Below are 144179 nucleotides of genomic sequence, written 5' to 3' on the forward strand. Positions count from 1 at the left end.
GAACCAGTCTGCTCTCTAAAACTGGTTTCAGCTTGCTGACATGGAACGTGGGGTGGACCTTGAGGGACTTTGGGAGACATAGGCGAACAGCAACAGGATTAATAATTTTTGAAATGGGATATGGACCAACGAACCGAGGAGCCAGTTTCCTGGAGGGGACGTGCAGAGGAAGATCTTTGGTGGACAACCACACTCGTTGACCGACCTTGTATCTAGGAGATGGACGTCGCTTTCGGTCAGCCAACCTCTTCATGCCGGTCGCACTTCTCTGCAGCATCTGGCGAACTCCCTTCCATACCCGGCGACAGCGGCGAACCAGAGCATGTGCTGATGGTACGATAACTTCCTGCTCGAGCTCCGGGAACAATGGAGGCTGGTATCCATGGACACATTGGAAAGGAGAGATTCCGGTGGCTGATGTGGGTAAGGTGTTGTGCATACTCAACCCAAATCAGATGTTTGCTCCAGGTGGTAGGTTTCTGGGACACCAGGCATCTCAAACAGGTCTCCATTTCTTGGTTCATCCTCTCCGCTTGGCCGTTTGACTGGGGATGGTATCCGGACGTCAGGCTCACAGTGGCTTGGATCAGGCGACAAAACTCCCTCCAGAAACGTGAAACGAATTGTGGGCCTCGGTCTGAAACGACATCGTTTGGGAAACCATGGATACGGAAAACATGGGACAACATGGCCTGTGCTGTTTCTCTGGCCGTAGGCAATTTGGACATGGGGATGAGGTGTACCATCTTGGAAAAACGATCAATGACTGTGAGTACTGTGGTGTAACCTGCCGAAGGTGGAAATCCTGTCACAAAGTCCAACGCAATGTGCGACCATGGTCTGTTGGGAATGGGCAGAGGTCGGAGAAGACCTGCCACAGCTTGACGAGACGTCTTGTTCCTAGCACACACAGGACATGCTGCCACATATTCTGCCACATCTTTCCCCATAGCAGGCCACCAGAATCTGTGTTTCACCATAAAGAGGGTCCTCTTGGTTCCAGGATGGCATGAAAGAACAGATGTATGGGCCCAATGAATCACCTTAGAACGAAGTGTCCCTGGAACAAACAGGCGATTCTGAGGACACCCTTTAGGAACAGGATTCCCGCTGTTAGCCTGTTTGACCTTGGCTTCAATGGGCCAGGTCACACTCCCTATCACTCGGTCTGGCCGCAGAATGGGGTCTGGACTCTTGGGGGATGGCTCAGGATCATACATTCTGGAGAGTGCATCAGGCTTTCCATTCTGTGAACCAGGTCTATATGACAGAGTGAACCTAAATCTATTAAAGAACAAAGCCCATCTGGCCTGCCTAGAGTTCAAGCGTTTGACCTTCCTGATGTATTGCAGGTTTTTGTGATCCGTCCAGACCAGGAAATCCTGCTCCGCTCCCTCCAACCAGTGCCGCCACTCCTCCAAAGCAATCTTCACCGCCAACAGTTCCCGATTTCCCACGTCGTAATTCCTCTCGGCAGAAGATAGCTTACGGGAGAGATATGCACATGGATGAAGTTTGTTGTCCTCTGCTGATATCTGGGACAGTATAGCTCCAACGCCGTCGTTGGAGGCGTCCACTTCCACCACAAACTGTCGGTGGCGATCAGGTACCGTCAGGATGGGAGCTGTGGTGAACCTCCTCTTCAGTTCCAGGAAAGATTTCTCTGCCTGTGGATTCCACACAAACTGAACATGGGGAGAGGTAAGGGCATGGAGAGGAGAGGCAATAGCACTGAAATTGCGTATGAAACGTCTGTAAAAGTTAGCAAACCCCAAAAATTGCTGAACTTTCTTTCTATTGTCTGGTGTTGGCCAATTAGCCACATCACTGACCTTAGCTGGGTCCATTTCCACTTTGTTAGGGGAAATCACAAAGCCCAAAAATGACACTGAGTTGACATGAAACTCACATTTTTCGGCCTTCACAAACAAATGGTTAGCCAGGAGTCTCTGAAGAACAAGGTGAACATGGTTAACATGAGTTTTCTCATCTGGAGAAAAGATGAGAATATCATCGAGATACACAAAACAGAAAACATTCAGAAAATCTCTTAACACATCATTAATGAGGGCTTGGAAAACAGCAGGTGCATTACAAAGTCCAAAAGGCATCACCAAATATTCGTAATGTCCCGTAGGTGTATTGAAACCTGTTTTCCACTCATCGCCCTCCCGGATGCGCACAAGGTGATAAGCATTCCTTAAGTCAAGCTTGGTGAATATCTTAGCTCCCTGTAACAGTTCGAATGCCGTAGAGATGAGTGGAAGGGGATATCTGTTCTTAACTATGATCTGATTTAGCGGACTGTAGTCAATACAGGGCCTCAATACAGGGCCTCAATGTCCCGTCCTTTTTCCCCACGAAAAAGAAACCTGCCGCTGCTGGGGATGAAGATGTCCGAATCAAACCAGCTTTGAGTGAAGAATCGATATATTCCTTCATGGCCTCCCTTTCTGGCCCAGAAAGTGAGTACAACCGTCCCTTGGGAATAGTAGAGCCTGACAGAAGGTCTATGGGGCAATCGTACGGTCTATGGGGTGGCAAAGAAGTAGCTCGTGTTTTATTAAACACCTCCTTGATATCTAAATAACACGCCGGAATTTTAGCCAAATCAGGAAAGTCAGAAGGCTTAGAAAAAGTGTCAGTGTTATTGCCTGACCCCTGCTTAGAGTTACTAGATCCATGCAATTTACTCAACCCTGTTTTACTTAAACATGAACGAGAGCACTCAACTCCCCACCCTTTAACCTTTCCTGTCTGCCAGTCAATGTGAGGGTTGTGTTTAACAAGCCAGGGGTACCCCAAAATGATAGGATGTTGAGCAGAGTTAAATAAATGAAAACTTATTTGCTCACTATGTTCCTGATCTATGACTAATACCATGGGCTCCGTGCGATGAGTAATAGTACATAAAAGGCGTCCGTCCAAGGCACTAGCCTCTAAGGGTTGATCTAAAAGAACGACCTTTAAGTTTAAACTTTTAGCCAACTCCCAGTCTAACAAACTCTCATCAGCCCCAGAATCGACTAATGCATCCTGAGTCATAGTATTATCACCAAGTTTGATTTGTACCTGCATTAATTTTCTGACTGGAGAGTCGACGGAAGTCACTCGGCTCACCAGCGTCCTCCTTCCCGCTGATGAGCCCGATCTTTTACTGAACAGGCTGCCGAAACATGACCCTGCTGGCCGCAGTAGAAGCATCGCCGTTCCCGTAGACGGCGCTGACGCTCCTCCGGAGTGAGTCTGGCTCTACCGAGCTGCATCGGTTCCTCCGCGGCGATAGGGGGCGCTGGTCGCTCTGGAGGTGAAGACTGGGAATTCCTCTGCCAAGCGTTGTATTCCCTCGGTAATTCCTGTCTGAAAGGTGGAGTGGATCCTGTATTCCTTCTTTTCTCCCGCTCTCTTTCAGCTAGACGTTGATCAACCCGGATAGCCATGGCGATGAGCGAGTCCACATCTTCAGGCAGCTGTAATGGAGCCAACTGATCCTTTATGGGATCCGATAATCCATGCAGGAAGGCATCAAAGAGAGCCGCTGAGTTCCACCCACTCTCCGCTGCCAAAGTACGGAACTCGATTGCGTAATCCATCACTCTCCTCTGCCGCTGCTTAATGTTCACCAGGGCTCTCGCTGCCTCTCTCCCGGGTGATGTCAGATCAAAAATCTTGCTCATGGTCTCCAAAAACAGTCTTACTGACTGACAAACAGGCGAGTTCCGGGACCACTCCGCTGTTGCCCAGGCTTCCGCTCTCCCCGTCAGATGAGAAACAATAAAAGCTATCTTAGCTTGATCGGTGGGAAATGCTGCGGGCTGGTGTTTGAAGTGGAGATCGCACTGCACCAGGAAAGGACGACAGTTTCCAGATTCTCCGGAGAATTTCTCTGGCGAAGCGAGGCGGATCGTAGGCGAATGTACGGGGACTTGAACGGGAATATCAGCAGACCCGACCCCCGCTGGACCGGAAAACTGTGCCGCAGGAACACCAGGATTTGCCACGAGATGAGTGAGTACTTCCCGCATCTTCTCAGCCAGTAGGTGTATTTCCGTTGACACAGTAGCTTGAAGGTTGTCTTGACGAACATTCAAACTCTGGACCCCTTGGTTAATAGCTGACAGCTGTTCCTCATGCTGATGAAGGACTCTACCCTGCACCTGCAGGGCCGTCTTTAGCGTTGTAGAATCGGCTGAGTCCATCTTGTTAGGTTGGTTCGTTCTGATACGATGGGCTCGTAAGAACTCAGATGCTCGATTCTGTTGCTTGGTAATAGTCTTTATTGGACAGAAACCAAAGCTATCAATGACTTCTAGGTTCTACTAGGACTCTCCATGGAATCACTAGGTTCTACTAGGTACTGTAATATCGTTCTCTGGTAAACAGGCATGGATCTAACGATAACACAAAACGAACCAACACCAGACAAAGGGAGAGAAGGACTAAATATACATATTAGGTAATGGGACACAGGTGGACACAATCAGGGGCGGGAACAACAATCAGTCTAGCAGGTGCCACACGGACAGGAAGTGCCGACACCTGGAGAGAGAGAGAGTATAGTAATTATCAACAGACCGATAGACAAGACACTAAAACACAACAGCATACAGCATACTAGCACTAAACCCTGACAAACATTTTGTCATTTCGGACCTTTCTGTTTCCATGACTGAGTCAAGTCATTCATTCCATTTCCTACATTAAGTCACACACTACTTAAATTAAATAAATATATTCCTAGCACTATGCTTAGTATTTAATAATTACACGAAATATACCTCACTGCTATATTTTTACTGTAATATGAGGCCCATGTTGCCCATTAGAACAGACCAAATTGGAAAAGAAACAAGCCACCGAGACAGAAATGCTGGTGCAGTTCTTGTGTTCCTTTCTGCAGATCAGTCATGCGAAATGTATCATACCTCCTCAGCCGGGAGGTTTTTGTTGAATACGTGAGTTAACAACCTCTTGGAGAAAAACAAAGCCAGTGAAAAAAGATAGCTGCTTGTCTCCATCTGAGTCTTTTGAGCTGATGACATGCCACCCACACATTCTTTTCAAGCTAACATGCAAATGGCCCTCATTTAGCCAATGGTACTATAGACACTCCCCGCATCATTAAACCCTCCCATTGGACCTGAAGTCATGCCTGGCAGGAGTCTGTGTTATGTTTATATCAAACTGTGCCTTTAGCATGTGGCTACAAGAATAACATTCATTTTAATGATTTATTATTTGACTCTTCAATCGTTCATGGTAATCATGCAGTGAATACTTTATTTCTTGTTTTTAGATTACTAAACAAAGTAAAAACTCCCATTTTACCTACACTGAAAATGTATCTAGAACGCATTGATTTCTTTGTCAAGATGTTATTACCATGATTGCAAACCTCCATTTTCTCATCATGTTTTACCAACACATACAGTATGTGCTTTTAGTGGATAGGACCATTCTAAAATGCACTTACATCTATCACATATACTGTAAGGAGAACTGGTAACTTTATGTAACTTTTGTTTCCCTTTTAAAGGTAACATTTTGATTACCGAACACACTTTGTATTTCACTGGAAAGCACCAGAATTGAAGCCCATTTAAAGTAGGGTTTTCCCATCAAGAAAAAAAACAGGCAGATTCAAATCTCTTGATTGCCTGCAGGCCCATAATGAGGGCTTTTATTGCCATGGCAGTGACATTTGAGGTTTGTTTGGTTGTGAGAGTCAGCGTGCCGCTAGATGTGCTTTGGAGTCGGTGTGTGGCCTGTGTGAGGCCGCTGGTACAGTGTATAGTATCAGATTGTTGCCTGCTCGTTGTGCTACGTTTCCATGGAAGTGTGAAGGAGCTGTGAGGTCAGAGATCTTAGTGTCTTCAGCAGACATCTCCATGGCAGCCGCTTGTTTTTCCTGGGACACCTTTCATGTACTGACAGGAATGTTCTACTGAAAACAGAGTACAGGGGTGGGTCTTCCAAAAAGGATTAGAAATCCAACAAAGGCACCTTTTCTCTCGTCTGATTGGATATGAAACCAGGAGAATTTATCTGCAGAGTCCTGAGTTTAGACTTATTGTGAGGACCACTTGTAATGTGTTTAAAAGCTTTAAGATTTTCTTTGGGATACATTATCATAACTCATTTTCATAAGCATTCCCAGATTCTACAGAAAGCCCAACAGGTTTCAATGTGTGCCTTTTCCAAGCAACTGCTAATTTGCATCAGATTTCCAAAAAGTACAAGGGAGGACATTTCATCACAATGTAGAGGAAATGCAATGGAAAGTGATGAACACAGTTTGACACCAACACTTCCACTGGAAAAATAGTAGAGACTACAAGCCTTGGAGGACATGCATTGCAGGATTCCATTTGCTGAGCACTTTCAAATTCAAATTAAATCAGGATGCACTATGGTTGAAAAACAATAAGGTATTTTTTTTAACAGACTGCAGCACAACACCCTACAACAACAAAACACAGGCAGAGCTGGATGAAGAAAACCGACCTATTTCAAATGAATCCATTGTTTGCTTTGAATGGAATATGACTTCCTCTATGTTTCCCTGTTTTGTTTTGCAGATATGCTGATCACTTCACAAAAGTCTTTTTACAATTTGCACATTTTTCTTGTGCTATTACTGTTTTGTGTTATATAATATATTATATTCTGCCTTTCTGTTATTATACTGAACTAATGAACATTCGTAAACCCTCTGACGTAGTTGTTTGTTTGCAGTTGTAATGACTGTGACAGGCTAAACTGCAAATAGGGCACAAGTTTAAACATTTTTGGTACTTTAAGTATATTTTGAGGATAACAAATGTTTTCACTTTAATGAGTGTTTATTTTAGATTGCTAAGCTACTTTTGACGAGTAGACAATCTAGGCTGGCCACTTCTTCCACCACTGCACACTTCTGTCTTAATATTAATATGTGGCACTCTGCTGCTGGCAATTTATATTATAGTCCAAAAATCAAATGTATTGACATTATATGTTCAAGTACAAATTGATAAAATGAACATTTTTACACCATTGATGACACTAGACTGCTTTGACTCTTTCTGGTTTTGTGTATTTTTCTTTTAGCAGACATCCAGTAATTGCTGCTCTGTGTTGCTGACGCACCATCCCGGCACTCCTCGGGGGCATTCAGGGTCACTTCTGGTCACCGGATGACCTCTGTTACAGGAAAGACCTGTTCACTCCACCTGACTCTGGTTTCAGTGTTTTGTTCTCTTATTGTAAAGTTATTGCCTAATGCGCACACACGAGGAGGTCACATAGACACACACACACACACACACACGCACACACACACACGCACACACACACACACACACACACACACACACACACACACACACACACACACACACACACACACACACGCATCAGAGCTCAGTCCACCACATAGTTATGTTGATGAAACTACCAAGTTAAATATATTGTTTTGATAAAGAAATGTTTTTACACTTGATATTTGATTAAGCACTATAATCAAATGAAGGATTTTCTTGCAGTCTGTTTTCATTTAATGACGACACCACACACACACACACACACACACACACACACACACACACACACACACACACACACACACACACACACACACACACACACACACACACACACACACACACACACACGTCATTGTATACTGAGTAAGTGGCTTGATATATTGAATGGCTCAACTGTGTGTCAAATGATTAGAGGGTTTCCAGTAAAGCTCCTGCTGCTGGCTTGTAATCCACACATGATCCGAGAATGTGGCTTTGGATCATTTGTATATCAAATGTTGAGTCACTTTGTGCATCTTATCATCAATTTCCACATTGGACAATCAGAAGTGTTGTCAGCACAGAAATGTGGAACAAAAGGAAATAAAGAAAAAATGAATTTTCTGAAAAACAACATTTTTAAGGAGGAAAAATGAGTGCTGCTATAGGCCATTTTACTTCACTTGCGCCTGCTTTTGATCTGACTGGTTTACAGTTGAGACCATTAATCTAATGATCATTTCCTTTTATCATAAAGCATGAGATTAGATAGTTTAAGAGGAACTCTCCACCGACAATGGATACACGTATTCAGTATTGACGCTTACTTGGAAGAGTTATATAGTGTATCATTCACCTGATAAGAAGATGCAACGGGTGAACGATTCAGTGTAATGTCTGATTAGTGTCAATATGTTTACGACTTACAGTTGTTACTTTTTTGGTGTTTACTGGAATTAAATGTTTCTGTCTGATGGCAGTACAAATGTAACATATCTCAACACACTTATCAGCCCACATCATGCGAAATGCTACAGAAAAACAGTGCAGATAACATGGTTAATCTATAACTTGCCACAACGATTTGATATAGATCAGAATTATTACTCAAAGGACATTTCTGAGGAGCTTGGTAAACCCTCATGTCATGATCTGCCAGATTTTACTTTCTGTTTAATCAGGGCACCACAGACAGCTACAGGAGTGTGTGATGTATGATTCTCTGTTGTGTGGGCATGCTTTACGTAGAGGCGGTCCTTATCTTTAAACAGAACAAGATCTAAGAGGGTTTGTCTAGCCTTAATAATACCCAAGAAAAGTAAAAAGAAATCCCTGAGGGAAGTAATTGCGAACTTCTGAGGTAAAAATACTTGGCTACTCTTGGAAAACGATGAGGTTTCACAAGAGAAAGAAAGTTCCTTTCTGTGTTATTTTCCCTCTATTTATATGCAGATAAAACTGCAAAAGTTCCCACTTCTCTCTTTACAAATAAGAGAAGTACTTTTAATAAAAACAGATTCCATTTGTGGTAAATGTGGGCAGTATGTACCCCTGAACCTTTACTGCATGGACACATCTCTCAACATAGAGCATGCACTTCTTATACTGCATTGCCTGGTTTCCATGGTGATAACAACCTGTGCTGCACAAATAACTGGGATAGCATTAGCTTCAAATACAACCTGAGTCAAGCATCATTACGGGACAGAGACTGACCCTGTTCCAATGAAAGACACACGCACACACACACACACACACACACACACACACACACACACACACACACACACACACACACACACACACACACACACACACACACACACACAAACAGTGGTTTCCTATTACATTCAAGGACAAAAGCAACCATAACGTTGTTTATATTCATTATAAAAATTGTATTCATTTTAGAACAAATGAATAAACACTGTTGTCAGCCAAAAAGTGTATTACAATAAAAGTGTTTATAACTCAGAAGAAATTTATGTTTTTTTTTATTTCCATCAGACACAACAGGTAGAAGAGAGATACAAGTATCCCGGCCTGCATAGTAGTCGTTTGCTTATTAGTCTGGATGTATACTGATAACCAGAGATGTACAACAAATGGTGATTGTTCAAAGTGTTTTCCACTCAGATAAGATGAGCAGGAAGTGAGTCAGGTTATCACCACAGCAACACACTTGTTGAAGAACAAACCAATCTTTTTTACCGTGTATCACATATGCTATTCAGTGTAATCGGATTGCATTTTGTAGCTTATCATGACGTGTATGGGTGTCCTGCTGTCTCCTATGTTTAAAATAATGACGGCTTTGTTTGCACACTGCATTTAAGTATATCGTGCCGTATCCAACCCCCAGGAATACGTCACTCTGCTCTGTGTCTATGTACTGCTACGTTAAACCACGCAGCTTTTTGTAGAAGTGACTCAAAGGGTGTTTCCCGGCAGAGTAGGAGGACTGTTAGGGATTTCTCTTCAGCTGACATTGTTTACTTTTCAGTGCACCACTTCACAATAACAAGCTTTGCAACTGTTATTTCAGTTTCAGGAAATGCAGTAAAGAAAGAAAACCTGAACTGATTTACCTGAACTGACTTTGTACTAATGAAACAAAATAAATGCCTTATCTGGTCACACTGTACCCAGAGAGGATATCTGTGCTGAATGTGCCAAGTGTTAGATCAGTGTGAAGGTGTGTGGTATCACGCTGTGACGCAGAGTGATTGTGGTTATTGTGTGACTCAAAGTAGGACCTTTACGTCAAACCCATCCTCTAAAAGAACAAATTGTGTAACAAGAGTCAAATTACCAAGGAAGTCAAAATATGTATAGGTAGCCTGTTAATACTTGTGAAGCTGGTTTCCAATCAAATATTTATCATTCAGTACAGCAAAACCATGCTAACTATGACCTTGGTAATTAATATATATTAGTCTAAATATAACAAAAGAAACAAATTACGAAGCTAAAGTCAAAAGTCACTAATGTATGCTTAAGTGATTAGTAGAAATACTGAAAGGACCTTAACCGTCCACACGGCAGCGTGCTTCAACGGAGACGCTTCCGATTCACTTTGAATGGGGTGACGTCACGCTTTGCCGAACTGCATTGTGGTTCCGTCGCGTCGCTTTGCCTCCGTTGTTCGCTTCGAAAGTTGAGAAAAGTTCAACTTTTCAAGCTTCGACGGAAGCGTCAGCCAATCAAATCATATGCCAGTACAAGCCGCGTTGTGAGTCCGGGCGGGAGATTAAAGGTGGGGTAGGTAAGTTTGAGAAACCGGCTCGAGATACACTTTTTGTTATATTCCATGGAATGCTCTTAACATCCCGATAGCAATGAATATCTTAAGTGCTTTGACAAAAAATCCGTGGAAGCCGTAGTACTGTAAAAAGCACGACCAATCATTTTAGCCGGAACTGGATGGCCTACCTGCCTGTCAGCCTTCCATCTGTGCACAAACTTATCTCGTGCCCTCATTGGTCATGTGCGCATTTGTGTGTGTTGGAGGAGGGGCTCTATAAGGAAGTGGCAAATTTCTTCCGGCTGTGGCCGTTTCTCAATCGCGAGTAAAACTGCTGCAGAGCAACTATTTCAAGTAGGCTACACTACGTCATCGAGTGGCGCCGAAGGACTGTTTGAATGCATGTTAAATGCCCAGCATTCTGCGCCACTCTATGACGTAGTATACTTGAAATAGTTGCTCTGCAGCATGTGTACTCGAGATTGAGAAACGGCCCGTGTATTTTCAAATTCTAGCGCACTCGAGCTGGTTTCTCCAAAATTACCTACCCCAACTTTAATGTGATTGGTTGTTGGTCGCGCGCCAGACACGCCCACCGACAAGCTTCAACGCACGCTGCCGTGTGGACGTACCGTAAGGCAGCGTCCACACGGCAGCGTGCGTTGAAGCTTGCCGGCGGGCGTGTCTGAAACTCGACCAACAACCAATCACATGAATCTCCCGCCCCGGACACACAAGCACGCGGTTTGATTGGCTAGAGCTTGTACTGGCATATGATTTGATTGGATGACGCTTCTGTCAAAGCTTCAAAAGTTGAACTTTTCTCAACTTTTGAAGCGAGCAACGCGAGAAAAGCGAAGCAACGGAACCACAATGCAGTTCGGCAAAGCGGGCGTCACCCCATTCAAACTTTTTGACTACTGATGGGGTCCAAAACTAGCAAGCCACATGAATGTCTGGGAGCAAATTAATTTGATATGCTACACAAATATGACCAGGATCCGTTGAATTTTCTGAATATTGGGTTGCAGATTAGAATTTTCCAAAGGCATTTAGCATGAAACATTTGAAATAACTAAAGGATAAGTTATAAAAAAGAAAGTAGAAAGAAAGGGAGGTCAAATAAAACTATTCTGCTAAAAAGTTAACAATGATTGATAGTCAGACCTAAACATTTCAGATGTGTGTAGCTCACGCTCCACTGTAGGCTAATCTGTATTCATGTACCTTTGTTATTCATGTTTTATTATCTTTGCTTTAAAATTAGTGTTTTTAAATGCCCTTTTATTATATGTTTCTTAATGCTCTTAATGTCTTTCATTTTTGTAAAGCACTTTGAATTGCCTTGTGTTGAAAGTTGCTAGCCTATATAAATGAACTTGCCTTGCCTTGCCTTTGGAGTTAAAGATATTTATGTTCTTTGTGTAATGCTGACTTGAAATCCGGGATCCTTGTGACATAAATAGCCATGGTTATTTTGGAAACTGCCACAAGAGCTCGTGCACAATTGCGTCAGAGCTTTCAGATTTTGTAGCATTACCTCATATTTATTCCTGCTCCATCAGTTTGTTCTCTTCTCTGCTTGGAAGGCATACTTCTGAGGCAACATAGAACAGTGATAAACCAGTCTGCAAAAAGAGTTGCTGAAGTGGCAAAGGATTCAGGATCAAACAATAAAAGATGGAGGCGCAGATTTATAGTTTTACAGGCAGGCCGAGGAGTGGAGCAGAGCACAGGGAAGTGGAGTGCTAACAGTAAATCTGGAGGCCTGGAGGAGGAACAGGAGGAGCGTGCCCGGAGAACAGGCGGAGGGCAGGACTTGCGGGCCTCGGTGACGGTGACTCACTGCTTCTCGGTGGTTGGCTCTCGTATCTGGCATCTGGAGCTCATTGACATGTCTCCAAGGCAACCAGCAGTTGTGGAATTGTAAACACACTGAGAGACTGGAAAGACGAGCGGGAAGCAGGCTTTCACTTTTTCTCTCCCACTCGCTCAGACTCACGTGTTTCTGAGGTGAAAGAGAGCAATTGAGGCAAAATGACCAGACGCACATATACAGATAAAAGGACAATATGAATGTAATACAGGGTTGCCAACATTGGGTACCTGGCTGGAGTGAGATTTTGATATCATGGGTTTAATTACACATGCGCACTAAATTACTGCTATCGTGTCAGTAGCGGGACCTTAGCATATAGGATATATATACTATACAAATACACAATATTGGATACAGACTATAAAGGGCACACAGTTTCATTCACTAATGAAAGTCAAACACATGTTTGTTTTATTGTGTGCATAGGCCCATAAGCAATTAATTGACTTATCGTACGATAAATAAAAATGAACTCGATAAATTGCCATTTACATGAGGATGTGACTAGCAGTTTGAAAGGATGTACTTGAATTATTATTATATATTATATATTATCATTATTATATATTATCATTATGTCAGTGGTTTAAAATGGTCATACAACGGTGCCGACAATATTATGGTTTATCGCAATAATTTCCGGGGAAATGTATCCAACAAAATTAATTATCGCAAGAGGCCTATACACACACACAAACAAATCTACAGACTTACTTCAAATTGCCAAATATATTAATTAACACACTCTCACTCTCATACTCTTTGACTCTATTTTGGCCTAGTAGAACAATAAGCAGCAGACTTTTACTTTTTTATCATTTCTACTGGATATTAGATCTGCGCATGCGCAATACCGGTCGGGGATTGACCAACCGTCTCCCACTGCTCTGCTGTCTGTTAACGTTGTTAAGAGTGGTGGGGGGCGGGGAGGGAGCGGATCGACAGCTTGAGCAACTGTCAACTCAATATTGTAAATAACTAGAGAATGCAATTCCTGAAGAAATTGCTAGTGGGAATGTGTTATGCTGAAAAGCTGATGCTAAATTGCCATGCTGAAATGTAATGTGTAAGAAGAAAGTGAATCATTTAGATTGAAATGAGACATGAACACTGGGGGCTTGAATGTGTGATGAGAGAAGAAAATAAAGTAAAAAGGCTTGGAATAGCAGCAGAATATTTGAACCGCAAACTTCTGAACTAACTTGATGGCGAATGATCTGTCGCCATGGCAACGGCATTTGATGACACCTCATAATACGCTTAGATGCGTTGATGGCTGCATCGTTACCAAACCTGTGAAGTTTTGGGCTGTTTGGAGTATTTTTACTGAAGTTATGAGAAAACCGTGTTTCAAGGTGAGCATTGTGTTGCCATGGTAACGGCATTTGAAGAAATCTCAAAACTGTCCCGTAGATGTCTTCACGGCTGGACTGTTAGCACACATGTGAAGTTTGAGCACTTTTTGAACATTTTCATAGGAGTTATAGCATTAGCATTATAGCATTATCTCTCTCTTCTCTTGATCGCCCTCTCTCTCTTCTCTCTCTCTTTTCGGCATATGATGATGACACCCCATAATTGACGTAGAGCTGTTGAGGGCAGGACCATTAACCATTATCTGAAGTCTGCTGCTCTGAGCATGTCAGTTGGAGCGATGACATCATCGTGTTCCATGACACAGGTGTTTATATTTGAACTAATGAGGTGTCCAGAGATCCAAGGTTTCCATTGTTCTGAATGAGAGATACACCTCTTACATGTGAACGTTTTGTGGAAGAACCGTAACAGATATCTGTGAAATTTCAAAACGTGAAGCATGTCAAGGACCTTGAGTATCTGAAGTGTAATTGTTGTGTACTTTCGGGTTAATATCGTTAATATCGCCTTTTTGGCAGATTAGCTAAAGGTGTGCGGCTGCTACCGTGAGCACATATCAGCCTGAAATTACAATGGGCTTTAATGGAGGAATGTCGAATGTTTTAGTCACTTCATGCCCTCAAGAGGCATTTTGTTTAATTATTTTTTGGGCAATTATTTGTCATTATTCAAGCTACGAGATGTTTTCCTACGTTTGTCATGAAAAATGATGTCTCAGGAATGTAGGGTTTGGGAATTATGGCAGTTTTAAAATAAATATGAAGGCAAATCTCAAGATGTTCTACCCTCTGTGATATCACGCACTCTAGTTAATGTTAAAATCTGAAGAAAACCTCTTTAACAAGGTCTGAACAATGTTTAATATCTCTAAAAGTGAGAGTCAGATTTAAAAGTTGTTTTACACGAATAATGTGTAACATTTTAAAGTTGGAATAAGGTTTCTGAGTGAAAGTATGAAGGAACAGTTAGCAGTTGAAGTCGCATCAAGATTTTGAAGATTTTTCAAGTCTGAAGAGTTTCTCCATTGACTTCAATGTTAAACATTTGATGAATTATGGGATGTATCTCTGGAATTATGAAGGTTATGAATGAGAAAAGTAATGGCCATCGATTCCCGACCGAGCTGATGTTTGAACGGAGTTTCTGCGATGTTCAATGCGGGAGAAGAAGAGAGCCAAAATTCCGGCGGAATAATAAACTTTTCGTCCGTAGAATAACATATATGTATCAGCATTCCCACTAAACTAACCAAAAACGATCGCCGGTTCATCTTGTTTTTGCCGTGAGAATAGTTTGGGCAGTGTGAGAGTGTGAGATTGAGAGTGAAAGCGTGTGTCACACGCTAGATGCGTGAGAGTTGGCAAGCTGCGTAATATGCATTTCTGCAGCGTTCAGGATTCAGTGAGGCTTCCGATAAGGAGGATTTTAAAGCTGTTTTCACAACTTTACAAAAATGAATGTAGTGTACTGATACATGCTTGGGTACCACTTTACAACAAGACTACCCTTATAAAGGGTTTACGAATAGTTTGTAATTCATTTATTAATCAAGTTGTGAACACTTTATAAATCATTAATAAGCTTTTATAAGACATGAGATAAACAGGGCAACTGTGACCGGTTGCTTGCCAAATAGTGAGCCCACATTTATCTGTAGGCCTACTGCTAAGTCTTATATTGGCTACTTAGCTTATTTTGTCTTCTTCATCAGCCAGCATCCTTGGTATCTGTTGCTCACTGAGTTGATTCTCGCTAAGTAGCCAATGTAAGGCTTAGTCATCTTGCAAAATAGTGAGCCTGTGTTGATGTACAGTATGAAAACTATATTAGAACTGGTTTATAAATGGTTCTTGATGATAAATAAAGTGTTTACAACCTAATTCATAACCTAATTATAAACACTTTATGAATCCTTTATAAGGGTAGTCTTATTGAAAATTGGTACCCATGCTTGTTAGAAAAATACCACTCGTCACCGGCTTGAGCTTCAATATCAGGATATGTATTTATTAATCCTTACAAGAATGGAAGTAGTCATCACATACAGAGCATATGGTTCAAGTTCCTGAACAGTGTCCTTCACATGTCCATATACAAGAGAGGGTGTTACACTTCACAAGATGGAGGAATACCGGTTCAAAGCAGTATACAATGTTTAGTTTAGGTTAGCTAAGGCCCACATCAAGAAATTATCATGCTTGTCATATGTCTATCTCTATAGAGGCTGAATCATCATATTAATCGTTGTCACATAGCTACTGTATATAGCCTACCTAAAACAGTGTGTCCTGACTCCTGATGCTCTTCTAGGTAATCATATATCCTGTTACGTACACAGCTACGTAGGGCCTTTGTTATCATGTGCTACTCTGATATTGGAAGAGTATACATTCAGTATTTTCCAAAGGTATTTTAGTGTATTGTATAGTAATATAATAGTCCTACTTCCCCTATGTTGCAGAATATATTAATGTAAATATTACATTGCAGCTATATGGTGTAGAATTAAACTGGATTCATTTTCAGTAAGAGGCAAACTTTCTCATGATTTGCAACACAAATATTTGGAAGTTGGAAAAATGACTATATCTACACACAACGGTAGCTCAGTTCACTGAGGAACTAACAATTCAAACACTCTCTGTAGTTCCCTCAGAACAACCAGTTCCTGGTGAAATCTCTTTTTAAAGATTATTCATGGGGCGCAGGTGGCTTGCCTGCTGGCGCCACATGTTCCAGGGTCAAGTCCTTATACCGCATCGGGTTCAGATCCGACCCATAGCCGTTTACTGAATGTCTTCTTCTCTTCCTCCTCCTCTTCCCTTTTCCTGTCTATCTGTCCTCTATATCTAATAAAGAGAAAACAAGCCATTCAAAAGGAACATATCCTCCATATTCTAATGCTAGAAACAATGCTAAAAATGACCCACAGTGATATCAGGAGCCCTTGCTTGTCTGTTTAGTCTCTTTTTTATATATAATTATGTCTGTCTTTCGCTAATAAAATCATGCAAGACTTAACTTCCGAGTCTTGATAGACAGGCATCTGTTGTGACTCAACAGATATGTTAGGTTTGGTTATGTTTTTTACTATAGTTTTGTGTTTTGATCTTGTCACTTCCTGTTTTTATTTTGAAAGTAATCTTTCCTGTCATTCCAGATCCCACATTTCCTGCCTTTGTGTGTTTCCCGCCCGTGAGATTGCTTGGCCCTGCCCTGATTGTTTTCACCTGTGCCCATCCCCCTCACCTATATATAGCCCTGGTGTTTCTTTGTTCCTTTGTCATTTCGTTATGTTTCATGTCGTGAGCACCTAGGCCTTTTGACTTCTGATACCTACCTTGAGATTTAGACCTTTTGCCAAGTGAGTTTTTGTGTTGCTGTACAAGTTAGTTTTGGCTGTTTAGCTACTTTCTATTTTTTGAAAGTACTGTAGCGACCCTGTAGGATGCTGAGGGTGTCACTGAGGCATCCCCCGTCTCTCTGCCAATCATAGAGCTGCACAGTGATGCTGGTTGAGCCTGTGGTTGGGGGGATCAGACGGGGGAAGGCGGGAAGTTGTGACGTAGACACTGTTATATATATGGGTATGTGTAGGAGTTAGAGTTAGTGTGAGGTTGAACCCACAAGCTGTACATGAACCTGTGATCATCTGTGAATAAGAAGAGTTATTAAAGCCTAATAACTATAAGCCTGTTTCCGACTCCCTTTGTGATCTTTACAGTATGATTTAGTTTTTGTTATTAAAGAACATTCTATTTTTGGACAACTGTCTCCGAGTCCTGCTTTTGGGTCCTGCGTCCTGTGTCTCGGTTCATAACAGCATCCTGTCAAAACGTCATGGGAGAGAGGCTAGCTCAGCGATGCAAAAAGTTATGTCTATGGAAATGTTCCAGTCACATGCTTGGAATCAAAACTTAACTGGAAGTGTTTTGAATATAATTGTATTATCAGACTATGCAAAATTACCTGACCATTTACAGCAGGGGTGGGGAACCTCCGGCCCCCGGGCCGTATACGGCCCGCGAGACCATTTAGTACGGCCCTCGAGGTAATTTATAAACACACGCAAAAAAGAAAAAAATGAAAGAAATCTAGACCGCAAAAAAATTAAACAAGCGAGTGCCTGTTTTTCCTGGCCAAGATCAGGGTCCTTGAACACAACACGAGCCTAACGTGTAGTGCTGACGGAGAGCAGCACCAGGACACTGCTCCGGCACTTCCAAAAATTGCAGTAGCCTACCCATAAGGAGCCGTACACATGCCGCAGTTTTTGCGTGGCTGTGTCTTTGGTTGAAAGCCCAGTGGCGATCTGTTCATCTGTCATACTGATCATACAGTCAATAACTTTGTTGTTATTAGCATCTGGTTAGCTAGCTATGCTAACGAATATAAGAAGCTTTTTCTCCAACCAGTGAGGTAAAGGCACATCTTTATATGATCATTATTATAAAAAAAATAAGATAATAAAGTAAACGGGTATAAAATACTATATAACAGTAAAAAAAAGTTGTTATTAATAAACAAGAATACAGTTTGAAAGGGGAGTGATTTGTAAAATGTCCATAAATAAAAAGTAAATCTGTTGAGTTCTGTTTCATATGGGTGTTGAGTTGAGAGATGTATCCATAGAGCTCCTAATTTTGCTCTCAAATTGCACCAGATTGATGCTTTTAACTTCAACATTTAAAAAAGAATCTTCCCGGGGGAGCATACCCCCGAACCCCCCTAGAGGAGGTTAGGTCCCCCCCCCACTTAAATCATGTTCACATGGATAGGAAACTAAATACATTTGCACACATCTTGTGTCTATATCTTTCTGTTTTGGTGGTCATGCCACACCGTGCACGTGCATGCATGCACGAGGTCAATCATTTGTACGGCCCTCGGAGGATGTTGAAAAAATTGAAATGGCCCTTGAGAGGAAAAAGGTTCCCCACCCCTGATTTACAGTAACTTATGTCCTTGTTGGGGGTATCTTGATGCTTTCTCATGAATAAAAGACTAAAGTTCAGTCCAATCATCCTACGAACATTTTATCTTTATTGTGCTTTGGTGCCAGAGTGCATACTGTACATAGGATGATATATAAGTGGAACAAGCTTTTGATATATGATGATATATAAGTGGAACAAGCTTTTTACATATCATTAATATAGTTTTAAAGACACATCACATGGCCAAATTCAAATCCATGTGTATAACCCAACCCTGTCTCCTAAAAATTACGTTCCCACAGAACTAAACTGCATTCTCAATTACGTTTAGCAAGAAACGTATTTTCTCCCACGTTACGTTCGTTATGAACGTATCTCAAATACGTTTATTTTCTACATATCTTTGCTATTTATTGTCTTGCTTATAATAATGATAATAGTCATTTATAAATATCATTTTAGAGCACATTTGAAATCAGTAGGCGAGGCTGTAATTTTGGCCGCTGTTACTCTCATGAGCGAGGCAGAAAATAATAGTTTTAACATGCCAAAAAGCTGCTCTGTCGTTTATTGCACCTCAAACATTAAAACAAATCCAGTTACGTGTTTCTGTACTTCCTCTAAGAAGAAAGGACAGTAACAGAAGCAGTGGCGGTTCTAGACCAATTTGACTGGGGGGGCCACTGGGGGGCCAGTTATTTTCTGAGGGGGGCACAATACATGCAGGACGAAAAAGAGAACTAGACGGTATGAAGTAATTGCGCATAAGAAAACAATGCAATACAGTTATTGGTATTTGTTTCAGTACACTTATTTATTTCAGATAGATCTTATAGTTATTACTGTTAGCTTCAGCTTAAGTTATAGTGCAATGTTTGCACTAACACCATATTTATATAAAAATAAAGGCAATGAACAGTTACATCTCTAGTTTACATAAGGATGTCTGCACAATCTCACATTACAGCAACAAAATCCTGCGGTTTTTGGCAAACCGAGTACCAGAAAATATACATTTAAAAAAATAAAAAATAAATCATTGTTAGGGGGGCCACAGGGGGGTCGAGGTCAGTGTTAGGGGGGCACTGGCCCCCCCTAGAACCGCCCCTGAACAGAAGATCTCTGTGACGCCAGATGTGGTGTTGTTAATGCGATATGATATCCGAAAAAAAATTCAGTTTAGGATGGCCGAAGACACTATACTGCCCATAATCCCCAGCTATCGTTTGGGACTACAGTCCCGTTGACAAACCCGTGATTAATCTTCAAGCTCTGTGATTGGTTGTTGGAGTGGCAGTGCGCCAAGGTTACGCCGAGCATCAAGCTCTTTGAAATAGAACGAAACCACGTCAGACTATTCAAAACTGGACTCGAACGCCCCCCGAGAACTACACATGCTGGCTATTGGGTTTCGCAACATGTTGTCTATGGCACGTCTCTACTGGGAATTGTAGTTTTAAAAGACGTTTTCGTTTTTCCAAAAATTAGAAGTTGACAGTATTAAACTGTGTACAGCCCTGGAGGTTTAGGCGATAGGAAACACATTGGTGTGTACACATTTAAAACATGTAATTACTACATGGGTGAAAATCGCTTGTATCCATAATGGGCAGCATTAATATATATTCTACTCCACTACAATTCAGAGGTTAACCTGGTATTTTTACTCCACTACATTTACTTTAGTAACTCTGCAGATTCTGATTAATGATGTGAAATATAAACAACCTTTAAAGCAGACTTTAGTTACACCTGAGTAAAATTCAGGGAAAGGTGATTGTCAAGTGCCAACAATCAGGCGAGATATTTGATAGTTGGTGCTTGAGAAGACTAAACATTTATCTGCAGATCTCTATAAAGTATATTAATTACTCGTTATTCTCTACTAATAGTTAATTACAAGACATCTATCAATATGTGTGTACCTCCACCATTAAACTGTCAAATTCTGCACATTTCTTATACTATCTACATACATAAGAGTATAATTAATGTGTATAATATCAGTTAAAATAAGTGCTTCAACATAGTTAACATTGCAGGAAAGCAATACATTAGACGTTAAGTACTTTCTCAGGCTTAATATTTATCTGTAGATAGATACCCCCAAAGCTTTTTTCTTATTTGAAAGAAGACCTTAACCTAAAGTATTATTTAATGTTTAAATAGAGGTTAATTAGTTTGTCTGTTTTGCACATCCTCCTATTAATATCTTTGTACATCGTGCACTAAACTGTTTTATTGTAGAGATCACTTACAGTATCTTCTTGATTTTTTATATTCTATATTTCTATCACAGACCTTCTACTTTCCCCCTATGAAAGTATGTACTCTTAATATTTTTTCATCAAATAACATTATTCAACAAAAATAACATTATTCAACAAAAATAATTCAATAACGTGCTTTAACCACTAGGCGGTGCACACAAGGTACACACAGCATACTAATAATAACTTTGTATTAGGACACTTATGTATGTATAACATCTGAAGATGTGTAGTTTTATTCATGTTTTTACATAATTTTACAGGATATTGCTATACTATTTCTCATGCTTTACTTCTACACATTAATATCTGATTTGTAAAACATCACAGACAGAAAGGCATATCCGTCATTTAATGGTAAGCTATTGAAATTGTGATTCCATAGATGTGTCTCCCATCACCCAAATTCCCTGACTATTCTCTCAACTCAGTATTTACATTCTTATTCAAAGAAAATCAGTCCTTTTCTATCAGTTGTGCACCGTTATGGTGTAAATGTAACCTATCTACCAATTGGATCAAATAAAAAAGACAGCCGAATTAGTGTTGATACTGCAAGGAGACGTATTTTGTGAAAAGAAATGCAAGGTGTTGTTTAATTGTTGATATATTTATGATCCACGTCACATATTCAGTTTTGGCGGCAGTTCTCCTGTTTGTCCAGAAGTCTTCTCATCAGGGCTCTATAAATAAAGAACTACAGCAGATGTGTAATATTTAATGCAGCCGAACTGTGTATTACAATGCCGTTATGTGATGACTTCCAAAGAGAAAAGCAAGAACACTCTGAATAAAGTATTATTTTTTATTTTTTATTTTATTTTATTTTTTCGGATATCATATCGCATTAACATCATATCCCAACATGCATTGCGGCTTAAACATCCAATCAACGAGCTTCAAGCTGAGGATCTTGGGTAATCTGTTCAGTGGGTTTGTGTGTATCCTCAAAATGTCCCTTATAGGCCTACGTCTGTTTCCGGTGACTTTATTTACGGCTAAAAAGCCCAAGATTATAGAATTAAACGAATAAATAAAAACAAGGATAATTGTGTGTTATTGTTGAGTAAATAAGGAAAAAAAGATTTTCAAAAATACAGATTTCAGTATTTTGAGGCTCTAAGCCCCATTTCTTTTCCTCACAGACGGGAAAAAAAGTCCGACATTATACGATTTAAAATAAAAACATAAAACACTGGCATGTAATTTACGTTAGAATAAATAGAATGGTTTTGAATAATAGATGAGAGTAAAATCTACGTCACTTTACAGCCCCGCCCACTTTTGGGGAAACCAACGCTGTCATTTGAACGGCGATCAAGCCTGAAGCCACAGAGATCTTCTGTTACTGTCCTTTCTTCTTAGAGGAAGTACAGAAACACGTAACTCTGGATTTGTTTTAATGTTTGAGGTGCAATAAAAAACTCAGCAGCTTTTCGGCATTTTAAAATATTATTTTCTGCCTCGCTCATGAGAGTAACAGCTGGCGAAATGTGTGCTCTAAAATTATATTTATAAATGACTATTATCATTATTATAAGCAAGACAATAAATGGCAAAGATATGTAGAAAATAAACGTATTTAAGATACGTTCATAACAAACGTAACGTGGGAGAAAATATGCTTCTAGAAGATATGTAGAAAATAAACGTATTTGAGATACGTTCATAACGAACGTAACGTAGGAGAAAATACGTTTCTTGCTAAACGTAATTGAGAATGCAGTTTAGTTCTGTGGGAACGTATTTTTTAGGAGACAGGGTTGGTATAACCATGTTTGTGAGTATTAATCATGTTTGTTTATTTGCTGTTTGTGTAAGTGTACACTTTAATAATGTGGGATGTCGACCTAGCAATACTTACGCCCATAAAATCCCACGTCCTGATAATACAAACAAGATGCTGGTGGTCATGTATTTTCAAACTTGGCTGTTTGTATTTTTTATAAATCTAAAATGACATCTAACCACCTTTTTGTATTATAATAAATCCGTCTAAGTTCTGGGAAATATTCTGCTGGGAAATTGGTACATTTGTAAACAGCTGGTGTCTGATTTGTACAAACATTACACTTTTAAAAAAAAACGCAATATTTAAAATGATTAAAATGTATTTATCCTACAATTAATAAAAACGGTCTCCTGTTTGGCAAAATAAGGCTTAACGTGAATTGTTAAGAATGATAATAACCAGAAACAAGAACAATAAGTGTATTTTGCGCATTGTAGCCAAAAACTAGCCCAATATAAATGCTTTAAAGCTATCTACATGAAATAATCAACACAATGAACATACAAAAGGTTCCAGTGTGCCTCAAAATGTATTTTAACAAATGGAAAACGTAATGCAGTGTAATGAGTTACTAGGAATGCTATCATTTTCACCTGTTCTGTATTTTGTGCAAACTGTTTGGCTGGATTTGAGAACAGCTGTGAACAACACGTTAATATTTCTTGAGAAAAGCCTGAAGTAGAAGCTTGCACACAATGTCAAAACAGTATCAGGCTTGCATGCTCAGTGCTCTGACTCTGTGTGAGCTATTCTCTGGAACCACATGACCACGGACTACCAGAGAATTTCTCCTGAACCAGCCTGCATGCTTTTAATGGCCCTCCCCTAAAGGTTAGACGGGTTTCCACTGGTTTTGAAGGCACTTAATGCATGACTGAAAAGGTATGTATACTTCTCATTCAATATTACAACAATACTAAAATTGAGATAACTAAACCACTAAAACACTAAACCCATAATAAACTTTACAGAAGCATGCATATGTTTTCTTGTGCTATAGTCCATGTATCTCCCGTGCGTGTTAGTTGGAGTTCAGACTAACAGGGAATCGGGAGGGAAGTGATGTTTTGTTATTCTTGTTCTGCATTTTTGCAACAGCCTGCTAATATTTGGTACTAATATACACAAATAAATCCACTCAGAACTTCCAGTCTTATTCTGCTATCATCCCCTGTAAAGAAGTTCAACAGGAGAACATGCAGTTCATCATGTTTCCATTATTCTCTGATTGTTTAGTTGTTGAATAATCCGGGTGGGGGTATTTCCTGTTTTACATGGAAGGCAAATAATTTCTCAGAAAGTACGAGGCATTCATTACGATAGTAAGGGGCCCATGACTATACTTGTTTCAAATTAGGACATCACTGAGAAGAGTAATACAGTTTTCTGTACGACTTACAGAGCACAAATCACCTCAGAGACCCCTCATGTCTGTGAACCCTGTGTACTGAGCCCCTTAGGCGGGGAGGAAACAATAAAGTGCCGTGGAAGCAGGTGGAGCAGGGGCTGATTCCTGTAATTATATTGGACGTGGAGGTTATTGCAAATTCCCATTCATCCATTACTTTAGCGGTTTGCCGTAAATGTGTACATGTTCCTGGCTGTAGTGGCTATTAATGTTATATACAGTTTAGACATAAGGGGTCCATGCATTTATCATAAAGATGTCTTATCTGGGATGGTAGTTTATAATAAATCAGAATCAGAATAATTTAATTAGCAGTCCCTTCGTCACAATTCAGTCTAACAGACACACATTTAGAGCATTGTTATTACAGCAAATTCTGAATGATATTTTTCTTAAGTTTTTGTTATGGTATACTTCATGCAGTAATAATGCCAGGGAGGTTAGACCCTCTGTTAGACATATTTTGTATTTGGGATAGCATACTGAAGTTGTGCATTGGGTTTTTATAGACTTTTGAAACATGTATAAAATCATGTTTAAAAGCAACTGTCATAGTACTAAAGGACACATATCAAGGAAAAGCTCCCATTTGCAGTGTGCCCATGCATTTAGGGCCATCATTCCACAAACAGAGACATTCCTGTTTTCAGTTTGGTTACAGAAATTACCAAATAAAATATGTTCTTGTTTTATAAAACACGACAAAGAAAGGATGTTTTGTTTTTTTCCGATGTTAAAGAGACTATATATTGAAACCACTCACGCACATACAGACACAACAAGGCACTTGAAGAGGGCCATTGAGCACAGGTGTGTAGTGTGTATGTGTAGTTCTAAAAATAATTCTTACCATAATTCTCAAATTGGGGGGAGGGAGAGGTTTGACATTTTTCTTGATAAGCGCTGCGGTTAGGGTGTCTGAGGTCATGCGATGTGCAGGTGAACAGACAGAACACCAGACACGTTAGGAACACGTTGTTCCCATAAGCTGGCAGCACAGGGCTTGAATTGAATTCCTATGTACTGAAGCACAGGTGTTGACATATTTTACTTGAGTGTGTACTGTTTGCATGAATACAGGGCGGGGACATTTCTGAGAAGTTGTACACTTCTCAGAGGCATTTATGATTTAAGCAGACATCATTATGTATTTACATGTGAGGGCATGTGAGGGCATGTTAGGTCACGCTTACACCTACAGAGAATCCTTTGAGTCACAGCTGATTCAAAGGAGTCAGCCCGTACTTCCCGAGAAGAGTTATTTTACAGTTCTGCTGTATTTCGTGTGAAGCAGCTGTTCAACTGCTTTGTTACAGGAAGAAGTTATCAGCTTACCAACAAATTATTTTTGTTCTGTTTGAAGGCAAAACTAATAAGATATCATTGTTTCCCACAAAACATATCTTTACATTAGAAAAATATCGCTCTTAAAATGATAACATAATGACATCTGTTTGCGTTTAGGGTCTAAATGTGCTGTGTCATTTAGAGATGTGGTTTGTAATCTGGGGTTTACGTGAAGATAGTGACATTCAAAAATGTATCCTAAAAAGCCAAGAATATAACATGTAGAATGTTACACCCAGTGAGTTTAGTCTGCCTGTGGAAAAAATGTCAGCGATCATAAAACAAATCAAACAATGAGATCTCATTTCATAGAAAAATAGTGCTCTTTTATTATAAATTAATGAAATGTTCTTTTACAAATATAAATAAGTGCAAAGTTGTATCAGTCTGCTTGCTTCGTCAAACAAATATATTCAAGCATCCGTAGCCAGTGGTTTGGCTGGCAAAAGTACATCTTTATAAAAGACAGCACATGAATAATAATCTTCACTCATGTTAAATCATGAAAATAAGATACATTATGAATCTTTTCCTTCACGGGAAAAGACAGATACCATTTTTAATACATTCATTTGCAAGCAATGGCAATGCTGTCTGTGCCAAAAATACTTCCACATATTTTGGTATACATATATTTTTCAGCACTAAAGCCATATTAGGCAGTAGTGCTGTTCTCTCAAGTAAGATCCTCTAGGGTTCAGTCATGTTTGTAATACAACAAACTGTTGTCTAGTTCAGGCAAGTTTGGCAAAAACGCTTCATCTAAACAAAATATCAGAAACATGTCTTCTTTCCACATCTTGTTAGATTACTTTAAGTCATTTTTCCATGGTGGCTATTACAAATATGCACCAAGGAAGCCATCAGTGTCCACTCAGCTAAGATTCCATTGTCTGGGAATTTCCAAGCTGGTCAGAGGTGCCAGGATGTTTGACGGACGCATCTAATACATCAAAGATTATCATCCGAGGTCAGCAAAAAAACAGCCTGACCGTAAGAGCCTGTCCAGCTTTAATGGATGGCCGATTTTCTGAGTCTGATGTGTGTGAGCTCGGCAGCCTCACAGCACATTAGGTAAGCAGCAGCAGAGGGAACCTGTGTGTCATCAGACTGTAGACATCTGTCTGTAAGCTTCACCTCAGTTTTCAGTCAAATGTATGTCATCAGTGAGGGTTCACTCTCTTGTATACCACAATATTACAGCAGCTCTCTCTTCTCTTCTCTTGGGCTTTTGTTGCCCACTTTTCTGTGGGACCAACACACATCTTGTCAGTACAATAAACTGCTCCTTTTTTTTTTTTACAAGCGCGAACTTGGGCTTGACTGTCTCTGCTTAATTCCACAGCGTGTGTCTTTACTAGCTGCACTGAAACCATACGGTTCCTTTTGAGTCTTTGCCCCTTCAAGAGCATCAGTCCACTTTAGATAGGAGCCTCATATTCCTGGAGGAACTCCCTGATGGGATGAGGAAGTTGGTCTCTTTTAGAAGAAATGTCCAAATGTCCATTGACTGTTTTCCTGCACAAGTGCTGCAAGGTGGATAGGTTACAGGAGAGAGGTTTGATGAGCTCCAGAGGAATCTTCTCTCCTCCAGAGTAAATGTAGTACATATTCCCACTGCGAGCATTCACTTTGCTCTGAGGCATGTAGAAGTGGATCAGCTTGAGGACACAGTCAAAGTGTGGAACAGACTGAATGTTCTTAGGGTCTGTTTGCAGGTAGAAAGAGGAAGAGTCACATTGGATCCGAAGATTCTTGGTGCCTGACGCCGTTTTGACACTGAGGGCGTACAGGTGCCGGTTGTCGGAGCTGTCTCTGATGAGGAAGGTGCCGGTGGTCTCAGCCGCCAGCATGGCATTGGCCTCCTTCCCGGTGATGGCCCCCCAATAGAAGCCACTCTCCTGCAGCTTGTGAAGTGTGGCGAGGACCATCTGATACTGGGTTTTGGAGGTGAACGTTTTAAAACGCTGAGGCAGCCGCATGCTGGAGTCCAAGAGGCTGCTGCTCATTGCGGAGTCAAACTTGCTGTAAGTTACCATGGCGCTGTGCCCGCTCTTTAGGCAGCCTGGGGAGCACTGGGTGCCACACAGACAAGAGAAGAAGAGGTAGGGTCCAAAAGAGGATCCGAGGGCTGTTGTTGTGGAAGAGCAGTTTGTCAAAACACCTAAGGAAACAAGAGAGGAAATGTGAGCTCAGTGTGGAAAACGTGACACTAAACATTCAAATGCAATTCAAAAGTTTAACATTGACATACAATATGAACCCTGAGCTCTGGAAACCTTTATTTTCCAGATGTGCAAACTCTCTTCATCATGCGTTTAAACATCCATATTAAGGATGGGGACAATGCTCCAGATGACTTTTTGTGTCTGCTTTAAATAAAAGACCCAAACTGGATGATCCTGTGTTTAAGAGGAGTCATGGTTTTAACAGCGTGTTGACTTAATTGAGTCCATAAATTACAGGCATTTCGGGGAAACTTTTTTTTTGTGTAATCTGCCCTCGAGACTCAAATCAATTCCAGTAAAGACATGGTAATCCTAATTGGGCAATCTATAAGGCATACTGGCTTCACCACAACAAACTCACTTTGATAAACATTCAAAACATAATTAATATTATCATACACATTGTTAATAAATATTGACAAAAAAAACATTTGCTTACCTTTAATGTTTCTCCAAACTCGCTCTTTAAGAATAATTCCAAATCGATGGATAGATGTCTGTTTAGCGTCTGTCCGGATGATACAAACGTTTTTTTTGGGCAACAATTTTCAGACTTTTTTATAACTTTTCTCGGTGTCTATGTGCCCGAGTGCTTGCCTGCTGTGCTGTGAGTTACTAGTGAAGTTTAGGTGCCGAGGAGCCATTATAAACGAGAGTAGACTCCGCCTCCGCTTCCAGGAAAGCCTCCCTCTTGGCAGATTGTCAGGAAGCATGTTTTTTTTGTTAAAGATTCCTGCTATGAGAAGCGCCCTCCCCCCGCTGTTCCTCCAAAAATGAAGTTAAGGAGGAGTTTTCCAAGCAATACTTATGAATCTTTGTTAACAGCGTCGGTCTATTTACGGTCTTATAAACACTTTAAATAATACAATATTTCTCCTATGTTTATGAGCGTTTGAGAAACAGCTATAGAGGTTGATTATGTTCTCTTTTTTTGGCAGAAGTTCTGCTTTAGCGTCAATGAGGTAATGATTCATGAGTCCGGCATTGTGCAGTCGGTTTCTGAGAAATTCTCAGTAATAGTGGCTCACATGCTGAGCACCAGTTCTCCAGAGAGGGCGCCAGATTCATAAGCCTTACATTTCCATTATAAACAGCTGGTATCCAGTGGCAACGTATGATTAAATACTCCATGTTGTGAATTGTTGTGTCTATTTATCTCTGCAGTAATTATGGGCATATTGGATTATTGTTTCCTGGTCCACATTCAAATCTGGTAAGGGCTCACTCAAAATGAAACATCATTTTGTACACATAAACAAACAAAAACACAATGTTACAAACTATTTATTATATTATAGTATCCGTCATGTTTAATGACTGTTTCTTATAGTAATCCACCCAGAACTGAAACATTTAACTAAAAAGCAAAACTTAGGTTAAAAAAAGTAGTATTCCTCTTCGACTTTTAGTTTTTAGCTTAATCCTATTTATTAAAGGTCTAATTTGGATACTTCCCGTCGTGAATCTAACTCATCCTGGACCTTCACTTCCCAAAAGTATCTTTATCAGCTTTACAATAATCTGGTAATCAGCATTAGGCTGTCTAAAGGAAGATGACTCCAATCCTGATGTGAAGACAGACTTATCTTTGGCAACATGTGACTGATAGACTGCTCATTCCATCCATATCGGCGCCTGGCTTGCTGACTCAGCTATGACCATATTAGCCTCAGGTGGTTATTGTGCTGTAGACTAACTCCAGGCTATAGTGTCATGTCAGGCATTGCTGGGCTATAACCAGCTCACGAATACTCATCAAATAGCAGACGGCCTGTAACTTCAAGTCAGGCAGAAATACCTCTGAAGCTTCTCAGCAGAAAGCATCGTTTTTGTGGTGTTCATTTTAGCAAACCTTGGCCAAGAGATGGACAGAGGGAGGGGGTTACGGGTAACGGATTGACGCAACAGAGCCTGATGGGTTTAGGTAAAAGCCAGCTGTGTCTACAGAGGTGAGTCGGGTGTTGTCTGATTCAGAGCAGGATAGGGGGGGAAGGGCATCACTGGGATGGCCTCGTAAAACTCTACTTGTTTCCAGAAAATCTATTGTGTCATCATTGTGAAGCATGTATTTAGCATTCAAAATGCTCTTCTGGGACCATGATGCGTGTTAATGAAAGGAGGAAGGGCGTGAGAGCCCCCCCTCATTAATTTTTTAGATCACCATGTTCCCATAGAAACCATAATGCACATTATTATAGCATGCTGACTTTTTCTGTCATTTCTGAAGTATAAGCATAGTGTGGAGGAAGATGCTGGGGAAAAGTCCTGTAAGTGCCTACAGACGTCAATACTTGTTAGATAAGAATAAATAAAACAAAATTAAACTAAATAAATAATAGGAGACAGTGTGTATACCAGAGGTCAACACTCAAATGGTGGGTCAGGCAAGGACCAAGAGAGCTGGATACGAGAAAGCTTTCCACTCTGTTGCTCTGAGGCTCAGGGTGTGAGGCTTGGCAATGACAAATGTGTTTCTGTGTGTTTTCCTGCATGTCAATTCTAGTAGGTTGTTAGAATCTAAATTCAAAACGTAAAACAGCCCTTTTCAAATGTTTATCCTCCTAATTCTCCAGGCATGACACAAGCAGCAAATGAGTTCTAACTCACATGCAAACTCAATGAATGTAACCTTTTTTGAGTGGAAGAGACGCCTGGCATGATAGCATGTTGGTCTAATCCACTGTTTAGTGGAGAAGGCAGATGTTTATGTTTGCCCACACTGACTCAGAAATATACTCTAGCTCATGGTTCCCGTAAACCCACTGGGGACGAGGGAAAAAAAAGCTGGGCTCTCTCCTGGAAACAGGGGTAAAGAGTAGAAAACTGTTATTTAACTAAATATTTTGAAACTGTTTGGTCAAGCAGATTTTTACTGAGTAGAGAGGTCTTTTAAAAGCTCAATCATGTTACATTGTGGTGTTGGCATTCACAAAGGCGCCGCTTATTGCTTGCTGAATGAGTGAGCCGTGAACTCAGGTTGAGCCGACAGCATTAGCATGTTTATTGAATATCATCTGCCATTATAGGTTAAACAAAGAATACAAAGCAGGTTTTTACTGGAACCGTGAATTCTGAATTAAAGAAAGGTATGAAAGAGGAACCTATGTTGTTGCAACAGTATTAAAGAGAGATATCTCAATGAGGTGGAACTATAACTGATTATCTGAGTTACCTAGGTTCCTGGTATATCGGTCAATCTAATTCCTGTTAGCCTTCTATCATATATTCGATTAACTTCCTACCTCTACCTTCCTACCTTTATGTCATCATAGTACTGTAACACTTATGTGTTGGTTGAGCCACACCACTTCTGTGTAATTACCAAACATCAGTTACAATTTCCTGGTAATCTCTCTCTCTCTCTTTCTCTTTCTCTTTCTCTCTCTCTCTCTCTCTCTCTCTCTCTCTCTCTCTCTCTCTCTCTCTCTCTCTCTCTCTCTCTCTTTCTCTCTCTCTCTCTCTCTCTCTCTCTCTCTCTCTCTCTCTCTCTCTCTCTCTCTCTCTGTGTTACTCAATGTAATTCTTTGTCTCATTTATTGGAGTTATGGGAAGTATCAGACCACCACTGATGAGAAACCACAACACCCCATAGTGGAAACATTGTTATCAACTGATTCTTAACCAATTATTCACAAACTGGAAATTGTGTGTGTTGACTAGAAACATTTTAGAGTAGTCTTACCTGGTTTGTGAAGTGAGGCCATGAATTCTTTTAACATGTTTACACCATCATCAGAGATATTTGTCATCATACTGATTGAGAAACTTTACCAAAGAGCATTACTGTAAGTTTACAGGGAAGAACATGATATTTGTGTAATTACTATTGAGTCATCTACTGCTGAGCAGGAAGTGCTGAATAAAGAAACTCTTCTTCTTCTTCTTTCTTTATTTTCCATGGCATTCACAGTAGTAACTGTCCACTCTATTGTATTGTATTTGCAGGGCTGATTTAACAGAAGCAGTTTGTAAACAGGTGATATAAATAGAGGATTGGCATCTATAATCTGAAGTGTGAAATCGTTCAATGATAGTTGGCAGTGATAGTTGGCAGTGAAATCCAGCGTAACATGCCGGGCACAAGCAGTACTCGGAGTTCCTCCCCTAATATAATATTGCATGGAGTCTATTTATGGCTGAGAGCATGATCAGTGTCACAGCTGTCTTCTGGGAAGAACTAACAGCAGATCACACTAACATACCTTTAAAACACTTTCCATTTGATTATTTACGATTCATGAATAAGTATACTTGAATAGTGTAGCTTGTCAAGGAGGAGCTGATTTTAACTTCTTTCTATAGTGTTGTTGAATATTTTATTTATGAGCAAATCATTTGTTCACTGCGGAATGCGTTGGAGTAAAAGTTGTCTAGTTTGTTTTTCTCTGAAACAGAAAACTTAAGTAAAAAATAAGTACCTCAAATACAAGTACAGTACTGGAGTTATGTACCTCCTGCTACTGGAATAGATAATTATCTATAAATTGTTCATTTATCATACAACAGTAGACCTTCTTAATAGTAGCCCATAGAACATTGCCAATAAAACTCTTTGAATAAATTATTTGATTCCTGACTTTATGACGTACTTTCTGGCATTGTTTGTCGTTGGCCCTGCCAGCAAATGACTAGCAAACTTTTCAACCCTGGGCACCGCTCCAACAGGCTGTTTACATTTCTCCACACTGTGGCCTATTGACGGGGCAAGGGCAAATGCTGCCCCTCTCACGGTTAGAAGAGGAGGTGGAGCAGAGGAGGAAAGCTTTCGACACAACAAAAGGAGAGCTGTGATGAATTTACGAGCGATTTCCCAGAGCCTGTTGCCTTTTATTTGCTTTTGTTTTTCCGGCATAAGTCAATGAGATGATAACAGGAACTTCTTGTGTGTGAAGCTACAACTGGAACACCATGGGGGACGGTTGCCCACAGTTCAGCCATGTGACAGTGAACTGGGGTGTTCAGCTGGAGCTATTATCGACTCCCACATCACAGGACTAACTCCTGAGAGACCTGACCTGGAATTTGAAAACCCTTTATTTCCTAATCACACATGGCTGACACAATTGGGGCAATAACTATTTTAACATTTAGTGTTCACTTGTGAAAGAAAATTCAGGAAATGCACACTATGAGGACTTGTGATGCATTTCAGTTTGACTACACAGTCATGGTGTTGAGAAAGAAGTTAAAGAAAGAAGTGAATTTCACAAACGTCATCAGGGCCTGGCAACCAGTGTGTCATTATTTCCACCACAAGCCGCATTGTGCTAGATGTGGTTGCTAAGCACATGGCACCTCAACATTTACAGGAAACGTGAAGTTCAAATGTTCAAGAATACTTTGTAAATCAGCTGATTAACAGTGTGCTACAATCTCTCTTCTAAAAGAAAGAAAATTATTATAGCAAGTATGACATTTTTATCTGAATAAATTGTTGCAATTAACTGGGAGCAAAGCCCTTTTCGTTTAGAGGAATAGTTAGACGTATATTTAAATGAGCGTTTTCTCCTTTTTGCCGAAAGTTAGATGAACACATACTGTGTAACACACTCTCATGTCTGTATGTTAGCTTATCCTAGCTTAGCTTAGCATAGAATAAAGACTAGAAACAGAATGAAACAGCTTGCCAGACTCTGTCCAGACGTTACAAAATCTAAGGTGAACAATTTATCAACTGGTTATATCTTGTTATTTGAATCTTTTCAAAAATCAATGGGTAAACACAGAGGTGGGAAGTAACTAATTACATTTACTCAAGTACTGTACTTAAGTAAAATGTTGAGATACTTGACTTGAGTATTTCCATTGTATGCTACTTCTTACTTCTACTCCACAACAATTCAGAGGTAAGTCGTGTACTTTTACTTTATAATGTGAAATATAATCAACACTTAAATAAGACGTTAGTTACACCTGGAGAAAAATCACAAGCTACCCTGCAGGATAGGATACAAAGTCATTTAAACCAGCTGCACATTTACCAGCGTTGATAACTCCTCCATACCTTTCCGACCTCCTGCTCATCAACAAACCCCCCCCACTCTCTCAGATCTTCTGCTTCCATCCACATCACTGCACCACCTTTCCACCTAACCACAATGGGGTCCAGAGCCAACAGCCGCTCTGTGCTCTGCACCCCCCCCCCCCCCCCCCTCAAAACTATCTCTTCACACTGGCATATCCACCCTGATCACATCACACAACCTCTGTTTTTCTGTTTTTTATTGATTCATTATATTGTCTTTATTGTACTTTTGTGTTTTGTGTACCTTGTATGGCGACCTTGAGAGCCTTCAAAAGCGCTTTTATAAATCAAATGTATTATTATTATTACATTAATCCATCAATATTATAATCAAAACATATATTATATATTATATTTTATATATTTAAGCCAACGCTTTTGTACTTTTACTTGCGTTACATATCGTTTGCAAGACTTTTACTTGAAACAGAGTATTCCTACACTCTGGTACTTCTACTTTTACTTAATGTAATATCTGAGTACTTCTTCCACCTCTGGGTAAACGTTAATATTTGCGGTTTTATCGGGGTTATGCATCCTGAATTACTTTTAATAGTCCCCTGGCTGCAAAGACAAGTCCTGTTGTTAGTAAGTACGTGAGAAAATGTTCTTATTAGTATTGCAGGGCGTCACCATGTAATGTATGCCAACAAGAGGGAAAAGTAATAAACACCCTGAAGGAAACCCTCATGTGCAACATTACAATCTGCACCTCTTTGATCTCTGCATTTTCAGACTGAAATAAGCATGTGAGGTCATACCACCATGCTGGCACAAGCCTCATCTGGAAAATGCAAATATCTGCCACCTTCCCTGAATCGGCCAGTGTCCTGATCATGATCAACTGCTGCTTCAAACATTCAGATTGCATCATGGCAGATAATATGATTGATCTGACGCTTCCCGCCTATCTCGGCTCGCCTGCCTCCATCCGTTTATCAGTATCAAATGTTTGGAGACAAAGGGAGCCAGTGACATAATCGGGATCTTCAAAATGCACTTTGATTCCCACAAACCCCAGGAATAGCTGGCTGATGTCATTGGGCAGATGGTAATACATCTGTCTACACTGTAATAGCAGGTTGGCTCAGAGATGTTCTCTCACACACACACACACACACACACACACACACACACACACACACACACACACACACACACACACACACACACACACACACACACACACACACACACACACACACACACACACACACACACACACACACACACACACACACACACACACACAATGTTTAAATGCGCTTAAGCAATGCATGCTGTCAACACATGCGATTTTTGCACATGCATTCAGTATTCACATGCAAAAACAATAATGCACTGACCACATCCAGATGGGTCGACAGTGACACTGATGAACACATGCAAACACGGACACACACACTTCCTCTATCACACAGTAGTAGTAACTTGATCCTGAGCTGTGCCAGTAAGTCGGACATTTCCGGATGGATTTAGTGTGTATGTGCAAGGTTCACACATCGCCTCTGTGGTCACCATCAAGATAAGAGAGCTGATAGCAGCGGTGATATGTGCCAGGCAGAGGACAGGGACATTGCAAAGAATCCAGGGATTAACCTGGAACGTGTTCTGTAATCCTGGAGCAGCCAGGATAAGGATGTCACCTTTTTCCTTCAAATTCCCAAAATCTAAAGGGGCCTGACTCACAGATGTTTGAAGATACTACCCAGGATGCATCAGACAGCCACAGGAAAGCTTTGATCCTATAGTCGGTAAACGACGCCACATGTGTGTATGACTTGGCTTTTGATGACCTTGCAGGGAATAGCTTTACAGCAGAAACAATGAAGTCATAGAAGGGGATTAAAAAAGGACATGAGGTCATTGTGAGCGTTGAATAGAGCCTATTGTTATGGTGCAGGTGTGAGCTACAGCAGCGCTCTCTCAGTCATCATCTGTGAGTTTTTGTTCACTGGTTTTAGATTGAGCTTTTAAAGGCGTTGCAGCTGCGTTTTCGGTCAGTATGTATGTATGTATGTATGTATGTATGTATGTATGTATGTTTGTATGTTTGTATGTATGTATGTTTGTATGTATGTATGTATGTATCCCTTCGTCTTTTACACTTCAGTTCTCTGTGCATCCGCTGCAATAATCCCATTTTGCATTGTAGATGTACAACTTCTGCACTTTGAAGTTGTTGACCTCTGCACAACCCAGTTTCCCAGAGAGGCCGCACAGAGAGAGCCCCTGTCTCCACAGCCTTTCCTACATCTTTCAGATATGTATTCTGATTGCAAGCATCACACATGCGGCTTTCACACCAGCGCTTTTCAGTTTCTAGCTCCGAGCGGGAGCTTTTCTGGTTCAGCTCCGGTTTCCCTTTTCAGCTCCCGCTCTGTGCACACCGCCCACTGGCGCCCCAGAGCTGCCCTTGCTGCGTCATGACGTCACCGTTTACATCGCTGATTTGCCCCCCAACGGCAGCCATTACGGCAGCTCACAACAACAACAACAACAACAACAACAACTGCGTCGGGTCGATGATCGTGTTTCTTTTAATCACACGAAGCCAGAATAAATTGAATAACGACTTCTCCAACCTTATACTTTTCTCCAGAGTGCCGTGGTTCATTGTTTATTAATGTGTTTCTGCAGCATTTACCGACCGCTGCAGTGCTGGCTGCTCTTCCACGGGAGTTTATTCTCCCGTTAGCTCCCGGTTAGCTCACACTGCAGCGGCCGCTCTAAAGTATTCACTGTCCGACTCACACAAGCAGCTGATGCATATCCCCAGTTCCCCTTAGCCTAAGTGAATGTGTGTCAGTCTGAATTGACACTGTTTGGTATCACAACGCTGTTATGAAAGTTTCTCTGGTATAAAACGGGTGATGTTAGCATAGCAACCGAAGCTAAACTGACTACTTGCATCCGATAGCTGCAATAATACAAAACAACACGTCTGCCTCTCTCCACAATGATCGATAACAGCGAACGGATGGTCAAAGTAAGGCACAAATAAACAGAATCACACGAAGCCTGGTTAGTGTTGCCTGACTTTATAAAGTGTGTTTATAGGCACTACTGCTTGTAGGCAGGCATAACAGTCGACCCATGGGGGGTTGGTTTAGTTTCCTGCACGCCTCGACGTAAGAGAGAGACGTAAGCGACGTCACCTCTTAGCTCCAAAGCTCTTGCCTCTGGACCGACAATTTTTTGGAGCTGGAAATGAAGCGGATTCCGGAGCTAAGAGCCGGCGCAGCTCCGGTGTGAACTGGAAAACCCGGCGCTTTTCAGGCTCTAGCTCCGAGCCGGAGCTGAAAAGGCGCTGGTGTGAAAGGGGCAAGAGAGGAGCTCAATGGGGCTTTTTACTCTGACCCTCAAATGCTGTTATAGAGTTGTGGATCAGAAAGCAAAACTGGAGGCCTCTCTTGCTCCATCTCTTTTCAAGTCATTTCCTTTTCATCCCCTTCTAGCTAGGCACACCCTTGACAGGACATTTTTATGGAGGTGCTCCAAACAATGGCCTCCCTTTTCCTTCTTTAACTAGGAATCTTGGAAAGCGGGTACAGTGTGTTCCAATCTTCGACATGCATGTAAACAAACAAACTCCTTCTCCAGAAATCGCTCCGTTTTACACATCAACCAGCAGTTCTAATCTGAGATTTCTGCAATGCCTGTACTCATTAACATTGCACAATATTCCGCAATCAACATTATGAAGTGATATACAGGACGCTTTGTTAAGATATGAGATCAATCGTAAAAAGTCCCACAGGAAAAAATGTGCTTCTTTTCACACCACACTGAACAAGTTTCCCAGAATAAAAGCCACCCATAGTTCAATGAATGTGCAAGAAAATATCCCACAATACCATTTTCCCACTGGGACAAACAACTCTCTGTGTTGTTCACACAGTTATTCTGCAGACCCTGCATCAGCAAATTCACTACCAAAAATATTACAAGAAAAACGTTTCCAGTAAATGTAATTGGTGTGCACTGTTCTATTTGTTCAAAATCAATTCAGGAACACATGCTTAATTTAAACTTGTTTCTCAGTTTTACCCCTAATTTCCAGTAATTGTCGTTTAAACTAAACTGCCTGTCTGTAAAACAGTTCCAGTACTTTTTATTACACGCAACTATGTCTATTGTTTATAACTAGGGTCATGCAGTCAAGCATGCTTCTGTTCAACCAGAAGTGTGTTGACAGGAAGTGAAACAAAACCCGTTTGTTTTTACACCCTTTTAATTTCAATACCAATATTATAGGTAATCGTTTCGCCTAAGGAAGTCCTTGTGATTCCTGGAAGTGTTTGCTTTTCGAAAATTGCATTCTATTTGAAGAAAGGGACTATCTCATCTCAAACATAAGCCTACAGTTATTGATTCACAAAAAGTAAACATGCAGACAGCACCTGGTGTTTTTACTATAGTTTAATGGTTTTAAGTTTCAGTTTTTTTATAATTCAGAGTTCCAAGTAACGCACGGTCGTAAATCTTTATTTTTATTTGTTCTCCAACTAGTTTTAATGAGATGTGTTGCAAGCTCTTGCATGCAGGCAACTTTCATGCAACTCCATGTTTGTGGGAAAATGCCTTAAACCAAAACAAATAAATGATATACTCTAGTGTTTTACTCGCTGTACTGAACCAAATACCTCGTTTTATTTATGTTCACTATCAGCATTATTACCTCATCTTCAGCTGTGGCTTACACTCCGGTGTTTGCATCAAGAGTGTGTGAAGAAGCGAGCGACAGAGAGATAAGGAGAGAGATAGTGGGAAGGGGAGGGCGAGACTTTGTTGTGGTTGTTTTAACTCCCTTTCTCAGAAATCCTGCCCCTGGGATGAATTCAGTGTCCTTTAGCAGAGTAAGAGATTCCTGAAGTGATTTGAGAAGGATTTATTCTTCCAGTAAAGCAAAAATGCCTCTGCCAACACAGCACCTGAAGTGTACACGCACCTCAAACGCTGGTTTATAAGGTATCTGCAAAAATAATGTGAGTATGAGCTTCCAGTCAGTCTGTGTGTTCAGGTGGTTTTTAAAAACATTCCAATGGTGTAAAGGAAGATCTGATGTCTGAATTGGCCTCAACAGCTTATTATTGTCTAAGAACAACTGTGACTTTCAGGATTGACAGCTTTAATTTGGCTTAAATTGTCCCTTATATTAACTAAGCGTAACGAACGTAGAAACCTATTGAAGCTAATTGTATGCAGCTATGAACAGGTTTGAAAACATCCACCGTGGCTGTGATGCATTTAGGTTTGTGTGACAGGTATGGTGTGTGCCCAGGCCTGTCTCTGTGTGTGTAACATTCTTTGCCTCATACGAGAAAGGGCTCCTCTCATGCCAGCTGAGGTCAGCCCCGGACACCGTGGGGTGCTCCCTGCTCCCGCCGCGGTGGGCTAGGAGGCAGGGGGAGGCCTCAAGCGCTTCTGGGAAACAGTCTGGGCCTAATTGGAGCCTGACTGGTTTCACATGTCTCCACTTACTGGAGGACACAGAGGATGGCTCTGCCTGGCCTATGAGAGCGGCTGCAGAAACCAGGCCTCTCCCCCTTCATCAGCATAACCACACAGAAGAGAATTCACCAGCAGGCCTGACATGACAGCATGGCTGAGTGATGTGGTCTGCTGTGTTTCAGCACGGTGAGGTCAGGTACTGAGTGTTTTTTTATTATTGGACCTTTCTGTACAGTTTGTTCCAAGGATCTCCTTTCTGTACAGCGCAAGCACCCTCCTATTGTTCCCTGTGAACTCATTCTGGCTCATGAATGATGAAACCTCCCCTTCCAACAGTATATCACATTCCCGTTGTCACGCACTCAGAAACCTCACTAACAAAAACACGTACAAGAACAGCTTGCATATCTGTGCTGCACTGAGAAATATGAGAAGTGAAGATGGTGAAAAACAACAATTTCCTGCTGCCTCACCACCACAACACATTCTCTAACTCTTTTCACTTTTTTTTTCATGCCCCAGCAACATGCCTCTCATTTCCCATCATTCGCGTTCATGTCCTTGGACCTGAATTGTGTTTCTCAAAAGCGTCTTTACTCCAGGTGTGTACAAATACGTATGGTCTGTTTCCAATCCAACCAAAATCTTTTTATTTAAAGGTCTCCTATTATACTGTTTTTCATCAATGTATTATAGGTCTCAGATATATACAAAACATGTCTGAAGTGTTTGGCTCAAAATACCAAACAGATCATGCATTGTAGCATCCCATAATCCCCTCTGTTTCAGCCCTGTTTCAAAAGTGCTGATTCTCTATCTTTTATCTTTAGATGAAAACAAGGAGCCACTCCCCACGCCCCTCTGAGAGAGAAAGAACACAATGTTGCTCTAGGAGGAGATTAAGGTGATAAGGTGCGGGGTGTTTCCTTGGTTGGTGATTGGCTAATGGTTAAAGAGGCCAACAAAATCGTTATGACATCATAAAGTGGCCAAAATCTGATCAGCTCATTTTCAGACAAAAAGAGAGTGAATCTCTTTACACAGAGGGGACACATGTTTATGTATAAAATACATGAAAAATGGATGTTGCATGATAGGTCCCCTTTAATATCATTATGCAAGGATGCACAACAGGAATCTAATTTTGCAATTGTTATGTTTGTTCACTGCACATCTGGAAGAAATTGTTTCATAATTTGCACCCAAGTTCCCTCCAAACACTGCAGGTAAATATACAAAAAATCTATTTTAATTTAGCCTTGGATGTAGGTTCTGCTGGGAAAAACAATATTTTAATCTTTCACAGATTAAAGGATTTTTGAAAGCAATTATCTCAGTTCAGATAAACATGTCTCAACTTGAATAAACTCATACGAGAGAACCGTTTCACATTATCACTATACCTACTACTCAACATTACCCATGGGCCTCTGCAGCTCTGTAACTACACTGCATGTCAGTAGCATTTAGCATTCACTGTGAATGTTCAACAGAGACTGAAGCTAATCTGTGTTAGTACTACAAAGTGCTTCTGTAGCTGAAATTCGACGCAAACTGCTTTCAACGGTGGTTTACTCTGTCTGCAAGTTACACATTTACAATGCTATCAATCATACATAATGTTGAATGCAAGATGAGAACATAATTGTCATCACTTTTTCAACTTCTCACAACAGAGACTTTTTGGCAACAGCCCTCGTTTATTCATATAGATTATAGACAGTAGAGGCAAACAATCTCAAGTTTAAAATAAAGTCATTTATTTAAACCTATAAAATCCAAGTTTAGATTACTCCACACCAACAGAAATCCAAAGATATGCATATGTATTTTCAACTACATTTCCTGAATGCCCATTCCATTGAGAAAGTCATTTATATTGATTGCTTTTCCAGGCATCATTTAATATGATACATATTCACTTGTAAATATCGACCTTTCCCTGCTGCGCCGACATTTGTGCCATAAATACGTGCATGCAAGCTTCATAAATATAGGAAATGTTGCGTTGCTGCATGAGACTGGATTCAAACAGTGGCAGGAGAATGTGCTTTTTGTTTAACACATGGTAAATGTGGTTAGAGTAACGAAATGTTTGGCAGTTGTGCACCAGAGAAGGAATGATTCAATTCCTAGGCTGCCCTCAAGTAGCATACAGCAGGATGGCCACACGTTAATGTGTGTTGCTGAGGCATAACTAATTTGGTTGCAACTAATAAGCAATATAAAAATACAAGTTATCCTTCTAGTTCGCTTCAGTATTTGAATTGTCCCTGCAGCAGAAAGCGCATCGCTGCTGATCACACACTGCCCCCTGCTGGAGAGACTTTACTAGAGAGTGTAAAAGACTTCCATAGCCAGTGTTGACACATTTGTCTTTATTTTTAGCTCGATTAAATGGCAATGATACAAACCTCAAATCAAACATTATTAAACAGAATACCAAAAGAAAATGGCACAGCTAATAGGAAACAAAATGAAGACAACATACCCACTATACATTTTAAATATGTACAACTTTGATAAATAAACCAATACTGTCTAGAATTATGATTGTTTTGCATTTTTCATCATTTCCCTAGGATTAGTGCGTAGAAGAGCAGAGATAAGAAAAGAACCAGAAGAGGCAGTGAGTGAGGATGATGAGCAGCAGGCACAGATGACTGTAGACAAGAGTAGAAAAGACAACCGACTGTGATGCAAATGTGTACCTCCACGCAGTTGAGTTTGCCATTCGACAAAATGACTGCTTCAGCATGACCATACGCCATCCTGACCTCCATCTTTTGGTTCAGCGCAGTACATTCCTCACACCTAGCAGTTTTGTATTGTTTCACATCACAATTTGGATCCTGAGTCGGGACCGCCCATTCGTTTCCAGGCATAGCTTTTATTGAACCACATGTTTATTTGTGCCGCGTTAAAGCCTCTATAACAATATGTCATATATTATGTCTTATACATAAACAACCTGATGCACAGTTTTGTATAAAGATCAATGAGGTCTGGCTGAGAGATGAAAATGCATGTGATTTGTTTTACCCTTGAATAGGTAACTCTACGAAGAAAATCAATATTAAACGCAGGGAATAAAGATTTCATTCTGTCGAATGGGGGAAGAAACTGTCGCTAACCAGCAGCTTTTCTCGTGACGTTTCATCTAGATCAACAGGCCCCATGCAGCAGTAACTTTACTAACAATGAAATTAAGTTGTGTGTATTAAGACAAAATAATATAAAAATGTATGGGAAGTGAAATTGAAAAATAGGGCCACCATTTCTAATTTCCATACAACCTCAAAAAGAAGCCCAGGGTGATAAACAGTCGTCCCTTTAAAAGACACTGATCCTCAGGATGCGTCTCCAGGATTTTCAGGAAATGAAGAACATGAGTCAGACACAACTCTGAGAGCCCGTCCAGACACCCTCACCTGCAGCGTCCCACAATGCAGCTTCACATTTACAAAAACAGTTTAGTCCGGGACACAGATGAGGCTTTCATTCCTCAAAGGGCTGTCGTGAACAGGCTCCATGTCGCGTGGACCGTTTCAGAACGTCATAACAATCTCCTGAGTGGCAACTTTTTTACGTTTTCTTTTCTGTAAGTATAAAATCACTAACAGTTGGCAAATCATACCCTCCCGCCCTTCCTCCCACACCCGCCCCCCTGCAGTTTCTGTTGCCTTTTTCTTAACAAAAGTAAAACAAAAGGAATTGACATTTAAAGCTGTAAAAATACACGTATTACTGTAACATTAAAGGGGACCTATCATGCAAAATGCACCTTTGTACGGCTTTTATACATGAATATGTGTCCCCGGTGTGTCAGGGAACTCACCAAGTGTCAGAAAACACAACCCTCTCTTTTCCTCCATACCCAAAATCTCTAAAAACGGGGCTTTAACGGATCTGATACAGACTGATCCAGATTTGAAAATAGTCTGATGTCAGTGATGAGGAGCTCCGCCTATATGGCCAACTCTCCACCAATCAGGGGAATGAGAGGTTGCCGTGGCATGGAAACAGCATGGTAACATGACGCTCGTGCCTCGCCCCCCTCCTTTGCAGGGGGGCGTGGTCAGCTGCAGCTCATTTGCCACAGAATCAGCCCTTGCAAAAACAGGACTGGAAAAGAGCAAATGGAGCGAAATGAGGCATGGCTAAAATGCATGATCTGTTTGGTATTTTGAAAAAAAAACTTTATATAGGTATGGCCCTACAATATATTATTCAAATATAGCATGATAGGTCCACTTTAAAGCACGTCAGAAAAGGTATTCACTTCTCTTTCAGAAAGCGAGGAATATTTTGGTTGAAGTGCCACACGGTCAGACCTGCTGAGTTTAAAGGATGTGTGCTACGGGGGGCTGCATGAGTGTATGCATGTTGTGTACAGTATGTGTGCAACAATGTACATGGAGATTTATGTTGTTTGTTATTTAAGCATCTTCGAAGGGGGTTTGCGGTCTTAAACAGCAAGATTTCCTTTCAGCTTCATACACAGAGCAAAAACAAAGCTGAGAGAGGAGGTTAGAGGAGGTTAACAGACACTTTGGCCCCGACTCTTATCTAGAAACCCCAGCATGCTTCCTGTTTTTCTGGCCTGTAGAGTCCCAAGTCCTAGAGAAATCCCCTGCAGAGGTCTAAGGCAGACCTAAACCGTGGCCTCTGCAACCCCCCAGACAGGGCGGGCAGATACCCGGACCCCTTGCTCTGTCAAGTGCAACATCTGGAGCGCAGGGCAGCTCTAGTGCCTCTTCATGGACGACACCTTCTTCTTCCTGGCTGCCAGCATCTCGTAAAAGGGATCCCTGCTGATGGCAGCTCTGTAGAAACACACAGAGGGGGGGGGGGGGGTCAGTGTTCCTGCGCTTTCAAAGTACTGGAATGTCAGACATTTACAAGCAGGTAGGGCTCAATTTACAATGATACTAAGAATGTATGTGTGGTAAAATGAGATTATACATCTAACATCTGCAATACACAAGTTTATCATATTTCAACATCAGGAATTGTATTTCCCTTCAGACATTATGGTTCCTGTAGCAAAGACCTTAGAGCCTGATTACTCCAAGTTCAAAGAAACACAGAAATAGGATCGACTGAACCGCACGTGTAGGTGGTGACACACATGCACTTCATAATGCCAGGCCTTTCAGAAGAGAAGGAAACATGTTTTACTTGATGCTGTTCATCCATTCGTCTTTTTCCTCAGTCGTGGGGGCGGAGATACGGTAGAAGGTATGGTTGCCCTCGACTACGCGTCCGTCAGCCTCAGTCTTGCAGGCTTTTATCACCTGGTCCTTGTTGTCAGGGATGAAAAGCTCAAAGCAGTTCTACAGAAGAGGAGAAGATGGAGGTTAGATAATATAGAAAACATAATGCATAGATATAAATAACTGTATTCATCAACAAATTCTATAAACTAAAACCTTTACTGTACTGTATTTACCTACAGTTCTATTTAGGTACATTATCCATATTAAGAAATCCCTCTATGGTATTTTGTATATATAATGTTGTGAGGGCCTTACTCCCAGTACAATTGTTTGTCAATAAGGAAATAAACTACCCGTCAAGATGTAATTGTCAATTAAATGTATTATGTTTGATTTTTTTTTTGTGCAAATATCACAGTAGTGTAGGTGCAAATCAAAGCAGTGAAAATGCAGCTAAAATAATCCCAGTTTTTAACTTCCTAAAAGGGCAGCACCGAAGAAAATCCTTCTTTATTGTCCATTTAGGAAATGGGTGGAAGTAAGATTTCCAAGTACCAGTTCTTACCGTGTGAAATTAAATACATGACCAGTAGAGGGAGCTGTACTTACAGGCTTCTTGTCGTCCACCTCCTTGATGCTCAGGTTCTCCAAGGGGATTATTCCTCTGGGCTCTTTGTCCTGGACAAACAGAAACTCTGAGTGAGAGAGCTGCACATGGGAACAACAAGAACAGAGGGAGCACAGTCTTCACGGTGACTGAGAAACTGATTGTACTCACTGTGGTGTACTCAAAGTAGTACAGGCAGTTATCTGTGAGGATGAACCACCTTCTCTTCCAGGTTTTAACACGTCCCCCTGTGGAGCAAACAGCCAGCGTCAGAGAGGCTCAACAAGAGAGAGAGAGAGAAACGAGCACCGAAGCACCGGGTCGAGCAGCAGACGGGCAGACAGATGTATGGCAGACAGACAGATGACGGCTACAGAGGACTCCTTTTACCCACTATAGCGATTCACCCTCTTCCACCACTGCACCATTCCACCATCACCAGTTACTATTTTTTCTTGACTTTATCCTTTCCCCTAATGCTCTACGATGAAGCTACGTCTCCACAAATGTATTGGTGTGTCTGGGAACTGTGCTAACTCGGCCCCGTTTCTCTTTCATTAATAGCTGGCTGAGGAATGAGTCTGGAAAGCCAGGATCAATAGACAGGATACAGATCCATTTGCACTGCACTCACTGACCTTAATGAACTACTGTCCAAATGAAGTAACTAGGAGCCAGGTACACATGTGGAAAGCAAGAACTGAAATGACTGCCAGAGGGCTGAATGAGGAAAGTACGGAGTGACTTAAGATTAACTTCTCTTTCACACCCAGTGGGGGCTCTCTGGTTAACTCTGCACCCCCTGATCTGTAGCTGACCTCTGACCCCTTTTCTCACCCATACTTCCTGCGAGGGGAAACCTGATCAGAGGAGCAGATGGCACTCTCTCTGGGAGGATGGGATGCCAACAGACAGGCTCATTGAGCTCTGCGCCTGCAGCTATGCTCAGCTTCTCTACAGGCATCTCAGACTAGAATTTCCTGTTTTGGCTTTGTTAAATAACTTCTAAGTCTTATAGTAGAGTAGGGGGGGGGGGGGGGGGGCTTTGTTAAATAACTTCTAAGTCTTATAGTAGCAGTGTCTGGTGAGTAGGGGGGGGGGGGGGGCTTTGTTAAATAACTTCCAAGTCTTATAGTAGCAGTGTCCGGTGAGTAGGGGGGGGGGCACTCGATATCTTTCTGAACTCGATATAAAGACCTAAGCCTCGTCTAGAGTCCACCACCAATGTTAGTAAAAAGCTGCATTGTGAAACCCATCTACCCGGATAAAGGAGGCTTAGAGGATGTTTGTATACATGTAGAACACACACATTTGATCATATAGCAGCAGTGGCACTGTATATGATACACCATCAAATCACAGACGTCATGACAGGGCAAACACTTCAGTCTATGCTTGTTATCATTTACAGACACCATCGACACACGCTTCACTCGACAGGCAGAGATGGAGAGCCCCGTCGCCACATCTCCACTTGTCAGCGCGATGCCAAGGAAAAAGCAGACAAACAGAAAAAACAGACGCAATGGCAGAATCACACAGCCGACGGCCCGAGCTGATTGGTTCAGTCGGAGGTTGAGATCGGTTTCATGGTCATGTCAGCTCCTGTAGCTCCCATAAGAGACAACACCCCTGCAAGAATGTCTGTGACGAGGCGGGACGTCCCAGCAGATTGTTGCAGGGGCATGTTGCCGGAGTGGAGCGGGGGGGGGCACCCATGCAAGACCGCACTGTGAGAGGCTGGGCGAGTAGAGGGTAGGTGGGAACAGGGTCTCTTTTAAAACATATCTAGATTTTCTGATTCAGTTGAAAAAGATTATTCTCAAAAAGGACAAATTAGAAACTGGTTTGCTTCTCATGTAATTTCACTTCTTGTTTTTGTAAAACAAGGGTGCAAATGTAGTTATGAGAGGAAACATTCATTACTTACAAGAATGCACAACCAAGCCTCTTAGCTATGGAGATGTTATGTGTATGGGCAAGCAATCCTGAATTAATCCCTTTCAGCCCGCTCCTCTGCCCACGCTTCTCTCCCACAGTTTGGTCCAGTCCAGCTCCACACCGGTCCCCACTGTTACCCTTCAGATCCATTGAATCATAAGATAAGGAGAGCAGAGCCACACGGTCGAAACGGTGCATTATTCCCTTCCCATGCCACCAGAGAGCAAACAACAATAAGCCAATGAGTAACTGGGTTCATGGTGAATTTGGAGAGTCAAGCGAAACTCCTTTGTTGTGCTCAATGTACGGCAAAAAGGCATAATGCAGCTTTCAAAATAAACACAGATCAAAGAGTGACCACCACGGCATACAGAGGAAAGAGAGGCCAACTGGCCACAAAGCCTCTGCTCCCCGAGCCGAGCCCATGGTGTGGCGAATGAACCCGGTGAGTGCCCAGCAACCACCCAGAGATTAAAGAGTGTGGACGGACCGCCTATGACAGACTACACAGACATACATCTGAAGATCAAATGAGTCAATGGAGACACAAAAATAAATGAAAAAAAATCTGCGGCCCGGCCTGAACATTTACAAAACATGAGAAAATAGAACAAAAGCATGGCGGACCACCAAAAAGCACCCGAGAGCTGAGAGATGGACTAGCGTTTGGGAAGAGCAGGTGTACATACCTCCTGAGGAAAGACAACAGCCAAACACATGGACACAAACAAACGGAGAGGAAAACAAAACAAATCAAATTAAATGATAAGGAATTATTGCACCACAGTCCTGTTGATCTGGTTCCAGCGAGGCTTTGATGCACTGCTTTACAGCTTTCTTTTTGAGGGTCAACAGATTTTACATATCTGTTGTTGCATCAGCCCACAAGGGGGAGTTGTACTCAATGCCACAGCTACTGTAAAGCACTACATTACATATCGCCTCCACTTGGCTCCATGTTTGTTATATCCAGTCATTTACCCCTGATTATTTTTATTAAAAACTGACAATTCGGAGAGAGAGTAATTCTTCACTTTCTAGTTTAGGTCCATTGTAAAGATTCAATTTCATGTTGAACATTCATGCGCTCTTTCATGGAATGAATTGTGAATCTGTACAACAGAGAGATCTCAGAGGATGAAGAGGTCCGGGGTCCAGGGTTGTGCTTTTCTTTTTCTAGAAGTATTGTGACCAGTGAAAGTAACATCAGACATCCTGTGAAACATTTGTAACAATGCAGGTGTATGTATTAGCTCGATGGTGTCCAAAACTATGTTTAAGTCAAAACAAATTCAAATGGTCAGGACAAAAACACCCATCAAACCGCACAAACACTTTTAAACTCTAATAAGGATAAGAACAATAATTAGAATCATTCAAATTAATTTAATTATTCAAAATAATGCTTGAGGAGGGTTTCCACTATGGTACAAATCTGACTTAAAATGTAAAAAAGCTAAAACATATCACAAAAAATGTCCTCTTAAGTAAAATGTTCTAAACGTTGTGTTGAACTTGATTTACAAGCCATAACAGTTGTCATTGTGCTCGTGTGTACGTCAGTGTATGAAAATGCGCTGTGGTAAATAATGCAAAGGCCTCCACATGTGGTTGTCTGATCTCAAAGCCATATTCATCACGCATGAAAGCGGGCAGAGATGTTTTCAGATGTCTCAGTTCGAGTGTCTACCAGCTCATACAAACACAAGGTAAACATTGATTATCACTTTGTGCAATATGTGCCTTTATGAAAACACAATTCTGCGCAGACACATACATGAGAACATCATTATCTTGGCAATACATTTTGCACCCAAATAAATGTGCACGTGTATTTCTAGTTTCACTCACCCAGTTTTAGCAGCCAGCCTTCTCTGTCTGGGTTGAAGAAAGTGTGCGTGAGGTCGTTTCCGTCGTCCTCTGGGATTTTGAAAGGCTCATTCTTGATGCTATCATACAGATTCTACAACACAGGGAGTGGAGTATAAACACGGAGCTTGTGGAAGAATCATTCACAATATCTGTGTGTTACAGCCATACTGACCCTGAGCAGGTCTTCAGGTAAGTCTCCTCCTTCGTTGATTCCTCTGTTCATGGAGATGAATCGTTCCACAGCCGGCTTGTCCTTCACGTTCGGGTTGTGGAGGCTGGTGTTTAGCATGATGATGGCAAATGACAAGATGTAACAGGTGTCTGTAACACACACACACACACATATAAGAGAGAGATGAGCAAAAGGTTGCCGTTTACCATAAAACTGCAGCCAATGTCTAATTTAATGTCTAATGTTTAAATATAAATATAAATTAGCCGAGCTAAAAGGACTGCACTTAGGGGACCACAGTGAAACATAGAGGAGCGGATAGGCGAAGCTTCGTTAGCGGGGAGTGAGAGGCTGCGAGTGGGCAGCTAAGTATGCATGTGTGTTTCTGGACGTGCACTCTAATGTGTGTGTTTACTAAAAGTCAACGAGGCCAGCACCAGGCTGATGCAGCAGCAGCACTTAATCGGCCTGTTGGGTTGTTGAGGAGCATGCATTATTCACATCCATCTGCATCCATGTTAGAGGCAGGCTGCTGTCTAATATGGACATTATTTCCCAAAAGCCAGGCGCTGCTGCAGAGCACAGCTCACCTCAGCAGACGTTGTGTCTGCTGAACCGAGCACTTTAGATATCAGTTCCGTCGACATGCCATTAGATCTCAATGCTTTATAGAACAATTAAGTGCTTCAGGGAGGAAACAAGTGTATCTGCTTTAAGAAAAATAAGTGTTTTAATAGGTTTTTATTAATATTGCTGATGGCTATATTTTAGAATAAATAACCTAAATCTGAATACATTATGTTCTTTGTTTCACTGCCCACACATCCATGGCCTGTACCTGTGGACTGGAAAACGCCAGGGTTGCATTGGCAGTAGCGCTGAGCGAAAGACTCCATCATGCGATCGATCTTCTGAGCTTCTCCCGGTAGCCGAAAACTCCACAGGAACTGTCTGTCAGGGGACACAGTCGGCATTCAGCAACACTCACTTCCACTGTGAAAAGGCTGAAATAGCTCTCATGAAGGAACAACACTGAAAATCACCGATGTGAGGGATGTACGTTTCCTGGGAGATGATGTCTTACCTGAGGGCCTGAACCAGGTTCAGGTCTGTGAACTCATGAAGCTCCACAAAGGCATGAAGGACTTCCAGATTGAAGTCATCTCTACAGGGACAAAAACAAAAGCAGAGCAAATTGAATCACTGGTTAACATTTAACATGGCTTTTTCGGCATAACCAAGAAACACAAATACAGAAGATTAATGCTGCAATTTATGATTATACTCATCATCAATTCTTCCTACTATTCTTCTAACGTTTGTTCGTGTGATCTGACTCCAGTGTTTCCCCTAGGTTTACTGCTTTGGGGGGGGTGCTGCCTGAGCAGGGGGGGGGGGGATATATATTTCTTTAAATCCTCTGGAGCAGAGAGAGGAGCTGTGGATTATTGTTATTGATTAGTGCATCAGTGTTTCTTAGGGTCCAAAACACTAAACTCACAACTTAAAATGAAAGCGTTTAGTTTATTTAATAAAAGAGCACATGTTCAATGTGAAAAGTGACAGTAGTTATAGATTATTTGCAATTTGGTGCTATATATATATATATATATATATAATTTTTTTAAACACCTTGAACTCCGTTGGCGGAGCACAGCGCCCCTCCAAGACAATGGTAGGGGAAACACTGGACTCTCATACTAAAGGCTTGAGGTCTGTGGTATTCTGCATTATTCCATCAAATATAATAGGAAAGGGAAAACACCCGCCACCTCCCTCTCATTTATCATCTAATCTTGATCATGACATCATCCCTGACCTTCAGAGTAAATGATCTTCCCTGTGGGATCATGGGAAGGCTCTGAGGAGCTCTCGCTGACAGAGTCTTATCCAGCCACTACTGTTCCCAGTGGACGAGTGACCAATCGTGTCTCAAGGCTCTCACGCCGTTTCAGCCTCTCTTTGTAGAATCAGAAACACTTGGGAGGTGATAACAATCATACTTAGAGCGTCCATCTACAGCTGGAGCTCCATTCCCTGTCTGACCTCAGAGACCACACCCTGACTGCAACTCTGCCGACCCTGTAGTCCCTGAGCAGTGTGTGCTGGCCATAACTGTTGTGTTTTCACTCCAACAGGGACGGTCTGGAGTGTCTTTCAACACGTGCGCTGTCAAGTTTCTTTATCGTGTTATATGAATGAGTAAGATAATCAAAGACAGATGGAGTCACAAACATCTTGAGGATATGTGGTTCCAGTAAACTTGAAAGGAAGGGTGTGTTCCTGACCAAGAGGAAACACAGCAAGATGGAAAATATGCACTCGCCATTCGAGGCTTTTATCAACCACATGGATGGGTGCTGGCTGGTGAGTCATGATAGAGTGTGAGTGGAAGATGGTTAGATAGTGGAAAATAAAGATCAGTCTTCATCCTCACCTCTCTCCGAGATAATCTCCGATGGCCGTTTTGTTGAGGCCCTCGCCTTTGTAGAGGAATTGAGCAATGTCGTCGCTGGTGTTCTTCAGCAAATCGTTCTCAATCAGGAACTGGATCCCCTGAGAAAGAGAGAGGGCCCCCAGGTAACTTCCTGTTCATCAGAGCATGTGGACCAAATCACATTTCGGAAGAATCCCGACAGTTTCTTCAACCTACCTTTTTGGGGTCCATGTTGAATTTCTTACGGCCCATGGCCACCTGTTTATTCCTCTGCATATTTTTCCTGGAACACAAGAGTGTAGGTTGTTTGTAGGTTGTTTTTAAGTTCGACTTTATGTTCACACAATGTTGTATTCGAACTTCAAACTAAACTACTTTAATTATCAATAATTCTGAAATATCACCTTGTTGGAAACTACACCAAACCAACCAAAACCCAAATATATTCAATTCAATACCACAGAAGGTCTAAGACAATCTTCTTGTTTAAGAAGTTAAATCTAGTGATTTCTGGTCATTTGGAGAAAAAAAAGAACCATTGCCCTGAGCGGAATACATTTAGATCTTTTGGTATGCGAATCCAACAAATGGATTTCACAAGGCTCGGCCAGTAACACTAAATGTATTTGCTTCACTTCCTAAAAGTGTCTTTCAAATAAACATTTTTCATTTGTTTGGCGGAGACTGGCCTGTCCTCCCCCTCCATTGCGATGATAAAGCCTTGATAAGGAGTTTAACATCATGCATATGGGAACGTCTCATTTCCCATGCCTGGAGTAATTCAGGGGTCAAAGTGCACTCAAAGAGTCCGCTGTCACCATGGTTACATCTCCATCTCCAGCCGGTGAGAGGTCGCCACTTCTTCTTCCCACTGATTTACTCACAGCAGCATTCCTTGGGCTATATACTGCCAAAGTCTGACATTCAACTGAACAGAGGCAACACAGACTACAACGCACTTCCTTCAAAAATGGATTGAAAGCAACTTTGATCGTAAGAAAGTGCAGTAAACCTTAATGGGTTTTATATCCAAGAAAGATAATTCGGTAGTTGATGGGATCCCTATCCACTTGAGTAGTCCAAACATCAAGCCTCCCTCCCCTGGGACGGTCCATTGTCTGCCTCTGCCCGTACACCCACTGCATTATTCACTGAGGCCTCTCATAATGGGGGTGCGCCTGATGAAACATTTAAAACTGCCTTAAAAGCAGCATTGCCAATTTTGGGAGCCATTTTGGTGTGACCAGACCACCAGACCTGCCCATCAAACATTCATAGCTTCATTTGCTAAGTTAATAGAAGGCAAACAACAAGCCAATATAGGCGACACAGAGGGAGATTGTGTGCGAAGGGAGGAGGGGACGAGAAGGGGCGGACCCTTTTTTTCTTACCTCTCCTCAGTGGAACCCAGGTTCTCGATCTCACTTGTCACTTCTGCTATCTCATCCTTCAGCCGCTGCAGAAAAGAGAAAAAAAACTTAAAATGTCATTCATCATGTGCCAGCTAATTTCCCTGACCCAGGAGAAGCGTGTGACAAACACAAACAACATGCAAAGTATGTGTCCGTCTCTATTAAACAGTGCCGAGGGAGAGGCCATCATCTCTGAATCACCTGTTTGTCTATAAGCCAGGTGGCCTCTGAACACATCCGGCCTTTTATCTCATAAACACTCACATCGGAAACCATCAGCTCAACAAAGAGAGCATCTTAGGCTCCTGATGAGCTGAAGCATCACACGCTGGTGCCCTGCCAGCTCTCCTTAGTTCTCTTAAACAAAAAGCTGATGTCAACTGTCTACAGTTAATCTCATATAGACACACGTGTTTGCGTGTGTGCGCTCTCTCCAAGCAATCCTCTCATCGGGATTCGATTAGGCGGAAAACATTCAGGGATAACCGCAATACAAATGGAGTGAGATGGCGTAAAAGTGGATTGTATTTTGTGTAGCGTTTTAGAGATGAATGGTCTCAGGTTTAGTCGATCAGGCCAGGACGGCTGGTGCCAGGCTTCCACAGGGTGATGTCAGCTTGATGCCAGCTTGATGAAAGTGTGGAATAATAGACTGTAGCATGAGAGGAGTCCTGTATACAGATAGAGCTTACCCTTTATCAAGAGAGGCTGCGACTAAAGGGTTACAATCATGGAGCCTCCCCATTCAAATCCAGCTGCGGCATTAGTTTATAATTCCTCATCCATAATACCAACTCACCATAGGCCAAACCACAAAGGGAACATCTGTGTTTTGAAGGCCTGCGCAATTCTAACACATTCCTCAGATGCTTGCCTCCACAAACAAAGGCTGTGCTCATACGGGAAAGTGGGTGTTTGTGTTCGGGGGGGCCTTGACATGTGGGAGAGGAGGAGGAGGAGGAGGAGGAGGAGGAGGAGGAGGAGGAGGAGGAGGAGGAGGAGGAGGAGGAGGAGGAGGAGAGGGGTCAGTGTGCAGACTACAAGGAATGAGAGGAGAGGAAAGGAGAGCAGTGGTGGCCAGAGAGAGTGGGAGGGGCAGGGATGGGGGCTCATAAAAGAGAGGGTGTCGGATCATGCCTGTAGTGTTTGTCGGTCTGGGCCAGGGGAAGGTGAGGGGCCACCGGGACGTCTGGAGGCCAACTCTACACAGCAGGACGTTATGGTCACCCCTGAGTATCCATTGCTTACAGAGCTGGTTACTGAGTGACAGGTCTGATCTGAGCAGCTCGCTTCAACAAGCAGCTCTTCTCCGAGGCAGGATCAAAATATTATCTCCGAGGACAGGAATCAAACAAACCACTTTAGGGAAATTCGGCCAAGCTGCTTTGAATCCTGGCTCTCTTTGGAAATAGGAAAGTACACGAAGGATATTTGACTGGCTGCATGAGCATGTTCCTATTGAGTCATCTGTGTGTTTATCTTGTTTTTTTATTCAAAAACACATTTCAATGTAAACATCACAAAGAGCTAGCTCGTATCCATAAAAAGAGGTATTTGTTTACACGGTGCATCCATAAAAACACAAACGGCTAAACAGTAAGAAATGGTTAGCTAAGGAAGTGAGCCCTTGGCAGGAAATGCCTCACATTCCACTTGGGTTGAAATGTTTTAAATGGATTCCTTGCAAAAGGAACATTTGTACAACTGGCTGGAAGATAAATGTTTAACCAAAAACAGAGGAGTCCCAGTTGTAGCTGAAGGCAGTGGAAGGATGCCAAATGTCTGGACATTGTTAGTTTGAAAATGAAATCCCCTTTCCCCTGGAGCCCCTAAATCTCAAGACTGGTCCTTTTGATCGGCGGTTGACTGAATTATTCTATTAAGATTATACCAACTGTGATATTAAGTGATATTTAGTCCAATCAGATTAAGTATTTTCAGCCAACTTTTGTTGTTGTGACACTTGTTTGTACTGAGACAAGTAAATGTATATCTGAACAATACACCTAACGAGAGTAAAAAGGCTTATGGTTAACATTTTCTGCAGTCAAACCAGAGCTCATGAGTTGTAAGCCCATTTACTGTTCCAGAGCATTTGTGCACATAATCATAACACAACCCCCAGTATGTCATTCCAGTATTACCTGAATGTCCTCCAGCAGCTCCTGCTTGCGCCGGCGGATATTCTCCAGCTCCTGCTGCTCCTCGGGGGTGAGGTCGTCCGGCACTGGGGAGGGAGGAGAGAGGATGAAGGGTTAGGACAGTCGCCCAAATATAATGCACCTTCTCTATGCGTATGTGTCTCATGAGGCGTGTCCCTGAGCCTATCTCGGTGCACAGAAATGCTTTATAATTCTCCTTGATATCAGAGGGTGACATGGCAACGTTTGTGGAGTCTGGCTGTTTCAATGATAGCCATATAAGCTGTTCAGCAGATACTGCATCTGTACCTAAGCGGAGAGGAACACTCAGCGTATGAAACATCTACACAGTAAATCAAGTGTTCAGCAGCAAGGTGCACTCTGAAGAGGATCAAACCTTTTAGGTGTCAGACTGAAGGAAACAGCTCAGGTCAGCCAGGCAGCACTGAGCCCCAGAGAAGCACAGACGTGACAGGTCTCAGAGCTGCCGTCACTCACACTGTAGGCTGCTATAATAAGCTCTGCTGAGTACTGAGGGGCGAGCACTGTGTGCTGATGGATGGCCAACCTGCCCTACTAGCATAAAGGGACACCAGCAGCGTAACTGTAACGGCAATCTAAGCACAACCTCTGCTTTTTTTTTTTATTGTAGCCCTGCGTTTGAAGACATTTCGCCGTACTATTTCAGAATCTCAAACTTAAGCCTCCTAAAAAAAGGCGAGAGGACAATGTTAAATTGCAACTCCATGTATTGCTACGAGTATTTGAAATACCTTCAAACTTGTTTTCACCTGCTGAAGAAATGCATTAATAATTAACTTGTAATAACAATGTTTTTTTTTTTTAAAGTTCAACTAAGTTCCTTCCTGTAAAATAATAAAGAAAGTATGCACCCTCTAAGGTTAGAGAACCAAACCATGTGTTTTTGTAGATACTGCAACATTATTTCACAAAACAAAAGATCTTAGCGACAAACTCTTTTCAGTGTCTTTTTGACACTGCCATGACTCTGTCTCTCATTCCCCCAGTTCCTAAGCCCCCTCATGTGCCCTCTCATTACCTCACTAGCAGGGTTCAAAGGTTAAAGGGGTCGAGGCGAAGGTTGACTGTGGATCTCTACAAACGGTTAACAAGGTAATGGTTATAGAGTAATGAAAGCTGAGTCCAGAGGAATCTTCAACACAAGGTTTCAGATTACTCATTTCTAAACCTTCTATACACCTTCTATACCTGAGAGAAATCTCCCTCTTTCTACAACTTTATCCTTTCCTCTACCGTACAGTACATCATCCAAATAAAACCACAACGCATCGTTAACATTGACGCAGTGTACCTGCAGTGAGAGGTCAGTGAAATGAAGGGTAAAAGCTCAACAAAATCTGGTGCAGCAATCAATAAAACAAGGACGAGGCAAACCATCCGGAAAGTATAAGCTCAGTGTGCTTTGACACACAAACAACTTTACAGCAAAACATATCTTTTTTAATTTTCCCTTAAAGAAGAATTAATCCAAGCTTAGAATGCTCAATAAAAGTTATCCTAGAGAAAAAGAGATGTGCATAATGGGAAGCAATTATTTTAATAACAGAAGGTATGCTCACCTTAACATATTGAAGCTAATACCCATGACATAAATGGAATGTCTGCTTATATTTAACACGGGGATACAGACAATGGAAGTCCAAAGCAAGAGCCTTAGAGTGGGGCTGATAAGGATCCCCAAAACAAAGCCATGCTGTCTTCCCGTCTTTTTTCAGAGAGCTGGGGGAGCATGGCCGTCCACACACATCATACCTCACAGCCGACACTCTCCCTGGCAAACCAGCCCTAATGTTCATGGTATCCATGGAAACAAAACTGTTCTCACTTACAAATGAAGCTGACATCAGACAAGCACTTGGATGACCTTTGTTTTAGGTCAGACAGTTCCCTCAATTGCAGCTAACATTGGAGAAGACTTGAATGTTTTGATCCAGACTGAGAAGCATAAACAGACTCACACACACACACACAGATGCAAAGCCAAGTGCTGACGGGTTTAAGTATGTGTTCTACCAGTATTTATTGACCCCGTCTAAGTTTGACTGGGTCAGTAAATGTCACGCTGAGTAAATGCAGAGCGGGCTGCGAGTTTATCAGAGCGATGGGGAGGACAAGCTTAAAGCAGGCCGTTTTTTCCTTTTTCTGGTGGATGCAAGGCAAGGCAAGTTTATTTATAGCACTTTTCAACACAAGGCAATTGAAAATGCTGAAATGCAGAAGAAATTGGGAACCAACCAAACCACAGCATTCATGATTTAAAGTAGGACCACAAAGTGAAGGAGATAGGACAGAAGAGCGGCAGAAAAGGACTATAATTTAAAAGAAACTGAGCAAAGGAACGTTATCATTTGAGGAAACCATCTCTGTCTCAAGAGCACAAACAAGGACCTTCTTCAAATTTGTATCTTAGCCCATGAGCCGGGCAGACGGAGGATGAAGCCTTGGTCCAACCCACCCCACATGTCATCTGTTGTCAGCCACACAATCAGACTTACTCAAGCAGCCAATGAGGTACACGCGTCACTGCCTTTCTACCTTCAGCAGAAAGGATCAAGACCACATCAGGGAAAGGAAAGGCCCCACCAACGCATGTTCCTGAGGTGGGCACCAAGTGGGTGTCATTTTCCTGAAACCAGCTGATGAGGGGGGAGCCCGTCCACGTATGTTAATGCTGCTTGTTTTTCTTCTGTTTGGGAACGCTGCTGGCTGTCATTCTGCCATCCTCTGTACTGGTAATTAGGGGCTGTGCGATTATGGCCAAAATCACGATTATTTTGCTCAATAATTGATATCACGATTAATAAAAAACGATTATCCATTTACTTTGAAAACATCCATTTATTTAAAAAAAAAAAAAAATGTGCACAATATGTTTTTAATAGTTGATTACCCTGAACTGTAAGTCAAATTCAACGGAAAAACCAATACAAAAAAAATCGTTTTATTTCGAAAAATCGTAATTGAGATTAAAATACGATTAATTGCACAGCCCTACTGGTAATGTAAATGAAAGACGCCTTCAACAGGACAGACAGGAATTGAAGAGGTATAGAAAGAGTGATGGCTTTAAATCTGTACCACAAACAAACCCAGTGAAAGCTGATCATCTTTTATCGAGATTAGGATCCATGTATCGACAACTCGGTGAGAGGAAATGTGGCATTTTTACCTTCATGTTTACAAATTGTATCACTACTCATCCGCTCTATCTATACGTCAATTTAGGAGCCCCTCTAATCCGAACTGGGGAAAACCTGTATGTGGTGACTTCAACGGTCTGAAAGAGAAACACGGGCCGCCCACATCTTCACTCGGGCTGCTCAGAAAGGTCATTCTAGGAAATCACATGCACACGGAGGCGTGCATACAAGAAGTTAAGTCGTGCACATAGAACAGGGTACAGTCACATGCACTGATATACATGCATAACACCCACACACACCCACACCAACGCCCTGATCAAAACAGTGCTTCTCACCCTGTGCCTGGCAGTGCACAAGACAACTTGCTTTTTGTTCCAACATTCAACAATAACACCATCTGACTGGTACTGTCCGCGCTGATATTCAGAATGAATCCATTACATCAGTGAAAACACGTTTGGAAAGCACCCGGCAATCATAAAAGAAAATGATACTGAAATAACAGCTAAACATTAGGCTTTAAAGAAATGTTATACATTAACTGTCGATTAAAGAACTTCATAACACCAAGGCGGTGTGAAATGATTTGTGTGTCCTTTTGCCAAATCTGGGACAGTATATAGTGAGTGCAATGGCCCTCATTACTACAGAGTGCTGAATAAAATTAATGTATTACTCATTACACTCATTATGTTCCCTTAAATTCCCTTAAAGTGCACCTATCATGCTATTATTTTTAGGCAATAGCATAGGTCTCAGATATATGAAAATATATAAAGAACATGTCTCTGAAGTGTTTTGCTTAAAATACCAAACAGATAAGCCAGTCTAGCCATGCCTCATATCTAGGGCTGTGGCGATACACTAATCTCACGATACGATACGATACACGATATTCAGCCAACGATACGATATATATCACGATATTCAGCCAACGATACGATTCGATTCGATATAATTCGATACACTTATATCATTTTCTGAAAGATTTTAAACGGACAGTGGGATTTTGGTGACATCTTGTGAGTGTTCCATTGACTTGGATTGAATTAATTCAACTGAAAACTGAAAGCATCCATTATACAATATATGGCTCTGACAGAGAGTCTCCAGCTTGCAAATGCTGGACAAAATGTATCAAAAGATGTGGTGAGAAAATTTGTTTCATTTATTGAAACAGTGCAAACTCTAGCTGTAAAGTGCAGTATCACAATGGACAATGGACAATTAAAAGGTGCAGCAGGTGGCGGAACACGGGGGATTTGAATGGGACTTGTTAGAAATTAAAATCAATGTTTTGATGGCATAAAGTACCATAAACATACCGTCAGTTTAAATGCTGTTTTATACTGAAAAACAAGAAGTTGTTGTGCACAACCAGTTGTTGAGCTTTTATTCTGAAAATCCTTCATCTCCGGTTAGCATTTAGCATGTGGCTAATATACAATTTCCTATAGAGGTGAATTTAGTAGCGATATGACACGGAGTGTTGCACACCGAAACCTACTGATTTCAACACTACAACTATAGACGTCGAGATATTATTATTGCTGAATATTAAATGAAGGTACAGTTTATTTGAATACGTTTGTTTACAGACGTGGGGAGACAACATTCGGAACTACCTGAAATGAAACCAGCCGTGAGGTATTTTTGGAGTATTGATTACAGCGTTTAAAATGTATTAAATGAAAAGTCATGAAAGAGATAAGGAGGAGAAAATGCGTGTTTAGTTATATATTTAATGTGCAATGTCTGAATCCTCTGTAATGCGCAACAACGAACATTGGAGACGTGGAGGGCCGATCCCCAGCAGCGCCAACCGGCCCACAGGGAGGATTCAGCAGAGGATATGTAACAGCTGGAAAGGTGGAGCTCGCTCTCTTCCCTTCGCTCACGAGAGCCAGAACACAGCTGTTTTTCTGACTGAACCATCTTCTGCTTGTAACATTACCGCGCTTTTTATTAGTTAAAGTATACATTTGAACATTCTCAGAGACTCACTTAGTCTCCTTTTTAAAGCTTCTCTCCTGGACGCGAGTATAACGAACACAGTTATCAGACTTAATGTATCGATACCCGCGGCTGAAATATCGATACTTTCTCGGAAAATTAAATATCGATATATATATCGCAAGATCGATTAAATTGCACAGCCCTACTCATATCCCTATTTCACTTCCTGTTTGAAAAGTGCTGATTTTAGGTATAAAGCTTTAAAAAAGAAAAAAGGAGGGGGCTGAGCTGGCAGCTACTGTCTGAACTAAATACTGCCGTGATGAAACGCCATATCATGGATTATCAAGGATTCTTTCTGAAACAGTATGGAGCTCAAAGGCTTTCTCTCTTGCCGGTTATACCACAAGGTGAGTTCCTTTTTATTTCCCGCTTCTTCACACACATGCTCTGTGCAGTACAGGTTAGCTCTGAGTGTTAGTGATGCTAATGTAAACATGCACCGACCATATTATGTCCAAAGCAGTCGGGCATTGTTTCTGATAGCAACGTTTCTGATAGGGCCGTGGGCGTAAAGCCAGCCTACATTTCAGATATTAAGTCATATTGGACGCAAATCTGGATCAGCTCCGTTGTAGCCCTGTTTTTAGAGATTTGGGTACAGCGGAAAAGAGAGAGGGTTTTATTTTCTGACGCTTTGTGAGTTCCCCGACACACCGGGGACACATTTATGTATAAAAGACATCAAAAAGTGCATTTTGCATGATAGGTCCCCTTGAAGTTGGCCATCCCTTACTAAAACATTTTTGTTATACACAAACTGTTCGCGCGAAACATCATGTTTTACCGTCGTTAAATCCCTAAGGCGCTTTATTTAAAAAAAACATTCAACCGTTTGACCGGGAATGTCCTTATTTTTGGCTTCTAAGCATCTGCAGAGTTCCTAGATGGGCAAAGTCGTTTTTAGTGAGGGCTGGGTCAGCGGAGAGCACCGGGGAGCTGACATCAAGGGAGTTACCAATTATAGCTCCCTCTCCCACAGCGGCGGAGCCCACTAATACACATCCTGATTTCCATCATGGCAGAAGAGGCAGACGTCTCATTTCCACCCAGATCACTGAAGAACTCTCCTTGGAAAATAAGGAAATTAAATTCTTAAGTGCTTGTAGGATATCTCAGCCCCCCCCCCCCCCTCCCTGCAGATGTGACCCAATTTAGGGAGCTCCTCTCAGCTCAAAACGACACAAATCATCGCCTAGTTGCCCCTAGTGACACAGTAACTGGACGTGGTCACAAGATGCACACTTAGGTGGACTTAATAATATATACATGTGCTCCACAGTTTAGTGTGACACCGGATCTATTCTGTCTATATCTACTGAACCAGATGGAGACATCAGTGAATGTGTCTATGGTGCCTGTGATCTATGTATGAAGGAATATGCAAAGATATACACATCTATTTCTGCAGCCACGTGTCTGTCCATAATGACATCATTTCATGTTGATGAAGTGGACGCACTAATCAAGGCAGATGAATGACACTTTAGTTTCTCTCTCCATCCGTTCTGTGTCTCCTCAACATCTTTTAATTAGGCTTGATTAGCCTTAGTCTTCTTCCTCTCATCTACTCCATCTTTATCCCCGACTTTCTTTGAGTTTTCTAGCCAATCTAATCAGTTTAATACATCCCCCTCCCCCTTTAAAACTGCCAAATGCGCCCTTCACCCCACCAAGGTCCCTGTAGGCTCCAATCAATCGACTCTTAGCCAAAACCAATGAGAGCACAAGCTGTAACAAGAAACAGTCCACTTCATGATGAGTTTTAATGAGTTCAGCACAAAACACACAAACAATCGATAATGTGAGCTGGGATAGGCACAAACACACGGGTAAACCGGGGTCTAAAAAACCTTTCTGATCTTTTCTGCTGTATGAACAACAAAGGGCGATTCAGAACGTCTCATCCGCTGATCCGAGACTGAATCTCATTACTACAGTAAACCCCAAGGGGACTATCCCTCATATATATATATATATATATATATATATTTGAAACCACACACACAGACACACAAATACACCTTCATCTTCTGAACCAGACAGCTTGCAACAAAGCCTTGCATGGGCTGTGAAGGAATGCCAGTCCTGAATATGGGCACCGGCCCGATAGAACATGTTCACCTCTGACCTTCAGATCACTTTCTACAAACTGGACCACCAGGTATGGATCAGAAAGCCACAAAGCATCCAACCTGACCTGCTGTGAGGGTAGGAGGGTAGGAGGATGTGAGGAGAGACTGAGAGAGGGGAGATACCAGGAGAACAAGTCCAGTGTTTGGCCGGGGAGGCGTGGGACGGCAAGTGGCAGGCGAACAGAGATAGTGGGACGATCACAGATTTCCCTTTGTGTCTGAAAGTGGCCTCTGATGGAATTCCTCAACAAGGCTCTGGCAGGGGACTGTCGGTGGCTCAAGCATCCTTGGCTTTAAATGTTGCCCTGATATTTATTTATTGGTCATCCCAGCTTTCTTTTGTGGCACTGAGAAAATTAGTTAAGTGAATTCACCGTCTGACATGTGGTCATAAATACCTTGCCTCTTACGTTACCCTTTATTGTTGGAAAACCGAACCATCAACAGCAATACAAACAGCGATCCTCAACCTGACCACACTGCTCAGTCATTGGCTGCTCTCATTCATCTTAAGTGTCATTGAGTGGAGCTCCATCCACTAAGCTTAACCACAACACAACAAACCAGGGTGGAGAATGACAGGACAGCACTTTAAATGATTCAGCCTAGCTGCTTTTTATGTGGACAGCACACTATAACCCCAACTTCACTGATTTAATCAAAGCATGGCTGTGGTTGGACAGAATCAATGAAAACTGACCAAAGTCTAAAATGACATCAAAGGACCAGAAATAACAGGCTCTACAAACAGAGTGAAAAACAATACAAGAACAACTTAAAAAACACATGACGGCAAACAAATGTGAGTGCTAACCTGTACGAGAGTCCTCCAAAGAGCAAATGATGTGTCTTTCCAGAGAGCTCTTCTTCCTTCTCGATCACCTTATCTCTGTTCCTTGATATAAAAAAGTCCTCTTTTCTGTCAGCTCCTATGGCGTAACGCAGGCGGGCCAGAAGTCCACATGACAGGCGGCGGAGAGAAGGAGCCTGCTCCTCCAGTCACAGAGAGACACTGCCGGCTTTCCTCAACTGTACCGCTCCGCTATCAGCTCCCAGCATGCTCTCAGCACACTGACACAGTCCATTTAGGAAGTCTTACTCACTGCCTCCCTTTCTCTTTTTTTGCTGTCACTACCATTAACATAGAGGCTCCACCCAGTGGTCATTCCCTTCCCTGCCTCCTGCTTACAGGGCAATATAAAGAAAGTCTATATGCTAATGCCCACGTGTCTTTAAACACAGAGAGCTGTTATTAATCAGATGTGTGATTAATCAGTGGTGTTGTGGACTATTTGAAACATGTTGGTCTGTCTTAGTTGGTGATCTGTATTAGAATTGATAACACCACTTCCTTGGTACGATACTGATGGTTGACACCCAGTCCTAATAAAATAATTACAATACACAAATGTTAAACATTCACAAACCGTGTTTTAGAAGGGAACATAGACTGTATTTATAAAAAGGGATATGACTCATAGTGGGTATTGTCCATAGTGTGATATGTCATGTAAAGCGCTTTGAGCACCTGGAAAAGCGCTCTAATAAAATGTAATGAATTCATATTATTAAACATTATAGTTAGCAGCAAAACATTTTAATAATAAGGTCTGGCCCAGATCAAAAACAGGGCACAACAAAGTTTAGTAAAAAGTCACATTTCTACCAAAGATTATAAATAGTTTTTCAGTAACTTCAGATCCAACATGTCAAGAAAAACCAAGAAAGAAAAATGTACTGAATAAGACAGGGAGCAGTATTTTTAGGAAGTCTATCTTTTTCTCCAGACACATCCGGTTACCACAGTGAGGTAGTTATGAGCTGTTGGTATGAGTCAGCACTTTTGAGCCAGGTCTTCTCTCCCGATGAGTCATGCCATCATCATGACCTCCAAACCCCAGTTTAACAATACAGTCTGTCCTGAAGATCACTTTTTATTTGTGTTAAAAAATCTAAATCTGTAAAGTAAAAAGTAACATAAACGATCAAATAAATGTAGTGAAATAAAAAACGATATTGGCTTGAAGTGAGGTAAAACAATAAAGTAGCATATCATTAAAATACTCAATACCTCAAAATTGTACTTCAGTACAATACTTGAGTAAATGTACTTTAGTAAATCCCACCACTGGCATTATCCCAACTGATTCATGCCCAAAGATTGCACAGCATTCCTCCTCGTCGTGTTGGTACAGCATGAGTGTTGACTTGCCCCCGGGAGCGTCTGCATCACAGAGCAGATGTGAGCGCTTCCCTCACGTCTGCATATCTTTATGAGTCAACCTGGAGCCCTCTGCTGAGCCGGCTGCCCTCTGCAGGCCCAGTGAGCCGGCTGCTCTCACTGCTGTCAGTATGGGACCCATGTGTTGCAGATTACAGCCGGCTCTGACACGGAGTGGTGATTTATATCCTGGATTACACGACTAAACAGATCATATTGAAATGCCAGATGGAAAACATGTTCACTTGATCATGCTATGACTATCAGTATCATTATTAAAAATCTGAATAAAATAAACCTGCAGATCAAGATTTGGATTGTTTATTTTTAGTCTTTTCATTTCTCTAATGTACAGTGCCTTGTCTTTTTATGTGGCTACAACACACAAATCTCCCAAATTGGGATCAATAAAGGACTTCTCATCTTAAGATCAGGCACTTTGTCTTTGAGTCACCTCGAAACTACAGAGTAAAGTAGATATTATGTAAGCAAGAAAATAAATAAACACCTATATTCACTACATTAGTTTTCTCATTACGGTTTTAAAACATGAGTTGTGATGAGCCTGTAGATTTACCCTGAGGTTGGGAGCCACTGCACTGCCCAGTTAAAACCACCCCTAGCCTTGTCTCTTCCAAAAAACAACCTGTAATTGTTGTGTTGTACATGAGTGGGGTCAGGTGTATGCCTCGCTATCGAGAAACGGGATTCAAATGAATGTTGATCCCCCAAAGGACCTTAATATCCCAGAAACAGCGCTCAGTCTGCTGGCTGTGTTAAAGCTTCAGTGAAGGAATGCAGGGAGCAGAGGATGTGGCTGGAGAACGTATAGCGAGGTCTGCCACCACACACAGCTTCAGTGTAAAGCATACAGACGAGTCCGCAGCATACACATCCTGCAGCTTCACGCACACAATCCATCACTATGAACACAAGAGATCGGCTTTCTTAAATAATCTCCATTCTGTTTTATTGGCATTTAGCAACATTAATTGTTTGGTTAGGCCAATGTGGACGCTTCTCAATGTTTTTCCTCAAAAGCGGAAGTGCTATTTCTACCCACAATGCATGCCTTTGTCCTCCAATGCTGCTGGCCTTGATTCTTATCGGGGCTGAACTACTATCAACATCCTCTCTTGCCAGTAAAATACACACATCCAGAAAACACATGATGGGAAAGCTGGAAGAGCCAGCCGTGTTTTCCTCCCTTCTTATTTCTGTCCCTGCGTGGCTTTTTCTGTCATGAGGCAGTGTAAATGTAAGCCCACACACAACCTGTAGGATTTCATTTCCTGCCGAGCATATTGACAACCTCTCTGCTTCCTGTTTGTTAGCTGTTCTCAACGTTCAGGGGAGGAGTGAAAGCTGAGGCTAAACCCACACATCCTGTGGAAAATGTAACAAAATAGCCATCCTGCAATACTTTAATTCACCCGCTCCATCACAACATGGTGGCATGAGAGTTCAAACAGTGCACAAATAACAACATGACCCCACCAAAGCAGCTATTCAACTCAGCATGCATTGTTTGGCTCTTTGTCTAAAGTTAACCACACAAAACATATAGTATATATCCTCAATCATCTGTAAATTAACAAAAGATGTGATAAGCTATTCTAAAAGAACATCAGGAAATGCTTGCAGTTTTTATTCTTTCCTGCAGCTCAGACAAAACATACACAAATATTGCTGAGCAGACTACGCCAGCACAACCAGACTGTGACCAGGCCCTGAATGCACCACAGCTGTGATTGGTAGTCAAATCAGCACAGTTTAAAATGCAGTGTCTATGGAGTTCCTGCCAAGCGCCATTTTACATTTCTATGCCCTGTCAACGGGACTGATCATAGAGGCCTGTATGTAGAAAATGAATGCAGGCATGTCTCTACCTGCTGCAAACCAACTTCATCAGCTCAGTAGAAAAGACAAAAAAATGTACTGCAGGCTAAAATGTGCGAGACAGGAGGAAAACGTTGAAGTGAAAACAGTTCTGGTGAAATGTGAGAAAAATGAGTATATTATTTATTATATAATAAATGAAGCCTGGATGCAGCGGGGCTGGCACACACTTCAGACAGCGTCCCCTCACACATTTAAAAGTTGAGGATTGTTTGATACATTTGTGGAACACAGAGGATATGGCTTCTCACAGACCGGTTTAAAGATACGTTTATGAAAACAAATACAGCCACCAAATAACTGTCAACCGTGTATACAGCCAATTTCAGAGAAACAAGTTTCCCACGCAGGTCCTCTCGTTATCCTGACAGGCAGCACCGTTTGAGAGAGCAGTAACTTCAGGGAATACATTGATTCAATGTTTAAGTCTATAATGTGGCAGAAAATAAAGAAACACACACAAGCTTCCAGATCCCAAAGGGACATGGTCAAATAGATTTCCTATTTACAACTTGCTTGATCTAGCCATCCTTTAGAATGTGTTCTTAATACATGTCTTAAACAACTAATACAAGTACAGAGAATAAGGCAATTCATTGTCTTTCTTTTAATCAATGAAGTTTAGAATAGGATAGTGCGTGGCTAAGATCTTTTTTTAATGTGATGTAAAAAATGACAACTTTGATTATTTCAAATTTCAGACTTTTAATTTTTTTTATTTGAGATGTTTTGCTTTTTGTCTGGTTTTTTAATTAAACAAGCTATGAAAGGCCATTACATATTTGTTCCCATGTTGAACTCTGTCATTAATTAATACATCTAATGAATTTTTAATGCATATAGAACAATAAAAAAGACTTATTGATCCCCATCCCACATATAACCAAACATTACTGCGGCAGGTTGCTGTGGTTTAAAAACTGAGCTATTATTTGTCTGCCTCTTTAATTGACTGGTGGCACTGCCCTAAATATTTCAGCAATGAAGCGTACTATGTTCTGCTGAGATACCAAGGACAACACCTCACTGCACCATAGTAAACAAGTTTGTCCAATTACATTATAGCTGTAATTGTGCACTGGCCTGAGAGGTAAGGAGGTCCACTCCAAGCTGGAAAGAAGGCTAAAATATGATTATGGGGAGAGGATGGCGATTATCAAACCACCGGGGCATTAGTGCCAGGCAGGGCATTGTTCTGGCGGGCCCCATTAGATCTCTCAGCTCCACTCATTAGGGAACCATTAGTGACAACTACTCCAACTTCCCAGACCACCCACCCCTAAGTGGCAGACACAAATGGACTCGAAGAGAATCGACTGTTCCCCTGTCTCATCCCTGAAAACAGAAGCAAAGAGTGTGGAAGTTCTGCCTCTCCGTCAGCAGAACAAAAGAGCAGCAGCATATTAACAGGATCAGTCGCTCAGATGTTCACTGTTCTCTAACACGATTAATACGGGCGGGGGTGCTAATTAATTCTGGCAGGCCAACCACAGAGATGAAGGCATCAGGCTCAGCAACAAAGGGTTTGTGTCTGACTTAAAAGGGCTGCTCACTCCTTTATTTCTATATAGTACTGGCATTATAACTATGCTTTTTATTACATAACATCTGTTGGAATGGGGATGTGAGGATAACATAACTATTTGAACTAGGATAATGTTAAAGATGAAATTAAATGTTTTGAATGTCAGTGATTTGCTGCCATAGGAAGGAGTTACTGTCTGTTCTCACACCTGTTGCTGCTTACAGACCAGCAGTCACTTAAAAATGTGTTGTGCATTAGGGGCCAAAAGATTACATGTGTTACTGAAGTGTTTATACAAAATAACACCCACAGTGCACATATTAAAAACTACAATATATATATTTCTTACTGTATCTTTAACAAACAGACTGTGACAATGTATTAATAGCAATTTGCAAACTTAAAATGGCAATGCTAACATACAGGAGCCTTTTTGTGTGTTTTATGATGTTTTCGTGAATTTGTTTTAATAGCATTTTGCATACAGACACTATACCTGACTGTGAATTATATAATATTATATAATTTGTGTTTTTATAGATGCTGCCCACGTTTAGAAACCCACAACATAATGCACATAGTTGACTGAGTCAATACAATAGTGTGGAGAATGGAGCAGTAAACACTGTCAACAAGGCCAAACGATCCAGCACCCACTTCACACATTTGGTTCGAGGTTTCCCTTAAACATTTCACCCGTAAACAAAGCTTAAACTTCCCATAAACATATCCTGTATCTAAACACATGATGTAAAGACATTTCAAAAGACATTCAGACGATACATATGTATTTCCTGGCTGCTTCACTCACCTACGCCGTCTTCCGATTTTAACACCATGCTGTCTCCGTGCAGGTCCGAGTTGAAAAAGTTACAAGTGGTTTCCGAGCGACACAACTTTGACCGGTTACCAGTATCGGTAAATATATTGACCTGTTTTATAAGTTTTTCTGCCGAGTTAACAAACACACTTGGGAATGGTTTCTTCGGTAAGTGAAGGGTGGCTCTGTCGACAGCTCAAGGGAGTGGTTAGAAGAGACGAAGGAGGACTTTAACCAGCCAATCTGTTCTGCGCGCGATTATCTGTCAAGGCACGCGGCTGGAAAAAAGGATGAGCTTCCGGTTGTGACTTTCACAATAAAATCCGCACTAACATTTACCAAACGGGTTTATCATGGCTGAAACAAGGATGGTTGAACAGAAGGGGGGATTTTAATTGCTACTGAATATTGTCAATTTGTATTTGATTGGGCCTACAAGATAAATAGCCATAACAAATTAGTATCAAAAGTAGGAAGCACAAATAGTCTAATTATTATAAATTCCCAAGTAGTAGCTAGCAGTTATATTAATAATTAAAGAAAATATATTTAGCGTAAGATATCTATTTAAGAAAAGCGTTGGAGATAGGACAATTTGAGTTGTATCTCTGTGAGTGGTATGAGTTTAACAACTTCACTGTGTGAAATGCAATATATTAATCAATTAAGGATCCAATTACAACCCTAACATTTCAATACGTTTAGAAAAATAGTATAGCACATTTCAGCAGATTTGGAAAATACAAAAATAAACCTACTGATTAACAAGTATAGTTCTTTACTTTAAGTCTATGATTAATTGAGTCTTTAATTTGTAGGAGCTGCTCCCTATCCGGTAACAGCTTCCCGTCACAGCTGATTTAACGTAGTCTGAAGGTGCAGCAAATGGGCCAGATGACGAGTCTGCTGTTGCCTTTCACACACACACACACACACACACACACACACACACACACACACACACACACACACACACACACACACACGCACACACTGCTGTTGGGACAGGGTTGAGTGGGGGCAGGGACTGGGAGAGAAAAGTGATTGACACACACAGGCACTGCAGTTCACTGGTGCTGATCTTACGATTGTGAATTCACCACATCCGCTGAGCAGACGTGTTTGCAGTCAGACTTGTATCTCTTCAGAAAATAGCAACAACACTGGTCTGTGGCGAACACATAGCCTCATACTTCCAAGCACTTTCAAACACCTGTTGGATTTTCAAGTGAAATCACAGTGGGCTATATTCCCATAAGTGGTTTAAATCGCTATTTATTCAGCAACTTAAATCGTTTGTTTGCTTTTGTTCTGGGTTTTTTGGGCTGCTACTGAAACTTTCCCTATGCTTTCTTAAAAAAGCTATGATTGGCCATTCATATTTAATTAATATAATCAAAACAAGCTACAATTTGAAATACTACAGCTCTTCTTTTCATTTTGGATGTTTCAGTATGTTTAGGTAAATAGTTGCTTGACATTAAGCATTCGTTATTGCACAACTCAAAATGGTGAATCACAGCGACAAGACTACAACCATGTAGCAAAGACACTGATGTGTTGCCAATGGTAAAACTGGTTCTACTTCTAACAAATCCTGGTGAGACTGTCAGGATTCACCTTGACAGGTTTGCGCATCTGCACAAAAACAGTCTCATATTTTTACTTTCATGTTCATCCTCAAGCAGGTCTCCCTTGAAAAAGAGATCAATGATCTCAATGGGATACACCTGGATAAAAAAAGATAAGAAATTAAATGAATCCTGCTCCATCAACACAGTAAACTAACCTTTACTGCTGACTGTGATAAGGTGCATCTGATGGTTGCTTTTGCAGGGAGATATTTCATGGATTATTTTTAAGGGAAAACTATTAGGACAGACAGGAAAGCTACATAGTTTCTTATTTTTATGTTCAAAGAGTCTAAATCAGCCTACTGTTTTTATAACACCTGCTGGACTGTGCTGCTGTCAGATAGGAGCAGGGCCGCCTTAATGCACGGGCTGACCTGGGCTGAAGCCCAGGGGCCTACGGAGATCAGGGGCCTATCATGAGCCAATAAAAAAGTTTAAAAAAAAGTTTTTTATTTCGGATGTTTTTAAAAAACATTTAAATAAACAAAGTCCTGGCTTTCAGAATATGAAACTTTTATTTCCAAAATCACACGATAAATAAATGTTTGAAGCTTGTAAAGGGAAGATGACAGCTCTCACTCGCCACTCACTCCCCCTCCCTCCGGCTGACATTATGAATGTAAGGCGTATAGTAATCATAGATAACACGGCAGGGTCCGTTACAGTTTGTTTTCATCTGGTTTCAAATAAACAAAGTCTTGGCTTTCAGAATATTAAAATTGTTTCGGCAAATTCAGATGATAAATACAACGTTGAAGCTTGTAACGGCATGATTACAAGCGGAGAACGGAGTAACTTGACGTCACAGCAGGCATAACAACAGCCTGTGTTTCTCGTGAGTGTTTTCCCCGGGAAACAAACACAATACACACAAACGCAAAAATACACAAACACACACACTCGCGAGCTTCCAAACAGTAATCCAAACGAAAATATCTTCCCTCCGTAGTATTTTGATCATTTGCTCCGCTAATCAATCAGATCGATGGATTCCAGAGATTTTTCTCAAACATGATGACTCCGAAACAGTCAGTGGGCACGACTTAACAGCCAATCAGAATGAGAATATGTTTCACATGTGACTTATTCAAATTGCGAGTGATTGAGTGACAGATGAAGGTTGTTTAGGAGAAAAAGTTTGAGAAGAAAAAGTTTGAGAGTGGCGCTCGGGAAAGGAAATTGTTGAGGGAAAAGGAGTTTCGAAACAAGCAGCTATTACAAAAAATGCCGAAGCTTACAGGTTATTTTAAACCTGTAGGCCAGGATGAGGAGGAAGGACAGATGAGTTCTGTACCGAGCAGTAGCGGTGCCGGCCGCGGGGCCTCTGAGCCAAGTAGGCCGTCTGGTTCTGATAGCGATGGAGTAGCGGGAGAGGAAAAACAGACAGGAGGGACATTATCTGTTGGAGGAGATGGAGAGGACGACGAGGACTTGCTACGTGGAGGGGAGCCAACGGCAACCGGACAAATACATGAGGGAGGCCCGATACGTCACTCATCTGGAGGAGAGGACCAGGCGCGCGTAGAGCAGAGTGGAGAAGTGCGATCACAGAGCCTGCCGAGGCTATAAATGACTTTCATTTGTTGTTTAAATAGGGGGCCTACAAAACCTATCAGCCCCAGGGCCTGATGGCAGGTTAAGGCGGGCCTGGATAGGAGAGGGCCTGTCGATGAACACAGGAGCGCCAAGAGGAATGCTGCGCTCACAGAGAGGAGATAACACCTCCTCCCTGTTTTTCTTTTAACTCTCCAATCCTGTTTCACTAGGAGAACAAAATGTGTCTAAATACCTGTCGGGGAAATATTTTCCCAGGCCCACACCTTTGACCCAGTTTGCCTGCAACCTTGGCTGCTGTGCTCTCAGTGTGTTGTCTCCCTGTTCCTGCCTGTTGGCGTCAGCTGATAGAGGTGTTATGGTGTTATCTTGTTATGCAAAATGTTGATTATTCTCTCAGAACTAGCTAAATATATGGGTCTGGGGTAGAGATCAACTCGTGGCACAGCACATGTCTTGTGAATTATCCGGCCCAAGCTCCAAATAATCCATCAGTGTTTGCCATCAAAGTTCCTGCTCTCCTCGTGTCTCTCTGAGTCCTGTCTCCTTTGCTTCAGGAGTTTCCATCACAATTCCTAAAGCATCAAATCCTACCCCACTCCTGAGAGGCCTTAGTCTGCATGGCTACTTCATTTGAGAGGCTTCAAGCTGTGGCCTATGAATGCTTCAGTTGTGCTGCCAAAACTCAACAACTGCCAATGTAGTTCGTGAAGTGAACCCTGTACGCACAAAGTTTCTATTCATTGTTAGAAAGTTCATCCATTCCCCAGAGCACTGCTGCTGTCCTGAAGAACCCAGTACCAGTGAAACCAGAGAGCCGTTTGACCTTCAAATAAAGAGATCCTCAGTTGATATCAACACGTTGTTGTCTGCAACTTCCTGACAGAACTGACCCTTGAATACATGTGAAGTTAAATATGCAAGCGTCAAAGCAGCGTCATACTAGATGCTGAAATGTAAAAGAGGGTTTTGTTTGTGTATGTTTGAGACATTTCCTGAAAGAACAATGTTTTTTATTTCACCACTCTTCTCTGTTGTTCACAAGGTTTTGTTAACAAGGACAATTTAGCTTGAAAAAAACAGGAATGCCTGACAATTGAAGGTAATACAATAAAATAACAACTTAGAGATACAAAAATATGCATCAACACTTTTTTGAAACAATTTGAACATACATTAATAGACTGAAAAATACTGGCAGGCGATACTATTTTGTTTCCATTATTTGTAATATTGGTCCTTAAGCACATCTGCTGCTCCGTCTGCAACATAGGAAAGGTAGAATCAGTTATTCGGACAGAGCTTCTTTTGACAACTTTCCAGCAGCTGAATCTGCATTAGCTGAAAGTAGCTCAATAACATCCCTGCACATTTTGAACACACAAAAGCCTTGTTATGAAATAGCTGATCTTGGCATACTTTGTTAAGCCCTTGGATTATAGTGTGGTTGCATGTGACAGAGCCGATTTTCAAGAGCAATCCTGGCTCTCGAGTTTAAAAATGTGAAAACTGGCTGACCAACTAATCAGCTGTATGGATATTGCACAAGCCATGTTGCCCCATATTGTTTCCCACAGAAAGTTTCCACAACTGGTTAGGCAGAAAAAACCCTGTCCTCAAATTCTGAAATGTGCTAGGATAGAGTCAACACTTTACTATACCAGCATTTTGGGAACTTGGGGGAAAATATTGTAAATACATTATGCAGAGGCCGAGATATCATGGTTTTTAGCACTTTATATGAGCCAACCTCCACTGGATCCTACTCTTCCCAAAATGCAACTTGATAGCCTCTATATTAGTTTTTAGTAAATGTCAATTTCTTTCAAACTCAAGACCCCCGTTTTTAAAGCCGGCTTTCTAAAATGTGTCCATACAGAGAACACATTTCAACTAAATTGATCTTGATGTATATACAACCAATGGGAGTCTTGCCTGAAGGGTTAGCTTCTGTTTCCGGCTCTGTGTGCCCGGGGCAATGTAGTGGTCTACTCTCCAATCATCATGGCTATAACTGTAACTGTACCACAGGGTTGTTCCTGAAACCACAAGGCTCTATTATTAGCCATATCACCATAACAACACAACTTAAGCTACAATAGCAAATATTGGTGTTTAAATAACCTGAATTAGGTTGGAAAAGTGAGAAAATTATTTTTTACAATCAGAAGAGATGCCAAGAATGACCTCTGCTGATCATCTGAAGTAATTACAGCTCACACTGGACACATATCACTAAAACTATACCTAAATTGTGAAATATAAGGGCAATTATTTGGGAAGGCCTACACACATGCAAAATGTATTAATATATAGTGTACTTATGTATTATACTTACAAACAAAATTAGTTTCCAGAGTGTAGTTTGCCTAACCTTGAAAGAAGGAAACACCAGACATGAACAATTCCTCTGTTACTACGATTTCTACATGCATGGCAGGCATTCTTTGGCATTAGCTGCATCTGGAGTTTTGATGCGCCATGCAACATGACTCATTCCACAAGCTGATCCTGAAACCACTTTCATTTTACAGGTGCAGTCAGAGGTAAATCCATCCTGTAATTTTCCGAGGGAGGGAGTGGGCAGACCTGAGCCAATAATTACTGACTTGAGTCATAATAAGGAAATAGCTCACTTTTCTGATGTGGTACTGAGAGAAAGATAAATCTGTGGGCAGCCATCACTTTGTATTACATGCATAAAGCTCTATTATACAACATGATCTTAACGTTTAAACATACATATATTTACATTTCTTCCGTTACGAAACAAACTTACAAAGCATAAGATGGAAACATTTAAGATTAACTTCGACCTCCGGGGGGTCTTACTATGGAGGAGTGGATTGAAGAGTGCCTATCTCCAGGGGAAAAAAGCACCTAAACGACGACATGCAGAGCTACGTGAAGAGCAGGTAGACCAACTGGAGAAGTACCACCATTCAAAAGCTTTCTGATGCGGGTCTTGAAACAAAGCAGAGAAATTATGACCGTTAGTGGCCACAGGTGCGAAAGCTCTCTCCAGACCTACTGGAAGCCAAATCTCGGGGACCGGAGAAAGTGGAGCAATATTCTCACCACGCCAAGCAACAGCCTAGAACAACCTCAACCTATACAAGTAACCACGTAAGCATGCAACTGATGCTGGACAGTTTTTCAGTGGGTGCACAATAAACGGCAACATACAAATTAATGTAAATAAATAGCCAAATAATGGATCAACGCTCTCTGTCTAATATATTCGCTAGCTGTTAGTGTTGTTGCATAGCAACCACCTCACACTATGTTTCGTGCAGAAGGCAACGGAGGGACTATTTTATTTTGAACATCATTATTTACGAATAAAAATTATTTAAATTAGAGTGTGTATTTTTCTTTCATATTGCCACACTTGGTAACCGTTTTATAAAAGCAATAGCTCACTTCATAATTCACTTAATTATACAACATGATCTATAACGTTTCCTTAACAGCAAGATTGTATACTTTCTAAGGTGTTTCCTTTGATGCAGCCTACAGTATAACTCACGTACTCTTACATTAGATATACATATATAAATACTGCTGTCGGAAGATGGGACTTCATTTTAGAAAGATAGTGTGAAATTCAGAGAGCTCTTGCTGAAGTTGGACAGCCTGTCGAGAAGTCACTCTTCCTCGGGCTAGACACAAAGCATTCTGCACTGCATACATTTCTGCAGTTGACATCACCCCAACAAGCCTTGGTAGACTGCAGGCTGACAAAGCATTTGTTCATCTGTGATACATTATGCATACATGTCAGGGAATGACACAATAAAACCCCTTCTGTTCGTAGATGGATTGTGTCCACAGGCATGAAAGTTTGATGAGTTAGAGGACAGCGTCGATATACGTACATCAGCAGTGCAACAATAAATCAAATCAAATCAAGTTTTATTTATATAGCACATTTATAAACGATTTGTGGTTGAGCCAAAGTGCTGTAGGCTACATTAATAATAATAAATAAAAAATAGCCTACAGTAGAGACACTTTACAGCAAATACAACAGCACAGATTGTTCAGAATATCAGTATGAGAAAAACGACACCCTCTATCCTTAGACCCTACTGTATCTCTTAGAATAAGAGATGATCTTGATGTATATACAACCAATATACATCAAGATCTCTTAGAATAAGATATACAGTATGCCATACATGTCAGAGAAAAAGTATAAAACACAATAAAAACATTATTTTCTATCACAAACGCCTCTTAATTTCACTGCGTTTCCTCAAGATAAAAACCAAGAACTCAGAGAAAACAATTCCTCCCAAGCAATCAGAGGGACTTTAGTTGGCTTACTGAGCTGTATGGATTTCATTGGCCTTTGTTTTGATTCCCACACACGCTTCTCTGAAGCTCTGGCAGGGACTGTTCTGTTCAGAATCCAAAACATATCAAATTGTGTGTTACCAGTAGAAAAAATGATCTTTTAAGACATCATTATAATTAGGGCTGAACGATTAATCGATTTTAAATCGAAATCGCGATTTGAAATTATGCGATTATTAAATCCTGCGATTTAAAAAAAAAATGGTGTGTCAGTCATCCACACCAATCAGAAGTGCTGTGCTCCACATGTACCACTCCATTGTTAATCAATCTGAAGTAGCCCATGATAGAAGGTGATAGACAGATTGATCCAATCACCTGCCAAGTGCTTTTGAAAGTGCCTGCCCTTTCCAAATGGCTTCCAATGGAGCTTTCCTAGATGGTTTCTGAGTCAGGTTAGTACTGCTCCATCACGTATTTCTATTACAGGGTGAATCTTAAACTGAAGCTTGACTTTAAAGCAACCCAACGGAAGTTTCATGTAAGTTTAGTTTTTTCACTCGTAGCTCAGGCTGCGGGGGTGCTAGAGACGGGAGCACGTTGATACGACCTTCCTAGCCGAAGTTCTGGCCGCATTTTACAATAAACTTCCGTTGGGTCGCTTAAAAACAAATATCGCAATTCGAATCGCAATCGCAATATTTGTCAGAAAAATCGCAATTAGATTTTTTCCCAAAATCGTGCAGCCCTAATTATAATCGTCTTTCATGTAAATATTCATTGTTCATTACTTTTTCACCATACAAAGTTTGGTGGAGATTCCAAAACGACTATCACCCAATAACCAAAACAAATGTAATATCAAGCTTAAAAAAGGAGGCCCACGATCTCGAGGATCCCACACAGAGGTTGGTTGCTATCTAAGCATCACCCTCCTCCTTAACAACAAGCTGATTTGGCAAATATTCTGAACACTCTTTCACTGACGGGCTTGTTGGTGCTCCCAAATAAATCACTTTTTCCTGAACTGCCGCTGGAGCCCACATGGTCTAATTTCCATAAATGAAAATCATGGCAAACCCCAGGCATAAGAGAGCAAATAGCGCTGATATTAAGCATCTAAATTACTATCACGTTTTCTTTGGGCGATGCTCTGTCTGCTATCAGTCCCAGTCTGTGCCCTGGGAAGATTCATTGGGCATGTTGAGTCACACTCAGAGACTGTGAAAGTTAGACTCACAGTAACATTTACAGTCTGAAAGGGCAGTGACATAACACTGTAGGCCTAATTAGTTAAGAGGCAAAGGGAGAGTGACTAAGAAAACTGAAATAATCAATGTAAATTACCCTGGGAAACATAAAGACTTTGGGAAATAAGCCGTCACGTCACTTAGTGAAACAGCCAGGTGACTTTTATTAACCTATCACTTATACATAACTTTTTTCATGTCAAACAGCATTTGGCTCAATTTCAGGAGTGATTTAGTAGTGATGCTGATACATGATACAATGAGAACTCACGACCATTTGATGAGTCACAAATGAATCACTAGCATGATTCATGATTAAAAACAGAAACACCAACCCATACAGAATACTGCGCAAACCCTTCCCACCACAAGGAGTCCAAAATGCAACGGCTGCCATTTCAACATGTAGTTTTCATAACGGTTTATGCAAAAAAATGACACTTGCAGATGGTGACAGCTGGGAAAATGCCTTTGGGAATATAATAAGTTTAGACTGGAGGCTAAATATTCAAATGACAACCCGTTGACATATCAAACCAGAACTTTTCTTCCATCCAAGTAATTATTCTTAGCGAGACAACAATCGGATAATCTCTGTTGTCACCATGTTCTTGATACCAGAACATTCTAGATTACGTAGCGTTTGAAATACCAAATCGGAAAAAGAAGTCCCCTCTAATGTTTGACCATGGTGCTGATTCAGGTGTTTTTAAAATCACTGAGACAGCACTGTTTCCCCTTTGCTACGCATTCAGTCAGCTGATTCACCACAACCCAGCGAAGCCGCTTTAGTCATGTCAACACTCTCTGCCAACATAGTTTTAAGCACTCCCAATAGAAACCTGTACACAACCCTGCAGTGAAGGGTAATGCAGTTGCATCACCTAACAACCAACAATTCTAAACAAACAGTAACACAAACTAGCTCCATTACAGTTCAGATTCTGGTATGACTACAGTGAAGGGAAGGGATACGTCTTAGAAACAGATGGGGAGTATGAAAAAGCTCCTAAAGAGGTCAACGTCTTAGCCAGCTCTACTTCTCCTCCATCTGTTATTATGAGAGTTGTTTATGCAGGTTAGGAGGCAATCTCTGTAGACACAACAACATGCTGTCCCTGTTATCGAAGAAGACAGCAACAGGGAGACCTTTTTTAATGCTCGGGAAAAAGCAGAAATATGTGGCTGTTTTTACCTGAGGTTATAGTGTTGCCATACGATGTGTGAAAGAGGTTGTGAGAAGTAATCTTGAGCAGTTAAATGGGTTTTGGCTGGGGATAGTGTGTGAGACCTGCTGGAGATTAGATCTACTCAGTAAGTAATAACATTAGCCCGCTCCCTCTCAGCACGTGTGTGTGCACAGAGCTTTAAGTTAATGAGAGAACCTCCTTAGCCACGGGAATCTACCTCTATTTCTGTCCCGCTGTTATCATCCCGTGTGTTTGTGAATGTGGTCAAACAAGCACTACAAGGACACAAACACTGCCAATCAACATGTTTTTATCGCCAGTATGAGATGTATTTTAATTGATGTTGATTTATCTATTTTAAGCCATGTTACAGGAAAAAATGCAACAACAAGCGACCTACAAACAATTGTACAACAACAACATAAGGCCCACAGTTATGTGAGTTTACCTGGAGCTTGCTGAAGCGGCTTCACGGCTGGACACAAGAACGTCTGAAGGCTGGACACGCAGAGTTCACTCACTGACCCCATAGCTTCAGTGTGATGTGTGTGTCTGTGAGGGATCTGTTGGTGGCTGTGTGAGTGCTTCCTCCTGACGATTCAGATTGAGATGGAAAAAGGGGAAGTAGCTGAGGCCTGGAGGTCCCCGCTTAGGCTGCTGGGAGTCACTCAGTCCAAGGAGAGACTCCAACTGTTAGGAACTCCATTCGGTCACTTATTCCCCCCCCCAGCTGCTGGATGAATCCTGCGCTCCCCGGGCCAGTCTCTCACACTCACCTACTTTCTCTTCCCTCTCGATTAGAGCGAATGTGCAACTTGCCAGGACGCTGAAATCACTTCTGCTTTCGCCCAGTTCCCCTTTTTTGCTGGTGTCTCAGCCTCTCTCTATCCTCCTCTGCTCTGTCTCTCTCTTCCTCTGTCTCTCTCTTCCTCTCTCTCTCTCTTCCTCTCTCTCTCTCTCTTTCTCTCCCACTTGCACTCTCTTGATACTTTCCATACTAATTCAAGCAGATATTCTTAGACATAACAGAATGCACACACAAATGGAAAAGTCAGCTTGTACTTTAAAGCGTATGTTAATGTACCTTCAGGGCAGATCTCTATTTTCTGTTACTTTGTTTTTGCTGCAAGCTAGTTTGCCTGATAAAATGTAGAAACCACGGGGAATTCATTTAAGAAACAGTTCATTAAATTGTTTTACTGTGCATCAGGCTCATGGAGAAATATCCGCAGCACATTTATTTGTTTTGTGCACTGCAGTGTTTGAGTTCCATCTCCACTGTAGCTTTTTAGCTTCTAGTCACTCATCATTGTTTTGGCTTCAAAAGCCTTGTATATAAATTCAAGATATCATTGTTGCTTGGCAACGGGGTGAAATAAATAATTTGTTCCTGGGCAAAACACTGGGAGCCATTTGTTTTGATCAGATAATATCTTCACAGCTATTGAGGTTATTCACCACAACACAGTCACATTTTCATGGTCTTGAAATAACATGACACACACACACACACACACACACACACACACACACACACACACACACACACACACACACACACACACACACACACACACACACACAATAAACCGGTCTGGTTCTGCTACAGATGTGCTCCTAATCATCGCAAATCGATTTCCAAAATGTTTTACCAACTCCTGAACTCCTGCCACTCTGAATTAGCCTACCTGCCAATTTCACACAGTCTCTAACTCCTTAAAGGTCCCATGTCATGGCCATTTCTACTGATCATATTTCCATTGTTGAGGTATACTAGAATAGATTTAAATTGTGCAATTTTCCAAACTCACATTGGTTTCTCATACAGCATCTCTGTATAGTATGTGTATTCACCAGGTATTCACTCTCTGTCCTAAACGGCTTGTTGGAGCTCCTGCCCCCCCCTCCCTGTGAGCCCAGTGTGCTCTGATTGGTCGGGACGTTGTGAGGCTCGTTGCTGTGAGCTGCTGCAAGGAGCGGACAGGTTTCCAGGTCGGCGATACAGAGAGAACAAGCTAAACTCATTCTGAGCACACACAAACACTCACAGCCGAAGTAAAAACAATAAGTGTGGCTTGGTATTGAGTAAGAAAAAGGTTTATAACGCAGTGAGAATGGGTCTGAGAGAGCATTTCTCCGCGATCCCAACTCGTCTATTAACAGCGCTTACCAGCCAAGGGATCCTGGTGTGTGAGGTGCTCCGCGGATTGGTCCATTTGGGCCAATCCGGTCATTTGTTGTTGATTTGGGTGTTCACACGTCATAGAACCCAGGAAGCAAACAATGGAAAATGAGAAATCTCCAACGAGGCGTTCTGGGGCAGCATATAGACAGGTATTTTCTGTGTTAGAGTTTTACTCGCTACAGGGTGTACTTTGAGGGTTTTTGACTCTGCAGACCGTTTACATGCATAAAACCCTTCATAACACAGGGGACGGGTAATCACCGGAAAAGCATGACATGGGCCCTTTAATAACAGCTCTCTCATTTAGTGTCAGTCACTATTAATGATCAATTTGGCCCTTCATTAATGGCAAGCATGTCAGCAACTCAGGCTAGGTGGCATTACAGAACCCATCTAGCTATAACTGACATATACTGCATTTCTTCACCTAGCCAGGCTCTGACATGACCTCTGATCCAACAATCATTGCTCAGTTCATTGCCAGAGGGCCGAGTGCCCTGGAGTGACCCCTGCCTGAACTGCATAGTCAGTCCTGACCATTGTTTAGTGTTGCAGCTGCACATCGCCTTGTCACGGGAGGAATAGCGACACTGTACACGTTGAAGTCAGCACAAATGTCGTCTTCTCTTTTTTAATATGCATATTCCTCCCCTACCGCTTTGCTCCACATTACCTCTCTGAATAAGAGTGTGTTGTCAGCAGCAACTCAGTCAGTACCTGCCGTGAGTTTAAATAAGTAAACAGGTAGATAGATAGATAGATAGATAGATAGATAGATAGATAGATAGATAGATAGATAGATAGATAGATGGATAGATGGATAGATAGATAGATAGATAGATAGATAGATAGATAGATAGATAGATAGATAGATAGATAGATAGATAGATAGATAGATAGATAGATAGATAGATAGATAGATAGATAGATAGATAGATAGATAGATAGATAGATAGATAGATGGATACCTTCTGGCAAGGTCAAAAAATATATCAGTTCCTTATCAGTTCATTGCTGTAAATGCAATAACATCAGTGTGTTAGACTAAACTGCCAAGTGGCCAGGCCTGAGTCCCCACAGCCAACTGTAAGTACCCTAATGAAAGCGATAAACGCAAATGAGCCATAGCAATAACAGTAAACTTTGATTCAGTATGTCTATTGCCTCATATCTTGCAGGTTATTATAGTGCAACACAGCGTTGGAGACTTAGAGCACCGATTGCAGTCACAACAGGCTCGACTTAAAGGTTCCCTGAAGAGTTCTCATTCATAACACTCCGTTCGATGTCTCACTATGGGATGCGCCTCATCGCGGAGCAAACAGAAGCATCAATCTCATTACGCCAATCCTGATTGGCGTAATGAGATTGACGTCAGCGTCAGGGGAAATCACCCCCTATAAGTAGCTTGCGCCACAACGCATGCGTCATTCAAACACCTCTTCTCGCTTCAGAGCACATCTCACAGTAGCCGGGCAAGCTTCACAGTCCACAGACTGAACCCAAAATACCATTTCGGTCGACGGGCGCTAGCCGGCTATTCCTTCTTCTTCGCAGGAAGACGGTAGTACTAACGCTGTTAGTACTTAAAAATCGACCTCGCCCTTCTCTACGAGAAAGTAAGGTAATGTAGGTCCGATTTTTTTTCAAGCTAGCAGCACACCTGTTGCTAGCTCGCTCCCTCTCTACCGACACCACGGTAGCGAGGAAGTTTTTCTTTTCTCTTCCCCACGGAGGGGAAAAGGATTAAAAGAGGAGCATACTGCCACACCAGTCAGTATTCTCCGGGAATAAAAGACCCACACCGTCCTTTTTCTCCGGATTAAGGACAAGGTGGTAATACCTTTTTTCCCGTCCCACCTGTCGAGAGCGGGCCCTCCCCGCGGGAGAGAAAAAAAAAAGGAATTCCGTTGTTTTCTTTACTGGAACATGTTTAACAGTACAGACAACAAACAAGCATGTCATCACGACGTGGCCTTGAAGTGAAGTTGGTAATGGCCGGCTGTGCTGCGTCTTTCTCTGTAACCTCTTTGGCGTGCTTCGCACTCAAATGCGAACGCATTGTTGAGGTTGAGCTGTGATAGACCAACGTCTTTTCGCAGAGCTTGCATTTAACTTCCTTTGGACTTGTAAGTTCGAAGTAGTTCCACGAGGAGGAACTCTTTTTACCTGCCGCTTTGTTCATCTTTAGTCGCACGTGTGAGCAGTGGCGTTTCTATGGTGGGGCACAAAAAACTCAGATGTCTATATATAAGCTTCTGCAGAGAGGTTCATGGCTGGTGAGGCACTGGCACTGACTCTTCAGGTTTACAAATATATTAAATCAAAATATAATATTATTTTCAAAAGCTTTTTTTGTCTGATGCTTCAATTACTTTTAAACAGACAGTTCAACAGAAGGATACCCAAAAAAATGTAATTGTATCATTTAAATATTGAATTGTTCTCTCTTAGTAAGATCCCATTTTCAATAAAATTGCAGTCTTACCTTGACTTGAAGATTAAGTCCATTTGCCTATCCCTCTGGACAAAAATCTCTATTACTTTTTTGTAAAAGTCCTCCTTATCTTCTTGTAGTTTAAAAAGTCTATCATAAATCTAATCTAATCAATAGATTTTTGATTCGAAAATGATAAAAGTAGGGTAGATATGTGGATATTATCCGGCTGAACAAAACGTACATTTATCTAACAGCTACGTTTCCCACAGATCTTATTTTGAGCTATTTTCTAAAATCCTATGGAGAAATCTCGTTGCTTTTTTGTGGAGGGAAGCCATGCGCAGCTTACTTCCTGGTTTTAGGACGCCTCACTGCAGCTCTCTCTCCTCCTCTTCACACACCACACTTTTCGCGGCACACGTACTTACAGCCAATCAGCTCTGAATTATGTGAGATGACGTATGGTGGGGATGGCAGCACTTTGCCCCTATGGTCATTATTTTTTGCCACACACATTAAATAGGAAAATACTCTGAGCATGCGCAGTGTAGTTTTTGCAGTCACCGTTCACGACAGTCAGAGGGAGGGGCAGGATCAGGTTTTGTCCCACATGGCTCTAAACAGCTCAATAGGCACACACTGTAGACACTAATTAGAAGAACACATACTAAAACAGCAATGTACAGACGAATCAGATGATTAAACATGATCTTAAAATATATTTTATATATTTTTTAATTTATTTTTTGCATTTTGTTGTAATCATTATTTTAATACTTTCTGCTGACACTAGGTGGGGCTGTGCCCCACCTGCCCCTAATGACCAGTCGCCACTGCGTGTGAGGGAGAGGCGGGTTGGGGGCGGGGTCGGTGTGTAGCGTGCTGCAGCAGCAGTCTGCTCTGCACGCAGGCTTCCAAGTTTACAGTAAAACAAACTGGTGGTGTGACCAATGACCATTTACAATTATTAATACTATTACTATTATTAGCATATATATATTTATATATATTTTGGTTGAAACTAAGCCAGAAAAAAAAAAAAAAAAAAACATTAAAAAAAAAAAATATAAATAAAATCGATTTTTAAAAATAATATTCGATTATGAAGACTGTAGCGAATATTCGAATAATCGAATAATCGCTGGCATCCCTACTCTCCACGCCACGAGGCGACAAAGATGGACGCCCCTCTCCCTCACACCAGAGGAGTCAGGGACTCGGTGGCTCGACTCTGCGACTGCGGGTTGAAGATCTCGGGCTGGAACACGCCCGAGGCGCTATCGACCCCTGCTCATGCGGACATTGTGTCCGCTTCACAGTCAAGAGCCTCCGCCGACGGTTAGCGAGACAAGCTAGCCTGTCGGAACAGGACCCCCCCATGTCCATGGACTCGCCGGCCGGCAGTCAAGACACGGGGGCGTCCGCCACAGAGAGCGAACCCCTCTCCGTGTCGGTCTGGGGCTCATTATCAGCGATGGCCTCAGAACCGGAATCCCGCGCCCTGGCAGGCCGGGACCCGGTGACGACAAGACACGCAGGAACGGATTCCCGCGCTTTACCAAGCTGGGGCTCCCGGTTAGACCTCACCATGGTCTCACCCGCGGAGGATGTCCTCGAGTTGGATTATGAGGAGGACGATGAGGAGGACACCCTGGCGTTCCTCCTGTCCGAGTCAGATGAACAAGAAGAGGACACCTTCATGTCATCGGCCCAGGCTGCAAAGCCTGGAGCGAGGGCTGCTCTCCCGGGCGACAGCACACCAGCTTTTTCCGGTCTGAGCATGGACCTGCAGGCCGTGTGCAAACGGGCTGCGGTCAGACTCAATGTTCCGTGTCCTGAAATGGCCAAGGAGACCTCCAGGTCCTGTTACGAGGGGAAGCATCTTCCCCAAACAGCGGGCAAAGGGAGGCAACTCCTCCCGGTTTTTCCAGAAATGTTGGATGAAGTGTCGGTCTCGTGGAGTGACCGGCCCTTCAGCAACAAGGTCCCAATCCAGGGTGCCTCCTCCCTGGACTGCGATGGAATGGAGAGGCTCAGCCTGCTCCGCATTCCGCCCATGGAACCGCTAGTGGCGGCCCACCTTCTACCAAAGGTGGGCCCCTCACCGAGCAGGAACCCCACGCTGCCAGCAAAGGCGGACCGCTTTCAGTCCACAATGACTGAAAAGTCCTATAAAGCTGCAGCGCTGTCCGCCAGGGCCCTGAACGTGTCCTCGCTGCTAACCGCCTACTAAGCGGAGCTCTGCGAGGACCTGTCGGGTAGCCTGGGAGCAGCCACTCTGGAATTTTGGAATTTTCGGCTCCGCTCTCGCCTCCATGCAAAGGAGGTGTGAGACGAAGAAGAAGGAGGACGAGGCACTCCACCTCTGCCTCCCTCGAAGGGTCCAGCCGCTGCCTTCGCAGCAGCAGTCCTTCACCCAAGCGAACTCTGCCCGGTTTAAAGCACCGGACAAGCAGAGGTCGCAGCCCACCCCGAGTCCCCAGGCCAGGCTGGAGACAAGGGCAAGTTGGCCGAGACAATCTCCGGTTCCGGCTGCAGCTCAGGCTCAGCCAACCCAGAATTTTGTCCAGCAGTCGAGGAAGAAGAAGCGAGCGGCGTGATAGCCCCTCCTTCTCCCCTCCGTGAATGTGTTCCCGCCGCCTCGAGAGATGCCTGAACACCATCCTCAAGTTGATTGATTCCTCTGTCATAAAACATTTGCCGCTGACGCATCCAGGCTTCAGGCCGAGGGCGCAGCTCAAAAAAATGAAAAGAAAATCAATAAAACCAATAAACAGCCCGCCAATTCTTCCCCTTTTGAGAGCAGCTACGGCATCTCTAAAAAGGCGGATTATTGACGGGTCTGTGAAGGCTCCACCGTCACACGCATGCGCAGTGCCGGCTGGAGCTGTAAGGGCACCACCGTTACGCGCATGCGCAGTGCCGGTGGTGCCGTAAGCGTGGCATCTCAGCTGGCTCTAAGGAGCATACAGCAGGAGATACTCACGACATCTGCCTGGGCTTCTCAAAACAGTTACACTTTTTCTGTTTTCTCAAGCCCAGAGAGAGTCAACCAACATTCTGGAGAGAGAGGTTCTCTCTCTCCTAGAAAGAAGGGTTTTATCTATAATGCCCGCCGAGCAGAGTCAGATTACGCAGACAAATGTCCTCGTAAAGCACCCGCTCAACATGGGTCTCATAATAAAACTATACCCCGCGCGCCACGAAGTGCGGAGAGTATTGGTTATTATGTAATGCGTAGTGGCACTACACCCGACTTTTCTAGTGCGGGACGCGCCTACGGGTGCTGTCCTTTCACGGAAGGTGGTCACCACGGACGCATGTCAGACAGGCTGATAGGGTATTTACGAAGGTCGCCCAGTGAGAGGTCTCTAGAGCAGAGACCTCCAGCGGGCGCACGTAAATTACCCGGAGCTCTTAGCGGTGTTCCCCACCCTAAAATGCTTCCTGCCTTCTCTCAGAGGACACCATGCCCTCGTGAGGACAGTCACACACACTGGCACACAAACTGATCCTTTGGAGCGGCAGACGTCTCCTCTCTCTGAGAGCGACACAGGTACCGGGAGTGATGCACCTCGGGACAGAACTACTGTCCAGGGGTGCACCACTCTATGCAGACTGGACTCCACATCCAAGGATCGTGAGTCCGCTGTGGGTGCGTTACGGCGGAGCCGCGTTAAATCTGTTCGCATAAAGAAAAAATGCTCAATGACAGCTGTTCTCTTTAATGCACGATTTAAACGCACTGTTAGGCGGGGGCGCACTCGTACACGATTGACCTCCGGGTCCTCTGTACGCGTTCCCACCCCTGGCTCTGTTACCCCCAACTCTGGCCAGAGTGAAGGAGCAACGCCACACACTTACTCTGATGTTTCCGCCCTAGCCCGCAATATACGGGCTGGCGGAGATGTATCAGCTGTTGTGCGGGCAGCCATGGCAGCCCCCACCACGCAGGGACAGATTGTCTCAGGCGGGGAGGGCGATCCTTCACCCACGCCCAGAGCGCGGGGCACTATGGGCCTGACCCGTGAGTGGTACAATCTGAATACAGTGGGACTCCCTCAGAAGGTGATAAACACTATTCAGAGTGCGAGAGCTTCCTCCACCAGGTCTCTTTACGACTGTAAGTGGAGGGTGTTTGAGGAGTGGTGCCTTCAAGAAGGACACATCTCTTTTCCATGTCCTGTCGGGGTGATTTTATCATCTCTACAGGACTTGATCGATAAACACAGAGCTTTCTCCACGATCAAGGTGTACCTGGCTGCTATTGCTGCATGCCATGTGGGCTTTGAGGGTAAGACGGCTAGCCAACATCCTTTGGTTTGCCGTTTTATGAAGGGAGCTCGCAGGCTCCTCCCTGTCTCCAGGTCGCTGGTGCCCTTATGGGACCTGGCAGTGGTTTTAAATGGGCTCAGAATGACCCCATTTGAACCCCTGGAAGGAGCTGACATGAAACATCTGTCACTCAAGACAGTGCTGTTACTGGCCCTGGCATCCGCCAAGCGGGTCAGCGATATTCATGCACTGTCTGTACATCCCTCATGCACTCAGTTCGCCCCAGGGCAAACGAGAGTGTTGTTGAAGCCCAACCCTGCCTTTACACCAAAGGTGGTTGCTTCATGTACCCCAATTGACATTGAGGCATTTCCTCCGCCACTGGTTTCCTCCGGGGAGCAGCAGCAGGATCTGTTGTGTCCAGTCCGGGCTTTACACACATATATGGACAGATCAAAGGAGCTTCGTCTTAATGACCAACTCTTCGTGTCCTGGGCTAACCCTCACAAGGGCAAGCCTGTTACTAAGCAATGGCTCTCCCACTGGATTGTGGAGGCAATTGCTTTGGCCTATACGAGTCAGAATTTGCAAGCACCTTCGGGTCTGCATGCTCACTCGACTCGGGGCCTGGCTACATCCTGGGCTTTGTTCAAGGGTGTTTCCATCCAAGACATCTGTGCAGCGGCGTGCTGGTCCTCGCCGCTCACATTTGTCCGCTTTTACAGGCTAGACGTCTCCGCTCCAAGCATGGCCCGAGCAGTGCTGGGCACCTTGTTGAGTCGGGACTCTACCTGTTAAGTTCTGGTTGATCGGTGATTTTCGAGATAAGCTCGTCGGGCAATACGGGAGCTACAGTATCCCATAGTGAGACATCGAACGGAGTGTTATGAATGAGAACTATAGGTTACTTACGTAACCCCAGTACTCAGAGTAACATGAAGTGAGATGTCTCACCAGACGGCCCTCCTTGCTATGGTGAAGCGAGAAGAGGTGCTTATTTTGAATGACGCATGCGTTGTGGCGCAAGCTACTTATAGGGGGTGATTTCCTCTGACGCTGACGTCAAGATCACCAGCCAATCAGGATTGGCGTAATGAGATTGATGCTTCTGTTTGCTCCGCGATGAGGCGCATCCCATAGTGAGACATCTCACTTCATGTTACTCTGAGGACTGGGGTTACGTAAGTAACCTATAGTTTTTAATTAAGCCCTGTTAAACTGTTTCTAGGATGTTGTCCCCTTTTGGTTTATCCCATGTAACATTACAACTTAAAGGTCCCATGTCATTGCTATTTCTACGGATCATAATTCCATTGTTGAGGTCTACTAGAATAGATTTACATTGTTCAATGTTCCAAAATCAAATTGGTTTTCTCATACAGCATCTCTGTATAGTATGTGTATTCACTCACTGTCCTAAACGCCTTGTTGGAGCTCCTGCCCCCCCCCCCCTCCCTATGAGTCCACTGTGCTCTGATGTGTGTTTATGTGTTACAATGGCGTTTGTTAACAGCCATAAAATGACACCAGTAATGACGGCAGATCTCCCTTGTAAAAGAGATCATTGACCTCAATGGGATTACAAACAAACAGATGAGAATGCTGCGTGGGGTCTGGGTGCCGCGTTGGCGGGACGTTGCGGGGCTCGCTGCTCCGCCCTTTGAGACTCGAGGAGCAGACAGTGTGAGCTGGATTACTGGTGTCGTTTCCTGGTTGCTGCGTGGGGTCTGCGAGACAGCGAGACACAGCGAAACTCAGCCTGAACTCAGCCTGAGCACACACACTTGAGTGTGTGGCGAACTGTGAGCCAAGGGATCCTGCACTCTAAAAACGAATTCAGGCGAATTCAGGCGCCCTTTCAATTTGAACTCTGATTTCTGCGTTAATTTACTTAAAACAAAATTCAAGTTGTAGTAAGTAATGCAATTGGCTTGATAACTTAATTGTTCTACACCTTGAGTTAAGGATTTCAAGTCCACTCCCACTTAACGTGCCTGGACAAGTTCCCACAGTTAAGACAAATAGAAATATACAAAGGACATTTTAAGGTGAGTGTCATCTTTTGTCATTCAAATACAGTAGATAGCCTTGTAGTTGCACTGTATAGGCAAATTGCTGTTTGACCAAAATTAGTTTAAACTGTGAATAGTTCTGTGAGAGGATACCAAGTAGTAGAGGCTACTGTGAGAGTAAAAATACTTTGGTTACTATTGTGATATCGCTTTTTATTAAAAATGAATCTCGGTGAAGCAGATCAAGGACATGCTTCTTGAGGTAGGATCCTTATTTAGAGTTGTCATTGAAATGCAAGTTGTTGGCAGTTCGGAATATATTCATTTAGGTCATTTCTCTTTTTTTCCTTTTTCAAAAATAGCACAATACAATTGAAGTACGCAGAGAACCATAGCCATCCGCTGCCTTGTTGTGTACCTTGGAGACAAGGAAGAGGGCCTTTTCAAGGAGTTTAGCGACGTAATTAAAAATCTTGAAATAAAATAAAATCCACGGGCACAGGACAATATCACTGCTCTCTGTCAGTTACATTTTGAAGCATATTGCACTTTTGGACACACTCCAATCAATAATATCTTAGCAACGTTCAGCATGGATAGGTGTTGACAGCAATGGCATGGGAAAAGGATTGTGTAACATTTGAAAAGTGGCTTCTGCTCTTCACTTAACCAGTTCAAGTATTGTATGGAACCTGCAAAAAAGATGAGACGGTACACTAAAACTTGCACGGTTGGGATTGACAAAATCTGTCCACATGCATTTAAACACTAGGCAAAGTACTCAAAAGCACCTCTGTGTGTCTTCAGGACCACATTGCCATGACGACACACACATGCAGACTCAATAGGTGAAAACAATACCAGCGTTGCTTTAGCAGCTGGTAATAATGGCTCTGAATTAGCTAAGAGTGACAGTTTGAAAAGAATGCAGTTACCTAATTCATTATCTCTTATGCGCTAACCTATTATTCAATGTGCTTCAAAAGGACATGAATATCGCCTTCATCAGTGACCGGTCCACCCCAGGATCTGACCATACGATGGCAACCATCGTGGTCGAGGGAAACAAATGAATGAGGGAGCATTCTGCGTTAAATGTGTTCATACTGTTTGAAATAATGACTGTCGGCAGTGTAAACATCTTTGTTACATCTTTTGTGAAATGGATGTGTGTGATCTGCAGATTGGTGGCCATTGAGAGTTTGTTTCTGTAGTTTTACAAAAACTTTACAGATGTTACATATTTGGCACTGGTTTTAAATATGCAAAGGCCTCTAACTTCGATGTGATGGCAGCATTTATTTTCTGTGTCCCCATTTCCCATGGTAATATGGCTAATGTGTTTATTTATTATTTGTGGGGCAATTTAAATGTGTGTTATTGATCTTTTTTATCAAGATTGAAATGAAGCTCAGCGCAAGTTCTTTCAGGAAGACTGGGTGTATATACATTCACTCCGCAGCTGCATATAATCAGCTCATCACAGGCGTTCTCTTTAGCCTATTACATTTCACCTCATTCTCCAGCAGCCAATCACTGCGCTGCAGCCAAACTATAAAATGGTTCTCCTCTCTCCTGCAGTCAGCTGTGATTTCAGGTGTTCATGCACCTTATCATATGGCATGTGTCAATAAATGTTCAAACTAAATGAATTCTCTCCTGATTGAAACATCATGTGTTGAAATAAACAACTGCAGTTCAAAATAAAAAGTGAATTGCCTAATACTTTTGTTGTGTAATTAATTTCTTTCTTTAAAGGCAAAAACATGAAAAAGCTAAGAAAACGATTGAATACAATATATTTGGAGCAACTTAATTTATAAATGGTTGTCAACTTAAAAATGTGTGTTCACAATGATGGTAATTAAGTACATACAACTTAAAATTACTTTTAAATCATGTGGTAAAACTAGTCGGAACAACTTAATCTTTTGAGTAATCAACTTCAAAACTTGTGTTTATGCTACCAATTATTAAGTAAGTGGTAATTAAAAACACCTCTGATTGTAGAGGAAATGCCTTCTCAAATAACGTTGTTGCTTTAAGACAATTTCATTAGAAGTTGTCTTAACTCAATAAACATTGATGCAAACTGTTGCGTTGATTTTCTTTGTTGAGTCAAGGCATTTGTTTTTAGAGTGTGGTGTGTGAGGAGCTCCACGGATTGGTCCATTTCAACCAATTGGTCCATTGGTTCATCGTTACGTCACTAGGTGCATAAAAAGCTACATAACACACAAGGGGACGGGTAATAACGGGAAAAGCATGACATGGGACCTTTAACATTTAAAGTTAAGGACTAAGGAGTAAGGATTTTTGGGGCATAAACATTGGTCAGTTCAACAGTCTGCAGTCATAACGACAAACACGGCGCTGTCTACTCACTCAGATGGTTTTAAATGGTAAAATAACTTCCTATAGCATCAATGCATGTCACATTACCACACTGTGTAGTGTGTAGTCCCTTCCTTGAACTGGACCCACACATGCACTCTGTTATGCATACATGCCACCAGGTGGACATAGAATGGAACAACACCTTTTATTCTTAAAACCAGAAGGGCGTTAGTCATTCACAAAGTAAAATGTACCATACAGCAGATTGAATTCCTCTAGGTTGGAAAATCTAGCAGAAAACATTCCGCCGCCTCAGCAGGCACGTCTAGCGGGAGAATCTGATGAAAAATACTCCTATGTTTGTCTTCAAACAGTCAGGTAGGTAGACACATCTCCTGTGTGATAAAAGAGTTTCCCCATATGGGTATGAAACCAACCGAGAGCTCGCTGAACTGTGTTGGTGGAACTCCTACACTGTAGCATCACATTCAGTGATTAACAATAGCTGGGTGGAAGCAGAACAAGCACCTATGCGGAAACCACTCAACTAAATGCTCACCGGAATAAAGCTTATCAGGCTGAATATGGATTTAAGCAACGTTATCAGCAACACCCTAGCCCACGTTTCATTTCCTGTCTCAATGCTTGTAACGCTTTTCTCTATGTGCTTCCCTTAATCTTCATCTCTCTTTGATTGGTGTAGATTTAATGATGGAAAATAAAGGTGTGATGCTTTCATCAGCTTACTATTCTACACTGTAGCTTTTCTTGGTTTATTAAGTAGGCCTACAGCACAAGTGCAGACCTGGATTCACCTTGAAGTGACATATTTCAACTAAAGATTTTTATTTTCATGTCACACTTCTTCTTTTTTTACTAGGAATACGATATGTCTGCACACGTCCTCTGAGATTTGGCTGCTGCTGCTTTGACAGAGTATGCTTTGAACGAGAGAGGAGCTTTGTGCAGGAGTAAACCTGTCTGATGATTGGTAGAGAGTGGCAGTATACAGTTGAAATCAACTTGTTACAGACCAGCAGAAGCTCCTATATTTCAAACTGAGAGCGAAGGTGAAACCCATAACCACAGAAACCACACCTGCAGCTAGTGCACCACACCTATAAACCAGCACACAATTTCCTTTGTTTGCACACATTTCTTTATGCAAAGGAAAACTGAGTTGCATTGACAAGCGCAGGTAGATTGCAAAAGAGCACGAGAAAAAAAGATGATGATTCTGTCAACGTGCAGCTCAAAGCCTTTGAAGTGAGGCTTGAAACAGAGCACAACCCAATGAATCCAGAGATTGCTGATTTAGGGAACCATCACAGTTCAAAAACACAGTATGGTAATTATGTCCTAAATCTTTAGCCGGTGACTTTACACATGACACTGCAAGACTGTAAAATGCAAAGATTATCCTCAAATACACAGCATGGGGTTGTTGCATAAGTCTGCATCAATAATAAAGTAGAGCTCTACGAAAATAGTCTGTTTGAATCTTGACAGCGGATGGATTATTTCTATCCTCCCTCCTTCTCAGCTTCAAGTACGCTGAACAGTCACGGTGCTCAGACACAAGAGATGATATTACTTACTCATTCTGATCCACAAGCTCCTGATTTGACTAAAGAGGTGTCAGGGACAGTGAGAGTGTTATTTGAATGCACTAGGAGTTTTGGCATGTCCCTTCTCTTGTGCTTCACACTTAAGCAGATAATTACATAATCATTGCCCTATTCATTGAACATAGGAAAGTACTGACAAGGGAAGACGACTGCAAATTAATATGATTATCCTCTCAGAACAAACATTATGTATGTGAAAAGTCACATGTTCCTTGTGTCTATGTCAAAAACACAATCAAGGGGCAATACTTTAGCTGGGCAAGTGAAGAAACAAAATATCACTATATCACTATATTATCACTATAAAGCCCTCATTGGTAGTAAGGTTAGATCTCAGTTTTTTGGATCAATTATGTGGGGTACCAGCCCTCCCTTCTGTGTACAGAGCATCAGTTTTGCAATGAGGCCATTTCTGATGGTTCTATTTTTAGATGCATTAAGCTCACAGAAAAAACTGCTAAATGAGGCAAAGCCTCTATCATTGCCCAAACTGAGCCATCAGCTAGCTCATCATGGCCTTGACATCAACAGGGCAGGGAGGAAATCATCCTATGCGTGATTCAGAACTTCCTCTAAAGACAGTTTTAAAAGAACGCATTTTGTGAAACTGTGTCACCTGAGCAGCCTATACACCTCAGAAGAGAAGCCAGCTTATAAATAAATCCTTTTGCATCTCAATTCCCCCAGGAACTGAACTTTTCTGTCTTTCACTGCATTAACTCTACTGTCTATGTGGATTTATACAGTGTCCACAATGCTCCCATACTGTAGCTGCAGTGCGATGCTAAATAATTCATCAAAGATAATTGTATACCCCTTTGGCATGAATACCAAAGGGGGCACCTGTTTTAAGATGCCATCTAAACACACAACAGGATTTTCCCTTTCCTGTGAAAGTGTTTCAATGTAATCAAGTAATGAGTCCCTTTATGAATTAAGGAAATTATACACAGTACAGTCTGCCATGCTCTCAGTGACAGTCCCACCACACTGTCACACTGACAGCAACATCAGTCTCTCATTTCCAAACACTTGGCAGAGCAGATATCCAGCAATGCTTGAAAACCCGAACATAGGGGTAGCCAACTTTAAAGGGCTCGACTGTAAACGCCCACAACATGCAAAACAGTGTATACTAGTGGGAGGACGACAAACCGTGATTCTCCCCCTCCATGCTGGTGGTCCTGATGCTGCTGCAGGCGGCACCGTCCGGGGATGTCTCTCGCCAAGAGCTCGCAGCAATCCGGATACCTTCCTCCTTTCCGGTGTCCTCCTCGCTTTGCTCACCTCCCAGGTTTCAACTTTACGGCAGGCTCTCTGAATATTCTCGACAGCTCACTCTGGTACTTTCCAGGTTGTTGCTGTTTTGTTTGTCCCCAGTTTAAAATGTGTGTGTGCGTGCCGATGTCGGCTGGCTGTTGATATCCAGAGGAGCCGGAGCACATGTTAGCCCCACCCCTTCCAGATGTGATGTCACAGTCTTACTTTGTTATCTTCAAAACTGCTATGCTGAATATTAGGACCTTGAATATTTCATTTATTTCCTTATTCATTAGCTGTCATCACCTTAACGATTTGTTAAAACATTGTTGTTTCTTATTTTCAGTTTGCTTCAAGCAGTGGCTGTACGAGAAAGACGTGGAGGACCAAGAAATGCTGGCCAGATTGGCAAAGACCGGAAGATACATAACAGAGAAGATAATGGATATTAACAAGAAAAAGAAAAAAATACTTTAAAAAAAAAAATGTTTATAATTTCTTTGTTGCTATTTAAATTTTGAATTATATTTGTTATTTTTAAATCAAATGCATCTATTTTAGATGATATTTATTTCGATGTAAGGTTTTGTTGTAATATTATTGTATTGTTAATGTATAATTTATTAAATAAAAACACTGTTATTGTTAAGGGAAATGTTTACATATGTCCTCCTTCCCCAGAGTTTGCCGCTTGTTCGCAACATGTTCTATGGCACGTCTCTACTGGGAGTTGTAGTTTTAAAAGACGTTTTCGTATTTCCCATAATAAGAAGTTTCCAGTATTAAACTGTGTACATCCCTGGAGGTTTAGGGGATAGGAAACACTCAAATGTAAAACATATAATTAATAAATGGGTGAAAATTACTTGTGCCCATAATTGGCAGCATTACCCACATGCCAGCTAAGGTCAGAAGAGCTTTATTTAACAGCTGGTCTTATGATTGTGACCCCTCCTGTTGTTAAATAATAAGCCTGAAACATGCACTTGTCAAGGTTCAGAGGCACATTGTGCAAATATGGCATTAGCCATCGATCATCTTAAGATAAGATATACTTTATTGATCCCAAGTTGGAAGATTTGCGTTATCAGCATGTGTAACAGTTGTAAATATGCAGTGGTGTTTATTTGTAAATCATTTAGTATAATCACACAAATTCTGTGTTTTATATTTAATAATTCTGTGTTCTTTATTTATTGATTGTTCAATACCTGACAAGGCCGGAGATGAACAACTTGGGTCGCAGGTTCCTCAACAGTGCATTACAAGACATCTATCAATATGTGTGTACCTCCACCATTACACTGTCTTATTCTGCACATTTCTTATACTATCTACATACATCTTATATAAGAGTATAATACATATGTATAATATCAGTTAAAATAAGTGCTTCAACATAATTAACATTGCTGGAGGTATACACAAAGTTTTTCATTCATTGCATAACTACACCGTTTGTGTATGATATGTCAATAAACCTTAGAAAATCTTGAAATCTTGAAAGGCATGTGCAAAATAATCATTATATACAGTCTTTAATTAACTATTAGTAGAGAATAACGAGTAATGAATATAATTTAAAGTTTATAGGGATCCTATTAACATCTAATAATAAAAATAATGAAATTCAATAACATGCTTTAACCACTAGGTGTCCCTTTATATCAGCTGTGCACGTTTATGGTGTAAATACAGCCTATCGATATTGCACCCTTTAGATTTGAGACCGACAGACATATAGAGGAACTGACCGACTGTCACTGCCCGTCCCTAAAACCCGTCTCTCTCTCTCTCCCCCAACTGCCTGCTGGTCTGCTCTACATGGCTGGGAGCAATCTCCAATCAACCACACCTGCAACCTGCCCATCAGCCACACTATGAAAACCTGCAGCCTGCACTCATTTCCTGCCAGATTGTTGCCGTGAACGGATTGTTGCGTGCCGCTCTAGCTTTTTCCAGCATATTCTTCGACAACTTTGCCTGCTTTTGCCTCACACTAATTTTGATGTCTCTCCCGGGAGGAATCCAAGGCCTTCCATACTCCCAAGACCAGCCAGGCCTCTCTAACCACCCTGGAACAACTGTTTCCCACTGCCGCCATAACCAACCTCCACTCAGCTCCCCTTTTCTAATAAACAAATGTTACTTTCACCAGCTGATTCCGAGTCTGATTCTGTTGTTTTCTGTTTTATACATGTATATTCATCTGGAACCATACTTGCAGCAGGTCACCTTTGAAAAAGAGATCAATGATCTCAATGGGATTCACCTGCATAAATAAAGGTTTGATGACCGTTTCCCCTCTTGGATTGAGCCAGGAGGATCTATTACTCTGTCAAAGTAAGCCTGGTTTTTAACCTTCTTTTAATGGTATATTTAATTGGTGTTTGAGCTGGCAACTATTATGTTTTAAAAAGACTACTGTCCACTAGTGCTTTTTTAGTTTTATGTTCTGTCAATTGTTTTCTTGTGTGCAGATTGTGGGCAATATAATTGACTGAAGTGTTCGTGTTACAGGTTCCTCTCCCTCTGTGGGGGAAGCTTGTCTGCTTTCAGTGTAGGGACTGCACGGTGTGACACTTTAAAAGGGTGAGTAGACTAACTCTCGCTGTAATCATTTTGTAGAAGTTGTGCTTTGAGTAGTGCATGCTTTCGTTCTGTTTTTGTCCCTCGCAGTTAGCAGGCATTGTGACCTAGTGGACCAGACCTGCCCATCTGAGGAGGGGAAACCCACAATGTAATAGTGTAAAGTATGTTTTACCCGTTGACAGCTGCTGAACATTGACATTGGAACATGTATATTTGTGAAATAAAGCTGCATTCTATTTGGTCATGAATGCTTCTGTTATTGTCCTTGTGAAGGGAAGCCCCAACATCTGCAAAACAACTTTGGATTTAGATTGAGGGTCCACAGGTTCCTCCATCCTCTTAACAGGAGTTGGTGTTGTCAGCTATTTAAAGGTGACCCCAGCCACAGTTACCACATATGCATCAGAAAGGGTGTTTTCACTGTTGGCCTAATGTATTGTTGGCCAACTGAACTAAACACAACTACACCTTAACATAAGCAACAACAATACCTGCTCACCTGGAGATGTCGCACTACACCTTCTATACATTTTTGACAAGGAGTCAATTATATTAAATCAAATCTTGGCAGTACAAAACATTCCCAGACCAAAACGTTCTTTACAATCTCCAGAAGATGTTGGTCGGGAGGGATAATGGTCTGTTTTTCTAGCACGTGAAGACCAAGCTGCCCATCGCACTAAAGGTTTGTAAACATTGAATTGAGTCACCACATTACCACAAATAATTCCCAGCTTGTGCAAAATGAAGATGAACATTAGGCAAAAAAGACCATAAGCTTGTGTGGAAATATCGTATAAAACATAATGCATTCATTTCAGGGGAGACTTGTTGCTTTGTGTCTCATGTTTCTTTTCATTCACAACTGATCGTCGCACTGACTTGCTCCTCTGCTGCCCTCCAGTGGCCACAAGGCACAACAGGTACTTTTACATTACTGGAGCATGTAGCTCCAAACCACAAAAGTATTTCCTTCAGAAAATGCACTTGCACTTCACTAAAGCTCTAAACATGGCACATGAACACAAATATAAACTATATACAATAAAATCTGGAATATAGTACAATACGAATGCTCTAATAACGGTGAGCAGAGATGTCTGTGTGGGCATAATGTACCTGGTAATAGTCAAATGACTGCCACAAGGCCTTTCTATGACACTGAATAGGAACAGACCACAGCTCTGATTTAGTACATCTGGCTGACCAACAATTGCTGAATAGGTTTAACAAAAATAATCTTTAAAATTAGATTATGTTTCTCTGAATAAAGAGAAATTATGTGCCTCATGTCAAAAAATAAATAAATCTGCAAGACAGACTGACTCTTTTGACTTTCTTAATGTCACACCAGCAAACTCTTGTACCCAGATGCTAAATTACTACTAAGCTACATTTGAAACATTCAGCACTTTTCTATAACTTAGAGGCTGCTGTCTGCTGTTCAGCAACAGTTCAGGAGACTGGATTTAAAGGGGAAATGTACTGTCAAAGTGTACGATAAATAATGCATTGTTTCCTTGTTAATAAAGTGAACCATTATGTTGCATATATCACAAACACAAAAAGGACTTTCATACACAGTAAGTGTACATCTGTGTCTTGTGGCCAAAGGCACGTTAACAGAGTAACAGGTGAACAGTGACCTGGTTCAATAAGATGTAATATCTCAGTTGCTAAACACAAGCTATGTGAGATGCACAAACTGAGTGATCATTCCATGTGTGACCAAAACCGTAGGTGTGGACAGTCTTCATTTCCATCATTGTTGGGCTCTCCTGAACTCTAAGAGACAAAGATAATGAACCCTAAATTGCTCCTGATTGCATGGCGATCAGTGTGAGTGTGAATCTTGTTCTCCCTTAGCAGGTGCATGCACTATATGAATGTGTGTATCCTGCTGTTCAACTTGACTTATGTCAGTCATTTGAGGGGTCACGAGAGTGGAAAAGTGCTATAAATGCTGCCCATTTACCATCTCCTTCCTTTCCATGATCTTTGAACTGAAACACTAGTTTTGGGTTATTTTGGGAGTTTAAACTTTTAATACTGTTGTCCAGTGTGTGGTCGTTTGCATTAGTCAACAATACACAGAAGGATTGTGGGCACTTTTGTTTCACCCGGTTATTTTCCAGTACCTCTTCAGTCAAATAACACACGAAGTTTGACTTTTAAAATTATGATCAATCAACCAATGGTTTGTTTGAATAATTTAGATTGTTTTTGTTTCCCAACAACAAATAATAATCATTCATTTGATATGAATTGCATTGAAATCTGAGACGCAGGTGATGATAAACATGTCTGTATTTACCATACTGCCACTTTTTGAGTTTAAAAATCCAATTATTTCCAGGCATTTTAGCCGGGCCGGCTAAAATAATTGGTCGTGCCTTTTTTTTTTTTACAGCGCCACGACTTCCACAGATGACATTTTTGTTATGTATCTATATTGTCAAAGCATTTGATGTATTCATTGCTATCTGGATGTTAAGAGCATGGAATATAACAAAAAGTGTTTCTGTAGCAAATCAATTATTATAAATCAGACTTGTGTTTTGGTCCACTGGTTAATTTAACTCCTATGTTCACTCTAGAAACTCTTTTTCTAGAAGAGAAGAGATTTCAAAATTATATAACATCTCTGGGTCTAGCTGCTAAATGCTGCACGTAGCTTAGCTAGCTAGCTAGTCGTTCGGTTAGTCACTGCTGGTGCTGATCAGGAAGTGAACACTGGGTTAAAGATTGATTTTTTACAGATAAAAGCTGGTTGCTGTGGTCAAGAAATGTAACTATAATTGCAGTATTAGTAGTTCTAATCATTCAAAGTACTGCCAGCTCAATTGGCCCCACACAAACTTGTTTGTACGTTTATATTGGATTTCCCACATTTAAAAAAAGTAATAGTAACATGTAACTTAGCTGTCCCCTCAAAGGATTCTGATACATCTTTGCAATACAATATCGAATACCCTCTTTTACAGTGCTGACTGCTACTTTCACTGAATGTCAAATTACAAGACAAAATCCACACCAACTCACAAAAGTCACAACTTTATTGCACCTTTAACTGCAACTATAATGTGGAAAGAGACACTTTCATTATGAAAGGTCTCCTCCATGGTCAGAAAAAGTGGTGCAAAATATAGAACCATCAATGCAAACATGTGGACCGTCCATCCACACTGGTAAATGTTCCTGTGTTAGTTTGAGAGTCACACGCTTTGCCGATTTCACAGCAGACAAACATGTCCTATGGAAATTAGACTGCTGTAGTCTCTTGTACTGTACACACCAGTGACATAAGGAAAGTCTTGCACGAAGACCGCTCCCTCACACGCGAGGAAAAACATTTGCAGATAATTGCTCAAGTTAACGTCCACCCACTGATCTGAGTATTAGTAGCACATAAAAGATCTGTCTTTTCTTCTTTAAAATTATATATTTATAACATTAAATCCTATACTTTTTTGATAGCCAATTCAAGGCAACATCTCTAGAATGAGAAGAAATGGATGGGCAAATATTTACAGCTAAAGATTTGCCCATCCAAATCTTTAGCTGTAAAGACCTGGCGGGAAACAGGTAGCACAAGATGGACTGTACACGCTTCTACGCTGGCAAAGCATTTTTTACAACGCTAGTTTCTCTACGCAGCTGTGCCAGGATTGGTGCAAGATGATCCCATGGTTTCCACACCTGAAATATTTTGTAAAAAACAATTTCTATAGGATGTACAATAAGCAAAATGGTGGTCCTGGATAGGAACTAGTCTAATATGAAACAGGGGAGTCTGATCCGAGATGAAAATGGGATACGGGTTGTCTGGTTTCCTGAGTCCTAGCCCAGTTTCTAGGTGACCAGCATGAGCATCAGAAAATTGCATAGAGATATAAGATACAAGGGGGAAATAAATTATTAGCATGTGGCAATCCCAGTCTAACAACGTGCCTCAAGTATAAAATGCAACCCCTTTATTTCAGAACATTGGTGAAGAACAGTTTGTGAAAAGTCAAATCTCCAGAGCTCCTGAACGCTGGACTGATGACGGTTCCTCCCAACAACCCCAACCGACATCCTGCATAACACATTATGACTTGTCAATAACCAATAAGGTCAAGGTAAACAGAGGCTAATCATCCAACAAGTGGTTCATGAACACAACCACTAACAGTTTAACTGTTAATAGAAATTGACAGAGCATTCTTTTGTGGCCTTAAATGTATCTACATTTAAATCTGAAATAAACAGGATTTATAAAGGAGAAAAAAAGAAATTACAAACAAAAACTAACAACTAAAAACAAAATGTACCTTTGTATATCTTTAACATGCATACTAAGAAAATAGTGGCAATTTTAAAGCTTAATTTGACCAACAATATGCAGGCAAAATTTGGTCCTTAAAAACAAGCCACGTGGCACTGACACTGCAGCAAAATAAAATGTCGGCGAACAAAGGTATAAAATAGGTAAATCATACAGAAATCTATAATAATATATTCTTGATATTTGTAATTTAGAATAGAAGAATTTTAGGAGTTTTTAAAATGTCCTACAAACGGAGCTCTTATGTCTGCAAAACTTGGCTCTGAGATTGTGTTCAGTTTCCAATACAAGACAGCCGAAGTGTGGCAGATATACGATTTCATACTACACATAGCAACTATTTAATTTATAGAAGCTGAATATTGTTAGGGCAAAAACAATAGGCTCAAAGGAGGCCAACAAATTATTTTTCATATTAATTTGATATGGAGGTGTAGAGGTTTCGGTTACATATTGCATACGTAGAAAAGCTTGATTCAGTATTTTTGATTAAAAAGGGGATAAGATTGGTCAACACTGAAGCCAATATTTCAGGTTTGTTTAAAATTGAGATCAAGACTGTCCAAGTAGTCTGTGGTTCTTTCGTGTAATTTGGGTCTCAACACAGGAAAGAGCGATACAAAAATAATAATAAAAATAAAAGAGTGAGTAAAGGTACAGAAGTTTGGTATTCAGTGTTGTCTCAATGTCCAGTCAGCATGAGCCTCAACAGCAATCTGGACTCTCAGCGACGGACTCCAAAAGCTCTCTTCCCACCGGGTGTGACAGACCACTTGCTCCGCCTTTCCTGGATCTGTTGGAAGATGCTGCTGCCACCTCTCCACTTCTCTCTTTTATAGTTTTTGATTTTCTTCACCTGTTCATTCAGACAAAAAAAAAACAGGAGAAGATGAAGCCAAGATACAGCAAAAATGGGTGTACGAATGAAAGAAAAACTGATTTAAAATTAGGAGTATTGTTTTTTTTGCTCACCTTTCCCCTATCAAAGTCTTCATCCCACTCATCGATCACAGTGTCACACTGGGCTTGGCGGACATCGTCGGCAGCATCTCTACTAATAGCAGAGACATCTCCATCCCAACTAAGGACTAGAGAAGACAAACAAAACATAACATTCATATACAATTCTTTGCAAATAATTATCAAAGTTTCTTTCATACAGATGATCAGATTAACGTCCTGTGTTTTACCGTTGGCTCCATAGGCCTTGTCTGTAGAGTTCTTCAGCAGCTCCTCCACCACACCACTTGTCTTTTTGCCGTCCCAGGCTCCAGGAGCAGCAGGGGCCGCAGGGGTCGGGGTGTCTCCTACTTCACCTCCATCAGCCGCTGGCGCCTTGCTGCGTTTGTAGCCGTCCTTCACTTGGCTGTCCCACACCACCACTCTGGCTGGAATTTAGAAAAACAATCCAAAACCAAAGAATTTATCTTGAAATGTCCTGAGTAATGCTCTCAGAGAAATGATTGGTCACATAAATGAGGCAGTTGTGGTGCAGCGATTTTCTGCAAATGGCTGTAATCAATACAGAGGGCTATAGAACATTCTGTGTTGGCATGGAAACATTATGTAAGTGCATGCTCGCATACCTGTGTTGTTTTGACTAATTTCTCCGTTCTCCTTGGTGTTCTCGTTGGAAGGAGGTTCCACTTGTTCAGGCTCGTCGTTGTGTCCATTCGAGCAGCGCCTACTCTCCTCCCACAGGCTCACCTCTTCTTTTAGCTTCTTCTTCCTCTTCTTTAATTTCTTTTTCAACATTATCAAATCTGCAGTATTATTCTGTGTGACTGTGACCTTCATCTCCGAAGTTCTGTTGGGGAAAAAACAAGTTAAATAAGTGTATTGCTCTCTGGTTGCATTGTGGGAGTTACTACAAATGTCTGGTTGTTATAGAAACAGTTTTCAGCTTCTCCTTTCAAAATTATAAGCTTGAAATTATAAAATATATTTGGAGACATAAAAAAAAATGCATAACTAAACCAATCCTAAATGTAACCCCACCTCTCTGGTGCGGAGCATGCTGAAGATGTATCCTCCAGAGCCTCCTCCACCTGCAGCTTCTTTTTCTTCTTCTTCTTTTTCAACTTCACAGAGTCTTTTCCCTGGTCTTCCGGATTTGACTCGCAAAGCGTTGGGGTTTTGGTAGCTAACTGAGGTTTTTGTTTGGACTGCTCTGTATCTGGATGGGATGTAAGACTCCACATACCACCCTGGCACCAGTCCTCTTCTTGGTTGGGTGTGTCCAGGTGAGACAGGACACACTCCCTCTCCTTCGCTTCCTCTCCATCTTCATGAGCCTTCTTTCGCTTCTTCTTTTTATTCTTGCGCTTCTTCTCGCTGGCTGACTCCACGGGGTCGGCCTGTATCACTTCAGCTGCTGGCTCTGTGTCACCCTCCACCTCAGAATGCCTGCGCTTCTTTTTCCTCTTCTTCTTCTGGTTGACTTTTTGAGCGCTGTTGAGGTCTGGTTCTTGGACCAAGGAGCTGAGGTTGTTGAAAGACTTGGGGCTCTTTGGGCCGGCATTGTGAAGCCCGTTGGTTTTAGGAGAAAGGCTGGCGTTTGGTTTTTGTGGAGTGGAGAGAGGGGACTGTTTCTGAGGGCTCTGCTGTTTGAAGGATCCACTTGAGTGGGCCAAAGGTGAAGACTGGACTTTAGGTGAATGGAATGGTACAGCTCTGTGAAGGAAACATTTGAAAACGTCAGGATTTCATCTGCTAATTTTCAGTAAGATGGACACATTTCTTGCGCATTTCCTATAAGATGCGGGGTTCAGAGTTCATACCTGTGAGTGTGGGTAGGTGAGGCAAAGGTGAGGGGGTTAAGTTGATTTTGATGCGTGGGGTCACTGGACAGCTGGCGTGGCAAAGGGGGCAGAGCATCAATGCTGCTCGGTCTCCGGCTGCGAGCCTGCAGTTATCGACATAAATAAAAACTTGGTGGTCTAAAAAAAAATAGCCATGAATGTGACAAAAATAAGGAAGAGAATCAAAATAAGGAAGAGGGAGATTAAAGGGATGGCAGGAAGGAAAAGATGGAGGGAGGAAAACAAAGAGGAAAGGGTATGGCAGAGAAGAATTAGAAATGGTTAGAAAAAAAGAACAAACTGAAGGAAAAGAAGACAAACTCTAAACACGAGCTATCACGTGGTTGATTAGACAGGCAAACTGGAGAAGAAACACGTCACGTACAGCATTAAATAAACTACAAGGGGACAGTTTACTTGCCTCTACAAAACTACTTCATGAAATCAATAGTCAAATTATGGATAGCAGTGTTGATTCAGGCAACAGGAAACCAAGGTATAATGAACATTCACTAAGACAGGAAGTGATGCTGTGGCTGTGGATGGGAATGAAGTTCACCTTCTTGGCTGACAGGGCCAGTTTCTTGGCAGGTGGAGGTGACATGGTGGCTTCAGACGTGATGTTGTTGAGGGCCGGGGGTTTTATTTTAGCGGTCTTCTGCTCCTCTGTGCTCTGAGAGCGCTCCACGCTCTTGGCTGGAGAGGCCAGGCTTAGGGAGCCTTTCCGGGGGGTGGAGGGGGTCTCTCCGACAGGCGCACTTCTGGTCCCCACCGAGTCCTGCCCGGGACAAAGGCAACCATAGGCTGTGGTTATGCTTTTGTGCAGCTACACCTGGTCTTAAATGGATTCTATACATCCCTTTGAATTATTAAGAATATGTTGTTGTGTCCGAGCCATTTTACACATTTTTATTCATCCAAATTCAGTTTAGCAGTATGCATTGTAGTGTTGTCACGATACCAACATTTTGGTTTCGATACTTTTCTTTTATTATTTTCATGATCAATACAATTGTAGTTTATCTGTGTTAAGTGTTTTCTTACAACATGGTCGCTTCTTTATACTTGAGTTTATGTGATTTCTTTGATAGTTAACAGTAATATGAATAATTATTGACAAAATGTACATTGCAGATGTTAGCCACATTGGTAAGCTAGCTAAAAAGATAGCCATATTAGACAGTTATCATTGCCATTAATTGCCTCGTCAAACTACGAAAACGTTCGTTTGTCACAAAATAAATTACACCCGTTTGACTTAGATTTGAGGGCATGGGCTTGAGCGTGATGTAATTATGTTATCACATTCGCTAACCTGTCTGTCTTTAAATTCTTTAAACAGCTCTGGATGCCGGTCGGCGAGGTGCTTAGCCAAGTTTGATGTGTTGGCTCCCTTGGTTTGCAGGGATCTAAAACATTTCTCACAGACAGGCCTCGTGGTGTCCGTAGGCTTGCCCTCACTGTCAGAGATATAGCTCAAATACTTCCAAATTTCGCTTCTGGCGTCTTTTTTTGTCAACAAGAGCAGCGGCAGTTGCACTCCCACTTGCAGCCACTTGCTCCCCGTTTTCTCACATGCTCTGGCAGCTAGCGCGTGCACTAAAGAGGGGAGGGACTTAGTGCGAGCTTGAGAGGGGAGGGACTGCAGGCACGGCTGCAGTGCAGGGAGTGGAAGCAGAGCGCTGAACACACACGGCTCTTTCTCACCGGAGTACTTTTCCCCGTCATTCTTAAAGTACCGATACTAATGAAACGGAAGAATCGTAATGTTTTTAACGTGGTACCTTTCAAGTATCGGTACACCGTGCAACACTAATGCATTGTGTGTTCAGGAGATAAGACTTTTACATTATAGGCCACTACATGATGTTGTGCCACTACTTGATGTTGTGCGTACATGTATTTTTGCTATTAGTTTAACATTTGCACTCAAGCTTAAAGAAAATGAAAAGGTAAATAAACAAAAAAGAATATAGAAAAAGAACTGCCCTAGTTTTATGTTATCATATACTGAATATCTTTGGGTTGTTCAACATTTTCAAATTATTTGGAAAAAACAAATAAATGTAAGGGTGCATTCACACCTAATAGTCCGCTCTCTGGTGCGCACCAGACCACCGTTTGTTACATTGTTTCATTTTTCAGAAGGTTCGGTTTGCGTTCACACTGGCAAAAACTCAAAGGGACTATAAACTTTAAACACAAGTCATGTGCACGGAAATGCTGTTCAACCATTGGTCAGACATTAAGGGGGTACAAACGCAAATCCCGGCAATTTCTAGCGGAGCCTCCGCCATGGAGCATCGGCACTTTCGGCAGGTTATTCTCATGCTGCTGTTAGTCTGGAGATCAACAGACATGATAATCAAAAAACGTCCGTTAAAAAACATTACATGGCTTTGTTGAATACTCGATTCTGATTGGTCAATTCAAAACACGTGACACGTTTTTAATCCAGAACAGACAGACCGCTGTCAAGGATTTATTGACCGTTGTTAAGGACGCTCACATCTGCACAAAGAAGTCCGTTCGATTTAACTGTATACAGTTTGGCTGAAACTAACTGACAAGACAAGAGCGACAAGAAAACAGCGGAGAAGTAACGGGCAGAAACCCTCCTTTTTACGCAGCGGTCCAGACATAGGTCAGACGGCGACACATATTCAGTTGCCAGTTACTTTGGCATTAGGGCAGGGATATCTAGATACTTCCCAAGGTTTGACATAATGAATTGTGCTACTATTAAAGCAAGCAACAATTTTTTCAAATCTGTAATCAAAAAGCTCCTCAAAAACGCTATCGAAGCAGTTCCTGCCGTTGCTAGGTTAGTTCAAACAGTAACGGACTATTTTTCTTAGCGGATGCATGTACATTTAAATACAATTATTTTTTAAATCAATAAAATAATTTTCTAAATCCACAAAAGCATTTCAATTAATATTGTGAGTCATGTCGTTACTTTGTTGAGAATGTGGCCGTGTAATAAGCAGCATAATGTGCAGCAGCGCGGTCATTATGGGGAAAAGAACACCTTCATGCCGATCTAGATCCCTCCGCTTCACGTCGGGCTCCTGATCAGCCTGTCGGTGTTCTTTTCCTGCTTATCCATGAGAGACGTCCTGCAGAGGAGGGGCGTTTCACCGACGACAGGTGTTCTAACTTTTATGTAGCTGACGGAGAATTTTTACTTTACACGACACTGTTCAACACTTAATTCTGCTTTACTCTTAAACAACCGCGGATGTCTTGAAAGACTCTTTCGCTAAAGATTTTTGAAGATATCCGCATTCTTGTGACACGTAAATACTGCGCTTCCTATGTTTTGGTGCGGACTGCGTTCACACCAGCAATGCACCGCTCCAGAGTTCGCAAGCAAGCCCTCCGAGACCACCTATTTTAGCGGACCAGAGTCCGGTTGTTTAGTTCACTTCAGAGGTCTCGGACTGCGTTCACACCGACCCAAATGAACCGCACCAAGCGGCTAAACGCACCAGGGTTCGATTCAACCGGACTATACAAGGCAGGTGTGAACGCACCCTAAGACTTAATCTGTGGTTTAATGGAAATGTGATGGACATTTTTCACAACTAATCACTACTCAGGAAACTTAAATAGCTTGTATACATACCACTGATTAACATCTTACCCCACCCTAGAAACACTATCTAAATGATGTCAGTAAGTGATAAAAACCTTGGCGATCCTGCCTTTGAACTAAAATGTGTGCTTTTCTTTCCTTATCCTGTGCAAATATTACCTTGGAGTCCGATGTGTCGGCAGAGGAGGAGTCAGACAAAGACTTGAATGAGGTAGACGCTGACATGCCTCTGCCTTCGCCGCCCTGCTTCTTGTCTCCCTCCGTCCTGCTGACCCCGTTGGAAGGGGTGGGGGTGCCGCTGCGGGACGGCCCCTGGCTCTGGGGGGACGGCTTCTTCAGCTTCTTGAATGGCTCGTCGATAAACGTGGGTCCACCTGGCAGCTTTGATGTGCCGTTGGACACCCAGTTGGAGAGTCTGGGCACTGGCTGAGAGCCCACACCATTCCTGGAAATGGGGAGGCCCAAACCACCGTCCATGGACTGGATCTTACGCAGTTGTGCAGGCTCAAGTTTCTGAAAAGGGGTGTAATGTGTTTAGAAGTGGTATTTAACAGCAGCAGCCCATAACAATTCCATACACCAGCTAAAGACACATCTTTTAGATTTGCTTTTTATTAGCAACCCCCCACTTTAAAAGTTATTTTAGTCTTTATTATTGACCTACCTTCATATTGTTTTATTTATTTTATAGTTTTTAATCTCTTTATTTGTATTTCTGTGGTTTTATATTGTTGCATCTACTCAGTTGTCTTGTGTCGCATCTGTCAGAGAGAAACCATTATTTATTTGTATTATCATACATTTTACCTCCTTGTGTCTATTAACCTGATAAAATGTTCTATTTTGCTGCATTTACCTTTAAAGTGCTTAGAAAATAATCTGAGGGGAACTTCTTGTTGTTTTGTTTTTTTAACTTGTGATGTGTCATTTTATAAAGCACTTTGAGCTGCATGTGTTGTATGAAATGTGCTATATAAATAAAGCTTTATTATTATTATTATTATATGTCCAACAGTGAGCTGGATGTAATCTAGCCTCTTACTTTAGTAATCTAGCCTCTTACCTTAGTAATCTAGCCTCTTACCTTAGTAATCTGCGGGGAGGAGAGAGGCCCGTTCAGATTGGCCCTCTTAATCTGCTCAGACGACACACTGTTCTTCCCAGAATGCAACATGCCCTGCTTGGTACTCTGTCCATCTGCATTCTTCTTTGTTTCAGGGATCCTTTAATGTACAAATAAAGACTCCGGTTTATTTAATGAAATAACCAGACAACAGCTTGTTTGATCTCTTGCAGCCCTCGACATCCTCTTACCTCAGGTAGAAAAGCACGTAGGCCTGTTGGTTCAACACCACCTTGATGTTACTAGAGTGCGCCATTGAATCATTCATTTGGTACCATTGCCCGTTGCTTGCCTAGGAGGAAATAAGAAAGGTATTCCTTTAAAATAAAGCAGGCTTTGAAATGTTTTAATTGAATCTTTATAAATCAAACCATTAAAAAAGTTGAGAAACACAGGAAGCAGAACACAGGCTCGGTGAAATCAGTTAGTTTCCTTTGAGATCAGAGTAGAATTTGTATGCACAACACAGATACAAATCAATAGACACGATATATACGATGAAACAATGAGAATTTGTAACATGTCAAATTTCCCAATACAATTTATAGCGAGGTTGTTTTCTTTGTAATTTTTCTGGCTGTATTAGGCCATTGATGTACAATAAAAGGAAAGGCTGTTTTGTGGCTATGCTGGACATGTATACTGCGATTTAGGGATTTTCCAGGTAACTTGTGGGATTATTCAAAAGAAGATTGCTTACATCAGCTGTTTATCAATTGAATTACCCAGAAATATATTATATTTTTGTTGTATATTGATAATTGTGTATAACATATATGATATAAAACAACATATACCATGATAGAAGATTCTTTTGAGCTAGAATAATAAAAAAAAAGTTTAGGTACAAAGTTATGCAACTTAAGTCATACAATATTGGAAACAAATGCTTATGTAAAAAGTTAATGTTACTGCTGATAAGTGTAATTTAAAGCAGTTACAAAAAAAATAAGCGTTTTTAATTCTTAGAAATTAAATGTAGCTACTTACTACTTCTATGCTTTATCCTATATGTTTTTGCATCATTCCTTCCGGTATGATGTTAGAACATTTTTAGTAATTTGATGGTTAAGATGTTTAATTTGATACTTAAAAAGACTCTTTTAAGACAGTTTGCCTTTATTGTGCTCATTTCGTTATTGTAAATCATCCTCAGATCTGGACTATCTTTTATTTATTTAGTTTAAAGATTGTGCCTCTGCCCAGCTTACCTTAACATAGCAGTAGTAGTGGCCAGCGTGACAACTGTAGCCGGAGTGCACCAGCACCGCGTAGAGGCCGTACATCACAGGGTCGCCTGAGCTCTGAGACATGTAGGGGCGGATGTTCAGGAACTCTGGGTACCCAACATCCTGGGGGGGAAACCAAAAACTGAAATATGAGATCACTGAGAAATTAAAAACAGCCATTTTGAAAACAGCCAATAGTGTGAAAATGCACCTTTGTTATTTTCCCGCCGCTGAAGTTGGCAAACCTCTTCAGAGAAACGGTCAGCACGTTAGATGGTCGATGGATTGTGAAGCGCTTGGTCGCCGGAACCTTCTTTTTGCACCTGGAGAGAAACAATGAAAGTCATGACTCCGAAAGGTTATATGATAAATGATATCGTTTTACTAACTTCTGCAGAATCCAAAAGGGCACTTACTTGGCACACATGTAGGCATTCTCTCCACATAGTACGTCTGGTTTAACAAACAGTTCAAGGGCACGAACAATGTTTGCTGCTTGCTGAAAAAAATAACCCACAGAGATACACAGTGTTAAAGAGTGAAGTTTATACAATTAAGAAATAATATTTCCGTGGAAATAAAAGGTTAAATAATAATATCTTGTTTACCATACCCGAATCTCTACAGCGATGTCCAGGTAAGGGTCATACGTGTCGGACACACTTTTACAAATAGAGCATTTCACTGAAAGACAATTAAAAAACAAAGGTGACTATTATGGTCGATTCAGAAGAAATCAATGTTAATACTATTAATATTTCACTAATATTTAAATTTCAAGTACTGTATATCGTACAATTTAACATGTTGCTGCCTAATTGCTGATACATTTCCATATTTTACAAACTAATGTATAAACTGAAAATCCCTAATTATTGGGAGGGAATTTGATACAAAATATTGAATATCTGAAAATTGGAGAGTTGAGAGACATGCGGCTTAACTTATACTTTAACATTTCAAATGCAAACTATGAAAGGAAATATACTAGTCCTTATGCAAACAGCATTCTTTGAAAGTGTAACTACACATTAAGACAGTCTATTTAATATTTTGCTGATGTGATTTCTTTAAAAAAAAAGTAAGAATACTTGTAATCTTATTTTGCTCCGTCAGTAGGTAAAAAAAAAAATGTATCTTAACTTTTATTACCACCAATTGTTTGGTTTAGAAATATGGGTGCGTTAATATTGTTAAAAAATCATCTTTAAGTTTTTCGTACAAACCACAGTCTGCCTTTGACTTTGGATCAGCATGTGTTAACTCAGCATAAAGAGTATTGAATTACATCAAGCGGTTTTAGCATTATAGATTTAGTTGACATGTCTTTAGTCAGCTGGGTAAAGAATCAATACAAAAAACAGAAGAATCAAACGTCAAATTAATAATGAGTAAACAGCTCTATAGGCGATATTTTTTGCCTTTCTTTCTTTGAAAAAAAAAAAAGCCAATACCTCTTGATCTGAGGTAACCTCCAAAGATCTGGTGGACCAGGGTTGTGGCCTGGGTCTGCCTGTCGAGCCTAAAGACAGGAAGAGAAACTGGTCAGAACTACTTTCATCACATTGCTGCTGTTTACCGAAGGTAGCAGACACTCGACAGTGAGCTTTGCTACCGGGTCTAGCTTCACAAAGAGGCCCAGTAAAACATACACTTGTAACACTTTAAAGAAATAATTGTAAAGCCTTACTTGGGATAGCCATTGAGACAGGCTTTCTGCATTGCGTCAATGGTGTACCGCAAAAATTCGTGAGCATCCTCTTGGCTTCCAAAGCGAAAATGTCTGGCAATTTCTGTGGGAGACAAAAGAAAATGTAAGCTTTGTGCTAATTAAAGTTTTCCAACCCTGAATGCATTAACAAAATGAGGACAATTAATCAAGTTTTAGCCACATCACTTCCTGAAAAGGGAGAATTTAGAGAAGATGTTGCAATATCTTCAACGGGCAAGTAATCACCACTGCTTTAGGCGGATTAACCGTTGCTTTAGCCGAGTGCACATAAGAGTTCATTGCATACATCTTACATATGTATGGCCTACATTTTTCATACAATTCACAGACATGATGACACCAAAAGGACAGCAGAGCAGCTAGAGGAAACATCAACAATCTGTCAGTCAACATAGTCTAAAAATAAGTTTCTGCAAAACAACAAAGGGGCTTAATAAATGATGAGCTGTAATTCATAACTTCCTGTCAGTATTAAAAGGATGCAAAAGGCGCAAACAAGCTGGTGTTGCTTTTTAAATGATGGCCACTAGACGGCCATTATTTCTATAACCGTTTTTTTAAAATGACCGTGACCTCATAAGCAGCTTACGACCTCAGCAGACTGACATCTCATCTAAAAGCCTAACATTAGAGATAATGTACTGTTATTCCCTAATGGAAAAGGGCCTTAAGAATGATGTGGTCATCACCACATTCCTGGCATAGCATCGCTGTGCATTTATGGCATTGAGTCACCCCTGAGTAGGAAAGAGGAATAAGACACCATGCTCTAATGACCCGTTCAGGGTGGTGCTCATAGAGGGGGGGAAACAACATCTAGAATATATGGGCATATGATTAGCTGGTTATGGTTTGATTCAGTTTGAGAGGCAGTAACCGTGAGATTCTAGGGTGCTCTCAGTATCAGTAAGCTCTTTTGATTTTAGCATGATGACATTGCACTGTATTTGTATTTTTTGTTGGGGGGGGGTGGGGGTCGTGCAGAGCAGGGGGCACAGATGTGGAAATTTCCCTGTATGCATTTACATTGTTCTAGCTGTAAAGGGATGGCCACCAGCTAGATGCATGTGAAAGGGAGACCATGAAAACACAGAGTACATCTCAGAGTTCGGTTTAAAAAAGGAGTGAAAATGGTGGACTGCACATTTTTGTACTAAAGCTGCTCCTCTCAGCCTGCAGTCACAAGGAGACAGAGAGGGCATTGGGGAGGGAGGGGGTGACGGGGGAGGGAGAGGTGGAAAAAGAGGCGCAGGAGGTGGAGAAATAATTGCAGCAGCACATAAGGAAGTAGCAGGCAGGTAGGGAGGGAGGCAGGCTTTTGTGAGACAGCAGCACAGCACCTCACCATGTCAAGGTGCAACTCACACCTCATCTCTTCTCTACATGGTGTTCATTCACAGCCGGCACTCTCACCGCTCTGCACTGCAGTGACTGGCTGTCACATGGGACGCTGTGGCCAGTGTTGCGTCACCTCGGGCAGTTTTAAACAGGAATTCAGGTGTCACTCCTGACCTACATTGATCCTAGCGAGCTCAGAAACAATCACAGGGTGTTGAAGGAAGCTGGGGGTTTACTTACTTTTCAGGTCTCTGATGAAGGAGACAGGCTTGATGGCATTGCCTGTGTTGGCAAAGGCTTGAATGATATGGTTCTGCATTATACAGATCATACAAAAGCCTGGCTGGTGACCTAAAACAAAGATAGCAACAATGAAAATCAGAGTCACTCACAAAAGTACAGGAATGTGTTATGTGAGGTCTTTATCAAGGTGGTTGACCCGCATAACATATGGGCTCATTCAATTGTCAAGTTTTACAAGCTTTATTTGGTATGTTAAAGAGCCTGTGACAGCCTCCAAACAACTGTTGTGCAATGAAATATTGGGCTACTAGTCGTCTCGAACAGTCAGCTTAAAAAAGAAGGTGCGATACCGTTCCGATAAATATCAATAATTTCGAACATCGCGGGGAAATTCCTTCGACTCATTTTGAAGTTTTGGGGGAAGCCGGAAGTGACGTCAATGCGGGAACGCTTCACTGTGCGGCGAGAGCGCCAAACACGGACAAAGTGTGTTGTCATGCGTAGAAATTGTGAATTACTGAGTTTAGGCACGTTAATAACGTTTTAATGAAGTTGACTACAGTATATTCATATTTGTCAGTGCTTTCATGTCAATTCGACGAACATAAACATAAATGATCGTGGTGAAGATGATTAAATTAGGATTAAAATCGGAGCTGCTGAATTTCCTCCCGTCGGATGTGATATAAAAACAAATCGATTATTTTTGTAGTTGTAAACTCAAGTGGATTAAACTACATTTATTAGTGCTTTCATGTGAACATATGATACATTAAATGATCGTGAGGATGATGATTAAAAATCGTTTGAGCCGGTCTGCATTTCCTGATGAGAAAACAAACCGATGCTTTTTGTAGTTGTAGTACACCAACATGGATTAAACGTGTGTTTTTTTTTACCACAATGTTGGGGAAATTAATGGATAAAATGCACGGATTATTATTATTATTATTATTATTCCCACTCCGATCGGGACACTAGGTCCACCATTTCCCCGCAGCGAGGCTCCCCCCGTTGACAGTTTACGTGGGCTGGGCTGGGTGCAGTGGCGGACTGGTACCGAAGTGGGCCGGTCGGATAAGTCACTAGCACATCCCCCACTCCCCCCGTTGACAATTTACTAGCGGCACCGAAGTGGGCCGGTCGAGAGTCCCGGCTGATTTTTAGTCCCAGTCCACCACTGGCTACATGACCATATGATCGGCCATAGTGACGCACCTCATTCCTAAACTTCTAACAGATAAAACATAAACCGATCCTTCAGCCTCATATGAGCTCTCAGACACGTTCAAAGTGACACTGTGATCGCTGTCTGAGCTTGCTGCTGTGTGCGCCATCGTGCGTTTGCATGCAGATGCTGGGATCCGGAACGGTGCAGCTGGAGCTCTTGGTCCGCAATGACGTCACACATAATTTGGCGGGATTTGAAGAATCTCCAAGAAGATCCAGAATATGGTCAACATTGAAGGAGAGATTAATGGTTATCAAAGTACAAATATCCAAAATCAGTTCAGTAACGGTTTCAAGGGGACAATATTTACTAAAATTGATGGGTTTGGATGATGGGGGAAACCCGTGTCACAGGCTCTTTAATGCCCTAGTCACCTGTAATAGCAAAACATTAAGTCTGAAGTCAGTAATTCATAGTCCGCTGAATGTTTCACCGCAAGAATTAAACTTGTGGGCTTAAATATAATGGTAAGAAAGCTGGGAGTTTGGCAGAATTAAAGAGAATGACTCAAATACTCACAGGCACGGCTGTGCTCCTTTGAGAGTAAGTAGTTGGCAAGTGGCGGGGTGTAGGTGAGACACTGCACTGTGGAGTTGAGGAAGCAGGTGTTTCCCAGGTTGTGGAGACCGGCTCCCACCCTGTACACACGCTCCCATTTAAGGGTGAGCTTACTCCCTGGAAAGAGCATCTTCTGTGGGGCAGAGATCCCATCGCTCTGGCCCCCACCTGAGTTCTCTGAGACTGAAGAAGAAGTGCAGTCAATGCTGTGTCATTTTCTTTTGTGTTCACTTTTATAGCCAAAAAGTGAATACGCAAAAATGTCAAACTATCTAAATGTTAGAGTTCAATTGGATAGCTTACCTTGCCTCTTTATCGAGGCCGGCTCTGAGGCCTTCTGGCCCGTAGCGCCCTCGTTCCGGGGATTGAGGATAACATACTTGTTCTTCAGGCTGTCCAGTTGATATGAGAAACCCTTGCTGGCAGGCTCAAACTCGATCTTCTGCAAGAGGACCTTCTTGGCAGAAGAGGCCAACAGTTTGTTGAGGTCCCCCTCATCCCCCGTCTCCTTTCGACCAGGCTTTAACGCCTCTTTGAGTTTATCCACTATTGGCATTGTTGGAACATCACTGCAGAGAAAGTTGGATGTCATAAATTGTTCACAAAATCACTTCAATAGGCCCACATAAAACTACACAATATGAATAACACTCCTATAGGGATCAATCAAACGTCTTATTGGATCTACATCAAAGCACTTCGATTGTCTTTTACATTGTCAATGTGTTGGGATTTTAAACTGTCATTATGGGAGTGTTAATGGCCCTTTGAGCTGAACAGGACGTAAGTAAACCTTCAGCTGAGCAAATAAATGTTGAACTTATCTCTCAGATAATCACATAGGGGCCCAATAACACACTCTCCAGGCCACATATCCTGACGTAGCTCCACAACAAATATAAGGACTGAATGCATCTGAGAAGCCAGCTGGGACTTGGCAGCTGTCCCCACAGTTATGCAACACAGCAGACGTCGGTACGGAGGGTGGCGGAGAGTGTATGGGAAGGGAGAGGACAAGCATGAGAGCACAAGCATGAGAGCACATGAGGTGTATACAGTTGCTGTTATCTGCCATGTATCAAGCCTGCGTCAATGCTTTATTGTTATCTTCCACCAATTGTTTTCTTCAGTAAATCTGCAAATCATGGAGACTATCAATCGTATGATAAAGAACATTTGCATTATATTTCAGGGGTAATAAAGAATACTGTCTGCAAGAGACAGCTCAGTGATTGACTACTGGAGTGTTAAAAAGGCAGCAGGCTGGCAAAATATGTTTAGTGCTGACCGAGGGCCATTCAGTATCCTCCTGCTCCAAACACAACAAATCCTCCTTCTCCAAACACAACAAATCCTCCTTCAGAAGGGAAAGCATTACATCATGTTACAGTTCGACACCAACACCAAAGGCATGGAGCATCACGATTATCGTGCTCATCAGTGGGCATTGACGTCATAAAGAGGGAAGGAGGGCTGAACATGCATTGTATGCACAAGGGCACACTGACCTTCACGTGCGGGTGATACTGATACAACTAAAAAGCGGCAATACCCACAGGGACTCGACTACCTGCAGCGATGCAACTGCGAGACCAGGCGGCAGTGTAGATACACTGACCACAACACAGGTTTAAGGTGGCATAATATGTTTTTGTTTCATCACACTGCAACATTAAATTGGTCAGTTAGTTCGGCACTGTCTAGTGGCAACCTGGTGCCTGGACTGACCACTTAATCCACATGTGAATACTGCCACCAATAATGATGCCAAAGCCCCATATGTACCAACAATACTGACAAGGGTTCTTCATTCAATACTCTCTACTTACACTATTTCAAGCAACTGCAGTGTATTTAAGATGCAATTCCTTAATATGACAATGGAAAAAGTGGCCTCTAATGACTTATATACTGGTTATATAAAAAAATATACCTGCTTGTCTTATATTTAAGAAGCACTTCTCATACTGACATGCTTAGAGACATCATTGGAGTTCTCAATATTTTGTAATCGGATGAAATACATTAGTAATGCAATCACAGGGCAAATAACAAAACAAAAAAAATGTCTAGGTTTCTGAAAGCACACACACTAGTGCATTATATTAGGATCAACACATACAAAAGATTAGAACAATTTAAATCAACAAAGTGGCATTGACGTGACCAACACGTCTGACTGAATTGTTTCGAAATGTTTATTTTAGGGAAACTTTTATAGAGCTCAAATCAATTGCAATCTCTGAACCGTGCGATAATATGGCAAACATCTATTTAGTTACAGCGGCATTTGAAAAACTGTAATTAAAGTTAAAATGTTTAGTCAAATACTTTATTAGATTATCAACTCAACGACGAGAATGCTGGTTCAAACTTCTCAAATAGTAGAAAAATGTGTTTCAAAATTGTTGCCACATGAAAACAAACCGCAAATTTAAAATGGACTTAATACTGATGTCAACATGTTCAATTATGTTGATAATATCATAGTAGGTCATAGAGAAGTTCACCTGGATAACTAATATGTAATTACTTCAATTGCTCCTGTCACTCACGAGTCACGACTGATAAAAGCACATGTAAATAACTCAAGTACACATGTGCACGTTTTAAGATGCACCATTTGCACATATTCAGACGGTACTATTACGGTTATTGTATTGTATTTTCGTCCAGTAATTTCATTATGCCAATAGTGTTGCTGACAAGAATAAAGCTGCTGGACATGTTCATGTTTAAATGAAACTATTTATAGTAACCACTAAGCACCTCAAATCACACTAACCCACTCGTGGATGTAATGCGAACGAAGGATTTTTTTATTTTTTTATCGAGCACCTGAAGGCAGCACAGCTACTGCTGTCACTTCTTAAATCCCTTCGCTTCCTTACGGCCCGTCCACACAGCGGCGTGCGTTGAAAGCTTCCCCATTCACTTTGAATGGGGTGATTAGCTACCTAACTGTCTGACTTTTCAGTTCTTCTGGTTCGTCATTATCGTTATTGCCTCCACTAACCGGGCAGCCTCAGTACTCCAGCTGAAGTCAACTCATCATAGCCTAAATGCTAAGTTGCTAACATCGACCACAGCTAATGGTAATTCCGACCTAAATAGTCTTAAGTTAAGACAACCCGTCGTCGTTACTTCGATATATAACTATGTGATTCTATGTTTAAGTATTGGTAATTTCTAACTGCCTGCTTTATCGTCTTCTGCCTATTTGCTTTAGAATAGCAGCAGCAAATTAGCCAGCGAGCTAACTTAACGTGGCGAGAGCCTCCCTCGATGTGGGTTAGCATCTCAGCGTCCAGGTGGCTAACAATACCCAACAACCAGACAGCGTGTTAATCTTAGTCATAATGGAAAAATATCATCACCCATATTACGGTTTTCTAAAGGGCGATGGTTTACTTACCTTTCAGTTCAGTCGTACAAAATCGTTAACAGTAGAGCGATCTGCTTCCTCGGCTGTAGCTTTTTGGTCTGGTATTTTCGCCCATGCTGCATTATCAGAGGGCGTCAACAACAGTGATTGACAGGGATGAAAGGCCAATGGGAGAATAGGTCACACCGTAGCTGAAAGGCTCAGCCAATCAACGCGTAAACTGACGCAGAGATGTAGGGAGAAAACCACACGTGACTTCCAGTCACCGCTGTTTACCATTGATGCTATCGGCGCGATAGATATTACAAATGATAATATAATGTAACAACAAAGGGCGGTTAAACATCCCTCGATTGTATGTTGCAGTTACGTTGGTCTCGAATCACTGAAGCTGCCTCTCGAATACATTAAAATCCCACCAGGAAAGAAATCGTTTCCCTTGTGTGTGTCAATTCCCCTATTGCTACATGGTTTAACCACATATTTCATTGTCGTAAAATACCATATATCAATATATCAATATCCTATTTAATCACGGTACACAGATTTGTAATGTAACGAATATATCCACCCCTAACCGTGAATATTAATGTCTTCATCCAGATAAATAGCTTCTCATTGTGAACAGGCTCGTGAAGGAATGTCTGTGAATGTCACATTTGGTCTTCTCCACTAAGCGGCAGCAGATTGCTGTTAAGATGTCGGAAATCAGTTCCTGGTAGCCTACTGTCACTACTGTCCCTGCCCCGTATGTAGATACTGATTTGGATAAACGAAATAAATACGAAATGTCACTAAATTCATTATACCGTTTTTTTTCCTGTTTCCTGCTGTAGGACTTGCCTGCCTAGAATAAATGTGAATTCCTGTTTTCTCAGCACAATGTGTCCATTCAAACTAAAATTATGAAGTAGCTTTTTTCTGTAATTTGAAACTATATGTGAGTTGTATGTACATGTCCAGAAATACATCTTAATTTGTTTCGATAAATGATGAATGCAGGAGTCATGTGAAAATAGATACATAACCCATTGATGTGTAAATAACCAAGACATAGCAGCAAAACAGGGTTTGGCATTTAATATAGTCAAATTGTACAGCATTGTTTCAGCTGGACATGCATGCAAAAATCATCTCAAACGTCTTATGTGAAACCAGCACAAGACATCATAGTGACTACAGTTACAAATAATCTTTTTACATTCATATTAACTATGAAATTTGCTCAACACTTTAAAAGTCATAACAAAGGCTCTGAAAGAAATGGATGTTTGGTTACCGTATGTTTTTTAACCCAATGTCCCAAAAGATGAGCCAGTCATAGTTAACATTGAGGCAATGTTTTTTTATTTGAATGCACATTCAAATGTGTTTGCTTGCTAATACTGGTAAAATGTTTGTTCCCCTCTTTACTAAAAGTCACATCAAAATATTGGGGTCTTTTCAAACATAATATGATTAATCATAAACACTTTTTAAATAAAATATGCTTGTTCACTAAAGCATTACACAGAAAAGCTGTTAAAACACTAAATAAAGGATTCAATCCTCTTCTTGGACATTTTTCATTAGAGACAATATCACTGTTGGTTTTGTTAATCAATTGTGTTTACAGTGCATTCTTTTTTATTCAGGATTAATTAAAGACAACATTTAGCTAAATCACTGCTCTATAAAGCTTTGCCACACTGTAAAAGGAAAGAAAAAAAAAACATGAAAATACTTTTTTGCATACTCTGCATAAGAAATGACCTGAACCAGGACAGGCAAAAGGTGGCTCTCCTTCCTTGATGTAGCTCTGCTCTCACAAGTCAGAGCGCCATTTGCCAGCTACTGTTATTTATGAGCACACTAATTCACATATGTTATCATTTGAATGTATGTATGTACGCTATGAATTATAGTTCACTTTAAACAAAAACTTTAGTTACAAAAATGGCAAATTAATTCCTGAAGAACTCAAATGCTATGAACATTTATACTGATTTGTGATGATTAATCCCTTTGATAATTATTTCAGCTGACGGAGAAGTGGATTATGAGGAAGTGCTTTTGATTTAGGGGTAGAAGTGTCTGAAAGTGCTGCATTTTAAGACTGTTGAATAAGACCTGTACATGAAAGAAAACAACCTTACCATAGAGTACACACCCAATGGCTTTTTAAGAAGAAAAAACGAAATAGGACTTTTACTTGGGTATGTATTTGTATTTTGGTATTTTAGTTAATCTCAGAAATCCACACACTATCTGTCAGTGGGGGAATTAAGGGTCTTCAATGTCCATGAACTCCTTTTTGGGTGGTGCTGACCCTCTGTACCAGGCACAAGAGTCATCACTCCTCTTGATACAAGCAAAGTGTTTGGCCTGCCCTCCGTAGACCTTCTTCTCAATCAGCCAGTCCGTCCACAGGCACTCGGCCGGGCTGCTGACCATGCAGGGGATGGAGGTGCAGCGGGTGATCTGAGGATCAGGAAAGAAACCAAGATCAGGGATTACATTTACAACTCTTGCAACTCTGCATTTTTAAAAGATTATTTTAGTTTGGGGTCATTTCCCACCTTGCATCCACAGCCCATTTCATAGCGCTGAGTCAGGCTCTTCTTCTGGGTTTCACTCAGTTCGTCCCAGGGCTGAATGAAGTCACACAGTGTGATATGCATGGTCCCATCATCTTTTAGTTTGCCTGGGAGAAGGAAAAGAGCATTAGATGACATAAAACAAAGACTCTTCAAAGAACAATATGTTATATTTTATAATGTGGGATTTGGAATTTGGTGAAAGTTGTACCTGTGATGAGATACTCCTTGCCATTTTTCTCCAGAGTCACTCCACACACTGCAGAGGTGGGAGCGGTGTATATGGCGTCAACATCATCGCTGGGACCTTTGAACATCTGACAATTTAAACAAAGCAAAGTCAATTAAGTTTCATTAAGGAAAAAGTTTAGACCCCAATATGAAAATGATAGCTTTAATTTCACATACCTTGATTTGTTTGATGTCATACTTGATACGCTTGATGGGGTTTCCATAGATGTCATTGCCAGCATCAACCTCTTGCACTCCAACTACCTTTCCCCTTATAACTGCAAAAGAGACAAACACAACCCACATTTTATTTGAAGACAAGAGTTTCAAAGTCAAACACCATTATCATGTTAAAACGGAACAGGATCCGAGTCCGTCTGGATCTGATCCAAGCCCTGTCCAGGTTTGGCATGCTAAATACAGCCACAACTCTTTTCTGTGGCTTGGATCTGAGCATGTTGCATGTGCCAGGTGCTGGGAAGACAGAAGCAACATGAGTGTTTCATCAGCTGCAATCAGAGGGAGGAATGTGTGCTGCCTGCTCCCAGGACGACGCAGGAGGAAGCCAGTCAGCAGTCTTTGAAAATCTGAACTAGAAATCTCTCCTTCGCCCCCAGGCCTCTCTGCCTGGATTGAGGTGCTGACATGCAAATCAGCCCCTCTTCTTTTCGTGTGAAACCTTTCCTTTCCTCTCCCTCTCTCTCTTGCACTCTGAAGTTTCAGCTCCCTGATTCAGCGAGGATTCGACGGTGGAAAGAAATGGAACAGTTCAAGTGGAAAAACACCATCAAAGCCTTACAAACAAGCCTTCGAGCTGAGTATTAAAAACAAAGATATGTTTCACAATAACTGCTTGTGTCATTTGAATCCAATTGTGAATCTGCAATGATTACTGCCTTCACTATACTATGCTTACAATATCATATTCAAAAGTCAAGCTTTTAAGCGGACTAGCGATACAGTTAATGTCGAACAGATGTTCTCTCGGAAGTCTCAGTTCAAGTTGTGTCTTTCTCAAGGTGGCTGCTACTGACTGCCTCAGACCATCACCAGCCCTCTGCCTTACCAAACAAGATCAAGCCTTTTCACTTGCTTTTTATATGATGGATGTATGAAACATCAAGCCATATGTGCCCTAATTCTTTGACAGTAGAGTTGTAGAGAACATCTCCTTTTAAGGTTAGAACCTCACTAGAGTGAGTCAACCCTAAAAAAAAGAAAGGGAAAAGGAACGTTTGTGAAAGCACGATGTGAAGAGGATGGTTATATTCTTAAGGCAGGGGAACAGAAGAGAGCACTGACAGGATTAGCAGTCACACAGCAGAGGTAGATAGTGTCTTTTCAAGGAGAAGCCTTTCAAAGCAATTCTGTCACAAACCTACAAGTAGTCAGGGAGAAGAGGTAAAGGGCATTAAAAAGGAGAAAGGGAGGATTTAGTTTTAAAACAGGAACATTGCTAATTTCCTGTGTGCAGCAGGAGTCGCAGACAAACAAAGCTGTGAATTATTGGGTTTATTTGAACATGAGTAATTTGAGGACAGCTTTGTGAGAGTGAGGGTTATCCCTTTAAATGCTTAAATAGACAAATGATTTTCTTCCATTCATTATTTGCAGAACATCCACATTTCAGCTTTTTTCATGAACAATTATTAGTCCAAAAAGAGCTCAAATGTACAAACACATTAAAACATGTCTTGAGGTGGTATAGTGTGCGTTTAACTCCTGAAGCTTAGACTTGATATCCTGTGCTGATATGCAGTGTATAAGTAATTCCAGCAGGACATGATTTTGTTCACTTGTACAGGCTGACCAAGCCCTATACACAACATACATTTCATGAAACTGGGGACCAGGGGAACCATCTCATTTGCTATTACTAAACAATAAACACAATATTGTGTAGGCAGCATTGTGGTCATTGGAGTTCTTGACAACACAAAGAGGGAAGGATAAGAAAGCAATGGCATGTCATGTAATCTGTTCTCCTTTCTGAGAAGCCGCAAAGTGGGAAGACTTTGAACGACAAACACTAAATTACACATTCAAACGATTCCTTTTCTTAATCCAACCTTATTATTTTATTATGCATCACTACATTTTAATGTTTTTTAATTTCTTGCTTCCAATTGAGTATTGGACAGGTAAGCTTTATAACATTAAATGAACCTGCCTGACCGATCGATGTAATGCATTAAAACCAGAGATGCTGGAGTATACAGCAGCTGGTGTGAGAGCATGCACATATTCTGTTTAGTGTTGTCTTTCTGTCATTTCTAAAAAGATTAGCTCTCTTTTCACATAAGCGACTCAGGTACACTTAACAATCACAGAGAAAATGTGGAATAAACTGCAAATCCATAATGAGCGCAGCATATGACTGCACAGCATTCCTCTGCCTCAGCCAAGGACCCAAGGGATGGATTTCCATGTATGAGGAAATATTTTTTTGTTCCTGCTCTGTCTGTTTTACAAGACAAATGGAAATACATGTTTACAACCATAGCTGACCTGCTGGTATTTTGTTTTTGAGAGGGAAAAAACATAGGGTCTAGTAAAACACTGAGGTCTATTAGGAGCAGTGAAAACTAACCCATTAAGATTAATTATTGTACTTGTATGTTTCATTAGGAATTATAATTTACCTGCATTTTTCATGCTATCTGAATGTTGCCTTCCAAAACAAAAATACTGTATGAAGTACAACAGAGCATCTTTAAACTGAAGTTGCAAGAGACTCTATGTTACGATTATGTCACGTTTTGTATGTCTTGTTTTGGGTGTTTTGCTGTTCTCCCCGTCATGTTTTCCTCCTGGTATCTTGTCTGGTCCTTTTCCCTGTGTGTTTCCTCCTGTCGTTAGTTTCCCTGGTGTGTCTAGTTGTGTTCACCTGGTGCCCCTGTGTTTTCTCCTCCCTCCTCACCCGTCTCTTGTTTGATTAGTCCTGGGTGTATTTATGTTCTGTGTTTTCTGTTAGTCTTTGTGAGTTCCTTGTCGTATTTGGACGTTGTTCACGGGGTGAGAGTACTGTTTTGTCGAAGTTTGTTCCAGTAGCCTTGAAATAAAAAAAAGGTATTTTTTCTGTTCATCTGCATTTGGGTCCTGCTTGCCTCACTCAACCCTGACAGAAGGAACTCACCAAATATGGGCCCAGCAGATCCTTTTGAGCAGGAATTGTTGGATTTTACTTTTTCTTTGGCTACCTGCTCTGATCAATGGATGGGAGCGTTCGGGGTTCAGCAGCGAGAGGCTGCTCTGGCAGCGGCACGCCAGATAACTATGGAGAAACCAGGTTTGGTGAGATTCTTGCCGGGCGGGATTTTGGATTTCCTCATGGTGTGTTATCCCCTGCCTGACAGCCCCAGGCCTCCCAACTCCCGTTATGACACCACACGCATCGGTGTGGTCCGTTTGGAGTCAACCCTGGCTTCTGCCCCAGTGTTTGCTACTGTCCAGGAGCCATTCGCTGGTACTCGTCTGGCTTTTCGAGGTCCACGGAGCCTCCAAACGGCTCCTAAAGGAAGGAGTCGCAAGGCCAGGTTAGCAGCACGAGCCCAAAGGGCCATGGTTCCAGATCCAGTTCAGCCCCCAGCAGCCATGGTTACAGACCCAGTTCTGGCCCCAGCAGCCATGGTTCTTGCTCCAGAACCGGTCCCGGCAGCCATGGATTCCGCCCCAGAACCGGACCTTACAGCCATGTTTCCGGCTCCAGAACCGGACCTTACAGCCATGTTTCCGGCTTCAGAACCAGACCTTACAGCCATGTTTCCGGCTCCAGAACCGGACCTTACAGCCATGTTTCCGGCTCCAGAACCGGACCTTACAGCCATGATTCTGGCTTCAATTCCGGCCCCCGCAGCCATGGTTCCAGAACCAGCTCTTGCCCCATCTGCCATAGTCCCATCTCTTGTCCCTTCTCTAGTCCCTTCCCTAGTCACTTCTCAGGTACCAACTCTAGTCCCTCCTCTAGTCACTTCTCAAATCCCAACTCTAGTCCCATCTCAAGTTTCTTCTCAAGTTCCCTCTCGAGTCCCCTCTCCAGTTTCCTCTCAAGTCCCCTGTCGAGTTCCCTCTCCAGTCCCAACTCAAGTTCCTACTCAAGTCCCAATTCAAGTTCCTACTGAAGTGCCGTTGGAGGTTCCGCTGGGGTCCTGCCAACTCCATGTCTTGTCCCGTTGGGGGTCCCGCCGACTGCGCTTCTGCCGGGGGTCCTGCCAACCCTGTGTCCTGTCCTGTTGGAGGTCCCGCCGACTGCTCTCCTGCCGGGGGTCCTGCCAACCCTGTGTCCTGTCCTGTTGGAGGTCCCGCCGACTGCTCTCCTGCCGGGGGTCCTGCCAATCCGGTGTCCTGTCCCGTCGACTGCCCTCCTGCCGGGGGTCCTGCCAACTCCTGGTCCTCTTCCGTGGGGGATCCTGCCGAGGCCTGTCCCACCGGCGCCGGTTCCTGTCCGGCGCGACACCGGGTTCTGCCCGGCCTCCGGCGTTGTCCTGTCGGCGCCTTCCTGCCCGGCCCCCGGAGGGCCACGGCCTTCGCCCTCGAACCCGGCCCCCTGACTTTCCCGGCCGCGGCCCTCGCCCTCATGCTCGGGCCCCTGAGTTCGCCCGCGGTGGCCTTCGCCCCTCCATAACCCCCACCTTGGACTCTGTCTTGCCCCCGGGCCGTCCGCCCGAGTTCCCCTTCTCGGCTTCGTGCCCCCGGGCCGTCCGCCCGAGATCCCTTCCGGGTCCTCTGCGGTGCTCCTGGGTTGTCAGCCCAAACCCGTCCTCCTGACCCTCTCCACCCACCCAGGTGGCCCTAGTTTTGTGTCCCTCCTCCGGTCCCCCTCCACCCACCCTGCTGGACATTGTTTTTTTGGACGTTTATTGGACTGTTTTAGGGACGTCTGGAATCCGTCCCTTGAGGGGGGGGTTCTGTTACGATTATTGTGTTATGTCACATTTTGTATGTCTTGTTTTGCTGTTCTCCCTGTCATGTTTTCCTCTTGGTATATTGTCTGGTCCTTTTCCCTGTGTTTTTCCTCCTGTCGTTAGTTTCCCTGGTGTGTCTAGTTGTCTGATTGTGTTCACCTGGTGCCCCTGTGTTTTCTCCTCCCCTGTCTCTTGTTTGTTTGATTAGTCCTGGGTGTATTTAGGTTCTGTGTTTTCTGTTAGTCTTTGTGAGTTCCTTGTCGTATTTGGACGTTGTTCACGGGGTGAGAGTACTATTTTGTCGAAGTTTGTTCCAGTAGCCTTGAAATAAAAAGGTATTTTTTCTGTTCATCTGCATTTGGGTCCTGCTTGCCTCACTAAACCCTGACACTCTAATGTTGCAATGGTTGCATACGAATTAGTCATTTATGAAAAGGTTGATTTTTCAGTCCCTATTATTATTAAGGGTTTCACTGTAACTTAGATTGAAAGAAGCTCATGTTCTTGAGTAGTTTTCCATAGACTCCCAGAAATAGTCTATTTAACTAAAGTAATATTTACTACATAAGACAATTGTCTGACAGTACAGGTAGGGGGTTCTCACAACAATATCTTAATACTAATGTTTTAATCCAAATAACTTTGTTTTATCTTCATAAAAATCACCTGGAGAGTTGACCAGGAACTTAAATAAGACATTTAAACTAAGGAAACATTTAAAAAGGCAGAACCGCCAATGGTAAATAACCACCTTCATTCTGGATTTGCTTGCTCAACAAAGCATATTTTGCAAAGTCAGCCACCCATTCATTTTCTCTATAGCAGCCACAGTGACTTTACATTCCATAAACGTCACAGATTAACTTGTGTAAGTATCAAGAGCCTTCAGGCCAGAAAGGCTGATCCTAACAGAATGATGGTTTATTTAAGCAGGAGGGTCTATCCATGGTGCTGAAGCAGGGTTAGAGGGGTAAAGGTCATGTTAGGAGCCGACCTCAGTGTTGAAACTGATCCGTTTGAAATCACAGTAAATGTTAAATGTCATCTCAGCTAATTTTCTTCCCTCTTTTAGTGACGAAAGGTTAAAGGAACTATTAAACTTTTTTTTCCTTCTTTACAGTAAACTCTCCCCCAGAATAATGTGGTTTCTTTACCCTCCAGCGCCAAGGAATCCAATGGTAAAGAGAATTCTTTGAATAAGTCAGCTTCTGTATACATACGATACCGCACATTCAGCCGGCTCACAACCAAGAAAAAAGACCCTCAGCAAATGTAAAAAGCTAAACAAGCTGGTCACTGTTGAGACTCCGTTAGCTTAAGGCCTGTGTTGATGCAGCAACAAGCAGTTTTCTGTAATATGCTAAAAATATATAATATGGAAAGGATCCACATGACCTTTAAGAAAGAGCATATTAAATTACCATTTAGTAGTCGTGCACCATAAACCTCTCAACCACTGATTTAAGGATTCACTCACCAGATGATACACCCATATGTTTTTTTCTGCCATATTTGTATTCTAATCTTATTTTATTCCAGATAAATAATCATTTAATTTAAGTATTGTTTCTAGATGTTTGCATTACTTGCTCATCTAATTTACTCGTACTATGTGAATGTTATTCACTAAAAACTGAAGCAAATTCCTTGTATTGCATCTGATTACATTGTAAATAAAAAATGTTGGGGGGGCGGGGGCTATAATCAGCCTCAATAAAAGCCATTGATGTGGCGAAAATGCTTTTGTAAGCAAAATGTGTTTCCTATACTGATCAACAAAAGTCAGCTGAACTGGCACACTCCTGTTGCTATCAAGGCTAAAATATCAACATATGATTAAAGAGAGGAATAGAAAAAAGGGGAGGGGAGTGGAAAGAAAGATTGAGACAGAAAATTCCATCTTCCTCCTCCCCCTGTAATTGTAAACACAAGAGTGAGGAAAGTTTCCCTCTCAGCATTCAGACCTACAGTTTAATCGTCAGCAATCCATGGAATCATCCTCCACATGATATATTGAAACATATATGACTAAATGCTGCATCATATTCATTCATATGGCTCAGTGAGTGGACTTACCGACGTCTGAGTGGCAGAACGCCTCCTGAGGATGCGCTGGGGAGCAGCTGCAGGCTTCTGCTACCTCTTCCCCCCGCCACAGAAACAGGATGGCCAGAGTGACAAAACAACTGTTCACCGTCCAGGTCATCTTAAAAAGCTGTTCGATTCAAAGTAGTGGAAGAAAACGTGAAAGAACCCTTTGAAGACCAGCTTAAGCGAGAAGTATCCCCGTGAATAACAGACGGTCCAGTAATCAGAGTATGAGATGCACACGGCATGAGAGGGAGTTCATTCCTGTTGAAGAGTGCACTCGGAGACTTCCTCCTCCAAATCTGTTTTCCACTACCGTCAGGAGCAGCCGGGTTTTATCACTGCAGGCTGGCGGCAGACTCCTCCCCTGCTGGGGGCTCAGCCAGTGAGCTGCTGCCGCTCTGTGGAGGTCAGGGGCTCCCAAAGTGTTCACATCCACCCGCGAACCCGTCACTTTCTGTCACAATAGCTACTGTCGCATGAAGGGGTGACACACACACACGCACGCACGCACGCGCGCGCGCACGCACGCACACACACACACACACACACACACACACACACACACACACACACACACACACACACACACACACACACACACACACACACACACACACACACACACACACACACACACACACACACACACACACACACACACACACACATTTGTCTTCTCTTTTCATGGAAAGTGTTATGTCATTTCCCTAAACCAGTGGTGATGGCCCAACTTTTTCACTGGTGATGGCCACATACAGAAAAGCATTATGGGCTGGGCCACTCACTAGAGATGAGTTATTTCCTCATAATAAGTTAAGGTATAAGTTAGCAAAATCAATAAAATGTTGGTAAATTTAGCTTGAAACTTGAATATGCTCTAAGAAACAGCCTTCATCACAGTGTTCCATAGGGTTTTTATTTATTTTGTTACAAAAAGGGGAAATATGAAGGGTATATTTCAAGTTTGTTATACAAATACGTTTTTTTGGGCCTTTTTTTAATCAACTAAGATTTGTTGGAAAAAAATGTTCAATCTTAATTGACTGAATCTATTTGAAAAGTGGGCTTATTATGACTTGAATACTACTGTGTTATGTTTTCATATATTTAAGAAGTACAATATAAGAAAAGCACACGTTTCAGGTGTGGGCCATATTCCATTATGCTTTTAGAATTTAGCTGAGGGCCATTTCAAATGTCGCAGTTGGCCCCCAGGCCGTAGTTTGGACACCCCTGCCATAAACCATAACCTCAGCCTTAACCTTTTGTTTTCCTCAAATCTAAACATAAAATCCCTTTAAGAATAACGATATTTAAATATAATGTGAAAATAACTTGTAATATATAAACCTAACCAGCTTTAAAGAAGGAATGACCTAAACGGCTTGGAAAACTAGAGTAATTATGGCTGGCTGGTGTTTCCCTATCTTAGGTTATTATCTTGGTGAGCAGAAAAAAGTCAACTATGTTGGGCTTTTGCCAACACAAAAATGTGTGTGTGTGTGTGTGTGTGTGTGTGTGTGTGTGTGTGTGTGTGTGTGTGTTTGTGTGTGTGTGCGCGCGCACGTGTGTGTGTGTGTGTGTGTGTGTGTGTGTGTGTGTGTGTGTGTGTGTGTGTGTGTGTGTGTGTGTGTGTGTGTGTGTGTGTGTGTGTGTGTGTGTGTGTGTGTGTGTGTGTGTGTGTCACCAGGATTCCTTTTCTTGAAGCCATGAACATAGACACAAAATCTAAAGTAATGCTTGGACATATTTGCTAAATATAATTAGTTGTATTATGGCCAAGAGTACAACAAAATGATGATCTCCTAGTTTTGTAATGGGAATGTAAGATTGAAACATAGCCTGTCAAAAAGTAACAACATGTCTCCCAGCACCTCCAAAGCACACTAGTAAACACATCTTGAAAACTATCGTGTTTGTTTAAAACATAAAAAATAAAAAATAAAAAACACCAATACTGTTTTGAGAATGTTTTTTTATCGGACTGTTTTTAGAAACAGTTTGATAAATTGTGTTACAAGTGTTAACATTCCTGTATTCCTCTAATGTAAATAAGATAGTAGCTGTGAGGCTGAACTTCTTTGGACTGACCTCCATCTGACCCTCAACCTAAGGCCACACTGTAGTGGTAACTGTGACCTTACGATACTTTTTACAACATCGGCTCAGCTGTGATTCATCTTCTTCCCTTTCTTCAACTTTACTCAATGGTTTTGCAATGTCATACTCAAACCTGCAATAACTGATTGTTTTGGCCACTTAGCAACAGCAAAAGCACAAAACACAGCAATTACATAAGGTCAGACTTTCAGATGATGTGGTGAACTTTCTAACCCTTTAATTCTTACAAATCCAGCAGGTATGAAGCAACATTGTCATTCATGTGTAGCGGCACATTTACAATCTACAGTCTGTTTAGGGCCTCTACCAAGTTCAGAGGGAAACATTTATCTCTTTATCTGCTAAGTGTTTACTTTAGCTTGTTGCTAAATCTGTCTGTGTGCTGATTGTTGCTGAGCAGGTAGCATACTGTGGGTTTTTAGAGTTTATTTATGGAGAACTTGTGCCGAAAATGGCGCTATGAGAGATTGAAACACAACAGTAAGATGTGGGCTGGAAAGCTAAACAATGAGTTAAAACTGTATAAAGCTAATGTTAAGCCAATGGGAGCTGCACATTTTTTTAAATTGTCACTTTAAAGATGATTACAGGCATTGAAACCTTTCAAGCAAATTAAAATTCACTTCTTAAATAATACTGATGTGGGTCCAGGGTCATCATCAGCCCATGCCTATAACCCAGTTATATGTGTTTTTTTCATTCAGTGAGAATGAATGCACAGTCAGTTTCAGGAACTACCAAGAGAAACAGGAGTGAAGGAGGAGTGGGGAGAAGTGACATCATCCCCTTAAACTTAATAGATTCAATCTGGGGGCGATTCCCCTAAACGTAGGCTACTTAAATCCCTCCACTCTTCTGTGAAAGAAACATTATTCAAGAGTCAAATTCTTTAGTTGTTTCTCATCTCTTACTTATGAGCATAACTTGATGGCTCCTCTGTTGGGAAGTTAGGAAAAAGATCTGAGTTTTGGGTCCTCCTGTGTTGATTCTGTCTAGAAATAAGAAATCAAAGTGAGGGCATTGTGTGTGTGATGATTAGAGCTGAGCTGATGATAATTAATGGAGAGAGAGAGAAAGAGAGATAAATAGAGAGGAAGCGAGAGTATGTGTGTGTATCTGCTGTGGCTGCTTCACTGCCTTACATCATATTTGGCCACAAACTGTCTTCTGGCCACTCAGGCAAATATTTCCACTCTTTTCCATAGTTGAGCATTTTTGCTTGGTTGCTTTTCCACAGTTCTGTTACTTCATGTTTGTGTAAACCAGGCATGGAGACAGTCGGAGCACCGAGGAAAATGGTAAAACCAACTTGTAATGACTCATGTACTCGGCGTGTTTAAGGAAAATTCAGACTTTTATTTTCCCTATCTTTGGGAAAATTCCCAATTGCATGACTCTTAAGCAAAGGGGAAGTTACTGAAAACATGGATGACAACACAACTGCAGGGTGTGGATCAGAGACCAAGACACATTACAGGAAGTGACACATCTATTACCAAATTAGTAGAAATAAGCTTCCATTTCTTTTCAGTTTACCAAAGGCACCAGAGGAATCGCAGACGCCTGTGTCTGGGCGAAGCCTGCCGCCCCGTACAAACACTCAGCTTCCTTTGCCCCAAGATGCCGACTGATGTGGCGGGCTCTGATCAAATCCCGGCCGTGTCCTGGGCATATTTAAAATTACCTCACAGCATGACTATTCTTTGCTATTTCCCACACTGCAACTCTCCCTTTAGAACAAGGTTTTACTCGGCAGTTAAGATCCGGATTATTGTATCAACATGTGGTTTTGATATGTTGAAAGAGGGTGGATTTATCAAAGAAGTGCAATGTAAGCATCCCCCTGTGTACTTTACCCATTACAAACTCCAAAAGGGGCTCAGGAATGGCCTGAACCTCCATGCTTTAAATTACAGACTTGCAAGGCCAGAAATACCCTTAAAAGGAAGTGCCCGGCAAGACGGAAAAATAGGGTCTCATTGCGGGAACTGGTGGGTGCTGTGGCAGTGACCCACATCCTTTGACTCCCACCTCCCCAGCCCTGTTGCCTGCACACATCCCACATTATCTGACCAAAATGTAACTTCTCCACTATCTGAATGTACGCCTTCTCCCCGTAACCGTTTTGATGTGACCCAGCCTCGACCCAGGGGTAATTCCCATCATTTTCCATGCATCAGTACAGCTATTCACATTTTATTGGTGGCAATGTGAGAGAACAAATCAGCGTGGACACATTCACCTCAGAGTTAGGAGAAAAACATCTGCTTGAAAACAAAAGAAACATAATTGACTGTGGGGTCAAATGCCCTGCACTGTCTACAGTTTGGCGTCACAATGAATTAGTCACCATGAGTTGGCTTGTCGCATCCACAAAGCATCATTTCACAGAAACTTTCGCTTACTTAATTAACTCACTTAATTATCGTGTCATTTCCTCGAAGTGAATGACTAGAATGTCTGGGGCATCGCGACGACTGATGAGCAAACTGGTGTTGTGCAAGTGTTTAAACCTCCATCCATTTCCTCATATCTGCCTTAGGTTCAAAAGATTGTAGTGAAACTGACGCACTTAGAATAACTTTGTTGTTGATTGTAGTTAAATCAGCATATGTTTATTTCTTTGACAGATTCACCTCATCCCATCCCAAAATGTTTTTGCAGGAAATGTGCATGTTCCCCTCTGCTACCGGCCTTATCAACAAGGCCCGGGACCCCCACTGACAATTTACCTCAGCCACATCATAGACTCTATTACATTAATGCACACAATGTTGTACACACTATCTGTTTTATTCTGCACATATTTTATTCCATTCTATTTCAATGTCAATACTGCTATATTTTACTATATTTTTTATTATTTTTTTATGTTACTATAGTTTTCTTAAAATAGTTCTATCTGTGTTTTGAATTTTTGTTTTACTTTTATGTATACACCACGACTCCAAGTCAAATTCCTCGTACGTGTCAACCTACCTGGTAAAAAACCTGTTTCTGTTTCTGATTCTATTCACACATCCCGTGGACTTGTGAGGCAATTTACCATTCCCCAGACAAATCTTAGTCGAATAAATTACCCTCCATTAAGCTCTATTCACAATCTCCCGAGTGAAATATCCGGCTTTAGCTTCACCATGGCCACAATGTTCAACAGCAACTTGCTTAATCTATGTGTCTGTCATTTAGGCAACGTATTGTTGGTTTATCAGAGCTTTTTTGCAGTTTTCTGCTGCCGTGAAAAGGCTGGTGGATTTAATAAAAACAGTAAAGTTGCAGGCCTTAAAAGAAAATAAATTAGTGATAATAAACCGATTAGTACATTTGTTTTCGTCAAAACGTTCACGTGACATGCAGTTATTTGATTCATGGCACATACGGTCATTTTCACTTTTTTAGTTATGTTTTATCTTCTATTTAGAAATTATTATATTGTATAATTGTTTATTTTCTACTCTTTTTTATTTCTAATTTATGTGCAATACTTTGTTTTACATGCTGCTGCAACGGAAACGTTTCCAAATTTGGGATCAAAAAATATATTTTATCTTATTTTATATGAAAATAAATATCAGTACAACTTTAGGATCAGAAAATATAATGCTAAAATGACACAATATTAAGAGTTTTCCATTTAATTGCGTGTCATCACATGAATCACGGTTTCTATAACAAATGTGAAATTGGAAAATGTTGGGTGGGCATTGGGGTTTGAGCTGTTCAATAAGAATACATGAATCATTGATCATAAAACAAAAATGTCAAATGCCTGGGGCAGACCTACAAAAGCAAAGTAGGTCATAAGAAATTATTTGTTGGTTTGCATGACACAATAATCCAAATGCATCCAGATGTTACAACCATAGACTATATATATAAGGTTACAACAAGCAAAATTATGAAATGTCAAACTTTCCCTGGTGAATACATTACATTGTTTACTTAATCTGGAATGACATTGTGAATGAATCACTCTATGCAGCACCCTCTCCTCCATCCAGCTGAACCGTTACTATGATTGTACAACCCTTTACCAGGAGCGCACGTAAAGTATTCACCTTTAAATATACACATTGATCATGTAATGATCAACTGATCAATCTTCTTTGGTCATGTCATGCGTTAGTGCGGCAACAGTCAGTTACACTTCTCAGAAACCCATGAGTCACTGTGTTATTAATTGTGGCTGTCTAACACACCTGTCTTGGCATGTTGGCCTGCATGTTGTCAAAGTGTGACTGTCAGTGGCCCTTTCTCATTTCTCTAATTCCCCTCCTCGACTGCTATCCTCGTGTCTTAGTCCCGCCCACAGGAGATGCGAGCGGGGGAGTCGAGGAGGGGAACCGAGGAGAGAGGAGGGGAAGCAGCAGAGGGTTAGAGAAATCCTCTCCTCTGAGCAGTCATTTTAAAGAGACGTCTGTTAATGATGACAGGAGATACAGCAGCCCTCTGTCTGATGGACAGAACTGTGTTCATGATGACTTATATATTTACTTTGAATTCATTCACAGTGCGGTATAATGAGACAATAACAGGCTACAGATGCGGACATATACACACACACACACACACACACACACACACACACACACACACACACACACACACACACACACACACACACACACACACACACACACACACACACACACACACACACACACACACACACACACACACACACACATATATATATTTATATATATATTTATATAAATATATACAATTTCAGATTCAAACAAGTATGAGAACACTCTCATAACTAGAGAATGCAATTCCTGAAGAAATTGCTAGTGGGAATGCTTTATGCTGAAAAGCTGACGTTGAATTGCTATGCTGAAATGTAATGTGTAAAAAGAAAGTGAAGAATTTAGATTGAAATTATACATGAACACTGGGGGATTGAATGTGTGATGAGAGAAGAAAATAAAGTAAAAAGGCTTGGAAAAGCAGCAGAATATTTGAACTGCAAACTTTTGAACTAACTTGATGGCGAATGATCTGTCGCCATGGCAACGACATTTGATGACACCCCATAATACGCTTAGATGTGGTGATGGCTGCATCGTTACCAAACCTGTGAAGTTTTGGGCCGTGTTTCATGGAGAGCATTGTGTTGCCATGGCAACGGCATTTGAAGAAATCTCAAAACTGCCCCGTATATATCTTCACGGCAGGACTGTTAGCACACATGTGAAGTTTGAGCACTTTTTGAACATTTTCATAGGAGTTAATGTATAGCGACATCGTCTTTTATGGCGAGGGATGCGTTTCTATGGAAACGGCATATGATGATACCCCATAATTGACGTAGAACTGTTGAGGGCAGGACCATTAACCATTATCTGAAGTCTGCTGCTCTGAGCATGTCAGTTGGAGTTATGACATCATCGTGTTCCATGACACAGGTGTTTATATTTGAGCTAACGAGGTGCCCAGAGATCAAAAGTTTCCATTGTTCTGAATGAGAGATAAACCTCTTACATGTGAACGTTTGGTTGAAGAACCGTAACAGATATCTGTGAAATTTCAAAACGTGAAGCATGTGAAGGAAGTTGAGTATCTGAAGTGTAATTTTTGTGTACTTTCGGGTTAATAATGTGGCCTTCTTGGCAGATTAACTAAAGGTGTGCGGCTAATGCTGTGAGTAAAGATCAGCTTGAAATTACAATGGGCTTTAATGGAAACATGTTGGAAGTTTTTGTCACTTCATGCCCTCAAGAGGCATTTTGTTTAATTTTTTAACAAATATGCAGTGCAAAACAGGCTCATTGCAGCCACTAATGTTGTCATAAGACACACTTTTTCCAAATATTAGCATTTTCTTTCTTTTCATTTTTTTTTGCACAGATTGCAAAGTGGCAAAGTATTATCACTTATTGTTCAAGCAAAGGGATTGCACAATTGTATTATGTTTTTGTTTTTTTTACCACACAGACTTATGGAGCATTGTTTTATTATCACTGTTCTAGCAAAGGAATGCACACGTTCATATTGATGTATTTTAATAAATGTTAACTTGGCCCATTACGTGACTATTTGTGTTGGGGGGGACCCGACTTTTTTTTTTCTCCAAAGGGGGGGCCTGACAGAAAAAGTTTGAGAACCACTGCTATAGTGTCAAAATTGAAGCACATTTCACTATATTGCATAGGTCCAATCCAAACGTTTTTAATGTAATTTGACCTTGTCCTTGATCTAAATTCATTTTCTTACACAGATTTGTAATGTAAATAATATATCCAACACTAACCGCGTTATATTAATCTCTTATATACATACAAGGGTATTATATCATCCAGATAAATAGCTTCTCATTGTGAACAGGCTCGTGAAGGAATGTCTGTGAATGTCACATTTGGTCTTCTCCACTAAGCGGCAGCAGATTGCTGTTAAGATGTCGGAAATCAGTTCCTGGTAGCCTACTGTAACTACTGTCCCTGTCCCGTATGTAGATACTGATTTGGGTAAGCGAAATAAATACGAAATGTCACTAAGTTCATTATACCGTTTTTTTCTGTTTCCTGCTGTGGGACTTGCCTGCCTAGAATAAATGTGAATTCCTGTTTTATCAGCACAATGTGTCCATTCAAACAAAAATTATGAAGTAGCTTTCTTCTGTAATTTGAAACTAAATATGTGAGTTGTATGTACATGTCCAGAAATAACATAATCTTAATTTGTTTCGATAAATGATGAATGCAGGAGTCATGTGAAAATGGATACATAACCCATTGACGTGTAAATAACTAAGACGTAGCAGCAAAACAGGGTTTAGCATTTAATATAATAGTCAAATTGTACAGCATTGTTTCAGCTGGACATGCATGCAAAAATCATCTCAAACGTCTTATGTGAAACCAGCACAAGACATCATACTGACTACAGTTACAAATAATCTTTTTACATTAATATTAACTATGACATTTGCTCAACACTTTAAAAGTCATAACAAAGGCTCTGAAAGAAATGGATGTTTGGTTACCGTATGTTTTTCATATAGTTAACATTGAGGCAACATTTTTTTATTTGAATGCACATTAAAATGTGTTTGCTTGCTAATACTGGTATCATATTTGTTAAGTCACTTGTAAGAAAAGGTATCAAAATATCGGGGTCTTTTCAAACATATGATGAATCATAACAACTTTTTTAATAAAATATGCTTGTTCACTAAAGCATTACACAGAGAACATGATTCAATCCTCTTCTTGGACATTTTTCATTAGAGACAATATCACTGTTGTTTTTGTTAATCAATTGTGTTTACAGTGCATTCATTTTTATTCAGGATTAATTAAAGACAACATTTAGCTAAATCACTGATTGTACTTGCTCTATAAAGCTTTTTCACACTGTAAAAAGAAAGAAGAAAAACATGAAAATAGTGTTTTGCATACTCTGTAGAAATTACATGAACCAGGACAGGCAAAAGGATGCTCTCCTTCCTTGATGTAGCTCTGCTCTCACAAGTCAGAGTGCCATTTGCCAGCTATTGTTATTTATGAGCACACTAATTCACATATTTGTTATAATTTGAATGTATGTACACTGAAAAAAACGGAGAGTAATATTTACTTCGAGGTAAGAAATTGCACTCAGAAAACCTAAGTACATTTAACAACATATATTTCAAGTAGCATCTACTCACAGTTAAGAAGTCTTTGTTACTAAAGGCACTCAATTAAACTTTACTATCAAATTTCAGTTTTTGTAAGTACATTTGACTTACTATTGCATAGTATATTTTACTTAAGATTACATTTGCATCTTATTACAAATCTCCAGTAAAATTTATTTGGCTTTTCAGGTTGTTTTTATTTGCTATTCTTACCTTTTATTTAATAAATATGTAGGTAATATTAAAATGTCAATGCAATTCTTATTCAATACAACTGTTTTACACTAAGGCTACTACAAAACAGTAGACACTTTTAAACAACACGTTGTCTGATACATGCCATGATTAATCCACAGTTTACAATTATTTTAACAAATGCTGCACATACATCAGTTAAACTAAACAAAGCAGGTCGAAGAAGAATCAGGCCCTTTTCTTAAGTAAAAATATTCATACCACACTGTAAGAATACTCTACTACAAGTGAAAGTCTGGTAATGAAAATGTTACTTAAAGTCCACCTATCATGCTATTTTTAGGCATATAATATGGGTCTCAGATATATAAAAACATGTCTATGATGTGTTTTTCTGAAAATACAAACAGATCATGCATTTTAGACATTCCTCATATCCCTCTATTCCAGCCCTGTTTAGAGAAACGCGGATCCTGGGTCCTTAGCTTGAAAAAAAAAGAAAAGAGGAGGCGGAGCTAATGCCTGATCAGAATTCTACCGGAGATAAAGTTAAATTCTGCTGTGATAAAACACCATCCTGTTCTAAACCACATCAAGGACTATTTCTGAAACAGTATAGAGCTCAAATTATTTTTCTCTTGCGGGTTTACCACAAGGTGAGTTCATTTTTTTTATTTCCTGCTTTTTAAAAACACATGTGCTCTCCAGTACAGGTTAGCTCTGAGTGTTAGCGATGCTTGCGAATGTAAACAAACACCATATTACGTCCAAAACACGTCAGGCATTGTTTCTGATAGCAACTCTCTGTGGGTCCACCATCCGAAATTACGTAATATCGGCAGCAAATCTGTATCTGCTCGTTGTACCCCCGTTTTTAAAAGGTGGGTACGGAGGAAAGGAGGAAAAGAGAAAGGGTTTTATTTTGTGACACTGCATGAGTTCCCCGACACACCGGGGACACATATTTATGTATAAATGACATCAAAAAGTGCATTTTGCATGATAGGTCCCCTTTAAGTAAAACTATAATTAGCTAAATGCTGTTTGAGTACCCTGTAGTAAAATCCAATATTAACAAACAAAAACGTAATAGCTCAAGGATTTCTAACAATATTTAAATGTTTTGGTCAATTAAAAAACAGAACCTTGTACTTTATAAACTGTATATAAGATGGGGCAGCACAAAGTACAATATTTCCTTTTGATTTGTAGTGGAGTATAAAGTGCAACGAAAAGAAAATTCTCAAGTACCTCAAAATTTCACCACTGCTTGGAAATGTGGACTTCCAAGAGAAATCTTGAGGAAATTCAATTCAAGAAAGAATTTTGAAAACGACAGAAGCGTATTTCAACTTTGGTGTGTTACTTAAGTTCATTGCATGGATGATGCCCGTGAGCAGAAGGCAGGCGTTCACCAAACATTTACACTCATCAAGCCCCTCCGATCCCTCGATGGAGATGGACACGTTGGGAGGTGTGGCGTCTTCTTTTGCTGAACTTCATGGAGGACATGGATCTTCACGACACTCAGCATAGTCCTTTTTCGACGATAACTTTGCCTCCATTCTGTCAAAACATGTAAATCAGTGTTAACATACAATACTGTAAACCTTTCTGTGAATTTACTAAGACTGATTGGGTTGAGCTAGCTATTTAATTTAGTATTTAAGTAGCCATTGATTTTACATACTTTTTAAGCAGAGGGGATGGGGTAAGCTTCAAAAGGTTCAAAGGGCTTTATTATCATATGCACAGTAGCTACAGTGTGGATATGGGAATTTATATTAACTCTTATTTGTTACGGTCAAAGTATAACTACAAGTAAGGAAGTTCAGTTTTTAAAATGTTCGCTAGGTTCCAAACAGGAAGTAAACCTGATTAAATAATTGGGTTACACAGGCTCAAATTATCAATTCTCCTGAAAAACCCATTTTGAATCAGAATATTAAACATTGAAATTGAGTAAGTTTGAAAATATATATAAATATTATACAGTAAAATTAGATTCCAATGTACTTTATCTAAATGTTAACTTAAAAACTGGAGACTGAAGAGGTTTTTCACATAATGGCAAGATGTACTTACCTTTAGAGAATAGAGATATTCATGTACAAACAGAACAGCATTTGAACACAAATCAAGCAGAACATTTCCCTGGTTCTCTTTAAGCAGACTCTTCCAGAAGCTCCATCAGGCGGAAGGGCGGCTTCCGTCAAACTTCAACGTGGTGCTGTTGAATAGACATGTCAATTATTGTAGCGAACACACATAACAGTAAGTACAGAAAGATATTGGAGACAAAGATTATGCCTTAACTTCAATTTAACACGCTACAGAAGGAGGCACCAACAGTTAAACTTCTAATAAAGTGACTCTTGTCCCAGTAGTCTTCCTGATCACCCCTCTCCTTCTTTAGGCTGCAGTGAAACAGGCCGCATCACACAGAGGGGCCCACAGGCAGTTTACACAGAGCAGCGTCCATGGCAGTGAATGTGACATACCCTTTTTTTTTTGGAAGCTGGTGCCGCTATCTGTCTCAGTGTACACAGGACAACTACTTTGATATCCACATTAAGCTGACAAGCTAACAGGGATGTGTTGGGGAATAATTTGCCCTGCATGTCCTCCTTCGCCCTCTGACGCAGCTGACCAACCTTGAGCAGCCGTTATCTCCCATAAGGAGGGGCTGCCCTAGCATATTGTTGATGTTGCCAGTTTATGACCGGGCAACTCTCTGTCAGAGATAGTTATTGTTGTGGGACACCTGGAACACATCCTTCTCGGTGTGTAGATGACCCAGAGCCATAAGCGACAACAAATGTGATTCAGTGTCCTCAGCTGTTTAGTCTATCTATTGAAGAATTACAATTATTATTGATAATTACACTCTGAACTACTTAAAACCTCGAGCTACAAGAGGGTTCTTCAGAATTGATTGTGGCATCTCTACCGTGTGGTCAAACCGTGGCCCGTGACATATCTTGTGAATTCTCCGGCCGAAGCTCCAAATGAACCATCAGTGTTTGCCATCAAAGCTCCAGCTCTCCTCGTGTCTCTCTGAGTCCTGACTCCAATTGCTTCAGAAGTTTCTCCCACAGGACGTACAGAGTTAATAAAGTACATAAATATACTTACATAATTCAAAATCCACGAGTATTCATTTTAGATGAGGGTCCATGCTCTCTTCTCTTCAACTGGAACCGCCTGATTTTTTTCTAATGTCTGTACTGTCTGTGCGCAAACTCCTCTAACGTCATCGGGGACGTCGCCCACCTTTACTCACACACCCAATGGCTTTTTAAGAAGAGAAAACGAAATAGGAATTTTACTTGGGTATGTATTTGTATTTTGGTATTTGAATTGTAGTTCATCTCAGAAATCTTGACACTATCTGTCAGTGGGGGAATTAATTCCCTGACCCTCTGTACCAGGCACAAGAGTCATCACTCCTCTTGATACAAGCTAAGTGTTTGGCCAGCTCTCCATAGATCTCATTCTCAATCATCCACAGGCACTCGGCCGGGCTGCTGACCATGCAGGAGATGGAGGTGCAGAGGGTGATCTGAGGATCAGGAAAGAAACCAAGCTCAGGGATTACATTTACAACTCTTGCAACTCTGCATTTTTAAAAGGTTATTTTAGTTTGTGGTCATTTCTCACCTTGCATCCACAGCCCATTTCATAGGGCTGAGTCTTCTGAGTTTCACTCAGATCGTCCCAGGCCTGAATGAAGTCACAGAGATTGATATGTATCGTACCATCATCATTTAGTTTGCCTGGGAGAAGGAAAAGAGCATTAGATGACATAAAACAAAGATTCTTCAAATAACAATACTTGTTATATTTTATAATGTGTGATTTGGTGAAAGTTGTACCTGTGATGAGATACTCCTTGCCATTCTCAAGGGTCACTCCACACATTGCAGAAGTGGGAGCGGTGTATATGGCGTCAACATCATCGCTGGGACCTTTGAACATCTGACAATTCAAACAAAGCAAAGTCAATTAAGATTCATTAAGGAAAAAGTTTAGACCCCAATATGAAAATGATAGCTTTAATTTCACATACCTTGATTTGTTTGATGTCATACTTGATACGCTTGATGGTGTCATTGCCAGCATCAACCTCCTGCACTCCAACTACCTTTCCCCTTATAACTGCAAAAGAGACAAACACAACCCACATTTTATTTGAAGACAAGAGTTTCAAAGTCAAACACCATTATCATGTTAAAACGGAACAGGATCTGAGTCCGTCTGGATCTGATCCAAGCCCTGTCCAGGTTTGGCATGCTAAATACCGCCACAACTCTTTTCTGTGGCTTGGATCTGAGCATGTTGCATGTGCCAGGTGCTGGGAAGACAGAAGCAACATGAGTGTTTCATCAGCTGCAATCAGAGGGAGGAATGTGTGCTGCCTGCTCCCAGGACGACGCAGGAGGAAGCCAGTCAGCAGTCTTTGAAAATCTGAACTAGAAATCTCTCCTTCGCCCCCAGGCCTCTCTGCCTGGATTGAGGTGCTGACATGCAAATCAGCCCCTCTTCTTTTCGTGTAAAACCTTTCCTTTCCTCTCCCTCTCTCTCTTGCACTCTGAAGTTTCAGCACTCTGAAGTTTCAGCACCCTGATTCAGCGAGGATTCGACGGTGGAAAGAAATGGAACAGTTCAAGTGGAAAAACACCATTAAAGCCTTACAAACAAGCCTTCGAGCTGAGTATTAAACACAAAGATATGTTTCACAATAACTGCTTGTGTCATTTGAATCCAATTGTGAATCTGCAATGATTACTGCCTTCACTATACTATGCTTACAATATCATATTCAAAAGTCAAGCTTTTAAGCGGACTAGCGATACAGTTAATGTCTAACAGATGTTCTCTCGGAAGTCTCAGTTTAAGTTGTGTCTTTCTCAAGGTTGCTACTGACCATCACCAGCCCTCTGCCTTACCAAACAAGATCAAGCCTTTTCACTTGCTTTTTATATGATGTCATATGTGCCCTAATTCTTTGACAGTAGAGTTGTAGAGAACATCTCCTTTTAAGGTTCTAGTGAGTCAACCCTAAAAAAAAGAACAAGTAGTCAGGGAGAAGAGGTAAAGGGCATTAAAAAGGAGAAAGGGAGGATTTAGTTTTAAAACAGGAACTTTGCTAATTTCCTGTGTGCAGCAGGAGTCGCAGACAAACAAAGCTGTGAATTATTGGGTTTATGTGAACATGAGTAATTTGAGGACAGCTTTGTGAGAGTGAGGGTTATCCCTTTAAATGCTTAAATAGACAAATGATTTTCTTCCATTCATTATTTGCAGAACATCCACATTCCAGCTTTTTTCATGAACAATTATTAGTCCAAAAAGAGCTCAAATGTACAAACA

General features: G+C 41.5%; 5 protein-coding genes across 11 annotated transcripts in view; all 5 read right to left on the reverse strand.

Moving 5' to 3' along the window:
* Positions 1-25841: 25841 nt before the first annotated feature.
* Positions 25842-28296, reverse strand: LOC117451556 (suppressor of cytokine signaling 3-like). Its single transcript, XM_034089919.2, has 2 exons — positions 28205-28296; positions 25842-27701 (listed from the first exon to the last, which is right to left on the reverse strand). Exon 2 carries the CDS (start codon positions 27574-27576, stop codon positions 26959-26961), a length of 618 nt encoding a protein of 205 aa, XP_033945810.1. The 5' UTR covers positions 27577-27701; positions 28205-28296; the 3' UTR covers positions 25842-26958.
* A 13311-nt stretch (positions 28297-41607) lies between these two features.
* Positions 41608-95023, reverse strand: cyth1a (cytohesin 1a). 4 transcript variants are annotated; one of them, XM_034088903.2, is made up of 13 exons: positions 94806-95023; positions 55049-55131; positions 52884-52948; positions 51709-51775; positions 51493-51611; positions 50140-50220; positions 49894-50006; positions 49056-49204; positions 48862-48974; positions 45242-45320; positions 45073-45141; positions 44426-44580; positions 41608-44070 (listed from the first exon to the last, which is right to left on the reverse strand). In XM_034088903.2, the coding sequence occupies exons 1-13, from the start codon at positions 94822-94824 to the stop codon at positions 43992-43994; spliced, it is 1191 nt and encodes a 396-aa protein (XP_033944794.1). In that variant the 5' UTR covers positions 94825-95023; the 3' UTR covers positions 41608-43991. The 4 variants fall into 4 exon arrangements, with proteins under 4 accessions (XP_033944794.1, XP_033944792.1, XP_033944793.1 ...); XM_034088901.2 differs by lacking the exon at positions 94806-95023 and adding an exon at positions 79222-79623 and having other exon boundaries at positions 45242-45318; positions 48863-48974; XM_034088902.2 differs by lacking the exon at positions 94806-95023 and adding an exon at positions 68838-69058.
* A 5517-nt stretch (positions 95024-100540) lies between these two features.
* usp36 (ubiquitin specific peptidase 36) lies at positions 100541-119273 on the reverse strand. Of its 2 annotated transcripts, XM_034089057.2 has the most exons (20): positions 119098-119273; positions 115986-116251; positions 115644-115865; positions 113891-114001; positions 112271-112373; positions 112035-112102; positions 111194-111264; positions 110997-111079; positions 110792-110903; positions 110563-110703; positions 109543-109643; positions 109313-109451; positions 108388-108741; positions 105190-105408; positions 104610-104734; positions 103828-104502; positions 103416-103636; positions 103020-103217; positions 102802-102917; positions 100541-102685 (listed from the first exon to the last, which is right to left on the reverse strand). In XM_034089057.2, the coding sequence occupies exons 2-20, from the start codon at positions 116236-116238 to the stop codon at positions 102554-102556; spliced, it is 3444 nt and encodes a 1147-aa protein (XP_033944948.1). In that variant the 5' UTR covers positions 116239-116251; positions 119098-119273; the 3' UTR covers positions 100541-102553. The 2 variants fall into 2 exon arrangements, with proteins under 2 accessions (XP_033944948.1, XP_033944949.1); XM_034089058.2 differs by lacking the exons at positions 113891-114001; positions 115644-115865; positions 115986-116251; positions 119098-119273 and adding an exon at positions 113658-113865.
* Positions 119274-120132: 859 nt separating this feature from the next.
* Positions 120133-129194, reverse strand: LOC117451005 (metalloproteinase inhibitor 2-like). Its single transcript, XM_034089076.2, has 5 exons — positions 128855-129194; positions 122052-122152; positions 121855-121960; positions 121626-121750; positions 120133-121527 (listed from the first exon to the last, which is right to left on the reverse strand). Exons 1-5 carry the CDS (start codon positions 128982-128984, stop codon positions 121330-121332), a joined length of 660 nt encoding a protein of 219 aa, XP_033944967.1. The 5' UTR covers positions 128985-129194; the 3' UTR covers positions 120133-121329.
* An 8564-nt stretch (positions 129195-137758) lies between these two features.
* LOC117451519 (metalloproteinase inhibitor 2-like) overlaps positions 137759-144179 on the reverse strand; it is a 9355-nt gene continuing 2934 nt past the window's right edge. The window contains exons 2-6 of one of the 3 annotated variants that reach the window (XR_011643629.1): positions 142876-142964; positions 142682-142784; positions 142467-142582; positions 141942-142368; positions 137759-141036 (exon numbers count right to left, since the gene is read on the reverse strand). Coding sequence is in view for 1 of the 3 variants with exons in the window: in XM_034089849.2 (XP_033945740.1) it covers positions 142213-142368; positions 142467-142582; positions 142682-142784; positions 142876-142964 (464 nt within the window). In the remaining 2 variants the exon portion in view is untranslated. Of the gene's footprint in view, positions 142369-142466; positions 142583-142681; positions 142785-142875; positions 142965-144179 lie in introns of all 3 variants that reach the window. The other 2 variants (XR_011643628.1, XM_034089849.2) reach the window with 2 other exon arrangements.

Source organism: Pseudochaenichthys georgianus, chromosome 8 (genome assembly GCF_902827115.2).
Source record: "Pseudochaenichthys georgianus chromosome 8, fPseGeo1.2, whole genome shotgun sequence".
In the NCBI taxonomy this organism is placed as follows: Eukaryota; Metazoa; Chordata; class Actinopteri; order Perciformes; family Channichthyidae; genus Pseudochaenichthys; species Pseudochaenichthys georgianus.

What these genes read in the sequence shown, in the direction of transcription:
- cyth1a (XM_034088901.2), bottom strand. Translation starts at nt 79,303, where the DNA reads ATGGGGTCAGTGAGTGAACTCTGCGTGTCCAGCCTTCAGACGTTCTTG. An exon ending in GCCGCTTCAGCAAGCTCCAG is followed by an intron (nt 55,132 to 79,221) that starts GTAAACTCACAT and finishes CTCCCTCCCCAG; the next exon opens with TGCCGGACGACCTCACCCCC. An exon ending in AACCTGGTTCAGGCCCTCAG is followed by an intron (nt 50,007 to 50,139) that starts GTAAGACATCAT and finishes GTCCCCTGACAG; the next exon opens with ACAGTTCCTGTGGAGTTTTC.
- LOC117451556 (XM_034089919.2), bottom strand. Translation starts at nt 27,576, where the DNA reads ATGGTAACTTACAGCAAGTTTGACTCCGCAATGAGCAGCAGCCTCTTG.
- LOC117451005 (XM_034089076.2), bottom strand. Translation starts at nt 128,984, where the DNA reads ATGACCTGGACGGTGAACAGTTGTTTTGTCACTCTGGCCATCCTGTTT. An exon ending in ATGACATCAAACAAATCAAG is followed by an intron (nt 121,961 to 122,051) that starts GTATGTGAAATT and finishes TTAAATTGTCAG; the next exon opens with ATGTTCAAAGGTCCCAGCGA. An exon ending in CAAGGAGTATCTCATCACAG is followed by an intron (nt 121,751 to 121,854) that starts GTACAACTTTCA and finishes TCCTTCTCCCAG; the next exon opens with GCAAACTAAAAGATGATGGG.
- usp36 (XM_034089057.2), bottom strand. Translation starts at nt 116,238, where the DNA reads ATGCCAATAGTGGATAAACTCAAAGAGGCGTTAAAGCCTGGTCGAAAG. An exon ending in TACGTGCTTTTCTACCTGAG is followed by an intron (nt 109,452 to 109,542) that starts GTAAGAGGATGT and finishes TGTACATTAAAG; the next exon opens with GATCCCTGAAACAAAGAAGA. An exon ending in TGGCCCTGTCAGCCAAGAAG is followed by an intron (nt 104,735 to 105,189) that starts GTGAACTTCATT and finishes CGATAACTGCAG; the next exon opens with GCTCGCAGCCGGAGACCGAG.